The 121,728-nt window shown below is 35.8% G+C and overlaps 3 protein-coding genes across 9 annotated transcripts; 1 reads left to right on the plus strand and 2 right to left on the minus strand.

Annotated features, from left to right (window-relative positions):
* The first annotated feature begins 5,715 nt into the window (after positions 1–5,715).
* Positions 5,716–62,517, plus strand: LOC128020125 (dual specificity calcium/calmodulin-dependent 3',5'-cyclic nucleotide phosphodiesterase 1A). Of its 4 annotated transcripts, XM_052606749.1 has the most exons (15): positions 5,716–6,250; positions 7,942–7,968; positions 40,041–40,154; positions 43,185–43,367; positions 46,206–46,272; positions 46,372–46,488; positions 51,488–51,628; positions 51,834–51,934; positions 54,430–54,555; positions 54,668–54,769; positions 56,278–56,398; positions 57,410–57,491; positions 59,608–59,722; positions 59,808–59,995; positions 60,651–62,517. In XM_052606749.1, the coding sequence occupies exons 1-15, from the start codon at positions 6,153–6,155 to the stop codon at positions 60,917–60,919; spliced, it is 1,851 nt and encodes a 616-aa protein (XP_052462709.1). In that variant the 5' UTR covers positions 5,716–6,152; the 3' UTR covers positions 60,920–62,517. The 4 variants fall into 4 exon arrangements, with proteins under 4 accessions (XP_052462709.1, XP_052462710.1, XP_052462712.1 ...); XM_052606750.1 differs by lacking the exons at positions 5,716–6,250; positions 7,942–7,968 and adding an exon at positions 20,182–20,408; XM_052606752.1 differs by lacking the exons at positions 5,716–6,250; positions 7,942–7,968; positions 40,041–40,154 and adding an exon at positions 40,728–40,914.
* Positions 62,231–81,729, minus strand: LOC128020126 (protein phosphatase 1 regulatory subunit 1C-like). Of its 2 annotated transcripts, none has more exons than XM_052606754.1 (7): positions 81,580–81,729; positions 81,274–81,451; positions 79,696–79,756; positions 72,560–72,594; positions 72,149–72,215; positions 65,309–65,464; positions 62,231–63,616 (listed from the first exon to the last, which is right to left on the minus strand). In XM_052606754.1, the coding sequence occupies exons 2-7, from the start codon at positions 81,352–81,354 to the stop codon at positions 63,522–63,524; spliced, it is 495 nt and encodes a 164-aa protein (XP_052462714.1). In that variant the 5' UTR covers positions 81,355–81,451; positions 81,580–81,729; the 3' UTR covers positions 62,231–63,521. The 2 variants fall into 2 exon arrangements, with proteins under 2 accessions (XP_052462714.1, XP_052462713.1); XM_052606753.1 differs by lacking the exons at positions 62,231–63,616; positions 65,309–65,464 and adding exons at positions 65,978–67,452; positions 68,342–68,545 and having other exon boundaries at positions 81,580–81,726.
* A 4,738-nt stretch (positions 81,730–86,467) lies between these two features.
* LOC128020127 (protein ITPRID2) lies at positions 86,468–120,597 on the minus strand. 3 transcript variants are annotated; one of them, XM_052606755.1, is made up of 19 exons: positions 120,459–120,597; positions 106,443–106,635; positions 105,496–105,538; positions 103,455–103,504; positions 102,818–102,871; positions 100,371–100,413; positions 100,193–100,291; positions 98,468–98,676; positions 94,779–95,428; positions 93,390–93,450; positions 92,543–92,631; positions 90,338–91,885; positions 89,654–89,728; positions 89,384–89,499; positions 89,038–89,185; positions 88,298–88,363; positions 87,792–88,187; positions 87,570–87,698; positions 86,468–87,051 (listed from the first exon to the last, which is right to left on the minus strand). In XM_052606755.1, exons 2-18 carry the CDS (start codon positions 106,591–106,593, stop codon positions 87,591–87,593), a joined length of 3,906 nt encoding a protein of 1,301 aa, XP_052462715.1. In that variant the 5' UTR covers positions 106,594–106,635; positions 120,459–120,597; the 3' UTR covers positions 86,468–87,051; positions 87,570–87,590. The 3 variants fall into 3 exon arrangements, with proteins under 3 accessions (XP_052462715.1, XP_052462716.1, XP_052462717.1); XM_052606756.1 differs by lacking the exons at positions 105,496–105,538; positions 106,443–106,635; positions 120,459–120,597 and adding an exon at positions 103,685–104,164; XM_052606757.1 differs by lacking the exons at positions 103,455–103,504; positions 105,496–105,538; positions 106,443–106,635; positions 120,459–120,597 and adding an exon at positions 103,074–103,374.
* Positions 120,598–121,728: the final 1,131 nt, after the last annotated feature.

Here is a 121,728-nt window from a genome sequence, read left to right on the forward strand (position 1 = left end):
ATTAAGCATTCATAATAGTGGATATGAACAGCCCAGGAAAGAGAAACCTGCTCAATTTGCCTACACACATAATTGAACTGTCTATTAGGGAAATGGCTCAGAGTAATGGCACATTATTACAGACATTAGTGTTACTGATCTTCCAGGCTTTACAAGAATTCAAGTTTTGTGAGAGACAGTAAACTACAGTAAGTTGTTCTTCCGTTTTGTTCGTGGTCTGGCTAAAGTCAGACTGCTGTGGTACTGGCACACATTACAACCATGCTAATCAAAGTCAGTACAGGCTAAATTAGCCAAGCTGCGCTTGAGTGACCTCAGAACTGACTGTTCCCTTGTGCACTAGATAACCTCACAACACACTACTGCTAATATTGAACAAATTGAGAGGCTTTGACAGACTATCCTAAATTACCCATGCTGCATTGGGTCCCTGCACAATGTAATTGTGTACATGACAGGAAATATGGATACAACAACTTCAAGTTTGAAGCTGCCATCATAACCTTTTCCCTGCCTTGGTTACTTTCAGTATGTGAACAAATGAAAGCATTGTTTGTCTGTGGTCTGATGCCTTTCATTTGTTTACCACTGACTTATTTCTAACTCTTTCTAAACCTTCAAACTGTGCCTGTAAGCCAAGGTACTGATCGTGTCATGTGCATGCTCCCGTGAGATTCTGCCGAATGCCCCCACATTCGTGACATTCAGGGTATTTGTTTTTCACTCTTGCTGTCTCCATGTGAGGTATCCATGGTGACAGGCTTGGCCTCTGCATTAGTCGGTCGGAATAAAGATGTATCATCACTATCATCCGTTTATTAGTCTCCTGGGAATAGACTGATAAAGTTCCTCCGTGCTTGTTGCTGGAACACTACAAAAGAGATTTACTGGATATTACTGGCCTTAATGTTTTTGCCTTATCTTTATAGTGGTCATATTGATCTTTTTTATGCTACTGTATATTTACGTTATTTAATTTATGTTTCATTTACATGAGTCATGTAACTGATATTTCGAACTGAATTGACTTAGAAGTGAGGAAATGAATTTATTATATTAGAGTAAACAATATTAGCAGTATTGCAATGTCAGGAGCAAAACAGAGCAGTTTTTTTGCTAAAGAATGTACCATGTCATCTAAGGTAAGTTTATTTCTTTATCTGAACAGAATTGGAGGATGAAGCATTATTCACTTGCTCAGCAGAGGATCCTCTGCAGTGAATGGGTGCCATCGGAATTAGGGTCCAAACAGCTGATAAAAACATCACATTTATCCACAAGTGATCCACATCACTACAGCCCAGCAATTAATGACTTGTGAAGTGAAAAGCTGCGTGATTGTAAGAAACAAATCCATCATTAAGGCATTTTGACTTTAAATTGTCACTTTTGGCTAAAATAGCAGTCTATACTCCAAAATAACACTTCCTCCAGTGAAAAAGTCCATGCCCCGTTGTCCTGTGACATTGAAATCCACTGACATATACTGTTTCGGACTGTTTTTCACTTGTAAACAGTTAATTGAATGCTCTGTAATGTTCTACAGGCCAGGAAAGAGGACTCACACCACACATGATGGATCCATAAATATCCTCAGATCTTTACAGAGCTAGGGGACAAACCTTTTGTAATGTAAACCATGACAATTGATAAAATGCATGAACCTATATATTTATTAACTGTGCAGTTAGGAAGGCCCTGGGTTAATGTGACAGAACACTCCACCGGAATGAACTATAGATTTTCAGCCGTGGTAATAGTTCTAATTTTCGTTTAAGTTTTTAAGTATTTGTATTTAATTCCAGCTTCATTTATTATCAGAAATTTTAGTTTTAGTTAACAATGATTTTAAGTAAAATGTGCTGTATAAAATTGAATTGAAACTGCAGTGAAAAATCTGGAGTTGCGTTGCAAAGGGTAATTTGGCAGTTTTAAAAAAAAAAAAAACTATTTGTGGCCCAGTGGGTAATAAAACAGGGAATTGTTCTCACATGGATGTGGGTTTGAATCTGGCCATATGTCATTCTTACACCAAGCTTACTTTGCTTTCCTGTCATATTTAATAAAACCGATAATTAAAATGAATGATAAAATAAATAAAAACAGTATTTTCAGTCCAGGAAAGTGTCATTCAGTGTTCACATATTTCAAAGACTACATTCATGTGCTACGTTTTCTTTGTCACATGTATAAAACCTCCAATGTATTTTCATTTTTAAGCTGTCATAAGTAAGTAAAAGCCAAGCTTGTCAGGAGTTATTTGAATTAAACACTAGACGCCCATGTATTTAAAGTGTCAAATTATGCAGCATATGTCATGCTGTCTGGGTGTGGGGATAAATATTGTCTAAGCTTTTGGCTTTTAAAAGTCCATTTAATTAAGAGGACAGCCAAAAGGAAACTCACCCACCCCACTCACACATTATAACAATCACCTGCTTGATGATGATTGCTCTCTGACGTCAAAGCTGCATGTCCATCTATGGACTGAGAGCTGTCAAGATTCAAATCAAATGTTTGTAAACGACAAATCAGGCTCATTGGGTGAATATGGGTGAATTAAAACATCTCAAGGTCTCATTTCACCCAAAAAAAAAAAAAAAAAAAAAAAAACTAATTTATTTCAGCTATTTGCTAAGGCAACATTTCTCATTTTCATTTGGTTTAACTTGATGTACTATAATAACAAACACTAAAACTGAAATTTTATATATATACATATATATATATATATATAGACAATTTAAATGAAAAGGACACAAAATACACAAGAATGTTACTAGTACTTTAAAATTAAAATTAAAAAAATATATAAACATAACAAATAAAAAATGATAAAAAATATATTATTATTATTTTTTAATGTTCATATAATATTAAAAACTATAATATTAACTCAATACTAAAACAAAACTAGTAGATACATTAACATATTTCTTGATATTTTATTGACAAATTAAATAAATTCTTCCATAAAATTGTTATTAATGTAATTGATCTAGATATCTACTTTTGAGTTCAGTGTTTAGAATTTCCATTTTTATCAATGGTGAATATCATTTGATTCTTTTTACTGTAATACAATGATTTTTATTTGTTTAAATTGTCATTAATAAACTATTAAGGCAAAAAATGATAACAAATGCTACCATGGTGTATAACTTTAACGCTTTATGATTTAAATAATATAATACAGTATGTACCCCAAAATCTACACATAAACACTTCATTTTTTTGTTTATTTTGATCTTGAGGTAAAATATGAGTTGGACAGGTATTTTTTCAGATTCACCCCATTATTCTGGAGGCTGGAGGTTAGTGAAGGTTAACACTGCAACTATTAACACTCTTGAGTGATGGCTGTTTAGATGCATGAACACGTGACCTGCCGTATCCAAACCCGTCAGATGTGTGGTTCTGCTACAGAATAAAGCCCTGAATGAAAGAGTGATGATGAGTTCATCAAAACAGTGGCTATGTTCCTTCTTAGGCAGTAAGATCATGCTGGCTCTTAAGATGCCTTTTGTTGGCCAAATTATAAGGCAGCATCACATGTGTCTTTTGCTACTTGCTCAGCATAAATACATAAATAAAATGTAAAATATAAATGTAATAAAATATGTAATTCATCCAATAGTGCTATTAGTACTATTGCAGTATTTATTATTATTTTGGATTAGCTTTTGTTTTTATATTTTCATTTATATTGTTTAGTTTTGTTATTTTATCATGTTCTTTTTAACACTTTTATTTAGTTTTCATTAATTTCATTTATATTATTAATTGTATTACTTCAACATTTCTACTTGTTTTTTTTAAGTTCTAATAAAAGTTATATAATTATTTATATTTTTATATTTTATATTTTTAGTTTTAGTTAACAACAACAAAATGGATTCAATACTAAAAAGACCATTTTACAAAATACAAACTCGGTGATAAAAACATCAAAGACGGCGGCCAAAATGAGAAAAATCTAGCACTGACTCTTAAATTAAACCAGTAAAGTCTACCAGGTGCTCTCTCTGCATAAGAAGCAATGTTATTTTAACATAAATTTAGAGTGTTCCAAATCAAACACTTACAAGGTTTCATTTCAGTTAGCACGCTGCTTTAAAAGGCAGTAGACAGCAATGTACCTGACTAGGTGTTGTAGTAGAGCCATTGTGTTTGGTTAATGGAGTTCTGTGCACTGTCTAACCGTTGACACTTCTCTGACTTAACGAATTACAATGGTACAACACATCAGGATGTCCTGGAAGGGTGTATGTCACAACAAGAACCTCTTAGCGGATCGTACTGTGTGTGTCTAGACCGTATCTTAATCTTTACTCATCGTTCACTAGCTGTCGAGCACAAAAGCTTCCCTGATGTGTTGAATCAACCTGCATCTTCTTACTCTTGTCCTTCTTGTATTTTTGAGTTGATAATCACCATCATCACAGGGACAATCATACGGAATAAGTGGACCTGATAACACATTTGTTGTTGCTGCTCTTTTCTATCTTGGATTGTCCGTCTGTGCATCTGTCTCTCCATTAGACCTTCAAGTCATTCTTTTACAGCCGTAATCATTCCCTCCAAAGCCATGTGTATAGCCGTGTGTGTTGCCATGGCAACACCTTTCATCAATCACCATTTTAGTGCCAAAAGTGATTATGAATAATGTTTTATTTGCACAGAAAGTTTCCCATTTTATGCATTTCCATTTATTAGAGCTGTTTTAGATGAAACAAAGGTCTAAATCAACCTTCCAACACTAGTCAATCTTATCTCATTAAACGGAAAATAAGTCGAGAGGCTATTTTTCCACTCAATGCAATTTTTATGGATCATGGTCATCTTATTACTGAAAATGGCATGCCAACTGCCTGAACCACTCAACCACTGAACCACCAATGTGATATAAAAAAGGATTTACAGTCATCAGAGGCTCAGAATATTCTGATTTCATAGGGAATATGTGATTGATGGGAAAAAGTTTTTTGTTGTTGTTTCTATGCTAATGTAGTAATGATTTAGCTGTTTTGCATTGTAGAGTGTAATCCAATAGACCAGTGACCCCAAAGAAGTGATCATTAGGATTCAGTCTAGGCAGGACATGATGTGCCCTTCCCTCTAGTCTAATGAATGAAAATCAGCCATGCCTGGCTGCAGAAGCACTGAAAAAAAATCCCACAATTCCCTTCTTACAGAAACGATATGTAAGGGTGCTGCTATGCTCCTCTATGACTCCTGAAACCTTTCACGGCCTCTCTGAGTGTGTTTCTGCCCAATTAACCCTTTTGTGCTTCAGAAACAATCATGCGATTTTTATCAGCACGCTGCTTCATGCAGCTGCGCTGGAATGAGGGTGATTCGAGCATGTTTAAACTAGGCTGCCGTGCGCGAGATGAGCCCGGGATGATAGCGTGCAGGTTCATTTCATTAAAACGCTAACTCGGGACCAGGAGATGCCACCGGGGGATCGTATTGCTCAGCTCTGTCGCGGTAAAATACGAGGGCTTCCCGATAGCTTCTTCTGAGGAACGACGCGTTGGTGAATCTTGGCGGGATGATGATGCTGGAGAGGATGCGAGGAGAAGACTCTCTCTCATTTCCCCTCTGCGTTTGTGCAGAAGAGGGGAGGAAACCTGACTGCGCCGTTCCAACGGATTCCATCTGAGGGGCGACACAGGTGCCCGATTCGGTAGTTAAGGTGTGTGCGTGTTTGTATAAATGCATGAGATTAGAGATGTCAAGAGGAGGCAGCGCAGCCTCCATCATAAACTGACTGAGAGGCTGTAAACAACAGAGCAACATTTTCATATAGATACTTATCAGACACAGAGCTGCTTTTCTGGTCAGTGGGAGAGCACAAGAGAGAGAGAGAGAGAGAGATTTGTGTGACGCGTGCGTGCGTGTGTGTGTGTGTGTGTGTGACAGCGTTCCCTCAGTGCGCAGTACAGAGACAGGTGTGCTGACACTCATTCTAACCGGCTGATGCGCTCTGGAGCTGCGAGCAGGATCCTCTGGGAGACGCGTGTCACTCGAACGGCCGGAGATGCTTTGTAGACCCGGATCTCTGCGCTACACGTGCTGAATCGCATACCTGCGCACGTATCCCTTACGCATCTTAGAACACTCCACACGCTCGTGCATTCGTGTAAACCATGGATTCTCTGGCCAACGACACGGACGGACTGGATAACTCCTTGAAGTACTCTAAGTGTGAACAGACGGAGAAGATGTGGATTAGGCTGAAGGGAATGTAAGTGCTTCTTGTTTCATACTCTTTCGTCAGCACTCGGTTTGATTCCTGCACGGAGAGCAGAGCGGTGTGGTTGTGTTCACTGTTCGCTGTGATTCTTGGAGTGGGTGAATCTTGACTCTCGGGGCAGCAAGTGTGTGAATGTAATACTAATGAGACTGTCAGGGCTAATCAAGCAACATTGTTAACATACTTGCTTCTACTGACAGTTTTGCTTAATGAATTCAAATCAGTCTTGTAGTGTTTCGGGTTCAGCAGTGTTTGGATTGTGTCATTTTGTGGAGAAGCTTGAACAATCCAAAAATCGTTTGTGGATTTTATTTTTAATGCAGAAATAGATCATTGCACCACAAACTCTGTAGTTAGTACAATTATTGATAATACTGGTCTTGTGCACAATACAACACTACTTTTATGAGAATTTAACATAATTTTAAGATTAATAAAAAATAGTTTTTTTTATTATTATTTATAAAGACTTATTTTTCAGTCACAGCAATTAATAAACTGTAATTTATCACTCTCTATACTACAAACTGTAATGAAAGAATATACCCTTAGATGCATAAAACCACAGTCACTGTATTTATATTTATATATTTATAAGTATCGTTAGTTGATGTGCAATTTAATATTAACTTTTTAAATTAAGCATTTCTGCTATTTTTCTGCCATAATGACTGAATAATGAATCATTTGACAAACTTAATATCAATGTTATTCTAGTTATATACCATTATATTTCAAAATATTTTAAATTAGATTATATTTATATTCTCATTTTAAGTTTTTGTAATTGTTTAGTTTTTGTCATTTTTATTCATTTTCTAAAACGTTTTCATAGTTTTATTTTTTATTTAATTTTATATGTTGATTTGGCAACTAGCTGAAGTAAATTTAAGTATATATATATATATATATATATATATATATATATATATATATATATATTTCAGGGTTTTTATGCTTTAAATTAATAACCATGCTTCATATTTAAAACAGCAACAAAATAATATTCTCTTTGGGTATCGATGATGTACAATATTCATTTATAATTGTTACAGCAATAAATTACCTAATAAATAACATTCAGTCTGATGTTAAATGCATTGGTACTGAAGCAGAGGACAGTTTAATCAGATGTTAAAATTTGTGGAAGTTGGAGTCACTGAATGGCTGACCCCAACATATAAACCAATCTAGCTCCGTCACCTCCCTGCAAAGCTCATCCAATCTTCCTTGCTGAGTTCCATCTATCCCTATACTGATCACGCTTGTCCATTTTCATCTGTGGTGGACAAGATTGTCTGGGGATGTGTTATATGGCCCTGCTGTTCAATGTTCAGGCCAAAAATGTTCAACAGAAACTTCCAGTTGGAATAAACACAATCAGAAGCTAAATTAATTATGCATGTGGTTTGATACATAACAAAATATATTAGCTAATGATCTGCAATAATATAATTCCAATGCCTGTGTGCTCAGGGAGAGCCTTAGATTTGTTTGTCTAAATCACATTAGATAACAGCAGATAATAGATAATTAGTTAAGATCCTGGCTTTGATCACACTGGAAACAAAGCATGCTGTTCTTGTCAGTCTTGAACTTTACACAGGTAAAACTACGTTCTCCCATGGCATGTGCTTATTATGGCTGCAAGCTAATGTGCTTCCATTTTTTTTGTCTTACAGGCAGAAGTACAAAAGCACATCTCAAAGGTAAGTCCAAAGTTGGTCTCTGTTTGTGTCACAGCAATTCATTGAACGAAATGAACATTTAATACAAGACAATTAATGCAGGCTAGATGAATTTAACTGCAATCCTATCACTCCAGCTGGGTCACTAATGGTTTCTTTGCCACCTCCATAGTGTGGGGGTTGCGTAATGGGTAAAGATGGCATGCTAACATGAAGATTAAAACTAAAATAATGATTAAATAGGCTGATCAAGGAGCTAGAGAGATATTGACATTACAGTCCAACTATTTCACCTGTGTCAATGAACATAGTGCTGCAAGGAGACAGTCCTGTAATCAGGCTTTGGTAAATGGCTACGCACCATTTAACATACTGACTTTATTTGCACTGTTTGGCGGATAATTTTAGCTTTGGGTGTACTTTTGTAAACTATAGACTTTCATAGAACATTGATAAAAGTAAAGGTTCTTTATTGGCATCTGTGATTCCATGAAGAACCTGTTACATCCATAAAACCTTGGAATTACATATTTACATATTTTTTATTGTAGAAAAAGGTTCTTTAGATTATTAAAATGTTCTATATGTAACTTATAACATCCAAGTGAAAGATATAACACAAAAAAATAAATAAAAAAAATACGGAAAACAGTTCACAAATGAAAGAAATGTTGGAATCAACCTCAAGTCACATTTATTAAATGCCAAAGCATTCAAGGTACTTACATACAGATGTAGTGCATAAATTAAACACATGTCAATGCATTTTCTCTCTCGCACATATAAACACACAAAGCATTACTGACTCTGAAGAGCCCTGATGCCTTCACTGGCCCTCCTCTGTCTGGAAACCTCTGTCAAGCTCTTGTGTGAAGGCCAGTGCAGTCTAGTTCAGGTGAAGTGGCCCTCACACACCCCCACATTACTGCTTCTCATGCTAAACACTCGCCTGCCCTCAGTAACAGCCCCGCATTTATGTACAGCACGCTGAGAAGTGCTATTCAAAGCCTTCTTTAGGAACGTTGAAAATGTTGTGATATTGTTTCCCCCTTATAAATTAACATAAAAAAGAAACAAATGTGTCATGGGAAAAAAAGCTAACTGTATATTATTGTTGATGTCATGGTGGAAATTGCATTACCGTATTTTTTGAGACAACATAATGAAGGAGATAATCAATCCATCTAATTATATCTGCAGTGCTTTAACCACTGGGTGTTCAGCAAGCTGTCAGTTATTAATAATGTATGGTTGTCTTGTTGATCAAACGTCTCTAAATGATATTGAGTTAAATTCGAGATGGTGTTAAAATGAAGGATCCTTACTCAAATCTTTGGGAATTCAGAAGATGTGAGTAATGTATCCACTAGAGGCCCCCATTAAACTGTCCCAACAAAGTTCACTGAAAACATTTACATGCATAATGTGGCTTATTACTTAAAAACAAATTAAGAATCAACTTTATCCATCTTACCACCACATTCTCTATTGGCCTCTATAGTTCCATGAGAAAGCCTAAATTGCAATGGAATCTTTACAATGCGCAATAAGTTCTATATATTGTCAAAAGGTATATTATGTCACACTTCACACTTCTCTAGTAAGTTTCATCTGTGTGTAAACATGCTGCAGTCCATGGCGTAGCGCAAATTCATGAATGAATGTTTCGAAGTAAATTTAGGATTTCCCTTGCTCAGGGACTAGGTATCAGTGAACCCTGTGCTGGGACGCTGTCAATCGGTACACAGTTCATGCATGGAGCTCTATTCAAATGAGCTGGTTATCATGTGTTAAATAAGAGACTTGCAAAATATGGAGAGTACATGAGGACTGGAATTGAGAACCACTGCATTAGAACAACGCTGTCTGTAAGGATGTTGAGTATACATAGAGTGAAAAGCTGGATGTTCATGTGTGAGGCAGCATTGTATTGGCCTCTTTCTCTGAAAACACAATAGAAAAGAATAGAGCGTAGCACAACGAGTGTCGGGTAGCCATGCAACGATTTTGTGTCATTAGCTGTTGAAGTGTAAAAGACCATGTATTAAACAGGCTTGTGAGATGAAAACCCTTTCCATCATTCTCTGAGATAAAGCATCAAATCCACAGAAAATGTGTATCATTTGCATTTGTGTTTCTTTTATAAATGGTAAATTAGCTTTCTGTGTATGTCAGTAAGTAAAGAGAGAAAAACATAGATAAAGTATCAATTCCACACCTATTTTTTATAATTTTTTCACAAATACTAAAAAAGCTTTCTGTAAATGTAAGGAAAATAAGGAACAAACAAACAAACTAAAAAGACTTAAATGTTCATACCCACCTAACAGGAGACACTCTCCGAACTTTTTGCTTGTAATGTTATCTTAACTTAATGGAGCTTCAGCAAAATATTCATAGAACATATTGTTACCGGGTTAAGTACCGACTTTAGCCAGTGTCCATCAGTTCTGAGGTCATATGTTAATTTACTAATAAGCATTGACAAAATTATTGTTTAGCACGTATGCACATTTAAAATGTATTCCTTCTCTTTTGGAAAAAAATGACATATTGATGGCTTATCTTGTACTACATCTCTTCGTTCAGTCAAATTCTGAAAAATTCACCTGCTTGTGATTACCAATAGCAAGTAGCAAATTATTGTTTATGGCTATTTAAAGTCTTTAAAAAAAAGCCAATCACAGAATGAACCCATAAGCACATATTTTTGTGTGTGTGTGTGTGTGTTTCAATCACCATGCTGTGTGTATTTTAAAGCTAGCTGCTAATATGAGAAAGATAATGTAACATCTACACAATGGACATTCCAGATATTTCTGTATTGTGTTGTGTGGGCTTCCCGTCAACAGGTTCCTGTCTCAGGCCTCGTACCCCCTCTCCAGCATTTGCTAAAACATTCTGGTGACGTCTCCTGGCAACTGAGTGTTTCCTGTTCTCTGGATCTGTGTTCATTTCCAGCTGTCCAGAAATTGGCACATGTTAACACACAGACTGGCATCCTGTGAGCAAAAAGGCTTTAAGGTCTTGTGTTACTTGAGCTTGTTTGGGAACGTGTATCTTATTAATCTACTATTGTTTCGGAGTTGTCAGAGAAGCAACCATGAACATGCCAGAAGTGAGCGTCTGTTTCTGCTTCTTGTCAGAAATAAGCCACACACACTCTTGCATGTGGTGAGAATGAATGCTGTAGTTTACTTTATCCACTTCCTCTGCATGTCTATGATTTACTTGAGAGAGCCATTTACGTTTGTTCCTCGTGTGTTTAATAAAGCAAGCTAAAAAGCATGTTTAGGTTAGTGCACTTTTATTTAAAAGGACAGTTCATTAAAAATGTTCTGTCATCATTAACTCACCATCATGTCATTCGAAAGTGAACAGTAAACACTGCTGCCCTTGATCTCCATCCACTATTATATGTTGAGGATTTTGTGTTCCATGCAAAAAGTAATTTATAACACAAGGGTGAGTTAATGACAAAACCTGTATTTTCATGTGAACTGTCACTTTAATTCCTTATTTGCTAATAATATAATATAATATAATATAATATAATATAATATAATATAATATAATATAATATAATATAATATAATATAATATAATATAAAAAGGCATGTTTCTTGTGCACCAAATCAGCATATTAGAATGATTTCTGAAGGATCATGTAACACCGAAAACTAGAGAAAATTCAGCTTTGCATCACATTAATAAATTGCATTCTAAAATGCATTCAAATAGAAAACAGATATTTTAAATTGTAATAATAAGTCACAATATTACTATTTTTATTACTGTTTTTTTAATCAAATAAATGCAGCCTCGTTGACCATAAGAGACTTGTTCTTTTAGAAATATTAATAAATCTTACTGACCCCAAACTTCTGAAAGGATGTGTAAAAACTTTATTTTCTGCATAATGTTAATTTTAGCTGCAAGAAAAAATAGAATGACATCGTATTTTTATCTAATTTGTGATCAGATATTTCAAAAGCCCTCAAATAAATTCAAGACATCCCGCAGCAGGAGCGCCTTCACAACCAACAGTGCACAAACCTCAAATTGCTGTCAGTGTGAACAGGCTTCAGCTGGCAGTGTAACACTTTGTTTAGTGAGCTGGAATACCAGAGTGTGACACCATATGTGTGCCCGGAACAATAAGCTTGTAGGACAGCTAACTGCATCTGTATTTAGAAGCTGTCCAGTGATCTGAGCAATTTCCTGAGAGCAGTTTAGACCATAATTTTTCCTTGCTTGTTTAATCTCTCTCTTCTAATGTTTTAGCCCCTCTTACTTTGTGTTTTATATCCACCTGATGTTGACTGTCTAAATAAGGCCGGCTGACTTTGACTTGATTAGATCATGACCTGGAAAGAGAACGGCTCCCTGACAAACAATTGTGCCTGAAATTGAAAGTGTAACAATGCATTACCATGCAATCATTGCCTCTAATGATTTCGGAAAACAACCAAATCCTTGCTTTCTTAATGAGGCTTTTTTCTGTTTGATTGTATTTCACAACAAAATGTCATCAATACGTTGAGAAAACCTATCAAAAAGTGAAATAACCAACTGTCCATTCTCAATTATTTTCTAACTTGCTATCAGTGTAAAGCTGCAAAGCACAAAAGCTGGCTGTGAGCTTAAAAAGAAACAGAAGTGAACAGAAAACAAAGCAAAAACCAATTTATTCTTGATATCAGCACTATCTGCTCTGCGCTCACGTATGATGGTTGATGTAGCAACATGAATCACAGTGTGAGGCTATAAGGTTAAATTATGATTGCTTTATCAGTTGTAGATCGGAAGAGACCTGCTGTGGTTGGCTATGAAAAAAAAGAAAAAACCTAACCCTAACCCTAAACATTTTTTATTCTGTTTCCATGAAATCATGTCAAATTTTCAGAGCTAAATCAAGAATAAAAGAACTCAAAGATTAGAAATGGTACTGCTGGAAACCTGAACAGCCCTCGAAATTGACAGTTACCATTGATTTTTTTTTCATCGCTATGATGCATATAGATGAATTGACATCATTGCCGTCATGTTAGATTTGAAAGCTACGGCAGATGAGAAAATTGAATTGAAGTGAATAATGACACCCAAAAATGAAAATTCTGTCATCATTTACTCACCCTCAACTTGTTCCAAACCTGTATGAGGTTCTTTCTTCTGCAGAACACAAAAGAAGATATTTTAAAGAATGTTTGTAACCCAAGAGTTGATGGTACAGCCATCGACTCACATGTAATGGTTACCACCATCTGTTTGGTTTCCAACATTCTTCAAAATATCTTTTTTATTTTTTTTGCTCAACAGCTGAAGTAAATTCATGCAAGTTTGGAACAACTAGAGGGTGAGTAATTGAAGACATAATTTTCATTTTTGGGTGAACTATTCCTTAAACTGTTGTCTGTTTTTCAAGTCACATCATATGAATCTAAGTCAAATGGACTTAATATTCATTATTTACCATGGGTGCAGCAGGCGCAGTCATATAATGCAGTGCCTGAAAATAGTGGCGCCTGTTTTCAGGTGCTGTGTAATATCATTGCGCATGCTGCAACCATGGTATGGCAGCAAAGTTCCTTGATTATTACGCTGGAATGAGAGTATAGTTCCTAGCTATATCGGCTTAGAAAATCACAACTTCAACGGTCTTAGTACACGATGTAACTACAGAAGAGTCTAGTTTTAAAAAGGAAAAATATACAAACTCTGACATTTTTGAGCGAGATGCTAAAGGTCTAATAAGATTTAATGATCTATGCTAAGCTAAGCTAAAAGTGCTTCCGCCAGACCCGGAGATCGGCTGAATCGATTCGAAAACTGTAAAACTCAACTCTCAGGGGAGTTAAAATGAGCCTATTTTCAAAAAATGTGGAGTGTTCTTTTAAGTTCAAAGTCTATTAAGGTCAAACGGCTGTTTGAATGATGTTTGTGTGTTTTCATAATTAAGAATCAACAGCTACTATTACCTCATTTTGATATAAAATAATCAAATATTCAGTCAAAAGCCATCAAGGCCATTAGCACAGAAAAACACAATCTGAACAGTCTTCACATTATCCTTAAGTTGGATTTAGTGCCACCTTGAATCACAGAAATGATTTTATTTTATGTGCGTGTAGATTTTATTTTAATAAGAAGTTCCATGCTTACTTGAAATGTCAAATCAATTCTCATAATATCATCATCTAAGGAATTTCATCGAAAAGGCTGTTACCACTAGCAACACACTCTTTAGCCTCATAATGGCACGAGTGATGTAAAAGGAGCCTGAGTGATGTTTTCCTCAGCCTCCTGCGGGGAATGACTCATGCTTCCCGAGGGCTTTCAGTCGGGGCTCAGTCTTAACAGAATGCGCTACAGACAAGCTAATTAACAGCATGTTCGCCTGCGCGTGTTAATTAATCCTACGTCTTGCTGTCACAAACTCACAGCTTTGTGTTCCACTGCCCCACTAGAACAGATCTGTCATTTATTTGCACATGAAGCGCAGCACTGGTTCCATTCAGGACACTTACTGAAATCACTTGACCGGGCCACATGGCTCTGGAGAGTGCAGGAAGACCACTGAGATTTGCTACAATGATGGATCTCACATACCTAAACTGTGACAGTCAAACAATCCAAACCAATGGATGATAAGTTTCTGTTGATTATAAAGTGCAGTTTTGGCGACTGCTACATTACCCTTCGTGTAATTTTGGTCTTGACATTTTTCCCAAAAAATGTTAGTTAATATTATCACACTGGACTTAATTGTGTTGACTTTGCTTACACAAGGTATAACAATTTGAATATTTTTTTTTCGTTTTATGGATTTTTTCCAATTCTTGCTACTGTTAAAAATGACCAGCTTATAAATCTTGTTAAGCTATATTATTACCACGTATTGGATTCAATCTTTTTATAAACTTGTTGTCTTTGAATTAGCGCAGGTTTTGTATTTCGGTTTGGAACTGATTGATCGTAGGCTTCACTGATCTTAGCTCATGCATCTCAGTTTTTGAGAAAATAAAAAATGTCTTTAAAAGACAGCATATCGATCAAATGCAGAGTTTTCTGTTTTTTTTTTTCTCCTGAGAAAAGACCCTAGAAATATTTCATAGAGAAATCTTGTGTAGAGTTTCAGAAGAGATCTCAGTTATATCTCAAACTGTACTCCGATCTGCAAGATGTCTTGTGTAATCAGAAATAGAAATCTCAATGTGAACATCAGATTTCTCATCAAATTATCTGAGAAATGATATCTGTATTATTTTTCTGTTTTCAAAATGTGCTCAGTTTCCAAATATACCTTGTCCACAAGTCAGAGATCTCAATATTACCCTAATTTAACATTTCTCATCAAATTCTTTCAGAAGAAATGGACATGGAGATGTATTATCCATGAATGTACTATTTTGCAAAAAATGAATTGTACAATCAAATGACAAAGATCTCAGTTTAACCGCAAACATTTCTCATATTCTTTCAAAACCAAAATATCTGAGATATTTGATCCATAGTCATTTCCTAGCTGAACTCTGGCTGTATATCAACAATTGACTAATTTTTGTATGTGTGTGTGTTTTTGAATGTGCAAAAAAATAAAATAAATAAAAATAGCTTGTTACTGGGAGAGTAAAAGCTCTGTACATGTGTATATTTTGTACCTTAGAGTATTATTATGTTATATAAGTGGCACATAAGGTACAAAGTTGTCACTTTAAGGGAACTGCTACAGTGACAAGCTGTTGTACCCCTAAAAATACAAATTTTGCATGTTTTGTGCAAGAAATGTTAGAAGAAAAAGAGCTAACTCATCATTGCAATATAACTTAGAGCTCTCATACGACGTCTGTCCCTGAAAGTGAAATTCCTGACACATGTTCAAGCTGTTTTAAGATGCAGTGGTAACACATTTGATAAAGATTGCATTTGTATTGTGGAACAAATGTTGTTAATTATGAGGTGATGGGAATGTGGAGAAAGCGGCAGCAGTTTGTTGCCATAGAGACCAAAAAGGCAACATGTGATGCGAGACATTTGTTCAGCGTCCTACCTGCAGTAAATTTAGATTCAAAGGGATTTAAAAAAAAACAAACACCTTTCAAGACAGATATATAGATAAAAGAGATAAAGGAATGAAATTTACAGTACTTCTATGTTCTGGTGAACAGTGCACATAAAACTAGAGAAAAAAACGTGGAATAAATGATGAACGGGGTAATAGAAATCAACCTTCGATGAATAGCTGCTGCCTCATGGTCAATACACTGCAAACATCTTATACTTGATGAGTATTTTGGTCAATTTTTCCAGATAAAATACGTACAAATCTTTAAACTATATCACTTTTATTTCAAGCAACACTAAAAAAGATGAATGTTTTGCTGTATTTTTGATTAAATAAATGCAGCTTTGGTGATCATAGAAACTTCTTTCAAAAAAATAAAAAAAAAAAAAAAAATCTTTTGACCAGTTAATGCACTTTTAAGTATAGTTCAAAGTGAAAATTTAGTGGAAAATATTTCAGTGCAGTACAACAAAATACCCTCATATTTAAGATAATCTATGATAATCTGATTATTTAATTTTACTGGATGAAATGTCAAAAAGACATTCTTTTCAAGTTTATAACTTTTACATCCCACATTTACCACTTTTTATAGATAGTAACAGTGTGACATTAATTGAGTTTTGTTTTGTTTTTTGAGTAAAATACAATTTATAATGAACCTAATTTAAATAAAGGGTCTGTGTTTGCACTGAAAAAAAGAACAGTGACTGATTTTAAATGTAATTTTTTTTTTAATTTACGTTGATTATTGATATGCTTGTATGGACTTGATTGCAGATGGTTAGTAAATAATACGCAGGTTTTGCACTGAAATACTACACGCAAAAGTGGCATTTGTGACTCTGCTCAATAGTTTCTACTGTATATAATGAGCCGAAGCATCTGCAGGATGTTAAATAATTTGCTCTGCTTTTGCAGCCAGTTGAGGTCAGTGTTGTGGCTTTTTGACCTGACATCAGCTGACTTCTCAACATAAACTTGAGAATCATATCATAGTCTTGGCAAAAGACTATCTATTTATTGACCCTCTGATACATAGTGTGCACAAACACATACACACACACACATACACACACACACACACACATAAAACAACGCAAACTTTGATTGGTCTCTTTGTTTCTTGGCCAGTAATGGGACTAGTTTCATCATTACTATAATGAAGGATGGTTGTGACCTTTAATGAAGAAAACATATTAAACCCAATGCTAGTGTTGTTTGGCTTCTCTGATGTGGAACTCAAGAAGAACAGAAACAGCAACCTGTCTATTTGTGCTTTTAACATCGCCTCTGAAGAAGTCCAGTAATAATCCTTTAAGTCTGTATTGTCCTTTTGAATATCTGCTGTATCCTGGAATATAAAGTCTGTTGCTATAGATACTGTGGCTGGAGGTTTTCATTGGTTGCTAGACTTATCTTCCATCTTTGATCGCTTCATTGGCTACTTTCGCTTGTATTATACCATATGGATATGTTCAGTCATGTCTGTATGACATTTTATATTTGGCTGAGGTAGTGTTTTCCACATTGTGGTGATTCCATCTTCACGTTTCCATTCTGTTTTTTAAAAAACATCAAGGTTTGTGGCAGGCTAAGTTTTCTATACCACAGTTTTAAATATTTTTAGCTGCATATGGGATCCTGTACTGTGTCAAAAGCTAACATGCAGTAAGTGTACAAGAGTTGGTTGAAGGATGAAGTATTTTCAGACGTGATTTGGAAAACAGCAGATGTTTGTGCAGATGTTGTTTTTTGTCCATATCTAATAAGTTACTCAAAAATTAATTCAAAATTATATTCATACAGACAATTATTTGAATACACTTCTTCTGTGATAAACAGACTGCACTGATATAACAGTTCTGATTGATACCAAAATGTCAGTCATTTTTTTATGTAATTGTCTTAAAGTAAATGGCTGATTTTAAAATCCAACAGCATTTTGTCTAAATAAATTATAAATAAAACACCAAAAACTAAAATCAATTGTTGTAAAAGCTACAAGACAAAATGAATTTAGGCATCACAATATTATAATGTACAGTATGAAAAATTGACATTTATTTCTAAAGTAAACATTTAACTGTTATAATTATTAGTGTTTTTAAAGATTCATTTTGTGCATGATGTAAAAATTAGCTAAATGAGTGTTATGCAATTATATATAACATGCCAATGTATATATATTTCAAAAAAACTTGAAATAACAAATATTGATTGTAACTTTAAAAATAAAAGATTATGATTACCACTTGACATACCAATTGATTAAATAATTATATCGAAAATGTTTTGTCAAATTTTGTAGAAAAATAGTATAAACATTTTTTCAAATGTGCATGAAGCCAACAGAAATGCAGAGATAGCATTTTCTATGAACCTGGCACATACATTTAAAACTAGATTTTACATTCACATTTAATGCATTCTTCTTTTCATCATCTTAGACATCCTTATTTATCATTGAGCGTTATGTAGTTATTAAAATTGCACCAGATATGCCACCAATGACTGCCTAAGTTGAATGCTGCATTTCTGAGCCTCACAATAGATGAGTAAACAGTTTGGATTGTTTGTATTTTATTTTATTTGGCCAGTTAGAGTAACTCAAACATTACTCTGGTGTCTGGTGTGTAGTGTTGCCAAGTCCGTGGTTTCCCCACAAAACTGGGCTACTTTAACACTGTTGCCGTTGCGTTGTTTATCTTGTCCGGCGGGTTGAAGCGACCCCAATAACGTGATATTTAGCCCCTGGAATGTGAATTGTACTGGATGATCCCTGCCAAAAAACATGTATTTTACCCCCCGGAATACGATTTTTTTGTTACTAGGGAATCCCCCTTGAAACGGTAAAAATTGTGCGGGTTTTGTTGTGAAAACCTGGCAGCCCTGCTGTTGTCTGTAACAAAACATGAAACATTTACATGTGCCATCTGTAATTGATCACAGTCCTGTATAGTTTCTAAATTACCTGAAAACACGGGATGTGCTTGCTTGTGAGTAATGTTGACTTCATGAGGAATTTCTTACATTAATAATCTCTACAACATTATACCACTCTTAGTTGAGTACTACATATTTGATTAGCGTAAGCTGACAATATAGTACGTCTTCATGTTAATTATGGTGATTTGAAAGGATGTAATTTTATTTCTTCACAAAATTTCAAATATTGATTTTTTCTATGTAACCATCAATGCCAATAATGAACCTTCATTTTTTAAGAGTCTAATATAGATCAGTACTTGTTAGTAGCTAAATCTTACAATAAAAGGCATTTTTCATAACGTTGTGCCTTGCATATTTTGAACTATTGACAGACTGTGAACCTGGAAACATTTATGTGTTCTTTTTAAAGATGGTTTTAATGCTCCAGCAAACTTTGTTGCCAGATTTGTGTCTTTTTTTCCCCCTCTCTCTTTTTGATGTGTCTCCATCTGTGTCCATGCCGTTAGTCTCTGAGATTGGCATCTCCTCTCTCTTGAAGATCATTTTAGTGTTTGTTCCTGAGTCATCACTGGGTGCTCTTTTCCCCTTTTCGGCTGAAGAGCCAAGTTCCTTTTGATTAAAGCACGAGAGACTCCCCTGAAGAAGTCTTATCTTTCTTCTTTTCTCCTCTTATCATTTTATGTTCCCTCTGAAGTCCACTTTTAATGTTAGCAACATTTCTGTAGTGCCAAAAACAGTCAGTATTTAGTTTTCCATGACAATTTTCCACTCTCTCCCTGACCCTTCGACTGTGTCCTAACCAGGTATGATGAAACAAGCTTCAAACCAATTTGTCTTTCCACATGCAGATAACGTTTCTCAATACAAAAACTGGCATTTTTTTGTGTGTGTTTAAATTTGACAACAGAAAGTTGTAGAAGCTGTTTTAGCATATTGTTATTCCAAGTTTAAAAGTTACAGAATGTTTGCAAAGTACACCAAAAAATGAAGGAAAATCTGTTTCCTTATGACACAACCATTTTAAACGCACACCTCCAAAAGAAGGACCCACTCTTCATCGCATAACTTTGTCCACACATCACACTAAATGCAATACAGATTGTGATATTATTACTGGAATGTAGGAAGTGTTTTTTGCATGAGGGACAGAGAGATAAGAGTTGTCGTAAAGAGTTGGCGCAGGAGCTCTGTTGGGCGCCTGGCTCTCTCTGAGTTTAATGTTTGGTGCTTGCCTGTGATGTGGCCTCCATGGCCTTTTGCACTGGCCCGTCAGTGAGAGAGAAAGAGGAGAGGGAGGCTGGATTGAGCAGAGCACACGGCAATGTGAGGAGCAGCTGGGGACAGTCTGAATGAAACCTCAGCTCACACACTCTCTGGACTCGTGCTCTTAAATGGATGAGTATGTGACTTTCAAAAGGAAGCTTCTCCATGGACCTATCTTCAGGTAAGAGGCATTCATCTGCAGCTTCCTGGTCGCTCCAGTTAAATCTTTTGTGATTGAGTTTGTCAGGGAACTCTGTTTTGAAGTTGCAAGTTTGTTTTCTGTAGTCGTAACTTCTGTGGTGCTTTAGCTTGTATTGTAATAAAGTAATCTGCTTCTTCTTAGATGTTTCTCCTGAGAAAAATACCTCACGTGTGTCACTTCTTGAGTTTCAAAACAGATCAGTCTCAACAACAACTGTGTTCAGATTTGTTAATACACCAATGAAAAGTCAAATACCACAACGCGGACTCATCAAATTGCATCAACGTCCAAATTATTTGAGCTATTCATGTGAATTTTAAAGCGATTCTATTCTCTTATGTTACATAAACAGTTGTCCCATTTTGCTTTGTTTGTCTTAAAAAATTTCTACGAAAGCAATACATAAATCTGAGGTCATTTTGAGGAAACTTGAGAGCAAATAGTGCATCTAAAGTGTAACTTTGATTCCCAGAGGCACTTCCAACCTTATCTGCTTTTGCTCTGTTATCAGCCACAGTGCATTTCAAAGGAATGGGAGCAAAATACCCTTCGCTAAATGCCCCCGTTTAATGTGGTTACGGCAGAACATTAAGCTGTGGTTCATTACATTCTCTGTTATTTCAATCAGGTTGCTAATCACTTTTTTGCATATAAAACGGTGTGTTGCAGGTTCTTCTGCTTTTGTCAGACATGTCAGTTTAGCAGCCTCAAACTGGACTTACAGTGCTTTGTTCTTACGGATAAAGTCACTAGCTCTGTTTTAAAACCTAGTGAGCTGTCTGTGTACATAATACTCAAGGTACTAACTGATATGGGACCTTGTAAGTGACTGATTTGGAAAGCTCTGCATAGAAAAAACAACATGCATCATAAAAATAGCAGTTCTCACTCAAAGTAGAGACTCCACCGATTTCAGTAGAGTTTGGCGCTAACATGTTAGGTAAAGGATTTTATTGTCATTCCAAAGCATGTACATGAGCTGGAACGAAATTAGACACTGAGGCCCGGTTAAAACCATTCACAATAAATAACTAACTACTCACTCATCAATAAATACAATAGATAAAATAACAAATAATACAAGCCCATATTAATATATGGGTACAGTCTCTCCACACACTAAAAACCCTTAAAAATTAGCAGCATAGTAATAAAGTTAGTGCAATCTAATTTAGGACAGCAAGTTCAGTTCATCAATTCTGTAGTTTGTCAATATTAAAAAGTCTCACGGCTTCTGGATAGAAACTGTTTTTTAACCGTGATGTCCTAGCTCTGATGCTGCGCAGCCTCCTGCCTGAAGGAAGAGGGTCAAATAGTCTATTGGCAGGGTGAAAGAAGTCTTTCATGATACTTGCAGCCCTAGTCTTGCATCTGTTGATGTATATATCTCCAATTGCAGGGAGACTACAACCGATGACTTTCTCTGCCATCTTAACCACACGCTGTAGGGCCTTCCTCTCTGTTACAGAGCAGTTTCCATACCACACTGTTATACAAGATGTTAGGACGCTCTCCACCACACACCTATAAAAAGATGTGAGAACTGTAGTTCCCAAGCCAGCCTTTTTAAGCCTCCTCAGAAAATACAGCCTTTGATGAGCCTTTTTTACCAGACTATTACAGTTGGATTTCCACTTTAAATCATCGTTGATATGTACTCCTAGATATTTGTAGCTGGAGACAACTTTCACCTCAGATCCCTCAATACAAATGGGAGGGGTGTGCCTCCTATTTGTTTTTCTAAAATCCACAATAATTTCTTTAGTCTTTTCCACGTTAATCCATAGGTTGTTGTCCTTGCACCAGGCCACCATTTGTTCCACCTCTGATCTATAGGCTGACTCATCATTCTGAGAAATGAGTCCCATCACCACAGTATCATCTGCAAACTTGACAACATGATTACTCGGGTGTCTGGCTGAACAATCATATGTCAGCAGTGTGTACAACATTGGGCTCAGGACACATCCCTGTGGTGAGCCGGTGTTAAGAACAATGGTGGAAGAAAATTTATTATGGATTTTTACAGACTGTTTTCTGTTTGTTAAAAAGTCCAGTACCCAGTTGCACAATGAGTAACTCAGTCCTAAAATCTCCAGTTTGTGTATCAATGTCTGTGGAATGATTGTATTAAAAGCCGAACTAAAATCCATAAAAAGCAATCTCACATAGGTGTCTTTGCTGTCCAGATGGGTAAGAGCCAGATGTAAGACTGATGAGACGGCATCTGCAGTGGACCTGTTCTTTCGATAAGCGTACTGATTCTGGTCAGTGCTGCCATCAATTTTCTCACTGATTTGAGTCATGACCAGCCGCTCAAAACACTTCATCACTATTGGGGTGAGTGCTACCGGGCGATAGTCATTCAAACATGACACGGTGTTAGTCTTAGGAACAGGAATAATAGTAGCAGATTTAAAGCATGAGGGTACAACTGCTTTTGACAGTGAGATATTAAAAATGTCAGTCAGTACCTCTGAGAGCTGAAATGCACAGTCTTTCAGAACCCTGCCTGGGATGTTATCTGGGCCTGCAGCTTTCCGTGGTTTGACTCTCTGAAGGACCCTCCTGACATCTTCTGTGGTAACACTGGGTGGCTGCTCACCAGGTGGAACAGTGAGTCTAGTGCTAGGAGTGTTATTAGAGACCTCAAAACGAGCATAGAAAGTGTTTTAGAGCATCAGGAAGAGATGGATCTCTGGAGCATTCAATATCTCCTCTTTTATAATCAGTGATGCTCTTTATGCCAGCCCACAATCTCTGGGGGTCGTTGGTAGAAAAATGACCCTGTATCTTGAGAGCATAATCAGCCTTGGCTCTTTTTATGCCGGCATTCAGATTCCTCCTTGCCACTCGAAGCGCCTCCGTGTCACCCTTCCTGAATGCTGAATCTCGTGCTCTCAGAAGTGATCTGACCTCAGCAGTTAGCCAGGGCTTCTGGTTAGGGTGGATAGTTATTGTCTTAGTGGTAGTAACATCATCCACACACTTGCTTATGTAACAGGTGACAGAGGATGCATACTCGTCCAGATCCACCTCTCCAGCATCTGTTGCTGCCTCCTTAAAAACCTGCCAGTCAGTACTTTCAAAGCAGTGTTGCAACACAGAGGCAGCATTACTGGGCCACACTGTAATTGACTTTTGTGTTGGTTTCATTGTCTTCACAGCAGGGCTGTAGGAGGGAACAAGCATAACAGAGATATGATCAGACAATCCAAGGTTAGGAAGAGGGAGTGATCTGTAGGCTCCGCGTCTGTTTGTATACACACGATCGAGGGTGTTATTTCCCCGGGTTGCAATAGTAACATGTTGATAAAACCTTGGTGTAATGTCCGTCAAATTTACATGGTTAAAATCTCCAGCAATCACATAAAATGCATCCGGGTACTTGTTTTGGAGAGAGACTATGTTTTCATGTAGTTCTGCTAGCGCCTCATTAGCTTTTGCGCTCGGGGGGATATAAACAACAATAATGAACACCGCTGTGAGCTCTCGCGGTAGATAATACGGCCGGCATTTTATGGTCATGTATTCAACATTTCCAGAGCAGTGAATGCTAATAATGGAACAGTTAGTGCACCAACCTTCGTTGATATACACGCAAAGTCCACCTCCTCGAGTCTTCCCCGACAACTGACTCCGGTCGGCCCGGTGGAGTAGCATGCCACTGATCTGGAGTACAGAATCTGGTACGTTGTCATTAAGCCATGTTTCCGTCAATAAAAGCACACAGCAGTTCCTCATCTCCTTGTACATATTAATTCGCAGCCTTAATAAATCCATTTTGTTGTCCAACACCCGAACATTAGCTAAAAAAAGAGACGGAATCACCAGTCTGTTATTGTTAGCCTTTAGCTTAGCCAGGAGGCCGGCTCGCTTGCCTCTCTTCTGCTTCCGAGCACACCGCTTCCTCTTGCCTCTGAGCCGGCGTATGTTGCACTGCCATGCCGTTGTCCTCAGTAGTCCCATCCTACCCAGTTGCTAAACTAATGGTACTTATATAAGCTTGAAAATACATCGCATGCACACACATTCGTTACATTACTTTTATAGATAATTTTTGTTATTGAATTAATTCTAAAAATGTTTATAATGCTTTGTTCAGCATCTTGTGTGGAATTTTCCCTGAGCTTGTTGCAGTGCATTATGGGATTGCCTTCTACATAGGGTGATGTCTTTCGAATTTGGCCAAAAGTTGTTTTTATGTTAGAAGCCTGCATGCAATCCCTCAACTACCAATGTTATTTTAGTATTATTTGTATATTATTGTAGAATTGATTCATGTTTTGAATTAGCTTTTATTTTTGTTTTCAGATTTCATTTAAATTTTAGTATAAAGATTTGATTAAAGTTTTCGCAATTGTGTTCAAATTCAATTTATTGAAATATTTTATTTTAGCTTTATTAAAAATACAGAGATCAATTTTAAATAGTTTTAGATTGTGTTAACAGTAACATCACTGCCTTCATATGCAGCTCAGTAGGTTTTTTAAACAGAACTGTTGTTGTTGAGTTTGCAATAAGGTTGTTTGAGGGACTTCTAGAGTTCTTGGCTTTTTAGTTATCCTGGGATGTATTTCTGTGTGACTCTTGTCCTGTCTTGGGGGTTTCATGTTATGTTTTGTATGCCTGATGTTCCCCTTGAGGGACTCCAATATCAGCCTGCTGGGAGGCCTGCATGAGAATGTGCGATTTTTCAAACTTGCAGGCTCTGGAAATCATGCTTTTCCTACCATTTGCATTGAATAACATCCCATTGGGCATTTCTACACCGAATCTCACTCACTCTCATGTTATTCTATATGACTTTCTTCTTTGGAACTGTAAAGAAGAAATTGTTGCTCTTTTCCAAGCAGTTTTAATAAATTGGGATTTCATGCATCTAAAATGATGCAAAAGTACATAAAAATATCATAAAAATAGTCCATGTGTGATGTATTATCCAAAGCACACTGGCTGAAACCATTTAGTGGTCAATTAATTGTTGCATCTCAGATGATACTTTTATGATTTGTTTACGGTACTTTTTCAGTCTTATTTTTGTGGATATGCAGGAGGAGTGTTTTGAGAAGAGTCTAGGGAGCTGTGTTAGTGACTGAAGACTAAATTAGTCAGGTAGATTAAACAGAACCTATCAGTTTGCATTTTTTGTAGATCATAATGTCAAGGGAGTATTGCACATTTTTCAGACCTGACATCTTGCTTTTGCAAGCCATTAGGAATCTTTACAAAGCACAGATGACATCAATTGAATTAACTCCTTACATCTGACATTAGTTGGCTCAGTTAGGTAGTGGAAAAAATATATTTATGTAGATCATTTCTCATCTCTTAGAGCAAATATTTCACTCTCTATAGTAGGGGTGTTGGACTGTATAGTCTACATGGTGGCTTTGTGAAGAATTTGAGGGATTTTGGTTATGAAACCTGCATACGTGAAACACATTTGTTTGTAACAAAGAACAGCTGTCTGTCTGCTTGTGGGCACAAGCTATACTGCAAAAACTTAGTATTAAAATGTGAAATGTGTGCAATATTTTCTGAAATTTGTTACAGGTAAAGCATAAATTACAAAATAAACAGAGTAAGATTTATTTATTTATTTATAAATGTAATTAATTTATTACAAAGAAATTTAATTTAGTTTAATTTAAGGATCCATTAAATTGGTCATATGTGACAGTAAAGACATAATGTTTTAAAAGATTTCTATTTCAAATAAACACTGTTCTTTTGAACTTTCTATTTATCAAGGAATCTTGGGGAAAAGGTTTAACGCTTTCCGCAAAAATATTAAGCATCTGTTTCACAATATTACTTTTTTAACATATTTTTGATCAAATAAGTGCATCCTTAGTGTGACACTTCTTTCAAAAACACTAAAAACATAAAAAAAAAAAAAAAACATGACCACCCCAAACTTTTGCACAGTAGTGCATTCATGTAAATATTAAAAATAGCAATTATGGAATGCAGCTGACTGAAAAATTAAGTTTACCTTGAAGCCAAACTGAGCTGAAGAATTGATTTTTACTTTCATAAATTATGCATGCTTGTTGCAGACAGAAACCTCTGTAAATCAGCTTAATGGGCCTCTGAAGCTTTCTCTACATTTTGCTTTTTAAATCAACACTATCTTTGCCATGATTATATATATTGAGATGTTTGAGCTTTTTATAGCTTTTATTGATGTGATAATTTGTCCTATGAGACTTAGATGCAATCTGTATCACATAACTTGTTACTGGCACCCATGATGCAATAGCATCTCGCTGATATTTGAAATATATAAGGGTTTGCATACCAGAATCAATCCTCAATAATCTGTTTTGAGTACATACAGTACGATATCTGATGTTTGTCACTGTGGAATAAATCAGTTTGGAAAATCTTGGCCCAAAGTTCCTCATCAAAGCCAGTAACATTTAGAAAGTTAATGAAAAATATGAATGCATTCCTAACCTAGCCTTATTTCCCCCGAAGAGCATATTGTGTGTTCCTCTTTAGGGAGATTCAGCTTTCAAACCATTGACCTCACAAAGACATCCCCTGTCATCTCTGGCTTGTTTCTAAAAGAAAATGAGTCAAGGCTTTTTTAAGAGTAGAGAATGGCTTGTACTAAAGTGATGTTATAAATGACATAATTGTGATTAAAGAGTTACTATCGAGTTGTGTTAGATCAATCAATGCTCTTGTGTTTAAAGGGGCATGACACAGAAATACATTTAGGATGATTATGTTACAGCTATTTCACCCTGCTTATCATATTAATACGCTGTCTGATTAATTTACCTTTCATATGTAAATACTCAGGAGTTTGTGCATTAATTGGTCAAATAAATCTCAGGTTTATAATTTGATGACATGTAATTTTATAAGAATAAAGTGATGGAAATAAGCCTTTTTTTTTTTGGAAAGTTTTATCTTGAAAGGTTGTGTAAAATGTGTACTTTCAAGGACAGAAGGAAAATAAGAAAGTATAGAATAGAAGTAATAAATGGGAAAAATTGCTGTAAAAAAAAAAAAAAAAAAATTGTCCTAGTCTGAATCATGTGAGAAATCTGCACATATCAAGCATTGTTTATAAGCACAAACAGTTCTAAACAAAGATTTTACAGATATTATACAGATTATTATGTGAGAGGACCATAGGGGATGAATTATTATTTTATTTTTTTTTACTGGAGAAAGCAATATTATGGACCATGGACTCTTATTTTGGCCTGAACCAACGGCTGAAAGTTAAAAATGTTTTTATGGTGGATTTGTTTCTTACAAACATGCAGCTTTTCACGTCACAAGATGTTAAATTATAGACTGGAGTGGTGTGGATTACTTGTGGATTATTGTGTTGTTTTTATCAGCTGTTTGGACTCTGACGGTACCCATTCACTACACAGGATCCATTGGTGAGCAAATGATGTAATGCTACATTTTTCCAAATCTGTTCCATGAAGACTGTTCTCATAAATGGCTCCGTTAAAAGAGCAAATAACCCTTTAGAACCAAACCATATAGAACTAATAGAGAAATAAAGTTTTTTTTTTTTTTTTTTTTTTTTGCATGGTCCACACCTGATCCAACTAATCAAGTCCTTTAAGCTTATTTGAACACTACATGGTATGTGTGTTGGAGCAGGGTTGGAACAAAACTCTGCAGGACTCCGGTCCTCCAGGAACTGAGTTTGACACCACTGTTTTATACAGTTCTTTTTAGATGTTATTGCTGATTTGAAGTATGTTATTGAAACATAATCTGTTTTGGAGATTTTTTTTTGTCCCCATTGAAATAGACTCAAGCTGTGCTAGTTTGAGTGGAAAGTAGCTGCCAAGAACATAACCAAGATGGCCTAGAAGTCCAATAAGTCTTTAAAAGAGTTAGTATGGTTGTACTTGTGGTAAATGACCAGTTCAGGGACCAATGTGTCACCACCAGTATCCTCCTGCTCTGAATAGTAACTTTTTTCCTAGGTTTTCCTTTATCCCAAGATTAGTTTTGTTTTTGAAAGCAGTATAGATGTGTCCTTCACTATGTTAGCCCTCAATGGTTCGGTGGTTGGATGAAAGAAGAAAAATGCTTTCAGAAGGAACTATTGAAAGAAGTAACTATGCTTTATATTTACTTGGTTATCTCTAAAGCTCACTTGCTTTTGTTCTGGATCATTTGACATGGTGTTATCGTGTCTTTGGAAGCCAGTCGGAAGACCTCTGCAGGCGACGCATGTAATGGAAGCTTGTTTACTTGTTTATTAAACCAGACACCTTTTTTTCTCTAGACTTTAGTATCAGTGTTAGCAACTGAAAAGGATAGCTCCAGCATTCTACTGAAGGGCAGACCGATCTGACTGATAATCAGAAAATGAACATGATTGTTGAAATCCTAATATGGCAGTCAAGGACTCCAGTGTGATTCTCTGCTTGTTTTTCTTGTGATTGACTTTTTAGATTCCCTTTTCAGGAAAAGATGTTTTGATGCAAGTGACTATAATTAATTCAGGGCCAATATGAGGCAGACTTTGGTCTCTTTTGTGATTACATTTTTAATACAGTTTCTTATTTGATGGATGTTTGTTTTCTTCAGTGGTGTAATGTAAAGTAATAATAGAAAAGAAAGCAGGTTTAATGAATCAATGGTCTGGTGCTTGCAAGTTAGACTCCTAGAAAACAACTTTGCTCACGTGCAAACTAGTACTTGCACAACCGCGGATGATTTCGAAGCAGGGGTTTTGAAATATATTGTCTGCAATAATATGGTATAATTTATCACAAAAACACACACATTCATGTTCATGTATACAGTACGTGATTTAGTCACATTTCGTTTTTATTTTTATTTTTTTACATTTTTTTAAATTAGTTTCAAAAAAACAGTATTCAACGTTATATGTTTAAAACAAGACATTATTTATTTGTTTGTTACTGCAGGTTAAATGCATCCATGTCCTCTCTGAGCTTATGCAAAGATACAAAATGAAAGAAATAATTAAAACTGAACACAGTCTTGCTGCTCAAACTGTGTATAAATTATATATTTATATATATATATATATATATATATATATATATATATATATATATATATATATGCTCTTTTTCCATTTTGCATTTACTTTTACTTTCAATTAATTTAATTTAATATTAAAAATATACTTTTCATACTTCAGTACAATGAGTATCACATACTTTAAAACTTTTTCTCAAGTAATATTCTAAACTGTGACTTTAATATATATATATTTTTTTGGTAAGAGATCTGTATTTTTACTTAAGTGTGGGTTTCAGGTTCTTGTAAAGTGATCTTAAGCTTTGGAAACGCACTCTATTATTCAATTATTATTATTATTATTATTATTATTATTATTATTATTATATAACATATTTGTGTTATATTAACTAGTAGTAATAAAAATATTATTATTATATTATTAATTAATTGATTAATTTATTTGCTGTTATACCATCTAGAGTGACTGATGTACGGATTTTGTAATTGGTTGCCATTATATATATATATTTTTAAAGAAAGCTAAAGATTTATATAAGAATACATCATATATTATATAATGAAATATTTAGTATTATTATTATTAATAAAAATTTATAGTAGTAGTGATAGCATTATTATAATTAGTGGTAGTAATATTAATAATACTATTTATATGTTGTTGTAGCACATTAAGATGTGAGTGACCAATGTATGGATTTTGTAATTAGATGTCATAATATTTTTGTAAAGAAAACTAAAGATTTACATTATTTTAAATAATAATAACAACAACAATAACATAAAAAATTATTAATACTGTGGATTATTTTTATTGTTATTATATGATATGCATATTTTATTTGCACATATTATTGACTCATGATTGAATTCATGATATAGGGCTCCTAATTTGAAACAAATGAATTCTAATTAATTGTACATATAATATATATCAGTGTTTGGTGAGAATGAAGGTAATTCAGAGATTGTGGCAAAATGTGTCATGTCCTGAACGTGTCAAACGTAAACAGCTTTACAGGTTTATGGACATGATAAATTCGTTTTTATTCCAGTTTCTTGAGCATCAGGTAAAGTCATTCACATGCCCAAGGGTTGGGATTTACATCGCTTGCAGAGGAAAAGCACAGGAAGATGTTTAACAGAGTTAGTCTTAGCCAGTAAATCAGTGCCCTCTGTGCTGCCAAAACAAGACTAAACCGACGTTGCATGCAGTTTTACTGCTCTAAATGGGAACCCAAGAGGTTAGTTTATAAACCAGTGTAAACCAACCTGTCCTGCGGGCATTAAGATGTGGCTTTAGGACTCGGAGGCCTGTAGACAGACTTGTGAAGAATGGGATGTTTGTTTAAACAGAGCTCTGTTGGCTCGAGGAATTGTTCTCTGGCACTTCAGATCACTGCAGACTGCTTATGTCAACCTGGGTTTAGCATGTCACCAGAGGGGCTCTGGTCAAATCTAAGCACACACAGTCTGGCAAGGATTACGGTTCTGCAAAGCCGCTGGGCACCAGTTTCTTTGCAGGCCCCCTCTTGTTGCAATTACAAAATTTATTGTCCGAATGAGAATGTGCAAATTGATTCAGAATTTCTGATTGTCTAAAAAAGTGTGGGTTGCTTCCCTGATCCAAACAAAACATTTGTTTCAATTATATTTGTCAGGTTGTAGGGACATTTTATGTCTGCTATTTTCTCCCCCACCATGTGTGTAATTGGATGTTCATTTTAGTGACTCAGTGTTTGAATTCATAATTTTGTTGGGTTGGTTGTTTTGTGTTCTGTTCATCTCTTTCAGAAATCCTTTATTTGTATGCTATTAGTTAGCTAATGTTCAAGTTAATGACTGCATCAGTATTTAGCTCTCCAGTATCTCTAGGTTAATTGAGAAAAGCGGACAGGCGTATGATGAAAGTCTATTTTATTTCAGTTCTTCGCCTGTGTTCACAATCTGTCTATAAATACATTGAGTAAGCAGTATTGGTGTCCAGGGAGGACTATTTGTGACAATATTTTCCCTGTTGCCGAGGGAGTTTTTGGAACCAAAAAGTTAGCCATGGGATATTTGTGACATCAGAGAACACGTCCATTTATTTGTCAGAATAAATAAGGTGGGAAACTGCTCATGCCAGGATTGCGCACATTACGCATGCAATTTTTCATACTTGAAAGGAGCTGTTTTACACTCACGCTCTTCCCCACCTCTCTAATCATTCTCAGGTCAGTGAATGGTCCTATGGGTGCCAGCTATGTGGGGTGAGGAATGTAGAGCCGTCTGAGAGACTGGCAGCATGTTCTTTCTTTCTTCCTTTCCATTGCCTAGCCCTCTCCGGATCCCCTGAGGGACCGTCAATGACGGCAGCGACTCTGGGTTTAGGACTTTTGCACATAGAATGGCACAGCAAGCTCATGGGAAAATGTTTGAGGTTGATCTTCCTCTGTGCTTGTGTGACTGGGGCATGATGGCCTGCCGACTGCCTGTGCCAGCGTCTCACTGGGCTACTGCTAGTGATGATGAGAAACATCCCCCATGCTCTCTCTCCAGGGTTTTCTCATGCACCCTCAGAGAACAAGCTGGCTCTTAGGAACACTTCTTAAAAAACTTTAAGCAAACTTCCAGGATTTGTTTTGATTTGCAATCCCTAATCTGACCTGTGTGGATACACTGTGAGCTATAAAAGCCTCGGTGGGTCTAGATTTGGAAAACAGGGACTCAGAAAAGAGTTGGAGATGGATTCAAACTGGTCCCTGAGGAACTTTTTGGACTGGACAGATGGAGCAGCATGTTACTCCACGGACTGAAGAATCCAGATGCATGTGCCTCTGAGGATGATACAGCTTTCTTTACTGTGTTTTTGCTTCTGGGAGGCCTGCTATAGAAGTAAAAAAGTCTGTTTCCAGGCAGGCCTCTTTTAGATGATTATTTTCATTTCCATTTGGGTCTGAAGACCCTCCCCGGTACACTGTGTCAGGGGTCAAGGCAAAGTCTCCAAAAATACAGTCAGTCAAAGTGGCTGTGCTCTGAAACCACTTGACAGGATGGGTCTGTCAACCCCTCATACTTCAACTCTTGTGTTTTTGAGCTAGGTTTGCAGTCATATTCACACAGCTCTCTGGGATACTTGATTCTAATTGGTCAGTATCTTTATTTTGTCAGATATTTCTGTTTAATGGCCACTAAAATAGAGAAGAGGGCACATGCGCCTCGTTAGCCGGTCATATAATGGTTCTGGCGCCGTTGAATGACTTTCAGAGTTTTACAACGGTCAGTATCCGTTTACCATAAAAATCATTTAAGATTGCAGCTAAATTGTCAGTATCTTCGTTTAAATAACTAGTTTATTGGTAGCAAACTCCATACTGGTGTTATTTTTAGAATTTTTACTTCAGTTTAAGTTTCAGTCATTTTTTAATATGCTTTTTGTAATTTAAGTCTATATTGCTTCAATTTCTTTTTACTTCACACTTTGTCATTTTAGTACCTATTTTATTTCAGTTAGTTGCTTAGTCAATATTTCTAATTTAATTGAATTTAAAACATATACACTTGTAGCACAGGCTAATTTGCATCTTAGGTCTTCAGAAAAAAAAACACACATGGACACATAATTACACTAAAAGTCATATTATACTTTCTTCTTTTCTTTCTTTTTTTTTTAAAGTGAGAAATATGTTAATTAATGAGTGACTATATTGTCTTATAAATGTTGAAAACAAGCATACAAGCAGTGTATTACTGCAAAATAAACCCTTCAGAGTGATGCCAGAGCCCTCTGCTCACTGTATGTTTATTTTCCAATAATGACCAGATGACTTTAAGTCACAGTGTTTTTATCACATTTAAGGAGGTTTAATGCACTGTGCATTGTGAACTAGTATATCCCTTTTATATATATATATATATATATATATATATATATATATATATATATATATATATATATATATATATATATATATATATGCCTAATATGCTAAAAATCTGCGTGCGATGCCCCGGTGACCTAAATTTGCTAAAATGTTCAAAATATAACAAAGCTGAGTGCTGCAACCCTTAATGTAATGACTTGTTTTTACCTTCCAGTGTAATGAATGATTTAACTCTTTCTTGGCTTACTTTATGACCAGATTTCCAAAGACATTTTTAAACAAAGTTGCATGAAGCATACTGTTTTACAAAATATTATTGCAAATAACAGACAATATAAAGTATATTTTGCACAGTATTCAGAAAATAGTGTGGTATTATTCTAACATGAATACTTTTGAATGCACTGCATGTGCCTTTGAATAAAAGTTTCTGTAAAATATAAAGTTAGCAAAATTCAGAAGAGAAATGAGAGTACACTGGCACAAGTATATTTAATATATCATCTAAGTGAGCAGCGCATGTCTGAGGTTCTGCTCTCTTGCTGTCCTCAATGTTAAACACACTCTCACAGGCTTCATATGAATGCTGATAAGCACAACAGCTGTTGTGAAGGGACCGGAGGGAGGGTGATGCACTCAAGGCTCTGCATCCTGTTGCATTTGTGCCATATTAAATGTCACACCGAGAGGTTCAAATGTTTGAGACCACAAAATAGGATTTGATGTTGTTGTGGTTGTTGTTGCTTTCTTTGTTTAAAGCACAAAATGTTATTTGGAGCTCAAATAATGCTAGAGCACATGATCGTCAGGCTTCGTTCATGTCAGCATCAGTGCTGCTGTCATCAAATCAAAAGAGAGACCAACTGAAAACCTTTTTTTGTAAATGTTATTTTATAAATATATTTTAATTTAATGAGAAAAATGCAAATTAAAATCATTTGCATTTTGTTCTCTTTCAGCTGTCAAAGGGACACACATATTTTTGGTTAACTATAAAATAACCTAGTTCAAATGTTTTTTTATCTTCATCTCAAGCTGTATTAAAGAGAGAATGAACAGGGAACAATGTTTAGACGGAATGATACTAGAGAAAATGTAGTGTGAACTGTAAATCCGTTCCTAACACAGTGGAAAGACCTGCCTTCTGCAGCCTGCAGAAATTATGTGATAATAATACATACTGTGACTTTTTGAGTGGGTGGGCTTGTAATGTATGTGTAATATATGGTTACACACCGTTCTCTACATTATACCTTATTACCATTATACCTTGTCACCGCAGACGCTGTTAACCATAAGCGAGGGAATGGGTGTTGCCCACAATGTTTCCAAAGTCCTTATCAGTCTCCTGCCCACTCTCCACAAGTCAGATGGAGTCCGTCTCCCTCACGTGCTTTCACACACTCCAGGTAAAAATAGGCCCTGATAGGTTGACATGTCACCTCAGTACTGATCGCCCCCGGCTACTTAAACTGAACCAGATCCTGTCCTTGCTAATATATTCCTGCTGATTGTTGTATGAAAACACCTCTATTCACATTACAAATGTTTAATGATATTTTAATGTGCTTGTTTATCTTTTTGAGTTTACATTTAAAGGCTTTTGAATTTAAAACACCCTCAGGACTTCCAAGATGTAGATGAATTTGGTTCTTCATCGAAACAAATTTTGGAGAAATACAGCAACAATTTGAATAAAAAACAAAACAAAACACAAACAACCAGTTTTTTATTCCACAAGATGTTAACTGATTGGCTGGTGTCATGTGAATTACTTTTGATGTTTTTATCAGCTGTTTGGACTCTCATTCTGACGGCACCCATTCACTGCAGAGGATCCTTTGGTGAGCAAATGATATGCATGCTAAATGCAATTTTTTATTTTTTTTAAAATCTGTTCCAATTAACAAACAACATATTTTCAGCTAATTTCCATTTTTGGGTGAATTAATTATTTTAGCTTTAAATGTTGTAAAAATTGGTATTAAATATCTTTGTTGTTTGCTGCTTTTTTATTTGAGTGACCAATGGCAGATGGGAGAAATGTTTGGAAAACTTAAGACCTTTTTTGCAATTCGGTTTAAATTGAAGTCAAAATAAAGAATCCAAAAGGTATAGGATTTACCTGAGTAAGAAATTACTAGTACATTTCTTAAATAATTAAAAAGAAACAGCAAAGTAACATTTAATATGGAACTAGAAAAAGTAGAAATAATTAAGAGCGATGAAGTCAAGTAATTTGACAAAAGCGTCACATTAAGGGCCCTATCATACACCCGGCGCAATGCGACGCAAGGCGCAACGCAAGTGTGTTTGCTAGTTTCAGTCCGCCGCCGTTCACTTTTTCCCGTCCAGCACCGCATCAAAACTCACATAGCAAATGCATTTGCACCCATGGGCGTGCTGGTCTAAAAAAGAGGTGTGTTCAGGCACATTGCTGGAGCATTGCTATTTTAAGGAGCTGAAAATAGACTGCACCATAGACCAACTCAAACCTGATCTAAAGTCTAAGTCTTAAATAACAAGCTTTTGTTATTTAAAGAGCACGTTGGTAGAAAATGTGCCTCTGGCCGGGTCCTCAGTGCGCGTTAACTTTGCTTATTACACACAGGGATGCGCATCACACAAACATGCCAAATATTAAAAACAAAAGGACATCACCCCCAGTCCGACGCCCCTGACTGTGTAGGCTACATAAATATAAAAAAGTAATGATGTATAGACATTGCGTGTATTAGAATTAGACTACCTATTTGCAGTTCAGCCTATTACTACTTATAACGATGAATGAAATTGGCTAATTAATTGAACAATCGTGCCAATACAGACACATGTATATTAACTGACTCATCGCGTGGAGCTTTGGTGGATTTCTGCTTGTCCCGTAGATGATCTGCTCGTGCGCTTTAATTTCACTCCCGAGCAGATTGGTTTCTTCGATTGAGAAGCGTTCAGCTTTTCCGCCAACTAATTCTGCCCAGGCGCGAGCACATCTCTCTCTTAAAGGGAATGGGAGATGACACTCTGATTGGTTTATTAAACGTTACGCTTATTACTCATTAAGAGAATAGGGACAACCCATTCCAAACCGTTTTTCCGTCGTTAAAATTGCAAAAGTGGATTTGGACACACCCTGAGTGCACCTGTGCCGTGCAGTTTACCCTTTGCGTTTAGATGGTTAAAATAGGGTCCTAAAATTTTTTAAGCTGCATTAGGATTTTCAGACCCACATTTCCACAGAAACAACATAGGATCTTCGAAAGGTAATTCATTCTTTTCCGTCACATACTTGAAAAATTGCACTGAATGCAAAAATGACTAGCTTGGCATTGAGAGCAGTTTACGGTGGACATTTGCGTCATTATCAGATGTTATTCTGATCCACCCCAGACTGCAATCAGAGTCAGACACAATTCTAGATCCTATCGTGACTGGAATTGGTAATGGCTTTAGAGAATGAAGTCAGGCCAAACTTCAGGAGAATCAGCTCCGACAAAAACAACATGGCCCGTGTTCACTGCTGTTTCTTTTACTCTGTTTCACTTGTGAAACCGATGGTTTCATCTGTTTGTATTTGTGCTGTTGTTTGTCTTTCATCCTGTCACAGCGTTTCTGTGGCAGAGAGCCTCATCCAGTTTGAGTTTAGGTATACATGTTATCTGTCAATAGCACACTGATGAAGAAGTGTTTATTCAAGTTGCTACGTTACAGACCACTGTCATAAACAAAAAAGCGGGTTGGTGACTGAAAGCAGACATTAATCAGAGGACATTTGGCCATTTTAAGATTACAGCTCCATAACTCTGACCCCTTGGCTGATTAACAGAAGTGTTACCTACCCTTTTAATGGAATAACCGTATAAACTGAATGACAGACAGTGCCATTGTCAGCCGTCAATAAGATGGTTGTTTCTTTTAAAGCTGCAGATACTTTAGTTCAGTGAGTGATTGACAGGTGAGTGGGCGGTACTTCGGTGTTGTCTAAAACTCATCTGAACGGATTAGCATATGTCTCACCAATGCAATGCACATGTGTTTTCAACAGCTTTGAAATGTGGTTGAAAAAGATGAATCTTGAGATATTTTGGATCACAATTAGCTGGATTTAGTGTAGTCTGGTTTTAATGTGTTGCTTGTAAATCTATCATTATGATATATTGTTAACAAATCTTGATTCACTCTTTTTTTTCTAACTTGTCTTCTTTCAGTTAGGGTTTGATCATTTGTATTTCTTTTTAGATCTCATTGCATAGGCCTAAATGATCTGACTTAATGCATCTCAATTTAAAAAAAAGGTGTAACAAGATGGGGCAAAAAAAATGTGTGTGTGTGTGTATATATATATATATATATATATATATATATATATATATATATATATATATATATATATATATATATATATATATATATAGGATATTTGTATACCTTGTGTGAAGAAGGTCAGCAAGTCATATTTATTTATATTTATGTATACAGTATATAAGTGTATAATTTATTTATTTATTTTATAGTGCTAATTACAATTCTGTCGTTATTTTGTTATTGTCATGTCACTGAAAACCTATATTACAATCTTTCTTCTGTGGAACACAAAGAAGTTTTTTTTTTTCTGTCTGTTCTGAATGTTCTCCAATAAATCTTAGATTGTATTCTGCAGAAGACAAAAAATCACAAAGGTGAGGCTGAGGCTGAGTAAATGAGGCCACAGTTTTTTTTTATTTTTGGTTGAAATATCCCTGTAATATCAAGTTATTATTTTAGGTATCAGAGGCAAATGTGTCCCATAGTGAATATGTAAAGAAGAACTCCACACCAAAGGCAACACCACGAGCAGAGTTGTCTTGGGATCATGTCTGTTGATCAGTTAGGGAGCTCAGCACTGCAGGTCTGTGCGTGACTTGGGACCTGATCTTCTGGTTATAAGTGTGTTTCTGACAGCTCCTCCTTAAGACTCAACATCAGATCTTAGCTTGGACAGATTATGGACAGAAAAACTCGGAAAAATCCTTGAAACAGATAATAGCACATTCTTCGTTTTATATCTGGTGCATGTGAGTGTGAAATTGCAGCCCTGGATCATTCTTTTAAAAAAAAAAAGTGTTTCTTCTTCTTTCATTTCTTTAAAAAAAAATTTTTTCTTAATGACTTGTTTTGAGAGAATCATTGTAAATAAAAAACTGACTCATGATGATTAAGATTTGGTGGAGTCGCGTTGTTTTTTTGTTTTTTTTTTGTATCATGGTATTCTATCTGAATACTCAATTCTAATTGGCTGCCAGGGATGCATTAAAACGTATTAATCCGCAGGTAGTTCCAAATTAGTTTAATCACTATTCTATATTAATGCACACACATCATACACACTTCACTTACACACAAACACAGAGAGAGAGAAAGAGAGAGGTGGGTGATTCTTGGCCTCCATGTTATGCATTACAGTTGTTTAATGCACAGCTATCTGTGCATTATCCCTTACATATTTTTGTGCTTTCATCTCATTGCACGATGTAAATCATTTGTACACTATAATTTTTTAGGAGCGATAAGAGGGATGTTGTTCCAAAAAACAAGGAATGGAAGGCAGTGTGTTATTGGATTACATGGCATTACCTTCGAATGTTAAAGGAGTCATATGATGTTGTTAAAAAAGAATATTATTGTGTGTATTTGATGGGAAATGTGCTTATGCAGTTTAAAGTAAAAAAAAAAAAAGCATTATTTGACACATAATGTACATTATTGTTTCTCCTCTATGCCCCTCCTTTCTGAAACGCATGTATTTTTACAAAACTCACCGTTCTGAAAAGCAAGGTGTGCTCTGATTGGCCCGCTATCCAGTGTGTTGTGATTGGATGAATACCTCAAGTGTGTGATGGAAATGTTACACCCCTTACCATACTGTGATGCCGTGTCCCCCGCGTGACGAGATAAAAACCAATAAACAAGGCGTTTTAGGAGAGTCTTAGCTTTTATAAAAAAATTATCTTTGGGTTTGAGACTTTAGGGATCTTATCTTTTCACCAACAGCTTGTAACACTCCAAAAAGAAAGGAAAACTTGAAATCGCATCATATGACCCCTTTAACTTTGTTTTTTGACCAACATATTTACAGGGTAACCTCACATTAACTCTCCCAAGATATTGATTTGGTCATTTTTAAAAAAAAAAAGTCTTATTGTGAGAGATTCACTGAGTGTAGAGTTTTGATTAAGATGTGATGATTAAGATGCTGCTGAAATGTTATCTTGTATTTTACATGTTTTACGCTCTTTGTTATTCTGTAGGTGTGGAATTGGCAGTGTCTGTCTTATTTATCCATTTTGTTTCTTTAATAAAACAGATTGCATTCTGTGTCATGCAAAGATATCTCTTTGTGTATGATTATTGTAGGCTTTCAAGGAATAATTTACACAACAATGAAAATTTTATCGTCATTACACACCCTTGTGTCATTCCAAACCCGCACGACTTCCTTTCAGAGCCACTCTTTTCAGTGAAAATAATTGATGGTTTAGGGTTCGGAGCCAAACTCTGAATATCTCTGTTTGTGTTTCACAGAAGAAAGAAAATAATACATGTTTGGGGAGATATGAGGTTGAATAAATGATGTAAAAATGTGAACCATTTCTGTAACCGACAGTGGAATGTCAAAGAATAACATCAGTGCTTTTGGATCAGATGTGAAATTTTCCTGAATTCCCTCACACCGAAACTGTTGCTGTTGGTTTCCTTCCTTCAGATTGAGATGTCTGGTGAAGCAACTGGATAAGGGGGAGGTGAATGTCGTTGATCTGAGGAAAAACATTGAATATGCTGCATCGGTTTTGGAAGCCGTGTACATCGACGAAACTAGGTAAGTGAACGCTTGGCTTTCTACAGTCTCACATGGTTGCCAACTTCAAGTGAAAAAGAAGTTACACTCTTCTGTTCTTCAGACAATATATGCCATTTGAGTTTTGTTTTAACCACTGATGGTGTCTTGGAGCAAATGCTGGCCTTCTCAATTTAGTAAATGAAGTTCAAGAAGCAGAGTTCCAGATGTCAAAATAAAAAACAAAGCTGAGATGACAGTGACAGCATTTGAGTCTTTGTCGCATTTGATTGTTGTCTTTTGTCCAACATCCATTCTTATACCTAATTCTTGTCAGTCTTTTTAGACCAAAAATCAGTAGCTCGGTCTTACTCTACTAGTTTTGCTACACTCATTGTACCCCTCCTGGTATAGTTTCTAATTGTGGACTGCTGATAGTTTGAGCCATTCTCCTAATACAGTGTCCATTCTTCCCCTTGGACTCAGGTATCCTCGTAGGCCATTTATCAAACTTGTTTGTGCCATTCCCGACATATTCTTGGAAGTCACCCAAAGTTTACTCAATCACTCAAGTTCATTGGTGCTGTCCAATGGGGAGCACCTACACGTGCCCAAGATCAACAAGTTTGTTTACGGCCCCTTTAAATACGAGATAAGCATTCAATCTACGTCAGAGCATCCAGGAATCTTTCTACAGCATTGTTGGCAGGGCAGCCAGAATGATTTTGGACACTCTCACTCTGAACGCACAGTGTCAACAGATTTTGGAAGAATAATAATAAAACGTTTTTGCTGCATTTCAGTAAGTTGGATTTCTCAAGCCAATATGAAATCTGCTTTTAACATCTATATTTCTTGGATGTTTTACATTTTAATCTGTTATATTATTCATAAATGCATTCTCAGTTGTTTGAGAGTGAAATGCTAAAAATATGATACAAATGGCATCCTGTATTAATTTAAGGGGTCAGTTCTGCCTTACGAAGCTGATCTATTCTAGTTTCGTTGTTTTTAACATTTATTTCCTCCCATTTAAGGATGCGCTTCGTTTTCTTCTAGATGAACAAAGCTGCTTGATTCTCTCTCTTTCTGTGTTTTTTTACTTTCATTGAGACCATGGGAAAGGTGCAACATGTGTAAATGCTATGAGTGCTCTCTCCCTGAGGCATTATTAATCTGGTCCACCCTTCTGTTGTTCAAGCATTCTCATCTCTATCTCCAGCAGTTAACAGGAGATGTTTCGCATTCGTTTGAAGAGTGTTGATGTTTAGCTCGCGCTGCACAGTTCCCATGTGCGTCCCATGGGTCCTCGATCCTAATTAACTGAGACCTAGAGCTCTGACGCTCTGTTGTGCTTCAGACTGACGTGTACAAAGCGCTAGCGTTGTCCCACTAGAGCCCTGACAGCCTCTTGTTTGATGGGCTTGTGTTTAGACAGACTCGGCTAAGGCTAATTACGTTTTCCTAATGACAGGCACAGGATGTATTTCCATGGTTGCAGCTTTGAGCAATTTTAGCTTGTTACTGGAACTCAGTGAATATTTGTTATGATAACATGTCGCATTTCCTGCGCCGGTCGGGCTTCCTATGTAAGACTGAGCAATAACTGTCGCTATTCTTTCTGTCGCGTTCATTTCTCAGAAAAAGCTTATTTATTTAATCTTATGATGGTTGCTTTAAGTACTTTAGTGTTGAATACGGGCTTTCTCTCCAATTGAGAGAAGGCAGGATGAGTCACGGCTCTATGAGAAAATGAGTAAGTGGCTGTGGAGACGTTTTCTTGCTTTCTGTCGGCACATACTCATAAACAGCACCTTCAGTTCAGAACATCACACAGGTGTGGTACTACATTTGGGTTTATTGGTCAAATGTCATGAAAATAAGTAGTTTTGACCAAAATTGGAAAGATATTTTATACTAAATAATGTAAAATAATGCATATTTTAGGACCGTCATATATTTTATTTTTACAAATTCTCATAAACTTACAACCATGATTTGCAATTTTTTTAGAAATGAAAATGTTATATATATGTAAAATGTATATATATCATTTTTTGTATTATTAATTATTCATGAGAATATTTCCCATCTCTCTTTCTCTCACTCACTTACTCTCTCTAATATTTAGCATTAATAAAGCATATTTTAGGGCTATTAAGATTTTTATTTTATTTAATTTTGTAAAAAAACCTAATTACTGTAATCTTATATATATATATATATATATATATATTAATTATATTAATGAAAATATTTTTCACATATTTCAAAACATATTTTTAGATTTTAGATTTGTTTTTTGTTTTTTTGATGGTTTCTCACATTCAGGGTTCACCTAAAAATTGGGTTTATTTTCTACAAGGAATATACATACATACATATTTTATTCATATATTTTTTTGGACTTATAGGTGTGAAATATGACTGGGACGTATTTCTGGTTTTGGGAGACTCATCCTATTACAACCCACATGGAGCCAAAAATGTAACCCCTAAATACTGTATTCTTAATCTTTACACGTCAGTTATTGCACATAGTGATTTTAACACCAACCGATGACATTTGAATGTAGGCTGCAGCCTCCTATGGGTTTTCCAGCTCTGTAGTTCTGATTTCCACTGATGTTTTCTGATACTGTCACAAGAGCACAGATGCCCCGTGGACTGATATTGTCACAGAGCACTGAAATATGTCGAACACATGCAGATATAAGTCAAACAGACTGTAGATTTTCAATTACCAAAGCTGATATCAATAGAACATTGTTGACAAATGACATGATTCAATGATGATAGACCTAGATATAATGAAATTAGGTGTGAACAGAATTAATGTGCACAGAATTATTATTTATTTACTTCTTTGTTTTTACTATTTGCAATGTATATTCAGAATTCTACATTTAAAACAGGAAAAAAACAACCAAATAACTGGATTGCGCACTCTTCAACTGCACATACTAACATGTAATGTTTGTGTTGGTACAGGTCATGCTGTAGTCTCTTCACAGCAGCTGCTGTAGGCTCTTTGTAGCAATGCCCTCTGTGAAAATACTTGTTGTTCTCCAGGCGGCTTCTGGACACAGAGGATGAGCTCAGTGATATCCAGGCAGACTCTGTGCCCATGGAGGTGCGAGATTGGCTGGCCTCCACCTTCACCAGGAAGATGGGAGTGGTGCGCAGACGGCCGGAAGAGAAGCCCCGGTTTCGCAGCATCGTACACGCCGTTCAGGCTGGGATCTTTGTTGAACGGTATCTATTCTGTTGTTCTTTAAGAACTGGTATGTTCACCATAATCAGAAATGATTTATAATTATGTTCAACATGACCAAAGTGATTCTGAATTATTAATTTAATAATAAATGGATTGTTATTTTATTGCTAAGTTAATCATTCTCAGTAACAATTTACCCTTAAATCTCATGATGATATTTATTGAAGGGTTCTGATATAGTTCACCCAAAAATAAAATTTCTGTCACCATGTAGACACCCTCATGTCGCTCTTATATTGTTTGAAGAATGCTGGTAATCAAACAGTTTCTGAAATAGTGGAAGTCAATGGGAAACGGAACTTATTTGTTACCAACATTCTTTTAAATATCATCTTGTGTTCAGCAGAAGAAAGAGATTCATACAGGTTTGGAAAGACGTGTGTGAGTACATGATGACAACATTTTCATTTTTGGATGGATTGTTTTCTCTGCACTGTAAATGAAGATACCTTATTTTGAAAAAGCCAGCTTTGCATGTACTATTCACAGAATGCATTGCCCTAAACTTAGTGAACAATTTAATCTAATATGGCAGACGAACTGAGAAAAATGTCAATATACTTATATTTCATTAAGTGCTGAAAAGTATAAATAGTTAATTTTATTTAAGATGCATCCTTTTTTATATTGAATATGTATTTATAAATACCATTTATTTATTATAAATTTATTATAAATTTATTTTTAATGTCTTTAATCAGCATATCATTTTGTTGGATGAGAAACATGCTTCCATTAACTTTTAATAGAAAAAAATGTTCTACAGTAAATCAGTCACTTGGATTCCATCTCAAACTAAATATTTCCTTTGAAGGCAGCAGCCTATGTATGCTGTAGACATCAAGGTATAGCTCACTAGGTTTTGAGACAGAGTCTTTGTTTTAACATTTAATTTGCTGCTGCTCAGTGAGTTTAAATCATACAGACAGTCGCTTCACAGACCTGCCCGTTTTTTCCTGCTAACTGGGAAAATGTCTACCAAGATTACTGACACATAAGACATACTTAAGGGCTTGTTCTGCATAATCTTTTCCAGTAAATGAAAATGAATGTCTCCAGCCATTTCATTTGCATTGCAGCCGTCCTCAATGTGACATGTACCCTCACGTCTGAGTAATACGCACAAACCGCCTCCCTCTTACATGGGCAGAGCTCCTCATTTCCATGGAAACTCATTCAGAATGTCATAGACACCTGTTGAGCTTGCGGTGCTGATCATCAGGTGGATATCAGATGCATGTTAGGGGCTCGCTTAATGCTACAAGACATCCAAATGATCCAAAATATCTGTTAGTCTGAGGTATAAAAGTGTAAACAAGCTGTTCAGAGATATGTGCCTAAACTTTATTAATTATAATCTGGTAACTTACACAGTGGCAAGAAAATGGATATATTATCTATTATATTATCTTACTTTTATTTTGTCAAACAAGATGGACAGATTTATTTTCCCACTAGAATGATGCCACTTCCTGGTGGATGATGTCATTAATGAATATATTGTTATAAAAAGGATATTAAAAAAGGCTAATGCTAGACGACGTATCATAATGAATAGGATATTTATTTAAAATTCTCGTTCACTTAATTGTGTTGTGATCAAATAAAACTATTTAATATGATTTCAGTCTTTAGCATTTGTGAGTTTATTATTTTACTTTTTATATTAAGATGGAATGGAGACATGAAAATGTTCTGCATAGTGTGAACCTGTTTATTTTCCATTATTGGGATTTATTTTGCGAGAGCCAAGTTAATAAGTACACTGGAACTGAATTTGATCATTATGTACTATTATTTTGGAATCTGGACAGTGTGAAGTAAAATGACATTTTAAGGGCTTTTCCATCTTCATTAAAAAAGGAACGTTTTAGGGTTATGTCATCCTATTCTTTGCTCTGATTCCTACTTAAATGTACTTGTGACTACAGGGAAATACAGTTCTGTGAAGGAATAGTTGTATTCAATTTTAATTGATTGCTGCTGTCAAAATTCAAAAAGTCCAGTGTTATTTCTGCAGTTGTATCCTTGTGTGTAATACCCTTGTCCTCTTTGTCTCTTAAACAGTTTTGTAAAGCACTATTTTAACTCTACACCTTAGTCAAACGCTCCTGATCGTGATGAACAATTTAATGGTTTTATATAATGTCACTTACAGTGTAATCTTAAAGGGTTCATGAGTTCCACTTAACTAAAACGAAAATATCATAATGTAGACGTCATAAACATAATTTATATGGTTGCACTTTATTTTAAAGTACGTGTACTTACATGTACTTGTAGTGTACTTACAGTGTATTTATATAAGAAAGTTCTGGTAATACAAGGTAACTACATGGGGTAGGGTTAGGTTTAGGGGTAGTTTCGGGGTTAGTACCTAGTTATTACATAGTTATTGTAATTACTATAATAAGTACAAAGTATGTACATGGGGGAACAGGACTGTAAAATAAAGTGCTACCATTTATATTTTAGGTTAAATTAAAAAGTTTCTCACCATTTTAATCACTTTTAGTTTGTATTGGTTCATTTTACATAGTGTGACAGATAATTTGCATGCTTAAAAGAACAAGCAACATGCTTTTTAAAGTAGTTGTAAATCAGTATATAGAAGAACCAAAGGACATCAGCTTTCAAGAAAGTATTTAGTGTCATTTCAGTATTCATTTTGACATGTGATTTACAAATTTATGCAAATTCAGCATAAAATTGTTACTGGTTCACAAAAAATCTGTACTGAAATGTACCTTGTTAAAAATAAGCTGTCAGCCATGGTCATAGAAAAAAAAAAAACATATGATGGTTTGTGTTCACAGAATGTACAGAAGAACATCCAATATGGCAGGGTTGAACTATCCATCATCTGTAATTACAGCTCTAAAGGTACAGAATATCTTTACAGTAGATTATAAAATGGCTTTAGTTTGTTTCCTTAAAGTTTTATGTCCGCCACTAGCTCGTACGTGTCTTCTTCTTTTTCAGGATGTTGATAAATGGTCATTTGATGTCTTCAAGCTTCAAGAGGCGAGTAGTGAACACGCTCTGAAGTTCCTTGTGTATGAACTGCTCACCAGATACGACTTGATCAGCCGCTTCAGGGTATGAGAGACTGCAAAAACCAGGCCCACACCAAATCCGTGATATTACGCACTTTGCTTACCTAAGATACTGACTTATACACCCTTAGGGAAACTAGCATGATGCCACTGAATAAAATTAAATCTGTCATTTACCTAACCACATCTCATTTAAACCCTTACATTTATTGGTCCCCTTTTTTATTGAGTTACACTTAATAAGGACTGAGGCTTTCAAGTTTCAAAAAGAATCATAAAAAAATATATAAATGTAGCCTAATGTATATTACTTATGCACTTTATTCAAAGTCTTCTGAAAGCATAAAATAATTTTGTGTGAGAAAAGACTGAAATGTAAATCATTGTCAGTGTCATTCACTGGTAATCACTGAATCAGTTCAGGATCATTGAATCAGTTCAGTATTAAGGAGTTCTCTGTAACTGATTCAGTCTGATTCAATGATTCAGTCTTGTTCACCAGATCAAATGATTAATTAAAAAGATCCGACTCAAATAATGATTCATTCATAAATCATTTACGATGGTGCCCAGGGTCTCAAGATTTGCTGTGAATAATAACTTAAATTATAATCCGCTCCATTGACTAAAAGTTATTTTTTGTCATTAAAAGGCTTTAAGAATATTCATAATACGATTTTAGAATATGAAGCATGAGTTAAAATAACTCGTTTTATAATATGTTTATGGTTGTTTTGCTTCATTTTTAAAGGCTGAAAGCTTCAGTCTCATTCTTTGTGACTGCACAGAAAAGAGTAACACGCTCATCAAATAATCTTTCTTTTTGCTTTCAATCGAAGAAAGAAACTCATACAGGTTTGAAACAGCATGAAAAAGTGTTATATGAGTTGTTATTTGAACTATTTCTATAATATATTATGATTTCAACCTTTTGGAATCACACTTTTTTTCTTAACCAAAGTTTTAACCAGAGTTGACATTGTCTCCGAAGCATGCATGTTTTTTTTTCCTCCCTGTAACAGGACATTTGCATGTGATATACATCTGTTATGAGTAGTTTCAGGTCTCATGCCTTCTTCACCTGTTCACAAGCACGGTGATGACAGACTCATAGTGCCCCATGATTACAAAATACATGCAAGCAAGGCCATAGCCAGGCTTTGAAAATAAGTGAGGTCCAGGGAGTTTCTATAATAACCCTCTTATTATAGACTTGTGCTATAATAACCCCTATAAATACAACTAATTACACTAACACTTGAAAGAGACAGAAATGTAGATGTTTTTGGAGGGATGCTCATTTTTAAATCATACACTATTTATTGTATCAAAGTTTGTTAATACTATATTTATGGGGTGGATAATTTTATCAGTTGTTTATCATTCATGCAAACATACATATTGCCTACCAAATGTGTTATTTTCGGATAGTCAAGATTACAAAAGACAATACCTGACAGTCAGCTGCAGTGGCGTAGAAGGTCAAACGTGTGTCATACATATTTTGATGTGATTGACCCGGGTTCGAATTTGCTTTTTGGCAAAAAAAAAACCTCCCTTTTCAAATTTCAAATCACATCAGAAAAGCATTTATTTTCAATGAAAATTAAGTAAATAATCAAAAAGTTAAGTGTAGGCGTAGGGAGGGCTTTATTGTCCCAATAAGTTGGCATCCATTACATTGACACTCAATAAGTTATTATTGCATACTGTTTTATAATGTACTACAATACTGAGGTGCAGATAATTGCCACTGTTTGCAGTAAGTAATATAAATAGCAGAAAATCCTGTTATTTTAACATAGTATAAATCCTGTTAGCCTGCACCAGAACGCCCTCGTCCTCAAAGCCTCTCCACTCGCACGTGTCAGTGATTATGAATAGATTAAATGAAACAGGACAAATAGGACAAATTTAATCTTGACAAACTATGTATCATTATAAAGATCTAAGCCTCAAGCATCAAAGACAGATTGCTGTTTTTCAATGGAAAGCTTATAAAGACTGTATTTGCTACATTTGTGTAAGCAGTAACGTTACACATAAAAAAATAAGCAAAGAAAACTCTGTACATACCAGATCCGTCGTAATAACGAGTCATAAACATCCACAGCTGTAAATCCCGGTTTAGTTAGGAAGGTAAGGGTCCAGTGAATGACATCTCGTGAAGCACGTTTAGTCCAACAAAGCAATAATGTTGTAATATGGATCATAATTCCTTTGTTTACATTTCATTTCTTCAGCGACAGAACTGTTTGCGTCCTTTATGGAATAACTCACGGTCGGAAACTGCGTCTTGGTAATAAAAACACGGGATGGTTTTGCAGCGTACAGTGTCACAAACAGAATGAGACGATCCACCGGAAAAAAGAAATAATGAAAAATAGGCGGAAGATAGTTTATTTGAATTTGGCGCTCTCTCCTGGGAGCATGTGACGCGCTCTGACGCACCTGTCAGCTGATGGAGGCGGAACTTACAGCGATCGCATTTTCCTTTATTTCTTTTAATTTTTGACAGTTTTTATATATGTGAGAGTGTGTTTTATGTTGAATGTGAATGTATCTGCATGATTACCATCTGTTTGAGTGCAAATCAGCCCAAATCAGCTCGCCATTACTGAATGATCACGGCTATCAAAGTGAACGTGTCTATATGAGTAGAGAGAGTGGATTATTTACTTTGGCACATTTGTGTTATTGCCATCTGTATAAGTGGCCATCAGAACATATTTGCATCGTAATTCATTGTAAAATATACATCTCTAGCAATCTCAGGATGTTCTATATTGGAAAACAAAGTTAAATCTTTTTTTTTCCCTTATTTTTCTTAATTTTTCTTTCTCAAATTATTCTTATTGTATTTTTCTAGTGCTCAAATAAATAATTTATATGATGTCTAAGTTTCTGTCTAGTGTTTTATAATTGAAAACAATAGTTGTAGAAGCCTTCAATAGCCTACTATTGGGAAATATATTTCCTTATATTTGGGGGGTGGGGGTGTAGACCTAGTCTCATAAAAATATTTGCAGGAGTCTCATTTTTCATTATATTTTATTCAGATTTGAAATAGAAACTTATGAGACATGTGGCTTTCAACCCATTACTTTTCTAGATTGCTCCAGGACTCATTTCATGTATTTTTATATCAAATAAAAAAATTTTTAGTGGTAAAAAAAAAAATTCAAGGCACTTCAGTGTCTATAACTTTTAATCTTTTTGAGCATTATCAAATCTGGTTGATAAAAAGTGAAGCCCAAAGGGTCTTCTTTCTAAAGACTCCACAATTATGTTTGTAACACACTGAAGTAGGAAACTATTACAATTATAAGTAAGTTAGAGCACTTTCAGCTGTGAGTCCCATAATGAGGGGTGCTGGCTAACACAAAAAAAATATCACAAAAAAAAAATGCTGCTATTTGCACTATGTACAGTGTAAATAGTCACTGCCTTTTTTGATTACTGCCAGACTAATGCCGGAGATGCAATGTTCCCAGATGTTGCTATTAAAATAAACAAAAACCTATAAATAAAATAAAATAAAAACGGAATAAACCTAAATTATTTCACATATTTTGGAAATTAGAAAAGATAAAGTAATCGCTGAACCTACACCGCAACTACCTACTTTATTAACTTTCTAAAGTTTTAAATTTAGTGGAAAAACAAGTAAAAAAAAAAAAAAGGAGGCTGCGTCCCACACTCTAACTCACGACTCTCTGAAGACTCGTTCACTTCGGAAGGGTCTCGCAGCGATTATTTTCATACCATGGACGCTAAACATTCAGAATTATACATGCAGACATTCATATGAGTTGTCTAGCAGCAAATTAGGCAATCAGAGAACAAAAGAAGAAGAAAAAAATAATTAACACAGTGGTTTGTTTTTTGATTATGTTGATGTATCTTAAACCAACTTTTGCAAAAAAACAAACTTTTTTTAATATTTAGATTTATTTTTTAGTATTTCTTCTGTCTTTTTTTGTAATTTTAAGTAACTTAAGCTTTTTTTAGTTAGGTGACATGACGTGTAACTAAGTATGGTGTCCCATGATTAGAAATGTGTGCCCTTCTGCCTTTCATCTAATATTTTGCTTTACATCTGTTTTTAAATTATATTTAGTTTTAATTAGAGAAAAAAAATGTTTAAGATTTATATTCTTAGTTTTAGTTAAAAATATCAGTATATTTTATAGTGTTCCTTCCACCTTGTTTGAAGAATACGGATGGTAGGGTGCAAAAAGACTCGCTGAAATATGACAAAGAAAAAAATACATGAAAACATGAAAAATAACATTAAAGCTTGTTTTTGCCTTAAGGTAATACAAAAAGTAAATTGTGAGAGGAAGTCTTAAATACATGTAAATAACTAAATAAATAATGAAAGCAATTTTACAATAAAGATTGTGAAATATTAGGTTGCAGTTGCAGTCACAATTACAATAAATAAAGATAAATAAAAAATTAATTCTAATTAAATTAGCAGTTTTCGTGTTCAAGACTCAGATCATCTGATTCAACTGAGTTGTAACTAATGCATTAGATGAAACTGATTGAGTGAAACAAGTTATTTTGTACAGTCATGTCTGACTCGAAATATGAATAAAGCTGTAAATTATTTGCGTACTCCTGATACGTTGGCTGATACTTAAATCAGTGTAATTACTATCTAGTTAATCTGACAACATCTACACTACACATCAATTTGGGGTCTGTAATATTTTTTTTTGTTTGTTTTAGAAAAAGCCAAAGACTGGATTTATTTGATAAAAAAAAAGTATTTAGTATCACACAATCCTTCAGAGACCATTTCAATATGCTGATTTGCTCCTCAAGAAACTAATTGAATAATGTTTAATAATGTGTAATATTACTTTTAGAAAACTTTTGAGTTTTTTGATGAATCCTTGCTGAATAAAGGTATTGGTTTCTAAAAAAAAAAAAAAATTAATAATACAATTCTTACTGACACCTAAATTTTGAATGGTAGTGTAGTTAAAGATTGTATTCTAGTTTTGTAACTGTGATTGTTGTTCTTTGTGCAGATACCAGTGTCCTCCCTTGTGTCATTTGTGGAAGCTCTGGAAATAGGTTACAGCAAGCACAGAAACCCCTACCACAATTTGATCCATGCTGCTGATGTCACGCAGACGGCACACTATCTGATGCTACACACTGGCATTATGGTGAGTTAAATTCACAGGTGAATTGTGCATGCATGTCTTGCACAGACAAACAAATATGACATCTGTTTGTAATCAATACAAGCAGAACGCTTGATGTCTTAACTTGCAGGTTAATATGCACAGCTGTTGAAATTGGTTTTGATGATGTTGAATCATGGTAATGATGATTATTTGGGTAACAGCTGTCTGGTTTGCTCTCCCACAGCACTGGCTCTCTGAACTGGAAATATTGGCCATGGTGTTTGCTGCTGCAATCCACGACTTTGAACACACTGGAACGACCAATAACTTCCACATTCAGACCAGGTGTGTGGTGACCATAAGAAGCAGCCAGTGGTTTCAATGAAGTGTTCAAATTTTAATTAAACTGCCTTAAAGGAATACCCAAAATCAGCCAAAAATGAAAGTTTGCTGAAAATGTTATCACCCTCGGGTCATCCAGCATGTAAATGAGTTTATATCTTCACAGGAACAGGCTTGGAGAAATTTAGCATTACATCACTCGCTCACCAATGGATCCTCTGCTGTGAATGGGTGCCGTCAGAATGAGAGTCCAAACAGGACACCTTAAAGATGGATTTGTTTCTTAAAAACACACACACAGCTTTTCATTTAGCAAGATGATAACTGATGGACTGGAGTGATGTGGATGTTTTTATCAGCTGTTTGCACTTTGACGGCACCCATTCACTGCAGAGAATTCATTGGTGAGCAATGCTAAATGCTACATTTTTCACAATCTGTGTTCATGAAGAAACAAATTCAGCTACGGTTTGGATGGCCTGAGGGTGAGACAAATTTCAGCAAATTTTAATTTTTCGGTGAACTTTTCTTTTAATGATGGACAGACAAAGCATCTTTGTATGAAGGTACCTGCGATGGAAACTAGCTTAGCATCACACCTGCATCTACAGCACATTCTATGAAAATCTAGACATAAGCAAGCTAATATTTAGTAACTAAAATGCTTGTTTCTTTGTGTAAATGAAATCGTAAGTTGATTATTATCATAAATTATGATGAACTATTTGAGTCCCAGCAGTGTTTGGTCACGGATCCCCCCTTTTTATCCACAGCCATCTTGAAGCTGTTTCTGCAGCCTCTGTTGCGAGTCTAATGGCTGCTCTCCTCTGGGGCTCACTCAGCCCCAGTGCAGTGAATGTTCTGTAGAGGGAGCAGCCAGCAAAGCCAACCCCTCTCTCGACACTGATCAGTCAGATCTTTGTACCTGGCACTTTTCCTTTCAAATGCCTCTTCCATTCAATCTTCCCAAGGCACAGTCAATTCTATCAAAACTAGCTCTTTCGAGACCTCAGATAGAATGATGATGTCAGGTTCCAAAGATGTGTTCTGGGAATTTCAGCTGCTTCTCCAGGTCAACCAAAAGCTCCCAGTCCCGTGCTATATGAAGAAGGCCTGCTGGAGCTTTGCGCTGTGATGTTGGCTGCTCTTCTTCTTTCACAAACTGTACTGTATTTCCTTCGCTTAATGACGGAGCTTACTGTTTGCAGTGGCCAAGGAGACGCTCTCCAATACTGCCTTTAGCGGCCATCACCATCCCTTCTGGGCAGCAGCTCAGGATGTGTTCTACTAATATATATTTGTAGTATTTATACAACAATTTATACAACTTTATGGCATGTATCAAAATTTGTAAAGTATTTAATATTAATATTTGTATTCTTTAATCTTTAGTGGATTTTTTTTAAGCAAGCTTGTTGCAATCCATTTGCATTATTACCTTCTCTTTGAAGGAAATGTGATGCTTGCTTAGAATTTGTTCATTTGAAGTTATCTTAAAAACATGATGCTACCTACCATATTCAACAGTGTTTGCATCAGGAGCATGTCTGTGATGCATTAACATGCTGCTTACATAGGCAGCTTACTAGGTGTTGGAGAGCCTAGTGTGAAAGCCAAAGACAGTGTGTGTGTGTGTGTGTGGTAGAGAGAGGTAATACACAGTCATTATTCTGAGAAGTGCATCACATTTTTAGCTTTTGATGCAGACAGAAACTGATGGCAAGGACAGTACTCCAAAAATACAGTGATTTTAGAGGAGCGCTCAATCATCAATGTTATGGGAGACTTGTGTGATGGGAAAAATGGATATCTCTGATTGCCGCTGATGTCCCACCTCAGCTTGTAGTTCTCAAATTGACTCCTTGCGAGAATAAAAAGTAAAATTCTTGGTGAGCGTAAGAGGCTTTTTTTTAAACAATAACACATTTTTGAAACTTGTGGTGGACAAGTTCTTTTTTTCTTCTTTTCTTTTTTTTTACAATATACAGCAAGTTCTTCACATTAGCAGAAGGTTTCTTTTTTCTTGAAAACTCCAGCACAAAGATTTTCTATTGAAGTAGTGAATAAAATTAAATTATTTTAACTCTTCAATTCAGCAGGCCTTAGACACAAAATAATTGTCCAATCTGCTTATTTTCATAAAAATAAAAAAAAAACGAAAAAAAAAAAAAAGTTACAAAACACTGCATTCATATATTTAAGCTGGTGTGACACAATGTGCCATTGACATCAATTGACACCTAGCCTAGCCCCAATTATTTTCATAACCAACGTTATGAATATGTACATTTTTTTATCTGTACAAGTGTAGTTTGAAAGCCCCTGGCGACAATAAGCTTTCATTAAAAAAAAAAATTGCTGTGTTCCATGAAAGAAAGAAAATCCTACTGACTTGGAATTGATGTAAATGTGACTAAATGATGATGAAATGTAAATTTTTAGGGTGAACTGACCTTCAAGGTAAATTTATTAACTCCTCTTTCTTTGGTCCTGCACAGATCAGAAGTGGCCATCCTGTACAATGACCGCTCGGTTCTAGAAAACCACCACGTGAGTGCAGCCTACAGACTCATGCAAGAAGATGAGATGAACATCCTGGTCAACCTCTCGAAGGATGACTGGAGGTACGCTGGCTTTATGTCCTCAGACATGCCGTTCCTGAGGAATGGAGGATCTGTTGTGGGAAAGTGCATGTGCTGTGAGTTGTGATGAGCCGCAGTGTTGTGTTTTCCACAGGGAGCTGCGTACGCTGGTGATTGAGATGGTCATGAGCACAGATATGTCCTGCCATTTCCAGCAGATCAAGACGATGAGGAATGTACTGCAGCAGCCGGAGGGGTAAGTGACGCTCCTGCTGTTCTCTCTGAGCGTGTGTAAACATGAGGGTGTTAGTGAATGAGTGTGATGGCGTGTCAACTTATGAAAATGTGTCATACTTCTTGCATAGTACCCATTAGGACTGGGTGGTATGACATATACTGAGTGATGAAATAAATGCATCAAGACTAGAGACTAGATTCATTCATTTGTTATGAATGATTTTTATTTTATTTTTTGTGTCCATTAAGCTCCATACAGAATCAGTCGATAAAAGTCATTAACCAGGCTCATAAGTTTATTAATGAAAATAACTAGAACTCCAGTGTCTGTTTTCCTAGTTTATAGGAATAAGGCATTTCAGATCTATGAAAACATTTATTCTCTCCATTTTGCATTTCAAATGCATCTTTTTGATCCAAGAAATCCTTTGTTCTGTTGGAAGGAATCTTTTTTTAATAGGACTTTTTTTAGAGTAATTTTTATTTTTTTAATTACCCAGACTGACTTAAGTAATGTAAACCTTTTTAGAAAAGCTGCTGATTAAACTAAAGTATTAAAAAATAAAATAAAATACGTAGTTTTCCTGCACAATATACAAATCTACAGTTACTATAGTAAAACCATTTCAAATTGTAAATAGACCGAGTGACAGACAGAGGCTGATGGTGCCATTTAGACTCAATCCTCTCATGTCCTTTGTTTGCGAATGTGTGTGAGTGTGTGTGTGTAACAGTGGTGTGCACAGACTTCTGGAGGGGTAGGGACGAAATGGCGTTACGATGGCACAATCGCGGTCCGAGGTCGGGGGAGGGGGTGGTGTTGGGGGTGATGGGTAGTGTGTATTTGTTTGTTCGGGTGGGCGATATGGCAAAAATGTCACCATTTTCTTTTTTTAGAAATATCATGATTTAATCACGATTCTTTGTCATGTTGGTTTCTCTATTTTGCAAGATGTCAACATGGACAACATGTGAGTGAATAAACAATGACAGAATTTACATTTTAGGGTGAACTATGCCTTTAATTACAGTCGGCAGCATGTTCAGTACTGTCCCTTTAAGACCTGCGAGCATCTAATCTCTTTCAGTTGTTTTCTTTCATTTTAGAAATAACATTTTAGACATAACTGAGTCTATACATGAACCTTGTGTGTTTTGACAGTATTAACACAAAAGAGAGTAACTCTACCACTGAGTTAACACTGATTTTAATGTATGTCGCAGTATACTGATTCGGTGTCGCCAGAACTGCAGCTGATAGAATGTGCGCTGCAGCACAATACAATGATATTTCTTCAAAAGCAGATCGTGGAGACATTTTTATCGTCCATAATCAAAAATCTTCATATCGCACCCCCCTACCCTCAGCAGAAGGGCAGATCAGACCTCAAAGTTGCAGGGGCTCGAGCCCCCCCGCTCCTCCCTTGTGCACACCACTGCATAATTTATGGATTCATAATTCTCCAGTGGAAATTACAGCTAGTGTTTGTATGTGACTGATGAAGCTCTGATGAATGTGTTTATTAGAATAGACAAGGCTAAAGCGCTGTCCCTGATGCTGCACGCGGCTGATATCAGCCATCCCGCTAAGGGCTGGAAACTGCACTACCGCTGGACACAAGCCCTCATGGAGGAGTTCTTCAGACAAGTACGCACTTCATAATATTTATCTCTCAACACAAACAGAACTCCCAGAAACACAGACTTACTAGATACAAACATTATCTGGGGGGGAAAAAATTGTACCATTAAGATAATATTATAGTTTGTGAAAAATATTTCACATTAGTTTTTGTTTTTCTGTTTTCATTTTCATTTTAGTTAAGGTTCTAGTAATTTTATTGTGTGTTTTGTCATTTTTATTAGTTATTGTTTCAAATGTATACAGTTTTTATACATTTTTATTTATATTTTAGTTTGAGTTAATTTGGTACATTAAACTAAACAAAAATATAATAAATTCTTAAACTTTCTTTTATTTTATAATTATTTTGTCTCAAATAACAAAAATGTTTTTATTATTTTAGTTTTAGTTAACTATGATAACCCTATCTAAGAGTTTCTGCACATAATAACCAAAGGAAAAAAAATTAAATATATATATATATATATATATATATATATATATATATATATATATATATATATACTGTATATACTGTATATATATATATATATATATATATATATATATATATATATATATATAGAGAGAGAGAGAGAGAGAGAGAGCCTATATGCATGTATGTATAATTGTAGTTATTTGGTTTTTAATGGAACTGTACATGTGTTTAATAAAAAAATATTTATCAGATACAATATTTCAATATTTAACAAAATACAATAGAATGAAGATTTTAATTTATAGAGTAAGGGAAACTGGGATCAAAAAAAAAAGAAAAAAAAGAATGAATGCATTTTTAATAACCATGCAAATTTGCAACCGAATGTATCCAGGATCTATTTGTATTCTGAGTTTGTTTTGGAAGTTGCACTCAGAATCCTGTTGGCTCAGAAATCACACGTACTGTACATAATGTCTCCGTCTGCTTTTCATCTCAAGCACAAAAGAGGGAAGAGTAAAGTTTTATTAGACTATTCACAGGGCTTTGAATCAGTGTGAGTAATTCTTTTTCTGATTCTTTTATTGTCTCTGCAGGGTGACAAGGAAGCAGAACTAGGGCTGCCGTTCTCTCCATTATGTGACCGGAAAGCTACTATGATTGCCCAGTCTCAGATAGGTACAGTAGAGCTGACACACACACACACAAGCAATGATAGCCACTGAGGCAACGTTTGCAACAGCATAGTTTATGCATTGAATAGACAGACATTCTGCTAGAATTGCTAAAAGAAGCACAATTCATGCAGTACTGTAGCTTGACTTTCCATTTTCAAGGCTGATGAATAAACATCTTATTTTGAGTCATTATTTAATTGGACTACCAAATGTTAGGTGTTAGTGTTACCACTAAAACACATGCTTAACACCTTCATGAAACAAGAATGAACAATACTTCTACAGCATTTATTAATCTTAGTTAACAATAGTTTTAACCTTTACTAATGCATTATTAAAATCTAAAGCTGTGCCTGTTAACATTAAGTAATGCACTGTGAATTACCATGAACTAACAATAAACAATATTTTCATTAACTAAGATTAGCAAAGATTAATATATACTGTAATAAATAAATTTCTCAGCCAAAATTGATGTGCGATTAATTTGTGATTAATCTGAATAATTAATCAGAATATTGTGTAATTAATTAAATTAAACATTTTGGCAACACTTTTACAGTAAGGTTCCATTAGTTAATGTGAGTTAATGTATATTAACTTATATTAGCTTATATTACTTATAGTATATTATTGTTCATTGTTTGTTCATGTTAGTTAATACATTAACTCACATTAACTAATGGAACCTTACTGTAAAGTGTTGCCAAAATGTTTAATTTAATTAATTACACAGTATTCTGATTAATTATTCAGATTAATCACAAATTAATCGCACATCAATTTTGGCTGAGAAATTACCCTATACAAAAAATAATTTAAAGGTAATTTATGTTTTTGATGAGAAAATCATTGTATAGACATTGCAAAAAGTTTTTTTTTTTTTTTTTAGTTTATTTAGTTCTCTAATAGAACATAAACTTAATTAGCAAACATGGTATGGTACAGATTAATATACCAAAATGGATGTCTGATACATGCAATGTTAAAAGGGATAAAGAAACATTTTGATACAAAATTGCATAAATTGTAATAAATGGGTATTATTTAAATTAATTTTGAAATGTGAAATTATATTTTGAATTTGAACAGTAATAGTCAAAACGGACCCACTGATATAGACTTTTAAAATTGTTTTCATCTTTTTTTGTGTGTGTGTTTTCTTGTGCATGCTTTTATATATTTTGTTTAGATTTATTTATTGGGAACTATATTTAATTTAGTTTTTTCCATGATGACAGAAAACTACGGAGCCCTGCACGACATGCAAGAAAAAAATTAATAAATTGTGCACACGATTTACTAATTCGTTCCCTCACTGTACTAAAACGTGCACACGATTACCATTGCATTCCCTCAATTTACTATTGTGTTCCCTCAATTTGCTGAATTATTTTTTCCTGCATGTCATGTGCGGGGCTCTGTAGAAAACTACAACAACAACAAACAATTTTTATTAATCCATTTTATTTTATTACAAGATGATAACTGGTTGGCACTCAGGAACATCCATGTAGCATATGTTAAATTTGCATATTTATGTACAGTATATATTTTATAATACTATACAAATATTACATTATGAGAATAGCATCTGTGTATACTTTTAATATATTTTGCTTAGATTTATTTATTTCATTTATTTTATTTTGTTTTGTTTGGAAAATATATAACATTTTGACATTTTAGAAAAACAATAATATAAAAAAAGTAAGTTAAAAATGCTAAATAACTTTTTTGCAACATGATAACTTGATGCCACTTATGAACATCCATGTATTCTATGAAAATTAACATCTTTTGCACAGTATATGTAATAGATAATATATATAATACTATATAAATATTACAGGATGAGAGAATAGTATCAGAGTTACTGCTGTTGTGAACACATCCATACAACCATGCAGAGCTCTTTACTGCCATCAAGATGCTGCTGGGGCAATTACATGCTCTCTTATAATATTTAATGGAAAAAATGTGCTTTGACTTAATGACACAATTACAACAAGGAATCTTGATTGGATCAAAATCTATTATTGCTAATGAGTTTCTAGTTAGGTAAATAAATGACAAAGGTTTCTAAACAAATATATATATTTTTTTTTCCTCCAAAGGGTTCATTGATTTTATCGTCGAGCCCACGTTCTCTGTTCTGGTCGACACCACAGAGAAGATCATTAGTCCTCTCATAGAGGAAGCTGTAAAATCTGGGGGTGTCCGCAGGTCAAGGTGAGGTCATGGTCATGTGTTCATCATGGTAAAGGTGTTTGAGTGACAGATGATAATGTGTGTGTTATCTGCTGTTGCGGTGCAGTTTGACGGGACGGGGCTCAGCCGCAGTGGTGGAGTCGGTACAGAGACACAGCGGTCGAGGTTCGAATGACGAGCAGGGAGGCGCTACAGATTACTCACTGTGCGGCATCGACCTGAAACGAGTCCAACACCTGCTCTCTGAGATCATCCAGAACAACAAGGAGCGCTGGAAAGAGCTGTCTGTTAAAGGTCTGCACACATCTTTTGTGTTTCTGTGTACACAAGTGAAAATTTTGAACATAACACACATTCATTATTATTATTATTGTTATTTGGAATATTAGTAAAGTTATCAAAAAACTGTAGAAAACACAGATGGAAGATTGGGAATTGTTGTGACTTGGCTAAACAACTGGTGTTTAAGAAGCAAAAGTATTACAAACATGTAGTACAAATTATCAAAATAATATATTATTTATTTCACAGTGGGTTTTAAAACACAAAATAAATTTGACTATACCCCACTTTGTAATTTTTTTATAATAATAATATATAAAATAATTATATATGTTGTGTAATAATAATAATAATAAATAATAATAATAATAATAATGTATATCTAAATGTATATATATATATATATATATATATATATATATATATGTAATTTAAAAAAAAATATGAGTAGTTTTAGTTTTATTTATGTATTTTATTGAGTCACTGTAACCAGACAAAGTAGTCAATAATCCATAATAAAATTAGTTAGTTCTTGAATTTAACTTCTACTAAATACTTTTCCAGACACATGATCCTTTAGCCTGTTGAAATATCACTGTGTTTAGTGAGATGTAGTGCCTGGTAGAATATAATCCTATAGCTGATCTCACTTCCTGTCTCCTCCCAGAGTTGGCCAATAAACAGCATGAGAAAATGGCAGTCCTAGAAGAGGAGCCCATGACAAACACACAAGTCACACTGTCCCACAGCAGTCCAGCCAGAGGGAGTCAGGAATCAGAGTCAAAGTCCCTGAACGAACTGAACAATACAGACTCCACTCACTCTTCCCAGGACTCTCTCGACCAGAGTTCCCAGTCCCCTACAGAGGGACCGGGCGACGGGTCACCAGAGGGACACAGCTCAGAAACTTTACCTTGGAACGGCAAAAGCGCCTGATGTCACAAGGAGCGTGCCAAGCCTGAATGGTTTTAATCAGAAACAGGTATTGTATTATAATGCCATTATACTCTCGGGCTCAGAGGGGTAATCGTGCAGACAGACGCACAGAATGTCCACGGAGCGCCTCATAGAGACGGTAGTGTGCAGTGTTGTAATGGCGACTGTGTTATTGCTGGAGATGGACCTCTATCATCTCCTTGAGGAGGATTTAGTGAGTCCCTGAAACACAACGCTACCTATTTGCGTCCTGGGCGTCATTCCTGTTGGCTCAATTATTTCTTTGTAAATTGTTTTTCTTTTCTTTTTTTTTTTTATTGTGTTTTTTTTTGTAGACTTCCATTATTTATTAAAGATTACACAGCTACACTTTGCACCAAAATTAGCTTCAGTATTTTATTTTCGCTATACAGTCATGCTTACCAACTCCTTGTGGCACATTGGGTCACATTAGGACTGGACTATTTGACCTCATTCTTCTGACTTACTAATTAATGTTATTCCCTCCAATTTCCAGAACAATCCATAAAGAGTTTTTTTTTGTTTTTTGTAGCGTGATACATATACTATGCAGCTGTAAAACAGCTGCCTATTATATCATAAGCCAATTTTTTTTTTTTTTTTTACAGTAGATGTCCTCAAGGGGGCATTATTTCAAATCAAATCACATTCTCCAAATAAACAAAACTCTGTACCTTTAAATCCATACAGTATTATAGCTCATAGCAGTGTGTAAATAAATGTTATATACACTGGCTGTGTTTAGAATGGAATACTAGCGTAATACTCGCCAAATACTGTGCAGTATGTACTGTTTAAAATAGTGAAACAAAATATGAAACAATAAACATTTAAATTTAAAGGAACATACTATGTTTTGTGTTAAAAAGTTTTAGTCCAGTGTTAGAAATTGTTAATATTGCATTCATTCGTCATGATACACTGGAAATGAAGGGGCCAAATCAAGCAATTTGGCAAATGGAGTAGATATATACTGTGTCCTGTATACATACTGTGCTCTGTACTACAGAAACAGTAATAGTGTGCTTTTCTGAACACAGCCTTTGTGCATTACACTGTTTCAGAATCTCAGATCAATCATGAGGTACTAAACATATGCTACCAAATCACTGTATCATGTTTTATAATGTTTATGTAAAAATACTGATCAATTATTATTATTATTTTTTTGCATTATATATGACATTAACTGCCAAAATCAAAATTGTTGTAATTTGTATCTCTTTTAAGGTCTATAGTGGCTGTCTTCATCTTCACACATTTTTAAAGAACATTCAAGCTCAGGGTCTGTTTCATTGTAGGAAGTAAGTTTATTAAATAATAATAATTATTATTATTAAATTCATTTATCAGTCAATGATGATAGAACACCTGTAGTATATTTGTTTAAATCATCCCTCAATGACTTTCAGATAAAATTTGTCTAGTAAATATGAATCTATTGAAGGAAAAAGTTCTTGCTTCAACTTTTTTTTTTGCATTGATATTAATTTCTTTACAGCTAAGCATATTCGTCCACAAAGTCTTATGATGATGCCAAAAAAATAAAAATAAAAAAATAAAAAAATAAATAATCACATTTTCTGGATGCAATTATATAAAAGGTATATAGAGTTAATTAAAATGTAAACTTAGAATGATACTTTACAAATTTTTCGTACAGTTTCATGTTATCCCCAGAATTTTTTTTTTTTTTTTTTGCCATCATTGAGAATTGTAGAGGAGAGATTCAGTTGTAATGAAAATGTTATCATGTAAAGGAGGAGGAGGATTACTAAATTAGCTTTGTCATCTTGAAAAACCTCTTTTTGACACTATTATAACACATCGATGTAGGTTGATTTCTTTTGGTGGTGGTGGTGGTGGTGGGGTGTTGCAGAAGATCTAAAAAACTCGAACAATATTAGCATGTACAGTATCTAGCCTGAACTCCATTTATAAGGCCCACATTTCAGACGCTCGTGTCACAAAGCCATCGGGCTGTACAACAGCCGTGTGGGACTTCAGAGTCACATCTTCATACAAAACAGTCATATACTATACCTACAAAAATATTGCTTCTGTCAGAGAAAGTTTCATCAAAGCCTCAAACACTCCATATGAGGTGATCCAAAATAAAGTGGCAGGATGTGATTGGCTTGGCAAGCCTTCACTTTCATATTACAACTTATAATGAATTACAACTGAAGGAAATGTAATATATTATGAAATAAATCACAATACCAGAGAATGTATGGCAGGGATAAAAAAATAATAAAAAAAAGAAAAGGAAAAAAAAAAAAAAAAAAAAAAGCTTAAATTTTGCGAACACACACACACACACACACACACACACAGGCATACATATATATATATATATATATATGTGTGTGTGTGTGTGTGTGTGTATGCTTTATAAATAATAGTTTACAGTCTCAATATTTGGACCTTTTAGTATTTTAGACTAAATTCCATAAATGTATAAAAAAAAAATGGCTCTGAAAGTTACTTTCAAATTATGGGGGTAAAAAAGGTTAAACTAAAAAACAGTTCCCAAACAATTTTATAAATGACATCACATCCTGATACAGTTCAACCAGTGTTATTCCACCTGACTGTCTTGCCATTCCTCGCTGTTCTCTTCTTCCTCCTGGAAAGGTGAAGTATGGTTTGTCTGTTTTTTCAGCATCTTTATCCCTGTGAAAAGATGAGATTTGGGCAACATTCAGCTTTGACCTTTCCTTAACAGGTTTAACTCCTAAACCGGATTCACACAACAGCTTACTGTATGAACACTGAACTGAATTAAACCGTACTGTTTGAACAAACCAATGTCAATCCCCTTTGTTCTCACGCTAGACTTGACTATTACCTGGCTGTAATCATGGTGACATTGACTAAATAAGATAATGATGTCTATACGATAACAGTAGAATTTTAATTAGTAAATTGATGCGACATGAATGCAGCTGTCAAATCTTAGTTAACTGATAGCGGAACAACCTGAGTAGCAATCGGATCATTTGAGAATATAAAAGTGATGGGAGCAGATCAGACAGCTCACATCTCCAGTCTGTGAGTTACTGAAACAACTGAAATAAAATAAAACGAGCGACATTGCGTGGCTATGTGATAGAAAACTATAGCTGTCTATAGAGAGTGACCCAATGCTGAAAGTAGCCTAATGTTAAACAACACACATCACAAACCCGTCATTTTAGGTGGGTGTCATGTCATAAAGTATTTTTAATACAACTGAATTTGCATTTAACCTGAACGCAATTTAATAAAAACATTTTAAGTTATGATAACTCTTTAATTTCTACAGTAACTGAAATTATATAAAGAAAGCAAGCAGAGATTTACATTATAAAAGAACTGTGTAGCCTCCTTTGCTTATGTTCGTTCAGCTCAAAATTGGACGAAAGTCACACATTTCAAATCGCAATTACAATTATGGATGCCACAATTACGGAATTGTTCAGAGCAGCAATTAATCTTTCAAAGTCCACTTATGTTTACATTTATGCATTTAGCAGACGCTTTTCTCCAAAGCGACTTGCAGAGCATTGAGGCTATAGATTTTTTTTTTTTACCAGTATGTCTGTTCCCCAGGAATCGAACCCACAACCTTTTGCGCTACTAACGCAATGCTCTCCCACTGAGTCCAGACCTGACAGACAGCCCCTCATCCTGACAGATTTGTTGAGCAATCATGAAGATCTTTCTTCACGTCCATTGCTCCAACTGATGAAATCGTGTGTGATTGGTTATAATGCACAACATTGTAAAAACGCGTAAAAATAAAAATTCTACAACATTAGCAGATCTAAATTTAATGCATCAGTCAACACTTTTCATTTTGTTTTATTTGTGACAGCAGTAATGGATTAAGTTGAATTGTGCAGGGACATTTTTGTCCCAAAAATTAATTTCCAAACTTTGGCCAGGGGAAGGCTTTGCCCAGCCTTATATGCGCTCCGCTTGTGTGTCCAACAGTACACATAAAATGTATTAAAAACTCAAAACAGTTATTTTAAGCCGTAATAATATTTCACATTATTACTGTTTTTTCTGTATTTTTTATTGTGGATTAAAGGAAACGTCCTACATAAAAACATTCAAAAAATCCCATTCTATTGAACAGTAGTGTACTGTGCAGCTTTGTGAATGTGATATTGTATTCTCTTTTGGTCAACCTTCTTTTTGCTAAATTCCCAGGTCAAAGTTCACAAACATTCATATGCATGTGAGTGACCGTTAATAGAAAAAAATACTGACATGAACCAATTGACAAACAAACAACAAATTAATATAATACGCAAATCGTAGTGAAGCTTGTCCTACAGTACATGTATTATGTACTACATGCTTATGATCTGTTCCTACCAGGGATGAAGGGTGGCTGGTGCTGGTATAATGTGTCTTTGCGTCGTGGTGACAGGTCTCCAGGTTGCTCAGACAGTGTGTCCAGGTGTTTTTGAGAGAGTCTTGAAGGATGATGAATTTCTCGTTCATCTTGCTGGTTATCACTTTGCTCTCTACCTGCAGGACGAACACAGCGTGAGTCCCAGCATGCACCTGTCCCAATGTGATCTGACTTACTCATCTAGATCCAGTTGACTAGGCTAAGTTAGTTCAAAGGTTGATAGCGATCATCTCGACGCAGAAGAATATAGACAATAGGTATGATAAGCTCTTTTCTTAAAGGTGATGCATGCTATTTATGAGCAAACACAACTGCATTACATTTATGCATTTAGCAGACACTTTTATACAAAGCGACTTACAGTGCATTCAGGCTATACATTTTTTTAGGAGTATATGTGTTCCCTGGGAATTAAACCCACGACCCAGGAACACTATGCATATTTTTATATATTATTCTGGATGTAAAAGCTTGTTGACCATCTTTGTAATGGACTTGCGCATTAAAAACTAAACCAAGTTATTTCTCATTTCTACTTCATTAGGGAAAGACCAACATTTCCTGATGCCCACAATTATTCTGTTGTTACAACATATCTTCAAATCCGCAATAAAATCTGAAAACAGGTATCACATTTAGAAGCATTGCCTTTATCAGAAAAAATTAAACGGAAAACAGAACTTTAATTCTTACAGTCGCCATGCTAAATGAGGTGATTTTTCTCAATTATTTTTCTTCTCTTTTCACAGAGAAAAGAATCTGGTGTGGTGCTGCTAGATTGCACAGAAGTGACATACTTCACCTTTAATCCTCATTATATGTCTTATAGCAGAAATAACACAGTGTGCTGCAGAGATGACATATTTTTGTAGGCAACTTGCATTTTAGCACTCTTTAGCCTTTTCTATTATCCTGATGTCTTTTTTGGTTAATTGGTTAAAATATATATATTTTTTTATTTTTTATTCTACAACATAAAATAGAACAGTAATAACTTCTCATGACTTTTATAAAGGTTATACTTGACTTAAAAAGCGGATTGCAAACAATGGGATAAACCGAAGTTGTAGTATTAAACGTCATCCAAGCGAACAGGTAAATTTATCAGATCACAAGTCACTTTTACAATCAAGCTGTTTTTATTTGCACTTTTGCTAAATATTCTAAGACTTACAGTACTCATTTACACAATATACTCAGTGGACACAATGACATAATTACCTATGTGTTAAAAAAAGAGTAATGTGAAAATTCGTCAAATTAAATCATGCAGACATGGTGTAGTTTATAGTCTATGTTTAGCTTTTTACTTCTGGTGATTGTATTTAAGCTTCAAAAAGGTTGATAATTTGTGAAGATTACCATGATGGACAAATCATGTAAGAATTATAAACTTTTGTTGGACACAGAGATGCAAAAATCCAAAAGCCAGTGGAAAAATCCTAAAGTGTAATGCAAAAAAATAATAATAATAATTTGCCTACAAATATACGTCATCACTGCAGCGCTCTATTAGGTCTTCGTTTACTTATCTAAGATGATTTTGACATTTTGAAAGTGGGAAATTAAAATCATAATGACAGAAACATTAGATAAACAGCACTTACCATACTCAAAATTATTTACATCATTCCTTTTTTTTCAAGCTCCAAAAAAGTTTATTTCATTGTCTCTACTTTACAAGTAAATCCATACCCAAAAGGAAATTATTACAACTGATCTGAAAGTGCCAAAAATATGCTGTCCACGTTTCTGTTGCCACAGATATACATATTGGAAATATTTCAAATATCATTTTATCAAATAGAAAAACAAACAGGACAGATCACTTCAGTACATATTTCAAAGTGAAGTACAAGCGTTACATTTCACACAAATAAAACTGATTAAAGGAAGGCATCACTGGAAGTGAACTTATAAATATGTGAGAAAGTACAATATGTGTATTAGAGAAAGCATGTCTTCTGAGTCCAAAGAGTGGAGGGGACAGGAAATGTTTAGGAAGGGTCTACGGTGTGCCAGGTACAGTATTACAGCTATCGAGAGACAGATGAAGGACTGCTCAAGTTTTTCTGCTCACTTCCTGAGGTGTCTGCTTTGTCTCCTGTATATGAATATACAAAACAATGGTAGTAATAATATTTAAAATAATAATATAAAAAAAAATAAGAATAAAAAAAAAAAAGTAGAGGAGAGGAGAGACGGGGACAAAAAAGTCTTATCAGTCAAATGCAGCAGATCTTCCATCCAAGCAATCAGATTTTCTTTACATAATTGTGTACCAAGATATTGTTTATGAAGGATAAAAGCACTCAAATTAAGATAATTAAATCAATAAATTAAACATATATGTTGCATGTACCAAACTATTTTGTATTATAAAAAACAATTAATTGCAGTGCAAAATAATAGATAGAATAATAAATAGATATATAGACATTTTTTTTTTATTATATCCACTTACATAAAACCACTGCATAAAAACCAATGCATTTTATTTATTTAAATAGATAAATAAATTCAGCTTTGCCAAGACAATTTTCCATTTTAATTTACTGTACTAAAATAACTTACAACTGCTATAACTTTAACTAGAAAAATCTAAATCAATAAATATTAAGCAATAGCTTCTTAATGTACTAAAGTAACACATAATAACATACTTAATTTCCAAATGCTTATTGTTGAATCAAGAATTTATGGAGCCAGAGTGATTTTTCATAATTACATTTTTTCAAAAGTATTATTTAAATGGAGTTGTTTTGTTAAGTATTTCATTGAATAATAAATGTAAATAAATTAACGATTTATTTAAATGATTGCATTATTTAATTTAGAGTACATTGGTCCTCCATAATTCTCTGCACAGATTTATTTTATTTGTATTATCTGTTTATTGTATCAAGTAATGGATTGTTACATGTACTTTCCTAGCTACCTGTATACAAAGCAACAGTATTAGTTCCGCTTCCCAGTTTTTGTTCTGGACTTACCCCCGGCCCCACTGCTGCCTGGCTGCCCCTCAGTACTGACATAAGACTCATTCCCATTGGGCTCTGAGCTGTTGTGATTGGCCCATTGAGCTTCGTTGGTAAAATGCTGTGCTGTGATTGGACTGGGCGTGTCTGGGCTGTCAGAGAGCCCTGGCTCCTGCTGCTCCTGCCTCTGAAAGTGCTGCTCCACCACCAGCTGCAGCTCTGCACTCAACACAGGACACACAGCACAGCGCCACATAGTGGACACAGGCTATCAGCACAGGCGTGCAGTGTGCAGAACAGTGTGAGACCTCTGACCCCCTCCCAAATGTATGACATCAATCGAAGTAAACTCAACGGTCGACTATGAAATGGAAAATGAATGACTTGCGAGATGTATGCATGCTATGTATCTCAAAACAAAACAAAAACAAAAAGAACCAGTATTTAGGCATTGAAAATATGTAAACATTTAAAATCTTGGGCTTAGGTCTGGGCAATATAGGAATAATAAAACAACAACATTTACCTACATAGAACTTTACTAAAATATATAATATTTTATGATAATATAAAACAAGGAAAGGACAGATTGTTTAAATGAGTCTATTGATAAGCTCTTTAGGTAACTTAAATGGCCAAAAAAAAAAAAAACAACCAATAATAATTCATTTTATATCCCCAGCAAATCAACACAATTATGAAACATAAAACTATGAATACTCAACATATCGCACAGCCCTAGTTGGGCTGACATCAGTTTTGATCAACAGCACAATATTTCTTGGTGATGTATCAAAGTAGAGAGCTAATGCACTGTAAGCTGATAGCTCTCTCATGAAGCAGGTCTGAAAGCATCTTAAGAGCTTTCAAAAAAGTTTCATCTGCAGACCTCCGAATGTAACTTTCTGATGAGGATGCCTAATACTTACAGTACTCATTTACGCAATATACTCATCCAGAATGACGTGATTACCTATATGTTAAAAATGATCATTTAAAAGAGAGAATTCATCATAATTTAAATTACTTGTGTAAATAAAAATAAATCAAATCAAGATACAAAACAATCAAAAGTTGATCAGGGAATCCTAAATAATAAACTACTACAGTAGTATCAAACCAGAACTGTGATTTACACAAAGACATTAGAGTGCAACAGAGGTAGATGAGTTTGTTTCTTCATCATAACAGATTTGGAGATATTTAGCATTCCATCACTTGCTCTCCAGTGGATTGTCTAGTGAATGGGTGCCATCAGAATGAGAGTCAAAACAGCTGATTAAAAAATCTAAATAATCCACACGTAATCCACACGTCTCCAGTCCATCATTTAATGTCTGGTGAAGTGAAAAGCTGTGTGTTAGTATGAAACAAATCACTAATTAGGATGGTTTAACTTGAAACCGCTCCGTTAAAGAAACGACCACAACTACTTGGATCTTGGATGGCCTGAGGGTACATTTTCAGCAGTTTTAAATTTTTTGGTAAATTATTCCTTTAAATGTGCTTCTGTAGAAACCACAAATCTTAAAACAAATGCATATATGTATATATATATATATATATATGTATATATATATATATATATATATATATATATATATATATATATATATATATATATATATATATATATATATATATATAATACACAGCTTTGAACTCTTAACTGAAGAGTATTCTGAAATCCTAGTAGAGAAAATGAATGGGGAAAACACTCCCACAATCAAGACCACTAAAATGTTGGCACTTACTAACCCGCTACATACACTCAGCAGTTGTACCCTGGAATGAGTTCAGCTCACCACTTTGTCGCTATCCAAAGCAATCTTCTCAAAACATTTAAAAAAATCTTTGCACAGACAAGAGACCCCTAATTACACAAATGAGGTTCTGACACCACTGAACCAGGACTAGCCCACACCAGTACAGTACTTGGCATCACTGCAAATCAGATTGCTTTAGCTGTTTCTGCTAAAAGAATGCTGAGTGTTCATTCAAAACTGCTCTGCCAGGCTGTCCATTTAAGGCCATCTATCTAGAATGATGCATCTCTCTCTCCTCCCCCCACTCCAATCAATAGCTCAAGCTAATGTGAATTTAACACATCCATGCCAGGAAATGGCCTTGTCTATGAGTCAGCGAGGCGGACTCGACCACTCTCCCTCCCTCATCTCATTGTCTTAATACCTTGACTTTCTCGCAAATGTGGCCTGCTGGGCAGAGCATGTTCTGGCATGTTGCATGCATAGTGGCGCTTATGCTCAGGCGACCAGAGTTTGCATCCAATTTGGATAATTTCCTGCTCTCTGCTGCCCTTGTAATTGGCAAAAATGACCAGTTATTACAATCAACAAACTCTGCTCCTCATGTAATGGAAGATATTTTTCACGTGAACACTTGAGTGGTAGGGTCTCTGCAGGTTTTATTAAGGTAAATTTAAGACTCTTTAAAGACCTTTTTAATACCAAGAAAAGTAAATGTAAGGAATAACCTGAAGAGAACACAATACATCAGTAGGTTTTCTAAATGTAAATGTCTAGAGCACACAGTGAGTTGCATTAGCACCACTACAAAGTTTGAAAATACAACTTTCAACTGATCTCCATTTAAAAAAAAAAAAATCACATTCATGTTAATAACAATAACAAACAGTGTATAAACCGAAATAAACACAAATAAATCATACATAAAACAACTGCAGCTGTAAATCAGGTGTGAACACTAAATAAAGTTCTAACTATTTGACAGGAAAATTAAAGAATCAGAAATTCTATATAATCTGAAAAGCTGTTCACTAGATGCATTGCACTGATCTGTGTGAAAAAGACTTAAGCCTTTACTTTGAATTAAGTCACTTCTTATAATGAGCAAATAATAAAGAACAATGCTTTTTAATGAAGCTCTATGAATGGACACAGGCAGTATATTATATGTACAGTGGGTTTAAAGTCTGAGACCACATTGAACATCTGGTATTCAGAATTTAAGTTAAACCCATAAATATACAAGTGTTTGGGATTCTTAAATATTTAAAACAATGAAATATTCTAAATAAGAAATATTAAAAATTCTGCATTATTTCTAGTCTACTAATCAAATCTCTGACAATGATCATGTTATTATCGAATGTTTCTTTCAGTGGAGCTCAAGATGCTCTTTGGATGATTCTCGAATCATGCTGGGAAAAACAGACGTGTGTTCACAAGTGGACTCAGACTTTGGACCTCGCTGTAGGTGGTTACAAGCGGAGGAACAGTGTTATTATTAGCGACTGATCCATAAGCACGTGCAGTGTGAGTAGTCTGTCGTGTGGGCTGCTTGTGTGGATCATTGGATGCAAAACGCCGCCTCCATCAGTGAAATATGTGCTGTGTGAATGTTGATGGAGAAGATGATATGGCTAAGTAAGTGTACTGTGGATCATACTGTACACACAGATGGCATAGACAGATCATTTCTACAATGCAGTACAAATAAAATAGTAATATATTTACTTATAAAAACTGTATAAATATTACTATTAATTGGTTTGTTTGACTATAAAATAATCCCTTTTGACTGATACTGTTCAGTTACAGAAAATATTGTCAAAGGTATAGAAAAATATATAATGTATGTTAACTCTTAAGTAATTAATGAGAAATTTGAAACTTTAGATCTTAATTTCCATCATCTTGTTAAATGATTTTCATTGTATAAATAATCAAGTTGTAAAAAGGTACTGCATAACAGGAATGACTCAGATGGTATGGTTACGTAATAGCCTGAAACATCACATAATATGCACAGGGTGTTTATGGTTGGATGTGGGCTTCATACCTCTCATGGTAGGTGGTGTGTAGACGCTCTGTTTCCTCTGGGCTGGAGACAGCTGGGCACTCTGGGCCTGGCGTGGACAGTGGAAAAGCACAGCGTGAGAGAGGGGATCTGATTTCACGCAGACTCTATTTCAGGAGCTCTGCTCCAGCAGGTAATCAATGAAAACTGCATCAGAGCTCCATCCATCTCATAGCAAAGCCCTCTGTTGAGCATCTTAGCATAGAGACCTCTGCAGAGAAGCAGCCAGAGGCTTAGCTTACATACCGCCATGTCCCCTAAGATGACTGAAAAGAACACTGTGTGATGTCTGATACCATGATGTTGGAGACAGAAGTGAGGGAGAGCAAATCTAATGCTCATTTTAAGCGCTAGGGTTTATCTCTCATCTCTGTTATTGCTTTAGATACTCACTTCTGTTTGATTGCTTGTAGTCTGCTTGTCATCTCCTGAAGGGGAAAAAAAGAACAGAGGGACTTACTGCTAGTAACATTTCAGTGCTGTATAAGTTTAGAAAATGTATCTACAAATATATACTTAAATTTTTATTATTATTCTTAATTTTTTAAAAGGAAATTATATTATTACAGACAAAGATACACTGAAATTATTGAAAGTGAGAATAATACATTTACATTGTTAAAAAGAATTGATATTTCAAATAATGCTATTTGAACTCAAAATCCAGGGTGGGGGGATATATATATATATATATATATATATATATATATATATATATATATATATATATATATATATATATATATATATATATATATATATATATATATATATATATATATATATATATGCAGCATTAAATTGATCAGAAGTACAAAAGATTTCTATTTCAAATAATTTAAATCTATTCAACAAATAACACCTGGAAATCACTGTTTTCAGCATTGATAATTAAATTTTCTTGTGCACCAAATCAACATACTAGAATGACACAAATCTAAAGTATGGACAAAAAGGTTTTTTTTTTTTTTTTTTTTTTTTTTTTCTCGAAAAGAATTTTGGTTTAACATTTGTATAACATTTTTAAGTTTTACCAGTTTTATATGTTTAAGAACATTTAAAAGTAGCATAAACATAATTTTTGCAAAATGATTCAATTGACCGTTCCATTAATATTCACATAACCTAGAAATTGTATTTATTTATTTTTTAACTGGATGATTTGCAAGTTCAGAGAACATTCAGAAATGACATTTTCATAATTTAACAGGAATGTTAGCAAACTTTTTTTTTCATAGCTTCAGTATAACTAATTTATTGAGTCATTTGGAAAGCACAGAAAGTTTTTTAACAATTGAAAAGTCACATTTAACTAATCTGTAAGATTAAGGTTATGTGATCATAGAAACAACTGTGTGCTTCATTTCTTCAGAGTTTCTATCTCCACAAATTCGGTTAAAGAATGCTAAGAGCAAAGCCAAATTTAGATCAATTATATCTTATTTTATCCAAAAATGGAATGTGTTAGGCGACTAACAGAATTTGATTTTACATTCCACTCCCAAGTTTCTTTTTCATAATGCAAGACTGCATTTAGGCACCTTTTTTTCTTTCTGCAACTGCACTAAGAGGGGCTTATACATTATTTCAGATGTTATGAAATGTAGCTGTTTGTTCATTTTAGGACTTCATTTAGACCAACTTATCTTCCAGGGTCATCATGTTTCTTTCAGAGCATCTTTTAGTCAGCATCAGTTTCATGCATGCTCTCAAAGCATAGGGAGCACCTTGAGTTTTAATCCGTAATCCCTTCATGAAGTCTTTGGAGCTACAGTATGGGCTCCAAATCGTTTTATAAAATATAATGAAAATGTAAAAAAAAAATGTGGGGGAAAATGTAATTTTCCCCACAGGATGTTAGGTATCAGTGAAGAAAAATTTATAAGAAACAATCTTATAAACTTTTTTTTTTTTTTTTTGCAGTGAGGACCTGGAATATTTGCAATATAGTATAAATGGGAAGGTTGTTATTGCTGTAGCTTCAACAAAACAGTATCATCAAATTATTCATTATAATTTTGGTCGCAGACAAACATTTCACACAAAATGTTTTTTGAAAAAAAGCTGATGTTTTGTCTAATTATTCACGAATACAGTAAAACAGTAATATTGTGAAATATCACAATAAAAATTTCTGTATTTCTCCCACAGGACTGCTGCATACTGGACGTTTTTCCCTTTTCACACCATTCTTTGTAAACCTTAGAAATGGTGGTTGATTAGATAATTGCATTAATGAGAAACTGAACAGGTGTTCCTAATAATCCTTTAGGTGAGTGTACAATGGAAACTATTATGCACTACGAGGACTGTATGCACCACTACTGGACTGATGTTACACATGTTTAAAAAGAAAAGAAGACCTTAAAAGCCCTGATTTCTCTTAAAGCCACTGAGCATCTTTATTGCCTCACCTAATAGCCACTTAAGCATTTAAATGGAGTCAATGCAAGTGCTGGACTATGATTTTAGACCTTTGACTTTAAGTAAAATCAGAGGCACACAGTGAACCACAATAGCCAGAAAGGCATTTATGGCCCCACTGGCTCCAAACAAGAGATTCTTATTACAAAAAAATGTATTGCACAAAATGTCCCTGTCAAAGCCACAGGTTCTGCTCCATAAAAATTGGACCAAATTACAACACTAACAGCAATAAAAACCAAGCCACTCTTCAACATCCTCTTCTGCTCACGGTTACATGGTGCCCAGTTTATGACAAGAAGCAATCGTGTGACACAGGTTCATAAAGCTTCAAAAACTTTCTTTATAAAGGACCGATCCCAAGTGTTTTGGATCAGAGGAGGAAATGCCAGCCAAACAAAGAGGTGCTTGTTTTGTGAATGCAGCTCTGTACGTCACACCTCATCAACGCCCCTGTGATCTACTTACAAAATCAGCAGGGCAAAATAAGCAGCCGTTCTAGCGCAACCGCAACATTACAACAACCACCCAGCCATCGTCTGCATCAATCAGGAAAAACAAACAGCTCTGAAATGAACAGCACTTCCCAGTCATTTGTCAGGTTTGAATGGCTTTGCTGGAGAGCATGTCATCTCTGTTGAGTAAGACCTGGCAACCGTTGGGAGACAATAAATGCTCTTAGTCAAGGGAAGCTCGTGAGCACATAACAAGGCCATCTTCTCAAGCAGAACGGGCAGATGGCATTGCTGGCTCCATCGTGAAAACCAGTCATCTCTGCCAAGTCAAACACAAGAGTATGGGCACATATGATCTCAGCTAGCTTCCAGCCAAGACTAGTCCTGAACACTCAGATGAGGTGGATCATTGCTATGTTTATTCACCGATATTGAACAATTTGTGAAGACACTCTGACACTGGATGTTTGAGATAATATACAGTCGGTATATAGAAAAGAATCAACCCCCTTTGAAACAATCACTTTTTGTTGCTTTGCATCCTAAAAACAGTTTTGGACTTATTCAGCTGTATTTACTCTAGCAACTTCTAACATCCTTCTAAGTGAAAGATATAACACCTACATGTCGGTACAATGTCTGTTAATACACCTGGATAAATCAAAAAGTCTTCATTGCTGGCTACAGAGCAATTGGGGGGGGGGGGCATTCTGTTATACAATAATACATAAAAACATTACTATGTAATGGCAAAAGGATAAGGTGGAAAAATATATACCTGTTTCACAGTCCTTTAAGTGGCACAAAAGAGGTGCCGGTACTCTATTATAGCCAAAAAAATCTTTTTTTTTTTTTTTTTTTGGATGATTCCCCTCATCCCCTGAGGTAACAACAACTATATTAAAGGGCTTTTATATACGGCAACCTTAATAATAAATCATTTTATTAGTTTGTGGATTTGCTTGAGCTAGAAAGAACTACTGAACATAAATAAAATGTGCAAAAGGATTTTGAAAAAATACCCTTAGAAAGAGCTACTGCATTACTGCATTCAAACTTCCAAACTGACTCAAATGATTCGCGAACCAGCTCCGAACTCCCGATCTGACTCAAATGAGTCACGCTCCGAACTCCCGAACTGATTCAAATAATTTGCGATCCCCAAACTGACTCAAATGATTCGCGAATCCGCTTTGAACTCTCGAACTGACTCAAATGATTCGCGATCCCATTCCGAACTCCCGAACTGATTCAAATGATTCGCGATCCCCAAACTGACTCAAATGATTCGCGAACCCGCTTTGAACTCCCGATCTGACTCAAATGATTCGAAAACCGCTACGAACTCCCAAAATGATTCAAATAATTTGCTATCCCCAAACTGACTCAAATGATTCGCGAATCGGCTTTGAACTCCCGAACTGACTCAAATGATTCGCGATCCCACTCCGAACTCCCGAACCGATTCAAATGATTCGCGATCCCCAAACTGACTCAAATGATTCGCGAACCCGCTTTGAACTCCCGAACTGACTCAAATGATTCGCAAACCGCTACGAACTCCCGAAATGGTTCAAATAATTTGCAATCCCCAAACTGACTCAAATGATTCGCCAACCCGCTTTGAACTCCCGAACTGACTCAAATGATTCGCAAACCGCTACGAACTCCCGAAATGATTCAAATAATTTGCAATCCCCAAACTGACTCAAATGATTCACCAACCCGCACCGAACTGCCAAACTGACTCAAATGATTCGCAAACCGCTACGAACTCCCGAAATGATTCAAATAATTTGCAATCCCCAAACTGACACAAATGATTCACCAACCCGCGCCGAACTCCCAAACTGACTCAAATGATTCGCGAACCCGCTCCGATTTCTCAAACTGATTCAAATGATCTGCGAAGCTGCTCCGAATTCCCAAACTGGTTCAAATGATTCACGCTCCATACACCAAATTAGGAAGAATTAGGAAGCGCTAAAAGCAAGTTCTGGGCGCACTGAGAGGTGGTGGTACGCTCAAGAGCTATATTTGGAAGTGGCGGTACTGAGTACCGGTGTGTAGCCTACCGGCCCACTTAAAGCACTGCTGTTTGATAATGTTTCACAGATTTGTCTCTCTTTATGCAAATATGTAAAAACAGATTGAAAAGATTAATTCAAAATAGTTCCTTGATACATAGAGTAAACTTGATTTTACAGTTCTTTTGCCTTTTGTGTCCCAGTTCTCAAGTATCAATGATGTCTGAACTCAAAGTAGCCAGCACATTTAAAAAAATCACTGTCATGAGCATATGACATTATATGAGCATATGACATGAAATGCTTTTGTAAAATTCTACTGCCTTCAAGTGTTTCTGGGAAGTTCCAACTTACCAGCTTGGAAGTCATAATTATGATGTGATGTGTTATAGATTTTTGGTCTGAATAAATTGGATGCATTGAGCGATTTCATATTTCTTTTTCTCTTTTCACAGGAAGCGTTTTCAGTGCTAATGCAACACTGAAGATCAAAGGATGCGCATTAGGTGTAGAAATTATGCTTTATCTGTGTATTTTATCATTTTCATGCTGCCACAGAGAATTATGGGAAGTTTTGTCCCACAAGCCTGGCGCCTCATAAATGTGGCTAAATGAGTAGTGCTGCCTGGCACTTCTCATCAAAATGTGAACAAAGTCAACTATACAGACCACATTTACAGTTAAAACATAATTATAAATAATACCAATTAGCTTCCATCAAAACATTGTGATGGCATTCATGTATGCTTGAATCGTGATCATTCTGACATGACTTGAAGGCAGCGTTAGTTAAGACTCTGGAATGATTTCTCTACAGTGCCAAAAACAGTTTATTGTGTGGGCTGTTGAGTGGGAATAGGGTCGAGGTTACCATGTTTACTGATGATGCTACTGTGCTGGCATTTCCCTCAAGTGGAAAACTTGATTCTGCTTGGATATGGATCCACTGATTCTACTGACATATGGAAAACATATGCACTTACTCAGCATAACGTAGGTTTGAAAATAAAAGTCTTCAGGTGAAGACCACATGAATGTGCCATGCAAGTCTTGAGGAACAACTACAGCATGTAAAGACAGTTTCTTACTTTTAAAATGTTTAAAAAGGTAATTGTGAGTTTAAAATAAGAAATTAAGTGAGATAAAAATGTAACTTTGAGATTTGCAATTGTCATATAAAAAGTCGCAATTGTGGTTTTCAAATGAGATATAAAGTCACAATTTGAGATGAATATATATTCATAATATAAGCTATACAGTATAGTCACATTGTGAGATACAGTCACAAATGTGAGATATGAAGTCAAATTGTGAGATATAAAGTCACTATTCAGAGATTTAATGTTATGGTGAGATATAATGTCACACTGGGACATATAAGATCACACGTGGAGATTTAAATTCATATTGTGAGATAATATATAGTTCACTCTGTATGATATCTATTGTCTCTATTGTGAGATATATGGTCATATTTTGAGATTTAAAGGGGACATCAGATGCAAAATTCACTTTTACATGGTGTTTGTGTAGTGTGGACACAACCAACATACAACTTTTTTTTTATCCATCAAAACCCTAAGCAGTCTCAATAATCAAGCTGTTTTGTTTTTCTAAGCAATATGACATCATATTGCACAAGCCCTGCCCACAACAACTGACAGACTGTCTGGTATTAGCATATCTCCGACCTCAGCCAGTAATAAGCTGTACGCCCTTTTCTCCTCGCTCAAGCAGCTGAAGCAAAAGGCTTCTATATTAACCTTCCAAAGTGTCATTTGCAGATAGCACAAATAATTGAATCTCAGCAAAATACGTCCCATCCATTTCCAAAATAACTCTCAATTCCACTCATAGATAAGCCGCATCATTCTACATTGAGGTTAAACTGAGAGTTCACCCAGAAGAGACAACGCTTTAAATAGATGACAGAGCTGTAGTGCCATGATGGTCCACACAGCCTGTCTGCTCGCATATGCTTGACACCATAGGTGGGATGTTTGTGCTGATAGCAGCCTGTTGACCATTGCCACATTCACAGCGTGTTGTGCTGTTCCAAACCAAGGCTAAATTACAGACGCTCCGATGTGAAATGACCTCGTCAGAACTATCAAGTTGTCCTTTAAACCAGAAGAGCACATTTCCTCCCGCAATATCATATAATGATTCTACATGAGAACTGGAAAGGGCCTATTTTCATAAGAGAACAAAAACCCACAGCTTTACGTAAACAATAGCGGAAATTCAAAAGAAATACGCCAAAGCTAGAAATATTACAACAATCAAACCTTTAAAAACACCTCCAAATGATGCACAATTAGACCAGTGTTTTTGGAAAGAACAGTCACAAGGTCTATTACTAATGCATTAGGGATGCTGATGCCAGTTAACCAAAGAAAAAGAATAGAGTTAGAGAAATTTTCAATGAGAGAATACTGAGAACTTTACTGCTTAATGAGGGACCGACTGTTCACTGCAGATTCTTATCTTAATTTAGATACACAGCAGAGCTCTAGTTCAAAAGAGTCTTGTCGGCTATGATCCAGTGGTCCATATAGGCTGAACTAGCCCTTTTAGTGACTACAATGAAGCATCAACTTGTTTAATGGTTTAAGGCTCTTACCTGATGGACTGGGCTCATTGTAGATGACCAAAGTGGCTGGAGTTGGTCTGCGTTTGCGAATCTGAAGAGAAAATAAATTCTATAAAAATTATACTGTCATTAACAAAAGTATTGTGGAGGTAGTAAGACCCCTTTAACTATGTTAAAATCACTATGCTACACATCCTTGAGTGGTTTATTGATTTGATTTAATACAGTGTCCTACTTGAAAAACACAGAGCCTAAGCTGGTTTTAGCTGGATTAAGCTGGTCCCCAAGCCTGACTAGTAGGAAAATGCCCCAAAACCACTCTAAAGTTATACAATGATATACATTTATATTGTAGTTGTAATATTGCAATGGTACTTTTTAATAACAGATGGTACATGGGCGTAAAATGTCCATGTTGACTGATTTAACCCATGTGTCCAGACTCCAGCATTTGTTGGGTGATTCACTGGGGTCAATACAATCAATTCCCTGAAGTAGGCTGATGGGTTTAGATCACTTTTAGCCTGACAACATGCTGTCTCATTACATGTGAAACAGCATGAGCTTACACTCAGTGATGTTGTCCACCTCCATGCGGTTTGAAATATACCTGAACTTCAAAGTCAATTTAATAAGAAATTAGCAATGAACCTGATAGAATTACCCAGTGTTAGAGAGATTTAGCTGTTATCAAGCCCCATCCAACTCACTACTCTATTCTATATCCGCTTGAAAATGAAAACATGAAGCGAACACATTCAGTCAGTCCCATAATCCAGTATATGTGTTGTTGACTTTTGTTATGAGCTTCAATTATTTACTCTTAATAATTGTCTGTCTCTAAAAACTAGAAGTATTTCTCCTCAGTTGTATATTACAATCACTTCTTCAGCTTCAGGGTCAGTAAAAGTCTGAACTACTATCCTGATTGTGCCAGCACATAAAATCACAGACCCCTGAACATGCAGGTTCAAGGCTCCGAGAAACAAGAGCGAACACTGCTTTTACTGATGGAGAACTTGCTCGGCACAAGAGAGACTGCCACTGATTGGACAAGCTGGCATCATCAAGTCAGCCTAACACTTTCCTGTTATGACATTGTCAGCAAGAGCACCAACATCAAACATTTTTACTACCGGGCATGCAGCATGATCCGGATCTATCACTGAACAGCTCTTATATAGCTGGAACACAGTAAGAATACATTCTGCTGCTCAAACGACAGTTTTTACAGTGAACAAAAATATTATTTTGCAAATGCACAGTCATTCTTTATCACCAATTTGCAGTTATTGAATAACTCCTGTCAAAAACTAATTTGGCATGTAATACAGAATTTTGAAAGCAAAGAGCTAATGTTTAATTCCCTCCTCGCACTAAAGTGCATGCAAAACACTGTTTGTTCGAGCCATTACTGTGGCGTGCATTAAAAAATTGCATATTTTCCAAGCACTACAATCCCACTATGTAAGACATCATATCATATAACTGATTCCGGCAGCAATCTGCACAGATCTGATGCTTCAAGACAGCCTCAAGGGAGACGAAGAGCAATGCAGGCCAGTCTCCATTAGGCACAATGAAATAAAAGAGCTTCTCTCTACTTACATGCTCAGCCGCCTGGGGATCCAGCTGGCTCTGGAAGAGGGGAACGGCAAACTGAATTTTCTTAGGGCTGTTGGGCTCCATGTTTAAAGAGAGAGCTGATGGAGAGAGAGATGGAGACAAAGTGGACACTACTTATCAGCCCCTGTGTTTTCCTCTCCCTCCTGTATGGACCGCCTTCCTTTACTCACGGAGAGACAGAAAGAGAGAGAGAGAGAGAGAGAGAGAGAGAGAGAGAATGAGCCTCACAGACATACAGCAGAACAAATAGTCAGTCTGTCCTTCCCACATCCATGTTGTCCCACTCACTTTGCTGTGGTCCTGTGTCCCAAAAACCTCACAGAAAAGGAGATGGCTGAAGGGTCTTCTCAGTGCAAGTTTTTCCGACTGCTCCAGGACACACTCAAATCTCTCTGTGCTTTGCTGTCTGTCTCTTTCTCACTCTCTCTATCATTAGCCAGACTCAGAGCAATGCAATACAAGCCCCCACCGGGACCTGCTGATGCTTCTACATTATTTATGATCCTGATTCAGGATGCTGTCTGCAGTTTTCACATCACATGGCTGGATTTCTCTTCGTGGACACGAGTAAACCGTGAGACAAGAGAATGTTCTTTATAATGTATAACAAACTCGATCACACTGGCACTTCATTTATGGATTTTTAATTATTCAGGGATTCTTGGGAGGTGGGAATGATTTTCTGTCCTGCTAAAGCAGTCATTTTATTTTTAGCCAGAGCGGATGTAGTACGAATCATGGGTTAAAGACGAAAGTGAGTGATGCTTTTGTGTAGCAATAGTCTATGTAAAATATTAAATGAAGATTCCTTCTCTTTGGATGAAACGGATTCCATGACATTTCCAGGCATCTGTGACTGGCACGAGGTCTTTTAAAATGTATTAAATAAAGAATGCACTCACAAAGAGCAAATTCTAGCTGATATAATTTATATTTAGCTGTACTTTCTAAGGCTAGAATCACTTGGGTTTAGTATATGAACAAAGCTAATATATATATATATATATATATATATATATATAAATATATATATATATATATACACACACACACACACACAAACACACGGTATATTAGACTTCAATAGACATCTTCTGTCATTTAATGACACTTCAAATTATATGGTATACTGAGATAGATGTGTGCTGTTACGTTTGTAGACTTATAATTTTTTGCATTACAGAAATAAATGAATTAATAAAAAATTAATTAATAAGTAACGACTTAGCAACTGCATAGCCACATTCTAGCAATCTAATGCAACAATGCCTTTGCAACCACATAGCAATGCCTTAGCAACCAACCACAACACACTTTGTGCCACTTACAGAATGTTAAAATATAGTTTTATATATTCATATTTTAAAGTTAAGCATAATTAGAATTCATACTAGCATATTGCATTCACTTTCTAGGCATGAAAATCATATTTTTAAAAGACCCAATTACATTGTTTTTAAGGATATTGAAAGTGAACCCTGCCATAATATTAGGTGTAATAGTTCAAAGTGTGACCATGTATTGATCCTAACCGTAACCCAGGATAGACGCTACCTACTGTATGCTGTTTGTTCAGGTCACTGGGCATCTGCCAATGAGATAACTGCTATTGATCCACCTGCCTGCTTTCAAATAGGTCCTTAGTCTGCGGCCTGTCTAAAACACAACTTGAAGGGGGAGATGGAGATAGCTCTGCAAAACTGTAACTAATATTCAAAATAAATTATAAAGGGAGTTGGTTAATTATAATTATTTTTTTAAATATTGCAATGGTAGTCCACAGTATGCAGCTTAAACTGAATTGCAAATTCCTTCTTTTTTATAGTAAAAGTTTATTTTAAAGAGAAATATCAATTTAAATTCAATAAAATAAAATAAATAAAATACTTTAATGCATTAAATTGTTCAAAAGTGATGGGAATGTTATTGATATTTATTCATGGGAATTTATTTATATTTAACATCTTTTAAACTTGAATGAATAATCAAACACAATGAATAATCAATTTGATAATTAGTTTGTTTTTCATAGATTACTTTTTTTTTTTTTTTTGCTAATTTATTCCTTGGTTTTTATCTGGCACCTTACTCAGAAACAAGATGTTTTCTATTTTTCTCACCTGTTAAACTATATTTAACAAACAATATATTATAGTCAGGAGTCAGCTGGTCTAATTGAGGTTAGTCTGGAAATAAAAGAAGGTGTTTAAGAATCTTGAAGAAACAAACGAACCACCTGACCTGACGCATGTTAGCACCCTGTCTTCACTGCCGCCCATTTACAGGTTAAAGCTTGACCTAATGACCCTCATTATCAGAAGGAGATTATACAAGGGAGGAAACTACTGGAGCTTAATGAACGAAAACCAGCACTGTTTATTACCCATGTCCCAGTGCTTCTGACAGAACGTTGCACAAGATTGAACAGATATGGTTTTATTTCACTGCAAGGGCAATTAATCTAAACAGCAGAGGTTTGTGTCACACACGCTGTCAAAATTATTATGCATTGAGGTTTGATGAAAAATGATGTCATCAGACTGACCCGGTTGTCCTGTCCAAGAGTCCATTTGTGTGTTCTTGAAGAAACAAGGACAAAAGTACAACCTTGTCCATGTGTTCGTGGGTGTTTGCCTGAAGCAAGAGGCTGAGAGATTGAGTGGTCGTGAAACATATCCAATTGAAATCCAATAGTGCCTCTAATAAAGTTAATTTTCCCTGACTGCTCAATCTGTGTCCTCTGTAGATGAACACAAAGCACCTTTATGCTGCTGTACTGGACACAGCTGAGCTGCTCTAACAGTTCAAAATGAAAATCCCACTTGATCGTCAAAGTTATTCGAGCCATTTCTGTTATACATCAGTATCCCCCAGGCCTAATGTAGCCTTTTTATGTTAGTGGCCCTCTGAATCCATTCAAGCATGCCCACAATAACAAACTCACTCTCCCGCCAACCTTCTACCTCAGAGACGTGTTGCCATGGTAACAGTGGGCCAGATTGAGTTATCAAAATAATTTTTCTGACCCATAGGTATTTTCATCGTCATACTTGGCTAAACACAGCAGCAGGAGTCTGCCATTAACATTGTTGCCCGCATTAAAAATGGTAAGTGCAAAGGACAAGCACGATCAGGCCTGAAAGAGCAGAGTTGCTGAAAAAAACACACAAAATAAAAAAAACACATGCAGCCTGAATCAGATCAAGCACGATTGAAATACTGCAAGGTTCTAGTCTGTGCTTATTATTTGGAACCCTTAAAAATGTTTTCGTATAGAAGCCTTTTAAAGGTTCCATCGAAAAGGTTCTACACATAGTAATGCAACATAAACTTTTAGGGGTTCCAAACATGAAACACAGACTACTACTAAAAGTTTGTGCATGATATATATATATATATATATATATATATATATATATATTAAGAAATGTGTATTTTTAATCAGCAAAGAACCATTGATCAAGGGTGACAGTAAAAACATTTGTTACAAAATTCTATTTCAAACAAATGCTGTTCTTTTGAACTTTGTATTCATAATAGAACCCTAAAAAAAAAAAAAGATACACAAATAGATATAACAAAACAAATACTTATTTTCAATTGTAGTATTTCACAATATTTAAGTTTTTACTGCATTTTTGGAGCTTTGGTGAGCATTAGAGACTTCTTTCAAAAACATTTCTTACAAATTTCCGAACTTTTGAATAGTTGTGTGCTTTATGGAATGTTTTATTTCCAAATTATTTTTTTGGATCAGCATTATTGTACCCAAAATCAGAATAAGAGCATATATAAAAACTATATCTCTATAATAGTAATAATAATAATAATAATAATAATAATAATAATAATAATAATAAAAATCAATGGATGAAGTGCATGTTTACTTTCTGGAAGCCAAGTTACCTGAACCAACACTGTAAATGGATTCCTAGACTGGGTAAAATCTTCAGTCACCTCTGAGATCCCAGATGCACACACTGCTTGTAAAAATAATAAAATATTAAAACATGCTGTGAATAAATGTTCTTGATTAGGAAGACTGATTAACTATTAATGGCGCAATAATAAAAATATTTAGTAAATTTCATTTCAAACTCATTAACAACAATAATAAAAAGCAGGCATTGTAAATCCACCTTTCAGAAGTTTATGAGGTGAGGGATACAGTACCAGATGGTTTCAGAACACAAACGCAGCTCACATTTTTATTGAAGCACTTATACACAAACTTGAGTGTTATTAGAGCTGTTAAAGGGTCTAAATCATACAGACAATGTTCCCTCTTGTTCTATCAGTTTAAATGCTGCAGTTTGTTTTTAGATTAGTTTATAAACCTAATAAATAATTGACCTCAAATAGGGAATTCATGAGCAATATCTGCTTTTATTCATATTATATCATGGATGGATTTATTTCTTACAAACATGAAACTTTTCACTTCTCAAGATGTGAATTGATGGACTGGAGTGATGTGTATATCTGGTGTTATTGTGTCAGTGGATTAGATTCTCATTCTGACGGCACCCATTCACTGCAGAGGATCCAATGGTGAGTAAGTGATGCAATGCTAAATGAAGAAACAAAGTCATTTACATCCTGGTTGGCCTGAGGGTACATTTTTAGGAAATAAATTTTTTTGGGTGAACCATTCCTTTAATTCTGCAGTAACCTGGAAAACTCATTATTTTTGTACAGTATAAAGATTGTAAACCATAATACAAACACAATCCACAAAATTATGACTGGGCAACTGTATGTACAAAATAAATAAATCTTTATTAATGATTTCCATTAATGATTATCCCTCATGCATCCCAAGCGGAAAGGGAACTTGTCCACTCGTGCACATAAATCAATTAGTATTACAACTCATTACAGCTTAGACAAACAAACAAACAAACAAAAAAATATTCACACTGAGGAAAATTAAGTCGAACACTTTAAATTCTCATCTGAAGATTTGACAGACTATCCACTGCTGTTTAAAAAAAAAATAAAAAAAAAAATAAAAAAAAAATAATATATATATATATATATATATATATATATATATATATATATATATATATATATATATATATATATATATATATATATATATATATATATATTTATGGGCCTGCTAATGTGTGTGTATGTGTAAAGATAATTTAGAGCTTTTTCTTCTCACAGGACAATACGTTTATGAAGGTTTAGGCATCTACACATACGGTATGTGATAGACCATCAACATGTAATGAAGACAGCTGTGTGCATTAGGTAGAACAGTAGCTGTGATTGATCAGTTCAAGTTTGAGAGAAAAAAGTGAAATGTATTGCACAGTTAGTTCCTCACAGAGGCTGAATTAGAAAACAAGTCTGATTTCAGTAGACATTTTTGTCCTAGACAGACAAAGACACACTCACACAGAAAACTTTAGCTACCCACAGTCCTGTCAACCTCTGCAAACATCCAACAAGCCTGCATCACATAATTAAATACATCCCAAAAGATTACATTTCTGTAATATATGTACCAGACGGACACCACACTAAGCCTAGTGCCCCTTGCGGATTCAGATAAGTGGAAGATCTCAACCACTGCAAAAGTGGAATCTGGACTCAAATGCGTGAGCATATTCCCTGCAGGTCTAGTCCAGAAGCAGTCGAGTCTGGAAGGGCTTCACAGACCGAACCAGAGAGAGGTGCTGGGCTGTTCTCAGTGCAAAGCTTTAACCAGTGTTCGTTGTGACTATTTCACAGGATTTACTTCTTCACCTGATGCAAGGAAGCAAAACAGAGATTTTGATTGAGAAGAGTTTTAAAACCTAGTGAGCTGCCTGCCTACTGCCTTCTAAAGCAGATAATTACACAGCCCACACAAAGAGTGGGTAAAATGCTGAATTTTTATTAATAAATCTATCATGGTTTTCACAAAAGTCTGAGTTTTCAACATGATAATAATAAGCACCAAATCAGCATATTAGAATGATTTCTGAAGGATCACGCGCCACTGAAGACTTGAGTAATAACCCTGAAAATTCAGCTTTGCCATCACAGGAGTAAATTATATTTTAAAATAGTTTAAAACATATATATATATATATATATATATTTAAAACTATTAAAAAAAGTTTTTTTTAAACTGCAATAATGTGTCACACTGTTTTCACCATTTTTTATCAAATAAATGCATAATTTGTAAGGATAAGAAACTTTTTTCAAAAAGTTAACGTATAACATTCAAAAGATCAACGAGGTCTGTACTGAGCATAATGTGATCCATCAAAACCAACCTCCATCCTCTGTTATGAAGCTTATACAGGAGGCTTCCTGGCTGGGAGAGGAGATCTACGTGGCGTCACAGCAGCCAGAAGCTCGTTCACAATCTCCTGCCGGATTTCATGAGCGATACTTTCTTTAATCTGCAGGAGGACGAATAACAAATGATGTTAGACTGCATAACTGGCCACAAAGAGCTCACTCAAATGGTGCAGTAACCACACATGTTCTCTCACCTCCTGTATAAGATGTTGCAAGTCACCATTCCCGCCACTTCTACTCCTCCATTCGGTGGGACTGCAGTCCTCCGTCGTCCTGCTCCCGTGACCATCCAGTGACATCTCATCCTCATCTCTGCTCAACTCCAAGGAAGCAGGCGTCATGTTCTGCTCCATCCTCTCTGGGGAAACGGGCCGAGGAACCTCCATTCCAGGCCTCGCAGGGACCGTGGGTGTGAGGTTGAGGGTTGCCCGGTAAAAGCTGCCTCGCTGCGGGGAAGGAGAGCAAGACTCAAGCGTTCGGTTGAATCTTCCAGGACTGGACGCCCTCGACGAGCGGCCTGACCTGGGTGAGGCAGCCTCATATCCCAGTTCAGACTGAAGGTACAACTGCTCCTTCAGGAGGTCCGTCACCTGTATATTCACATACAAGAATTTATAAATAATGAGAGGAAAAAGAGTACAACAAGGCATGCAGATGATATCAGATACAGGACCCTGTAACATGAGAATAACCCACTCACCGGCTCCATGGCCCGCAGTGCTGAAGAATTAGACAGGCTTTCCATGCTGTGACCTCTGTGCATTCCCTGTGAGACAAGCATCTCTTACTAAACATTAAGAAACATCAACATACACAACCGTTCAAAAGTTTGAGGTCTGTAAAATGTTTTAAAAAGAAGTCTCTTATGCTTCACAAGGCTGCGTTATTGGATCAAATTGTATTTTTAATAGTAATATTGTGAAATATTATTACAATTTAAAATATTTTTTTTCTATTCTAATATATGCTTAAATGTAATCCAGTCTTCAGTGTCAAACAATCCTCTAGAAATCTTTCTATTATGCTGATTTGCTGCTCAAGAAATAGTTCTGGTCAAGAAACTACAAACATTTTATTGTCAATGTTGAAAACAGATGTGCATCTTAATATATTTTTGTGAAAACCACGGTTCATTTGGTTTTCAGGATTCTTTGAATAACAGAAAAATTCTTTGTGACTTAATAATTGTCTTTATTTTTGATCAAATTTAATGCATTCTTGCTCAGCAAAAGTATTAATTTAATACACACACAAAAAAAAAATTGGCATTTACATTAAGACTAGTTTGTATTTGCAAACTTAAGAGGGTATAATAAAAATGAGAATGTTTTGTTCTAGTACTTTCTAACAGAAATATATTTTAGGTAACATATTAAGTAAATGCTATTAACAGCATAATTGATCATGTATTATATGGCAGATGCTATTTCATTCACTGACCGTGTGGTGGCGGTAGAGGCTGCTGTGCTGCGAGCTGCTGCGCATCTGTTCATTCAGGGAGAGCAGACAATCTTCCAACTGCAGCTCCAACTCCTGCAGCTCCTGCCTGACTGCCATCCGCAGTGCTTCAAGCTGTTCTGCCTCCCGCCTGCAACATCACAAACCCCAAATATAAGACGTAAAGGTTTAAGTTTCTAATAGCTTTTTTTCCAAAGTCTGGCAAACAGTCAGTAAACTTCACAAGTCAGCATTTGAGGTGGCAGCGATCACATAAATTTAAGGTTGATGGAGAAAACCAATATTTTAACATTGTGATCTGTCATTTGAGGAACTATGGTTTCCTCACCTCTCATCTAGACTGAGATGCTGGTAGACCATAGACTGCTGTCTCATGAGAGCCAGCTCCAGATCCATCATCTGAGTCCTGAAGACATTCAGACTCCTGCGTCGCATCTGGAGCTCCTGCAGCACAACGGCAAGTCAGCAGGGACAAGAATAATAGGGATACTCTTGCACAAGCTACACTGTATGAGCATCTCAGTTTCATAAGAGGTTTCTAATGATGCAACTCAGGGTTATGAAACCATGACGGCTTCATCTTTGGGAAATGATGTACCTCAAAAAGTGGTTGGACAGAGCACGGTGTGCTGATCCTGTCAATGGGTGTGTCCCCTCCATGCACGGATGAGCTCTGCCAACAAAAGCACAGATCAGTTATGGCATGAGTCATAGAGGAAAAGCATGTCTAAACTGAGTCCAGGATTATGCAGCATGATGACTCGGCTGATTATTTGCATTTTAGGTGGGATTCACAAGAAACCGGAACACACTTCCTTGTTCTACTTTATGCAGATATATTACTGTCTCTGTGCAAAACAAAACAGTTATTACAGGTCAGAGGCCACACACACACACACACATGTATGTGTGTGTGTGTGTGTGTGTACATGAGCCTAGCAACATTTCTTAAGTTCTTTCTCATCTCGATCTCTGTTATTTCACACTAGGCACTACTCTATGTTTCCTAATCACGGTTATGTGTAAATAACATAAAACAGTTCAGCCCATCCAAATAAATCTTCTGTGTAAGCAAATAACTTCACTAGCTAACCTATTTGTACTGTCAAATACTGCATGTCATTCCACCCGGCTTTAAACACAAACAATTACTACTAAGAGCATTTCAGTCACAGCCTCATTAATAATCATGTTTACCAAAGGTTAAAATTGTTTGGGGAGTCATAAAATCTCATTAGGTCATGTACTAAACAAGTTTAAAAATAATTTTGACAGTTTTTACCTGACCAAGGTTCTGCATTGTCCCACGAATGTCATGCAGGACCCTTCTGAGCTGCATCTCTGTGCTGCCCATCGCAGGGACAGGTGCAGGAGGCGTCTCAAAAGAGCAAGGGTACGAGGGAGATGGATAGTATGGATGACTGTAGGGGACACCAGGGTGATGAGGAGAACCGTTGTTGCCCAGTCTATAGAGGGCACTGTGGGATTGCGCGAGAGGGACGTGAGGTTGGTACGGGCTGCTGTGCATGTTCAATGAGGGGCTGCAGGGAGCTCCCTGAGGAATATTATAAGGTGAATGGAATGGGCTGAAAGGCACACTGTGAGGATAATGAGAATAATGCATATTGTGCGGGGGTGTAAATGGTGCCCCCTGTGGTGGAGTAAATGTATTGCTCTTAAGTGGTTGATGATAAGGTGAACTCCGCGATTGTGGGAAAGAAGTGTGGTGGGGAACTCCAGTAGGGTACAAGGAGGCCACTCCATGTTGGGCAGAGGAGAAGGAACCATGAGGAGGAGGAGGAGGGTGGGCCAGGCCCGTAAATTGACTAAGGTTTGGGACGCTATTTGTGCTCCAATTTGGCCCTTCACCCAAGGGCCTTTGGAGCCAGTCTGCAGGGACGCTATAAAGCGAGCTGGAAGAGCGAGTCAGATGCTGGGGTACATTGAGAAGATTTGGTGGCGTTCCCCAGTCCATCTTTGATTCACCTGCTGGAGCAGAGTTCAAAAGCTCAGAGCGGCCACCAGCATGATCTTCTTCGTCTTTTTCCATAATGGAATCCACTTCTTGGACACTGTGATTCTCCTCATCGTAGCGGTACGAGTATGAGGGTGGGGTACAGTGCTTGACCGAACCCTTTCCAAGTTGGATCCGCATGGAGGTGACCACTCGTGCTGGGCTGAGCGGTGAGGTTGGGAGGGAGCTGGATCTCCTTAAAGGATTCCTCTCCAAGCTTTCACTCAGCAAGTTCTTGTCCCTCACCCATACTCGTCCAGGATGTTCCTCATCCATAGAAGATGACCTCTGAGGGGCTGTTTGAGGGTCCATTTGTCTTCTTTGAGTTGAAGCGTGGCATTGCTCAAAATCCAAAGACGCTGGGAGATCTGAAGACTCTGGCCCAGAGGATGGATGTAAATCCAGAGAGGATTCTAGATCGATGCCTAAACCAGGCTGGCATATGTTGCCTTCATGTTGGACATCCAAGTTGGAATCTGTTGCAGGATCTAGCAATCTACTCGAATCCACTTCTGTAGAGTCTGTGGTGGGTTCTTGGACTGTAGTGAAATTGGACTCAACTATGGAAGCCCTATCATAGTCAGGAGAAAGTAGCGGACCATTGGGGCTAATGTTGTCAGAGTTTGGATTGGGAATCTGGAGGCTGGTGATCTCACGGTTTGTTCCACTAAACGTGCCTCTCTTGGACTGAGGATGGGCTTCCTCACCCTGCAATCTCTCAAAGTTGGGGAACTCCAATGCTATGGGTGTGCGGACTTCTCCTGCATGCGATGTCACTGTGGTTTCGCTGTCACAGCTGTCTGAGCTTTCTTGCACCTAATAAAAGTTCAAGAGAGAAGTTTCACTTCCATTATCTACTGAAGGACTGGTTCTTAGAAACACTCATACTTTGGTAGAAACATTGATAGACACTTTGTATTTTACCACTTTGAACCCAGCTATTTATTTTTGTCCTCATTTATGTTTTGTAAATTCCCCTAAGAACACATGCCACCATTTTAAGTTCTAGTGCACCTTAGTTCATCATTAAAAAAATGTTTCAATTTAGAGGGCTTTTCAGATGTACCAAATGCTGAATTTGTCCACTACTTACTGTATATTCATATTCCTATAGAACTTAAAGTCAATATTCTCACTTTCATTTTTTTGTTTTACCATTAGCGTCGAATACCAATATTCAGAAAACCAGACTTTATTAGATTTCAATTAATAATATGGTTATTTTTCATGTAACAACATTTTACAAAATAGTTATATAAATATTATTATTAATAATAATTAAATAAAAAACACTAAATTCAAAATAATAATGACAATCTTCATAATATTGTGTGTGTGTGTGTGTATATTATATATATATATATATTTTAAGCTAAATAAAAAAATAAAACATTTGTTGGGTTCATAGAGGATGACAATCTTTGCATTCATAGGCTGTAGAGAGTCCAGATGGTTATGCCCACACTCACGTACCTTCAGGTGATTACCCAAAGCGTCTGTGGATGGGTCTTCTGCAAACCCGCTGCTGTCAGACTGCTGGCTGGTAGTCCTCAAAAACCTCTCTGTAGGGAGACACAAAACGAGCGATTTCTCAAAATTCAGACCAGCTTTTATAATTCATGCTCATAAATTTTAAGGCTTAGATCTCATCATTTAGGTTGAGTGTGGCGAATACAGTAAATTACTGCCACCTTTTTTTTCTGTTTTCCATGACGTATTCTGTAACATACCTAAATAAATATTTCAATTCAAGTAAAGCTTTGGCAACACACTTTTGCTTATCAAGGAACATAATTATGACCCAAATATTTTATGTTGTAATCTACATGATGACACAAATGCTGTTTGATAAAGAGCTGGAACATTCTTCTACATATCTGAATAGTGAACATCTACTGATTTGTACCACATGAGGGCAGACTTTATCTAAAACAGATCCTAAAGTCCCCTTCAGCTCTTTAGGGCTGGGCGATAAGGCAACATGCTAAAACACATCACAGTTACGTCAATTGTTTAAATTAAACACGTCTTCCTCTGTGTTCTTAGAAAAAGTGGGTGTTTCTCTTTTGGGAAAGACAACAGAGTCTGATCACACGGTCATTGCATTCTCAAGAGGAATAAGTATGATATTCCCAGCAATCCAAATCTCACAGATGTTGTAAACAACCCTATAGCAAATCTAAGTGGAAAACCTGTTACTAAGAAGTCTCTTTTACATGATATTTGTTTGAATGCTTCAAAATTGCATATAGCCTTTGGCATGAATACAAATTCAGTTTCCTGGTAGCTCGACTGATAACCGCAGTCAGTCCACTCTCACCGTTGCCAGGTTGAGACATGCCACCAGGACCAGGAAGAGCTTCATCCTCATTGCTCTGCAACTGCAAAGAAACAAACCATTAACATTTTGACTGATCACAACACAGCAGCATAAAATCACACTTGAACATTACAAACTCAAATTATGCAGCTCATGATCCATTGTTAGAAAATATGGTATGACAAGAGGCCAGCATATAAAATGACCTGGTAAAAGTACTGGGTGGTCGGACAAACACACCCCAAACTCACACTATGGGTCAAGCCAGAGTTACTTTATCATGCCGTGTTAGGATGCTCAAACAAACAGAGCTATAAGAGACAATGGTACAGAGACAACACGTAACAAGTGGTTTATTTGTAATGGTCTTAGCTGTCTTTTTATAGGGATAACTCACCCAAAAACGTAAAGTTGTCATCATTTACTCACCCTTATGTTGGTCCAAACCTATATGACTGCAGAGCACTAAAAATACATACATTTCCAAGAACACTGGAGGCCACCGACATTAATTATATGCACAAAAAAAACAAAAACAAAACCGACATTTATCAAAATATCATCTTTAATGCTCCAAAGAAGAAAGCAGTCATACAGGTTTGGAACAACATGAGGGTGAGTAAAACTTTATACACCTGAAAGCATGCAATGTTTCCTGATGAAAAAAAGAAATCCTATATATATAAAAAAATACTACTATTAAATCAGTAGTAAATAAGTAACACCAATATTAATTGCACGTTGATATAAAAAATTCCGTTTATTATTACTATTACTGTTTTCTAATATTACATTTCAATTAATATTTTGACTATTTAGTACTTAATATAATATCATATTTTTACTGAAACAGTCGAACCTCATCCCAAATCAGACTGAATTGAGTGCAGGAGTCATTGAATCATGCACAGAATAAGGTCTAATGATTCACTTGCTCAACTAAACGATAGAATATAATATCATACTAAAAATGAGTAAAGAACTTTTTAAAAGCGGTGTTAAAATAGCAGGAAAATTTTTAAAATGTCAAAAATGGCAGCTTTAAATGCAAGTTTTGCAGGAAATGGTGTTGGCCACTGATAAACTTTCGTCAAGCTGGACTTGAGTATCACTGATGAACACTGTCTGCTATCAGGATCCAGTAGCATGCTTTAACATATTTAAAGGCAAAACCATAATCTCCAGTACATGCTCCAAGCTTTCTATGTTCCATACTAATGTTTAGCTCTTGAGTGTCATGACCCTCTGCTGTTTTTACAACAAAACACACACACACACACACACAAAAAAAGTTTAGGAGAAGCTTGGAGATGATTGTCAGTGTGAGAACCGGATGAGGGAAAGCAAGGAAGATTGTTTTAGGAAAGTGAAAGCGAGAGGGGACCGTACCTCCTCCATCTCAAATGAGTCTCTGGGCTGGCTGAGTAGGTGGGCTATGAGCGGGTTGGGTAGCAGGTTGGTCACTTCTTTATCTGGGGTGGAAGTCATGATCTCCTGGTGTTCAAGTTCCTTGAAGTCACTCGTGTCAGACACCCGACTGATGCTCACCATGACCGGAGAAAGTGACATGTCTTTATCTAGAGCTGGTGTCTCAGTAGAGTGGGCACCATTCATTAACGTAGGTTTTGGGACGTTTCCATTGAGTGAAGCGTCTGCTGAGATACTTTGTTGGGCCTCCTCAGTCACTGTGGCCAGAGAGGAATCTTTTTTTCTAAAGACTTTCTGCTGGAGTTTGTGCTCCGTATCCATCAGTCCGGCCCCTACGTCAGAGTTTGCACCCTCTGCGTTGTCATCGTCAGACGCTGAAGGCTGTTTGGCTGCTCCTTCCATGACAGAGGCCAGCAGGTTCGGTTTCGTAATGTTCCGTTTTAGAATCTTGACTGCATTTAAAGCAGAATTATTCCTGTTTAACGGAGACTGGGTTTTAGTCTCTATGTCGCTGCTACCGATTCTCTCCATGGGTCTTCCAGACACCTGGGAGTAGATCTCAGAGAAGACGTTTGCCACCGTGGCCAGAACTTCTGTTTGACGGAACCGACCTACAGAAAAAAAAACAACAAAAAAAACAAAGAAGAGCTTTAGAACAGACAATTTCCTATGCACAACTAACCTGAAACCTTTCATTGATTTACTCAAGAAACAAAGAGAAAAAATAAAGAAATGATAATAGAAACAATAGAAAACACTAGAACTTTAAATATACACCAATTTTAATAACAATAACCACAATTATTATAATATAATTATTTGTATTATAAATGATTCTTAATATAATTGTTTTGTTAATACTGTAATATAATAAACATAATATATTCTAAATATTATGAAGTGTAGGGCTTTAAACAAAGAATAATGCATTATTAATAATAAAATATATATTTGTTGTTGTTTTTAATATTGTACCTTTTCATATAAATAATTAAAATAAATAAATTGATTGAATAATACAATATAATATACTATAATATTATAATATAATAAAATATACTATAATATTATAATATAATAAAGTAATTTTTGAAACAGTCAAACTCCAAAGTAAGACTGAATTGACCACAGGAGTCATCATTCTGAATCAGACAGAATTGACTCAGATGACTCATTTGCTCACTTAAACTGTGTGTTATCCTTTCAGATTCAAAAAGAGTCAAGAACAGCTTCTGTTTAAGGTCAGGTCATACATATAACGTTACTCTGCGAAATGGGAAGTCACTACAAAATCGAGTCACTCTGAAAGAATCAGTGCGATCTGGAAAATTCAAAAATTTCAGGGCTTCCCGCTGCAAAAACAAGATCCGGTACAAAACACAGCAACTTTTGTGTGACTTGATGGTCTTTATCAACATCAAGCTCGTCATTTGTTCTGGCAGACATAAAGGAAAAGGATTTGACAATACTGCAGGCATGTAAAGGAATGATAACAAGTGATAACAAGCCAGTGATGTGTGTTGCTCAGAAATCAATAGTCTTCATTTATCTCAGTGCAGCCAGGCTGTCTGAGTCAGTGTTCAGGAACGGCTTGCAGGACATGAGCCAGAAAAAGAAAAGAGGATCAGAGAGTGTGGTTTTCTGTGAGAGAGGGACAAGCACGTCCGTTTGGAGAACACAGCCCCCACAGACGAGCATTCGAGGAGGAAGAAACAGAAGTTTTGTAAGAAAAGTCAATGAGACATGGGAAAACAAATCCACAGAACACCTCACATACACATTTATGGTCAAAATGCCCACATATTGGGTATAAGCACAAACAGTCAGTTAGTCTTAAGTGAGGGTGAACAAGGGTTTCCTTTTTTTAGTCTCAAAACATCAGCACTAGTAACCTATAGACTGGTTGATGTTAGATATATTGTTCTCTTTTCCTTGTCATTTTTTAATTTGTTATTTATTTTAGTTATTGTTTACTTATTTGCATTACATTAAAGTGCATGTTTAACAATTACTTGAATTTATAATTTCTAAGTTAATTTAAGCATGTTAATATTTCTTTTAATATTTTAAGGTAAATAAAAATTTTTTAACATGAATTTTATATCTACACACACACACACACACACACACACACATTATATATATATTTTACTTTTATGTATCAGGTTTTATTTTCAGATTTTATTGATGATTTTAAATTATTTTAATTTAAGGTTATTATATATCAAATTTCCAAAGTTAAATGATGGCTTAGTGTGAGATATTGAAATTTAAGCCATTATTCATGAATGCAAATGTGGGATAGACAAAATCTCTTATGGTTCATTTTTTTTGGTTTGGATGAGTAAATTATAATTACCATATTACTGGTATTAAAATTGACATTCTGCCCCAACAGTTCATAGCCAGCCTATTCAAAGTCACATAAATACTTCATGAAACTAAGCTTCAAAACAAACCTGAAGGCGAAAGCAGTGCACTCAAGTTTAACAAAAACAGGCCTTCACAGACTCCACACATCCCTACCCTCACCCAGGACCTTCCTGTTCTGCTGCTTTGTCTTGGCACAGTGAGAATTATGCAAATGTAGGCCAATACACAAGCTGGCACAAAGCTGGCACACAGGCCGAATCCTGATGTGAGCGGAGGGCAGAATCAGCTCTGCTGTGCCACAGCCTGCTTGGCACTTTCTCTCTCTTTTGCCGTCTGTCTCACCCTCTCATTTCTGTGCCCAAGGAGGACAATGGCTTCGTTGTGCTCTAATTCTATTGAAAGGAGTCTGAACGCAAAGCGTTGTTGATCAGCGAGTGTTTGCGGGTTCGGAGCTCATCGTTTGCTTGAAGATACAGTTATTGAAGAATGAGCACTAACACATCGATTTAGTGTTCAGCAATGTGTTCTTAAAATCAAACACACTTCTCCTTCAGGCACCTTCTCTTAACTCATGTCTGGTTGTCTTTGTCTGTCTTCTCAATGATCAGAAACTTGCATTCAGTAGTGTAAGACTGTCTAGTGAGAATTTCTTTTGAAAGTGTTGTTCTTTCTTGCTCAAAGATCGCTCTGACTCCATGTTAATGACCAATAACGAATTTAAAGATGCAATGTTTCTGGCGGATATGCTGATTAAAAATGTTCATGTTTATGTTTGATAATAAAAATCCAACACTATTTTATCAAAATGACTTACCATACTTTCCGGACTACAAGTCACACTTTTTTTCATAGTTTGGCTGGTCCTGCGACTTACAGTCAGGTGCGACTTATTTATCAAAATTAATTTGACATGAACTGAGAGAAATGAACCAAGGGAAATGAACCAAGAGAAAACATTACCGTCTACAGCCGTGAGAGGGCGCTCTATACTGCTCAGTGCTCCTGTAGTCTACACTGAAGATATAGAGCGCCCTCTCACGGCTGTAGACGGTAATGTTTACTCTTGGTTCTTGGTTCTAAATAAATGCGACTTACAGTCCAGTGCGACTTATATATGTTTTTTTCCTCATCATGACGTATTGTTGGACTGGTGCGACTTATAATCAGTTGCCACTTGTAGTTTCGATAATTTTAGATGATAATTTAGGAGGTGTGAACCATGGGGGCTGAAGTACTCTCAGATGCCATGGATTGTGTTGACAGCGCGGTCTACATACTTGTCAGTGCGTAGTTCGGGTTCTCCAGCTCCATGCGCTGAATCTGGGCTCCCAGGTAAACTTTGATGTCGATGCCCTTGGCGCTAGAAGACGAGTTGAAGAAACGAGAAGGGATTTTTGAGGCGATGTCGGGCTCCTCACGCCCAAAGCCGAGGTTGTACAAGATCTCCTCTGGATCCTCCTCATACAGGTCCAGAAGTTCTGACACGCTGCAAGTACAACAACATCCATGAAAGACACACACCTCCATCTACATGCAAACAGACGATCAATGTTTGCCAAAGTCACTGCATACAAAGACCTTCAAATAACTCCACTGTGTGACCTTAGAAATTATATTTGTTTTTCTTTTACACGGATTGCAATTTTCTGCATCATTAGTAGTATCAAAAATAAATGTTCACAAACATATAAGACAAAACGAAGGTTGCAAAGAGTATAATTGAGCCATACTTAAAAATGTGTTATTTACTTAGACAGCAAACAATTAATAAAAAAAAGGCATTTATTTAAAAGAAACACACACAAAAAAAAAAAAGTAGAAAAATTGTTAGAGCATATTTTGAAAATGGCTCAAAGTCATAAGCCCCTTTCACACTGCCATTCCGGCAAATACACAGGTAAAGTGTTCCTGCAATTGTTCCCAGGTCGCTAGATTTTGCACTTTCACACTGCCAGTGATGACCCGGTATATGTGCGTGTTTTAACACACAACTCTTGAAGATCCCGTAACGACACGTGACATCAGCGCGTGACGTGTAATGTACGAGTCGAAAACGCTAGGCACGTTATACTTTCACTGAAGCAAGAAAACAATCTCTGCGTCAGCGCGGAAGGTGAGGAACTAACTGATCTCTGCTTCATTACAGTTTGCACATATGTTTTCGTAGCGAACGTTGATCTTCCTTCAAAACAGCCGGTAAATGAGTCGCGTGATAACGCGCGTCATCACTTCGACACGGAATTAGATCTGGCTTTTGTTCACACAGCGCTCGTCCCGGGTCGGACCCCGCAATGTTACTAGGTCCCCGACCCGGGTTCATTGCGGTAATCAATCCCGGGACGTGGTTGAAATTGGTTTTCATTAGTTTTGGGCAACAATTAAATTGCAGTTAATCACATACAAAATAAACGTCTTTGTTTACACACATATACTATGTAACCAAAAACTTAAATTTTGGATGCAAGTAATCATTGCCCAAAACTTGTTTTCATATGCCAATGCAAATATCTAGCGTGTAGTATAATGAGCAGCATGATAATAATGTTTTATATAATGATATACATTTTATTCATAATATTGTACTGCTGCTTACAATGAAAGCCACTGGCACTGGCTTATTTATTATGATGATGATATATGAAAATAGCACAGTTGTGTAGGAAATTGGTTGCCATGCAACATATATTGGAAAATATAATATAATATAATATAATATATAATATATAATATATAATATATATATATATATATATATATATATATATATATATATATATAGGAAAATATAATATAATATATAATATATAATATATATAAATAAATAAATCTTGTATATTAAATCCTAAAATATATATATATAAAAACCTGCATACGTTAAATGATTATAGAAAATGTATAATATTCATACTCCTTGTCCAATCATTGGCTGAGTTGTTGCCGTTTCACAAGCCCTGACATTTTGCATGTGTTAATGACCGGAGTACATCATTCTTGTAAAGTACCTGGATACGGTGGTGCTGCTTTTTCCAGAGCCCGTGGAGTTCATGCTTCTGCCCTTCTGCTTGAACTGGCTCCTTTTGGCCTTGGCTGCCACTTCATAGCTGTGAAAAGAAGACAGTGACCTGTCTGTGACCAGAGCAAAACAGAAAGAGATGGGAACATTTTGGAGGTCCTGCTTACCCATTGGCCTCTGTTTTTGTGCTGGTGTTCTGGAGGTGATTGGCTGTAGAGATGGTAGAGAGAAAAAGGAATACAAAATTAACTGTGCTGAATTCCTACCTAATTTGATACCAAAATCCCTTGAACTCACATGTCCGCCTTTGACACAACAAGAGCATTTACCAAAAGCCCTGGCTGCCATTTTTGCACAGTTGAAGTTGCTAGAAATTCTTCACTTAAGAGCCTTATTCATTGTTTGGTGATGTTAATGACCAAAGGTGATTTATTCAGTGCAGAACCATCTACTCCAGAAGATGATCCACAACATTTTCCTCGGCACTTAGTGCACAATGACAGAATTATACGCACACACACATCCTAAGCTCCCAAACGATTTGTGTTACAAATCACATTAGACACCAGGTTTTAGTTCACTTAGGAGGACATGATTGAACACAGAGACGTGGAGGACATTAGCCAGAGATTTCTGGCCTGAAGCGTCCTGGCTTACATGCACTCATCCATCAGCCTCAGGTGAAAATGCTCAACAAATTTCCAATGAAATTCCTACGACTGGTCCTGCCTGATTTCTGTGCTCTTGTCAATAAGAGTGGAACTAGTCTGGACTCGTTTTTCATCGCATACAGACACACTGAAGGGTGAAGTCTGATTCACTGCAATGGCACAATAGCTTGCAGAGACACTGTAAAGAGCTTTTCCCTTGGTTTGTTGTGCTGTTTTAACTAGTCGTTCTAGAAGTGTAAAAAAACACCCACACATATATATCATCATTTACCAAGAAAATGCAGTATTGTAAAGGTCCAATTATACAAGAAAATAACACAAGCACTTTTAACAATATTAATAATCTTCTTTAAAATGTTATTAACTGCACATTCTAAATAGTTTTAATTGATGTTTTTTTTATATATATTTAATATTTCTGAAAAATTATTTTAGATATAAATACAATTCTATTTAAATAAATATTTATTTAAATTAAACTTAATTTATTCTCTCTCTGTATCTCTCTCACACACACACACAAACATAAAATTTACACCGCTATATTTTAATTAGGGCTGGGCAATTTAACGCATTGTTATCGAGTTAACACATTAACTGATAAATGCCGACCATTATTTTATCGCATGTTAACACAGTTTTTAATTATTATGAAAGTCCGTTGCTCACTTGCTCTGAATACACATACAGACAAATCATGAGTCACAGGAGTGAATGCTCCCGATCAAATTATTTAGGCTGAGCATCAACATTCACTAACAACTGTTCACTGTTATTTTTAACAAAAAAGAATGCAACAAGCTCATAATCATGACTTTATAAGTTGGAAATAGGAAGTTTCTGATAGCACGTGAAGACAGCAGAGAAGCTCTTGCTCAACACAGTGGAGTGAATCATTTTGTGGCTTTTTATTTTGAGTCATATGTGAGGCGGTAACATGTCCCTATCACGATATATTCATTTACAGATCTATCGCTTTTGCAGCTCAGAAATATTCAGGCAATCATGCAGCACGTATCAGAAGATCTGCGCTCTGGCGTGGTTAGTGCTCACACTCACTGATCTATGTTTAACTGAACCACGCTCTGGCCCGTCTCTACCAACCGAGCCAGGGACTGCTGAACAGAGCGAGCACACTAGTCAAACAAACCAGGCTTTGGGGGTCAAACGTGTTCCGACATGGTTAAGAATTTCTTAAGGCACAATCATTAATTTTGATTAATTGCAGACAATAATGCAATTTTAACTGTTGCACAGCACTAATTGTAATATAAATATATAACATAGGAAGCTCATTTAGTTTTTAAACAAACATTTTGTACATAAAATACATAAAATATTAACGACTGGAAAATGTTCAATTTTGGCTCCTGAATTATGCAAGAATCCACTCTCTATATTATAATTCCTGACTGCAAATAATTGCCAGCTAATATCAGACTCCTGCAAAACTTTTGACATTGAGACCCTTATGACATTATGAATAAAAAGTAAGATGCAAAGTCACTATTATTATTGAAACGTTCCCCTGCCGCTAACACATGGGCCATAGGAAGCACACCATGAAACCAGAGATAAGTTATCTGATGTGCCAAAACCAGTCTTTTAACCCGAGTATCACATGCAAGAGTTTGCATGTCACCATCTGTCCTTGTGCAAACTCAAAGCAGCACATAAACCAATGAGAAAGTAAACACTTAACAGCACGAAATTTGACAAAAGGCATACTACTATAATACTACTACTATAATATATATAAAAACAAAAAAACAAAAGAAAACAGACATAACAAAATAATGCCAGCAGTCATTCTTGTTTGTCAGTCGGTCCATTAATCTCAAAGAAGCTACGTGGAATTCTTGAAATTCTTTGTCACATTCTCACAAAGCAGCACACTTGAGAACAATTACAAACGATTAAGGGAGAAAGTGGAGAGTACTTACCCTCGGCTCCCAGGGATAGGTCATCTTCAAAGCTACAGCCATTCTTTAATGGCCCTGAAAGGCAAAGAGATCAGCTTTCAGAGAGCAAACACTTTGTGCTGACCCATCGCAATGAAGAAGTGATCATTTCCCCTTCTCTTGCACATAAAAACACTTAAACACATCCAAGTAGCACTTCAGAGCCAGAACGTGTCTTTAGCTTGCACGCACCGAAAGCGTAACGGTAAATATTTACTCTTAAGTGCAATTACCTTACCTAAGTAGTCATCTGAAATAATGCCGATGCAGTTTTAAATGACCTGATCCATAACACATTGTCCTACTCTCGGATTCTGTCCTGTTTACAATATAACTTTGAAGAAACATTCATCTAATCAGGCACTTCTTTGCCTGGAGTGTGTGGGGGTCTGCTATTGGTCCCAAAGCAGCGTGCATGTGTGTATGTGTGTGTGCCAGTGAATGTGCATGCGCTGTAGTGAACTGTGAGAGATCTTGCTCCAAAGTTCACAAGGAGTGGTAGAGAAGAGTCAGCATGCAGCGGAGTAACGTTCTGCGGTAAAACCTACTCCTAACATGGAAATGTAGCTTCTGTAACGGCAAATAAACCCACAAATTGGACTGAAGAAAATGAACTCACCTCTGGACGGGCTGCCGCTTTGTTCGTCCAAAGAAGCCCCAAGAGGAGTCCTGTTGAAAGATCAATAACACGTCATATCCTCTTTTTACTTGCCAAATCTCTCCCTAAAAAATGTCACATGAACAGAAATGCGCACACAAACATCCTTCCCTTTCTTGAAGTGTTATTTTCTTCATTCACAACGGCTAAGAGAGATTCCCTTGGCATCAACATGTCATCTCAACACTTACAAAACGCTGCCTTCGAAAGCCCCTTCCACTTTCATCCAGACACCTGGAGATCCGAACAGCGTGAGAAAAAAAACACACCACGTAAAACGAGACTAAGAATAGCTCGCGCTCTGTGGGATGCTGGCCATGTTTCACAACTCCGCCACCACTAAAAAAAGTCTTTCTAGCTCCGGATATCCAGCAAACTCTCGCCGGTGGAGACAATTACATTTCCTGTCAGGCTGTAGGAGGATGTCTGTCTGGTGTGTGTTTAATGATAATGAGCAGGAATTGGGAATAGGACAGGCACGAGGTATTTTTATTGACCTAGTGTGTGGCGTTGATGCTCAAGCACGCTACATCTTGGTTCCATGGGGGGAATTTACACTGGAAGCATTTGATTAAGTCAACTGTCAAGGAAAAGATCAGCCAAGAATAAAATTCTGTCATTATTTACTCATCATGCCATCTCGAAATGTTTATTTAAATTTATTAACAGCTATTTTTTCACTTTAATTCAGCAAGGATGCATTAAATTTACCTGAAGTGACAATAATGTTATATAATGTTCCTAACACTTTTATAAATAATAAAAAATTACATATTGTTCTTTTTTGCTTTCTATTCATCTGAATTGATGATGATAATAAGACATGTTTCTGGAGCACCAAATCAGCATATTTAAATGATTTCTTATGGATCATGTGACACTAAAGACCAGAGAAATGCATATAAAATGCATAAAAATTCAGCTTTTTTCATACAGGAATAAATTATTAAAACATATAATCAAAATAAAATAAAAAAATATTGTAAGTAAATTTAATAATAATATTTGTAATAATATTTCACAATATTATAGTTTTCACTGTATTTTTTAATTTTTATCAAATAAATCCATAAATGGAGAGCATGAGACACTTTTTTTCAAAAACATTAACAAGATCTTACCAACTCCAAACATTTGAATAGGAGTGTACAAGAAAATTTGGCCCATTTCAAATGTGATTTGGCTCCATTTTTATATTTTTACATAACAATAATTCCAAACAAGTTGTTTAGACATTTACCGTAGCATAAATACAAGAGAACTGCCGTTGGCAGTGTTCAAAAATGATTTTTGGATTCTTTCCAGCTTTTCAACTCAAATATTCAGACAGCAATTAAATATGACATCATCAACAACAAATGGTTTTCACATGTTCCCTGAATAAAAAAGTAAATGACGTTAAGCCAAATTTCAAGCAACATTCAAACAAGCATGTAAGGTTTCCTTTTAGATCACAAGATGAAATGGCCATCAGGGACACGGACCAGCAATTCTGGATTCTCTGTATTGTTTTTCAGGAGGAAGGTTTGTGTTGGTCATGAGGGACGTATATCTACAAAGTAAATCAATGGCTTTTTCCTCCTACACTTCAGAGCTAAACAGTCATACATCTATTAAAAAAAAAGAAAAAACACGCCTGGCAGTACAAGGAGAGAAAGGCTAAAAACTCTCAGAGGAAAACTTCTGCATTAATAGGCCCCACAGACCCAAACAAGCCACCAAAAAAACACCGGCAACTCAAAGGACAACAGTCAGTCCTCACAAGCAATGACTGTCCTTACTCAGGAAAGATCACGATCTGAACTCACTGAACTATTCACACAGTTCTCTCAAATTTACTGCTTGTCAGAGACACCAAAGCCAAAGACAGCATGCTTTTCTATGGTGCATCAGAGCATATGGTTTACTTTCCAATTCCCGTCATACTGTGGCATGTACGCAGATCTTTCTCACACCATTTGCATTCGTATTTAATGTGCAGCGAGTTTGTTAGGTAACTTACCTGCAGGTCCTGAGCCAGTTCTCTACTTGATTTGGTTTACGACCTGAGGAGAGAAAAAAATAAAATACAACTGTTCCGGGTAATAAACAAATTAATTCCCCTAAAAGCAATAACAAGCAAAGAGTAAACAACAAATCTAACACAACGACAACAAACGTAGATCGGTCCTCTGAACTACCCCTGTGGTCTGCCATTCTTTCTTTTTCCAGAAACCTTTATTTGCTCTTAATTGTTTTATCATGACTTGAATGGAGAATCAAATGCCAAGCCGAGCAGCCAAACCTCTATAATCTCTCCCTGCTGTGTCCATTGGCACACTACTGCTTAGTACACCTTCCCGTAGAGCCTCAAACCTCGAAAATCCCAGCATGGAGTTGAGATTCTCAGATATAAGTGACAAAAACGATAACTATGGTTTTGCATCTGAAAATGGGGGTCAATTTATTAGAGCATTTACGGTAATTTTCTTTATGACTGAACCTTTACAGTCAGATACATGTTGACAAAATGCAGACTGTTCTCTGACTGTTAGGCCTAATTCATGTAAAAGTTTGTTAAACGCATTTCAGTGGCACTTAAAGAGACAATACAATCCATGAACTCATGAAAAACTTCAAAGTGTCCATTTCATTCAACTATTTGTTTACATCGTCACTATATATCTATATAAGGTATAAGTTTCTGTTTATTTCAAAAACCTTTAAGTAATAATATATGATGGTAAATATTACTGTTTTTTATTATTACTATTCTTAGTGAAAAACAAGTATTTTAACTGGATTTTCTACTATATTTTAGTTCTTGCATTAAATATTTTAAATTGACATGGCTGTGAAAGCTGATTGGTTGAAATGTCTTCAAATTCAACTCTAGTACTATGCCTGTAATATCCATGAGCACTGAAACAACAAATCTGAACTGTTACGACATTAACAGAAGCACCGTACCTGTTTCTGAAGCTGTCGAAGTCTTATCTTCCACAGGCTGGGCAGACAGCGGCTCCTCTGCGCCCTGAGACTCAGAAGCCTGCCAAGAGTCTCGGCTCTGAGCCCAAGCCTTCCTCTTGACACTGGCAGGGGGGGTCTCGCACTCCTCCATGTCCTTGGCTCGGACGGGATACTACAGTGAGGGATGGTTCACCTGCAGAAAAGCGGAAAGGAATGGGCTCAGACCTGAATGACATGACAATAGCCAGGCCCTCCTCTCTCTGAAGAGATCGGCAGCAGGCCAAAAGAGTGCCGTCTTGTGTCATATAAAGCAGATTAGCAAGAATCTTCCTTTTTTAAATGAAAGTCACATTAACCAAAACTGTGCACACATCTTATGCTCGTTTGAGCACTTCAAGAACAAAACTATAAGAGCAAACATTACTTTGATGCACTAGCTGCACATGAGGTTTAAGGGTGTTAACTGAAAACACAAATGTAACAGCACTGTCTCCAATCGCACCAATACTCAAAATCAAGACCCCCCAAAAATGACCTTAAACAGACAATGTTCCATAAGAAACGTGCATAGCATACAGTACACAGCCTCCATCCAAAACAGACTCTGAAAATATGTTCCAATGAAGAACTCTTCTACATCTTGGTTAACCTGAGGGAGAGTACATTTTCTTTTTTTGATGAATTATTCCATTAAAATAGCTATTATCTGTGGCAAGTGTTTGTTCACAAATAGATGATAGATGCGGAAATGACACATGCAGCTTTTTAAATTGCATAATCATCCTGACACATTCAGAATAAATAGTCTAAAGAGAACCTTTTTTTCTAATAAATATATATTTTTTATTTCTGTATATATATATATATATATATATAAACATAACCATCTGGTATATGAGAAGTTTCTGTTCAGTTGGTTAAAGGATCTGACCAACAGAAATCAATTTTGCTTAGCAAGAACAGAAAATAGAGGGTTCATTGCTTCCAGAAACTACTGGAAAATCAAATAAGAGATGAAGGCCATGTGAAGGCAGGGACAGCATAAGCAGCATGAGAAACTAATAAAATCTACAGAGATTCCAAAATCCCTGACCATAAGCAGCAAACCGAAGAAAGAGGGAGAGAGAGATGGGGGCGGGGTGGGACGGGGGTCTTAACTGGAATAAATGGTAAAAAAGAAAAAGTCAAAAAACAAGTCGAGCAGGAAATGTCTGTTTGGTTGAAAGATTACAAGCTGGTGTGGAGTCATTTCCTGTTTTGGATCTAGCACTTTGTGAAGGAACAGATGAGCCTGACATTAAAAAAAAAGAAAGGATGGATTTATAACTGCGTTCTGGTCTCCCACAATTCACACACTGCTATTAATAGCATGTGTCTATTTTCAGACTGATCATCGAAGTGTGACAAACGAAAACCACCAGGAACACCACCACATTTTATTACCAAAGGTGATTATGAGGAAACACGTCAACATTGGGGAATATGCCTGCATGAATACACCTTACAGAACAATTTACAACAGTGGTTCTTAAAATAAGATGAAACAAGCATTAAAATTAACTAAAAAAAATATATATATATGACACAGATATATATATATATGCTTTATATATCCGGAAAAAATAATGGAAATTAATAAAATCTTAGAATGTTATGGCCATTTTTAGAATGAATATACATTTTACTATTTATGTCAAACTCAAAAAAAAACCACACATTTTAACTGGGTTGAAATGGTGAGTAAAAAATTAATTATTTTTTAGATTAATTCAAAAGATTTTTTTTTTTTCATACATTTGCCTTCTAATTAAAACATGCATACATAAAACAGAGAAAAAAATGCACATGAAATTGTGCTTATGAGTGGAATTTTCATTGTTCAATAAATGAAATTTGTAATACAAAAGAAACAAAACTAGCATTGCTACATTTGGAAATCACTTGAATGTTATATTAACATTCAATAAAATGATTTAACAGTCATTCTACAACTATATTTGTCTGAAAAATGCTGGAAACAACCAATCACAATCAAGTATTTCATAGAGGCATGTCCTAATATAGTTAAATCATCTAGTATGTTTTGATAAGTCTAATAATGCAAACAAAGTCTCAGTTTCAGCTGTTTATCTGTTCACATGCTAAAATCCCATCAGAGGGGTGTTATTTTTGGACTCCTAAAACAGAATTGATGTTCAAGTCTACTTGGAGAAAGTTAAAAGGAAGCAAACACTGTACAGTACACCAGATTGTAGGTTCCCATTTCAAAGAACAAGCGAACAAATTGTTCACTTGCAACACACATAATGATTATTTAAACTAGCACACAAATAGGCTCACTCATGTAACATCATGTGAAGCGTAATTTACAAATCTCATCAGCAAATGTTGATTAGCCATAGCAATCCTGACTAAATCACTGTGTCCACTCACACCGTTTATGTAGTTCAAGGGAAATATTCATTTCAGACTTACAAAACAATTTGCAAATACGAGACATAATAACAGTTTGATAAAAGGCCACTCTAAAAAAATTATAACATAATTAGCATGTTGACAGATTCAATAAAGAGACAACACAGAAGTCTGTCAATAAGCCATGTAACAGCAGTCAAATATGAGAGCAATACGCTCCATTCCCTTTCACAAACAGAGTAGTTGTTTAATTCTATAAACACAGGAGAACTCGTGCTCTCCACTCCATTTTTGACCTGCGATTTGTAAACAGTGCAGACTGAGTTACATACTCTGCTTTAAATGAATAGAGACTCAGGGAAGAAGGATGAGAAAAGCAGTGACTTTACATAAATAAGCGCTACTAAGCAAATTCAAGCATGCCGCGCATCCAACAATCACAAATGCAAAATGCTAACTAGGGGGAACCTTTGCAGTAAATCCCACACACAGCAAACTGTAAGCAGAATGTTGCAATATTCCCAGTAATTCAGGTGTGGTTTTTCTTATGAACCTTATGTTACATAAGATATTTGCATGCATTTGAATGTTTATTATAACTTCCAAAAAATTATTTCCAAAAATGAAAATTTACCCTAACTTTTTTGTAAAAGCATATTATCGATCTTATTGTGAACAATTCATCCATGCATAAATTTCATTTGTTTAATTCAAATCACAATGTCATAAATGGACCATCTCTTCGGTGACATATGCCGCACTTCTCCAATCATTTACTCCACTTATCAAACTCCACATTTTCAGTAAAAGACCCAAACACAGACCCCTTAAAATGTAGTATTAATTTTAATTAGTTCCTCATGTATTTATAGTAAAAGTGGACATTTTAGTCACTTTTGGTTGAAATGCTCTCTCAGTCCACTTTTTATTCAGACTTAAAGTTCCATTAAAGCAGATTAACCACTTCAAACCTTGTAAACCAATAAAACCTGTGACAAACCGCTGGATGTCAGAGCTGTGAGGAAGCAGTGACCCCCTCGATTCAATTGAATAAACACACTGAAGCTATCATCATTCTCAAACCGGTCAACAAAAGCTTGTTCAGCTGAAAATCCCTTGAAAAACTTTGACTATTTTTAAAACACTGCTTGCACCCCACACAATCTCTTGCTTTGACCTTGTTCTGTTGAACTGAGGACGGACGTCCCACATCTCATTCCAGATTTGACCGGTTGCTCGATGTGTCCGTCCCCACGTCCCAAGGCTCCAAACAAAAACAGGACCAGGGCTCCAAGTCAAACACCGTACAAACAACAGCACATCAAAGCACATGGTATGAAACAACCCACAATTAATGCAATATGCTTACACAGAGACCTCTTGATTAAGACCGTATCCGGTTCAAAAAGGCTGATTCTCAAAGGGACTGGACAATTTATTGAATATAAATGATGACTTCACTGGCAATATAAAATTAAACATACATATTTTTTTATACTCAGGATATCGCAATGTCATAACATTTTATTATGTTTTAAAACGACAGTGTAGGGGTGGGCGATATGAACAAAATCTTATTTCAAGGTATGATAAATTTTATTTCATGATAACAATATGTACCTTGATATAGCTATTTTTACTTTTTTATTATTAAAAAATAAAAAAGCAAATAACATGCACAACAAAAAACAAAAAACAAATATAAAATAAACTTAATTTATTCAGCTACAGCAGGCTAGGTTTATTTAACATGTAGTAAGAAATATTACCTAAATTTAATAAAAGTGTACAAATAAAACAATGCATAGTCTTCACAGTATGAATCAAATATGATTAACATTAATAATTACTTAAAAAAAGTATTTTATTAATAATTAATAAAAAAGGCTGCTGGTCCTTTAAGACCGACTGCACGGCTCGGATATCCTGAAACACATGCGGTTTTCACTCAACTGTGTTTACTTGAATACTCCACACGATGGGCATTATGACTTTACTGTGTGCGTATGTGACCATTCAAGCACAATACAACACGGAAGAGATCCGTTTTCATGATCAAATGCTGTCGAGAGAGGGCCTTTCACTTTAAAATAACTACTAAGTGCATCCCACTCTATTTCTCATTCATGCATGTTTCCTTATCACTCAAAAGATGTATAACGTTTAAGCAGTACTGTGTTACACATATATATCTGCACAATGCAGAATACATGTTATAGCAAAATCTCTAATGATAGACTCTTTATTACAAGCTAACGATATATACTGTCACACCACCCAGCCCAAAGATCAGGGAATGATCAGTTTCCTGATCATTCCCTGTCTCATGAGTCTGAAAGCATAAAGACAAATTATTAGTGCTTCGGAGTTAAACAAAGCGGAAATATGTAATGTATGTGCCACTAGCATCATCAAACATAATAGCAAAAATAATAAATAATAATTTATCAACATCAAATATGTCAACTGGATGATCAAACAGAAAAAAAAAATTGGTGAAAACATGCCTTGGTTATTTTTAACAGCGTGTATTTACTCAATTGGGAATAATGGATGTTTGAAATGGTTGGCTTGTTGGTTGAAATTAAGCTTCCAGACAGATAAAATGCCTAAAATGATTCAATATACGTGGTCAAAAGGCTTAAAAATAATGAAATATAAATGCTTTTACAATTTTGTAAAGTTATAAATTTAGGTACAAGCTCTATTGACATTTAAGAGGAGCTTTCCCTGGGCGCTGGATCTATAGCTGCCCACTGCTCCGGGTGTGTGTTCACAGTGTTATCACTTCTCACTGCTGTGTTTGTGTACTTGGATGGGTTAAATGCAGAATACCAATTCCGGGTATGGCTTACCATACTTGGCAAATGTCACGACTTTCACTTTCTTTAATCATTTTTAGACATCTACAGCTAAAACAATGTCCTAGTGAGGGAAAAACAACTGATTTTAAGAAATTCTGGCCAGTGACCTGAAAGTAATGTTATCTTGCAACCATGTTGTGATGTCATGAGCTTTAAAACAGAAAAAGATACGCTTTACCCAACAAGCTGCTCTTTTGGAACCACACCTGCAATGTTTTCTTCCCAAGTTAGAAACACAATATCCAGTTTTGCACCAGTGCCTTGGTGAACTGCCAACTTCAGTGACCTTTGGTATTGGCTCTAAACACAAGCCCAAGGTCTAGCCTCTGTGAAATAACATTCTGATAAAGTCCTTCATTGTGATATTGTTTTAGAGACCAAAGCATCCATGAAAGAAAAGGTTATTCTGTAACCCTCCCATAAGTCCCACAGGGGTGAAAATTGCTGCTGCTGACAAATTTTATGGCCAAATATAGAGCCCTGTGGTATACCAAAAACAAAACAATCCTATATTGCTTCAGCTCAGCATTTCTTAAGCAATAATGTTCTGTATCTCCACAAAGAACAACAGAAGATCAATGTCTGCATGCAGTGAACCATCAGATATCTCACAGAGGAACACAAACATGAACAAAGGGGAGCTAAGAGACACAAGTGTAAGGCATATTTTGCTCAAACTGCAAAAATTTGAATTTACTGCACTGTTCATCAATATGCAGACAAATATTTTTACAATAATGCATCAACACTTCAGGATCTTTTATGATTATTTATTTATTTATTTTTGCATTCAGGCATAGCATTTTCTATAGATCCATTAATGGCACGAAAATGGCCCATCACAGGCTTCTACAAGATGCATCACCACTGGCCAAAATTGAAGCAAGTGAGAGAGATTGAAAGCGATACCACAGATTCACTCTCTCTCCCATGCATTTGGCCCAGTGTCAATTGCAATCCAATTATGTTACTGTGATGCATCGCAATATACTAAATTGTGACACATGATGTGTATGATGAGGTAGTTGCTGATCACCAAACTTAATTTCTAGGATAAGAGCATAACATTGCATTGAGGACGTTTCAGTAATTGCATTGACAATATTTCTGGTCTTTTGCATGCCATGTGACAAGTTGATATGAGCATCAAAACTTATGTGTCACCTATGCACCACAGACAGGAAAAATGTAAAAACCTGAATGCTTCCAGAGATCTCTTTGTTACACAACCAGAAAAGTGTTCATCAGAGGACTAAATAAAAATAAAAATCAATCTCCACTGAGGATGTGACAGTGCTTATAGTAATGACACGTTGGGTAATTTGAATCTTTTCCCACTTGTCTTCTGACTGTGAGTGAGAAGAAGGATTGTGACAATACATTTAGACACTATTAAACTCAGTGTGCCATCAAGAGCCAAAGCAGCTGAAAGTAAAAAAAAAAAAAAAGTTTTTTAAATCACACGCACGCACGCACGCACCCACAGCGTTAACAGAAAAAAGAAAATGTATATCATTAACAATTATCGCATGTGTTATTGCAGAAATCCATAACTGTTTTTCTTAAAGTTCCATTATACTTTTGGCAACCAAACAAATTAGTACCATATAAAGGTTTATGATACACAGGTAAACAAATCTAACAGTTTATAAACATTTATTTTACCTTGCGTAGTTTTGTACATTTTCGTCAACAAGATTCTAATATATTACACATCTGCCTAATTTGCCTAGTTTCTAAGCAACAGACGTCAGATCAAAAGACCACTGATTTTTAAGATTGCTATCATAACTATTTCCCTTAAATCAGTTCATAAAATTTAAGTACACAGATTCCATCTGGCCCTTCTCATTTTCCATGTTAGTTTAATGCTGAATATGTTTCTAATAACACGAGGCAGATAGTAACACTGATCGGTGTCCCCTGCCTTGCTGAACACTGATTAATGTTTTCTTTTAATCCAAGTGTTTTATGGCACACTTTGTATTCCAGACACTGTGTCCTGGAGCTTGGAAGTGAGCAAGGATAAGACAGAGAAGGAGGTGCCAGGGTAATGCACAATGTCAAACAAACCAAAAGCAACAGGACATTCTGTCACAGCTACTCTACCACTCAAGAAGTGAGACGGGGATGTGTGGGACTGGGACGTGACCTGCGTTTGGAGGGCTGATGATGTAAACTAATTAAAGAATCAACACATAGCTTGTCATTAGGGCTGTGCGATATGGACAAAAAAAAAAAAAAACTATCACGATTTTTTGATCAATTCTGCGATTGCGATTTCGATTCTAATCACGATTTTGACACACACAGACATGCTTTACAGTCATACATGCATTCAGTATAAATTTGAAACATATTTCCAAAAGAAAACCAATGAGAGCTTTATCAAAAAGTTGTAACATGTCTCTAGAACAGACTTAAGTCAAAATAATCACTAAGTAAAGATGTCAAACAAAATCTAGACATAAGGCAAAAAAGTATAATAAAAAAAGAAAATAAAACCCGTGTACACGGTTCAGAAGCAGCAACGAGAGTGCATTATTGTAACGCGAAAGCACGTTAAAATATTGCACGAGCGCGAATCTAACCGCTCACACGCAGATTTTCTTTGCTCTGTTAACAAAACCAGATGCGCATGCTCAGATCATAGACTGTATAAGCCTCAGATACACGCTGCCTTACAACATGTCTCCTCTCGCTCAACCCGTGTCCTGTGCACTCACAACTCTCTCTGTGCTCATGCGCAAGATATAAAATCTTTTAGCAACTTTCTATTTATAACCTTTTCTGTTCTCATCTTTTACCGCGTGCAGTGTGAACGCTCTGATCTGTTAACATAGGCTCGAAAAAAAAAGGCTCGCATCACAGGAGTGTGTCACTGTGTGTGAACCTGGAGTTAGGCATATGCCCAATCTGCTCTGTTCTCGTGCTACACTTAGGTGCACTGCATCCTGATTGGTTCAGATAACATACTGCCGGAGGTCAGGGCTGCAGAAAATCATGCTATAAAGCGCTTTAGAAATCATGCACTTGAATCGCAATTTTTTTTCGATTTCGATTAATCGCACAGCCCTACTTGTAATGCAGTGAAGTTAGATTATCTTAGACATAAACAACGTACCTCAAAGTGTGTGACAAAGTGGTTATATTGAGTTATTTACTTACTTTTTTAATTAGTCCCATTAATTCCATTGATTACATTGTTTATTTGCGAACGCGGATCTCGCATGAACACAAGAGGCAGGATTTATCGCATGAACCAATCACAGCCAAACATATCCAGTCATATCCAATCATATTGCGATGGAGGCATTGTCTTCTCTCACGTAAATTTTCGCCATTTTCAATTACCCCCCAGTAGTCACGGCACGCTATGGGGTCTCTGTTTATAGTCAATGAGGTAAGCCTCCACTGTAACTTTACCTGCTGTTGTCGCTGTTGGACAGTGTTACTTTAGAAAAACCTAGTTTTTTTATACACTTTTTTTTTTTTAAATGTAAAAAAAAAAAAAAAAGCGCTAAATCACCATCACCTACTTTTAAATGGAGCGGCACTTAATAGACAGAGTTGTAGATCACTGACAAGCTACGCAATATCGCGTTCATTATCGCAGATGTATTGCCTTCGATAATGAACATGATATTGTAGTGTAGTGATAGTGTAGCTTGTCAGTGATCTACGGCTCTGCCTATTAAGTAGCGCTCCATTTAAAAGCAGGTGATGACGATTTAGCGCTAATCACGGGACCAGATTTACTGACTAGATGTGCATGATCATATCAATAGATATAGCGCCCAGCCCTAATAAATTGTACAAATAAATGCAGCCTTGATGTCTCTTAGTAAGATACTTCTTACAAAAATACTTAATTGCTTTAAAAGACTAAACAAAACAAAACAAATAAAAATGGTAATGGTAATTTTCTGGTAATGTTTAAAGATTTTAATTAAGTATTTAATTAAGCTACACTTTGTGAACAAGCAGTCATTAACTACTATAACTTAAGGGTCATAATACTTTAGTATGCATAATACCTTAATAGTTCTTGGATTATTTTGGCTTGGACATGATGCAAGTAACTAATTGCAACAAGTCAGGAACCGCTTTGTGATTCAGTGATTCATTAGAATGATTCAAACCAATAACTGACTGGTTTTGATTAATTCATCAAAAAGGATTTTTTTTTTTGTTTAATAAATCTGTAGCACTATAATTTTCCAAAATAAAGACTTGAGGCAGAAATGAACAGCAAAATGCAAAATAACTCATTATACAGTCCTGGGCCTCCTCATCGTCTGCCTGTTTGTTAAAGGTCCAGCCACAGAGACACACTACTGTATGTACTATCATTATGATAAAACCATTTAATTATTAGCCTGAACAAGGTCAGCAGTTCCCAGGGTTTCAATTTGCCCGATGTGAAACAAACATATGGAGCGCCCAGGGTGTTACCGTTAGCAGGCTAGCACAATAGACACTGGGATTCAGTCAGGAACAGGTGAGGCTCCAATTTCATGATTTTTAGCTGAGATCTTCAACTCTCAGCATCACACAGAGTAAAGCTTAAGTGTGTAATAATATTTTTTTTATAACATTACAAACACACACACACACACACACCCTTTTGATGAATAGCACTGACATGGGACCCAGAGGAGGGCTGGCTGGAATCCCAGGAACTAGGCCTGGGCTAAGGATTCTGTTTATGGAAGAAATATGGAAAGCAATAGGAGGGAGTCGATGAGATAAACCAATGCGAGATTCATCAGGCCGCCACGCTTCTTCACAACAGCACTGTAAACATGTCAGCACATGGTCCAGATGGATTAGTAGCACACTTATTTTCATTCCAGCTACTCTTAGATGCCCTGTTTAATTCACAATGCAGAACTGCTTATACAGCACTGCCTGAAGTAGCTACAATTAGTTAATTATTAATGGCAGCTTTTTCACATGAATTTCAAAAATCAAATTACAAACTTAAAAAATCATTAAAAAACTTTAAATTCTGATTCGATGAGTCATTTTTAACGTAACTGGAAACTGCAGATAAACACAATTGTGAATATTAAGTTGTTTGGCGGTCTAAAGTTAGGCTAATAAACTATATAACTTGGCACTTTTAAAATAAAAGTAACTCTTTGGTGTTTCTTATTCACATTAATGGGAAAGTTTACATGAATTAAATTCTGTCTAAACAACACTGAGCTTTTCAGTTGGCCAAGATTTCTAAAAATCCTTTCTTTCTAATTTTCTGAGATACTGAAGTTGGGATTTTCCTTAGTTGTATGTATGTGTGTGTGTGTGTATATATATATATATATATATATATATATATATATATATATATATATATATATATATATATATATATATATATATATACACACACACACACACACACACACACACACACACATATATATATATATATATATATATATATATATATATATATATATATATATATATATATATATATATATATATAAATAAGTTCTGCATCATTACTCCAGTCTTCAGTGTCACAGAAATCCTTCAGAAATCATACTAATATGTTGATTTAGTGCTTAAGAAATATTTGTGATATCGTTAATATTAAATGTTGAAAACTTGAATGGCCTAATATTTTTGTAGAAACTATGATACATTTTTTTCAGGATCTTTTATGAATAGAGAGTTCAAAAAGGAATATAATGTAGCTGAAATAATAGTCTTCTGTAACATTACAAATGTATTTACTATCACTTTTGAGCAGTGCATCGAGTCTGCCCCGAAATTATTGAAGTGTCTATATACATTTAAATATGAATAGCAAAATTAACCAAAAATATCGGCAAACTCATGGTTGTATAAATTTTTTGCATTCTACAATGACAATATCACTCTTTTTACATTTGAATAGCATTAGCAACTAGGAAATCATTACTGATAACATACTGGCCATTAAAAAAAACCTTAGAATTTACTAAACCTTCATCCTGCTAAACATTATTGAGCGAGTAATGTAAACTGTACAACACAACAGTGCCATTTTCCTCATGTCTCTTTGAAGCCTTTCTCTTGAGGTCTGTTTCAGGTCCCTAGCTGAATTCATTTCCTGTGGACAAAGCCCTGATAGCATTCATATCAGCCCCACAGGACCTTTTCTGGTTTGTTTTTAATGCATAGGGCAGAAAAAAACAACGCATTCTTCTCCTGCATTAAGCTATTTGTAAAATGTTTCCATGAAGCAAAGCATAAGTCAAAAATGAACACATCAGAAAACTTTCGAACCTGCTTCAGTCGGTGTTGTCATTTAATGTTAATGACTTGACTTCATTATGTACCAATTACACAGCATCAGCTGTCAGCACATAACAGTTTTGCATGTCTAATAATGGAAATATTACAGCTGATGGCTTAGAAAATTGTTCCTTGGATTTGAAACAGCAGGCATTGAGCCAAACTAATATAGATGCCATCTTGACTTGGGACAGAAATGCAATATGTAGTCGCAGTGACTGTTTCAAAGGCAACAATGGAAATGGTTCACTTTAGTATAATCCAACTTCCCATTGTAAATAACAGTACTTTGCTAAAGAAACAGAGCCACACCTTTTGTTTAGTTAGCGTGACACATTTTCCACAAAAAGCAACTCGAGACCTGTTAACACAAGAACACGGCTTTCTTTTCCAACCACTAATGCTGATTTCTCTTGTTGAGGAGATCACGCAAATGGAAATTTTACTGATGGCAATGCAGCGAGAAAATCGCAAATTAGTTTTCAGAGCTCTTGCAGTCAATGACTGCTGTCATTTCCTATATTTGTAAATCTACAGTTCGGAGTAATTGTTTTGGATGCACTTTTACTTTATGAACGTGTTTACACGGTCTCTCCATGGGGCAGGAATGCAGTAAATCATGCGACAACATGGATTCACCCGTGTTATCTCTGTAAATACATACCAGTCTCTCTCATTTGCTCAAACACAGTCTCTTTTACACACACTCATATGTCAGCTGTGTTTACACCTGACTAATGTTATCTGAAGAAACCCAGAAGACAGCACTCCTGCCTTTATGTTTGCATAGAACAGAGCTGCCCTACTTTCAATATTCACATATAACTGTGGAGAAGTCAGGAGTAGTGAACCTTTAAGGAGACTTAAGAGTCACTAGATTTAATTAGAAAAACCTGACAATGGTTAAGAGTACTAAAGCTTGAGAAAAGTGGTTCTCATATTGCCGTCAGTGAAGCATCAGTGGTCCTTTAATGGTTAGTAGATATACAGATATATACAGTAAATATTGTTATATTGTGAACTATCAATACAATTTAAAATAACAGTTTTCTGTTTTAATATATTTTAAAATGTAATTTATTCCTGTGATGACAAATCTGAATTTGCATCACCACTCAAGTCTTCAGTGTCATGTGATCCTTCAGAAATAATCCTAATATGCTGAGATCCTGCTAGAGAAACATTTCTTATCATCAATGTTAAAAACAGTTGAGCCATGTTATATTTTCATGAAAATCTTTTTTTTTTTTTTTTTTTTAGGATTCTTTGATGAATAGCATTTACATGAAAATGAAAATAAATAAATACCGTACAATTATGTAACATTTTACTGTCACTTTTTGAGTAATGTATCACTGCTAAATAAAAGTACAGACCTTAAACTTTTGAACAGTAGATTACATAAATAAAATAACAAATGCTAGGAAGTGAACTGATAGGAGGGACCAACATTTAATTAATCAAGGGATTAACTAATAACGATTAATAACTGATTCAAAATAATTCATAACATAACTAACAGTAATTAATTAACATAACTGGTATTTGTATGTCAGTGTACATAATGGTTGGATCTAGCTTCCTGCAACACTGAATTGGTAAGGCTATTTCGAGATATTGTCCAAACTTATTTTTACATTAAATACAACTGCATGTAACTGTTCACTTGTCTTAGCAGCACAATGGATCAAATTAAATATTTTTTTTTCTAGAAAAGAAAGAAAATGGATGGTCACCATAACGTAATTACGTAAACACAAGCATAAAGCCCACCACTTCAGGTTAGCGCTCTGGGTGGCCCTAAATGAGCCTAATTTCTTCTAGTTATCTAGCCTGATTCGTAATGGATCAATAATGCAATAAGCGAGATACTATCAACTTATAAAAGCATGTCATTACCATTTTAATGAACATCATAAGAGTATCTAATGAGGATTCATTTGGTCGCTTTCCAGACCTAAGCAGGAGGGTGAACCAGGTGACACTGATATGACCCACTATCTAACCATGATCAGTGTCAACCAAAGAAAAAGAGAGAAAAAAAGAGAGAGAAAAAAGAGAAAAAAAACCTTCACTGTAACGTCATCCGATTAGTTGCACAACTGTTATCCCGAGCCTAAAAGCCCGGTTCTTAAAGTTAAAAGTTTTTTTTTTCACTTTGCTTTTCCAAAATATGAATACTATTAAACTACTTCAATCACACGCGCATGCAATAACAACTCCATTAGACTCTGTAAATAAACTTTAGAAATGAGAGTGCAGGTTGTGAAACGCCACAGTACGCACGCAGTAAACTAGCCCGAGCACTTAAATAACTGTATTTCAGTGAGCATCTGCGCGTAAAACAACATCAGTCCAGAGGCTAATGTATTATAACGCGCAAGATTAAAAACAAACACTAGACACAGCAACTGTACCATCCCTAAAATAGCAGAAGAACGCATCTTACCATCTCAACAGGACATGATGATGATCGCGCGCTGATAGTTAGAAAGTATCTAGTGCGTTGAATCGTCAGACAAAACTATTCCAAAACTTCAAGTACAATGCTTCCGCTTCCGGGAAAAAAGAGTGAAAAGTAACAACATGGGCGAGACGGAGCCCAAAAATATGCCTGGCCTGAAACCTGCTGGAAGAAGATATGCAGTGCACCATTACTGATACAATCTGATCAGCTGATCCAAAACTGATTTCTCTCAATAACAGCCACACCTGGCATTTAAAATATGAAATCTACGTAGAACACTGTAAATAAAATTTTTTTCACTCAGACATTTCTAGTAAGTTGGTCTCAAGAACTCTATGTGAGATAAATATTAGACTTTGCCAGTACCAAAATCCAAGAAAGAATACCAATCACGGATTGCTATGAAGTTACGAATGTTAGTAAAAAATGCATTTTCAGATTTTTTTTTTACAAGTTTTAGCTGTTTTGGATATTTTTCAACAAGATTCCTGTAAGCGTAAATAAAGTGAAGATGTTTTTATGAGAAAGTGATTTAAACCTTTAATGTCATACAACTAACAGCAGGTGTCTGTGAATTAGCTCAAAAGGAAGTTACATCACTGAGCAAGGTAAGGAAGTGGTTAACCGAGTAATCCATTTGTGATTAAACACCTGTGATAGACATCTAACCATGAGACTATAAAACCACAATTCATTTTATTCACTACCCTGTATGATGGTCAACGCATAAAACCTACAGCTGAAAAGGAAGCAGCTGGATTACAACACCCCTCAAGCTGTTATAAGAGCAATCCTTCAACAGAATAACTCACCATAATGTGTTTCCAGAGGGAAAATATTTTTTAAACAGACATATATTAAAACTTCTATAATGTAGTTGCTTCAGTCTATGTTAAGTGCTTCAGAATAGTTCACAAGGATTGCATAGTAAAAAAATAAGACTTCTGAAATTTGTCTGTGTGATACCTGTTTCAGCTAAATTGAAGTAATTGCTAATTCAATTCAATTGTATTGCCAACATTCCTCAGTGGAATCTTAATTAATGTTCTTTTGCAATAAAACAGATGGGTAGAGGTATTATGTTCATGTTATTACCCAGTGGATGGTTACAACTTGATTTATGAACCACTGTCAGTATTTCTGAAGCAATATATCTCAGAGGTGCCCAACCAAGGTTATTCCTTTGATATTATGAATCCTAAATGTTTCTAAATATACTATTTGAGTATTATCTATCTATCTATCTATCTAT

Source organism: Carassius gibelio, chromosome A9 (assembly GCF_023724105.1).
Source record: "Carassius gibelio isolate Cgi1373 ecotype wild population from Czech Republic chromosome A9, carGib1.2-hapl.c, whole genome shotgun sequence".
Lineage (NCBI taxonomy): Eukaryota > Metazoa > Chordata > Actinopteri > Cypriniformes > Cyprinidae > Carassius > Carassius gibelio.

Coding starts and splice junctions, on each gene's coding strand:
- LOC128020125 (XM_052606749.1), top strand. CDS start 6,153: ATGGATTCTCTGGCCAACGACACGGACGGACTGGATAACTCCTTGAAG. Junction 40,155..43,184: donor GTGTACATCGACGAAACTAG/GTAAGTGAACGC, acceptor GTTGTTCTCCAG/GCGGCTTCTGGACACAGAGG. Junction 56,399..57,409: donor TGGAGGAGTTCTTCAGACAA/GTACGCACTTCA, acceptor TTGTCTCTGCAG/GGTGACAAGGAAGCAGAACT.
- LOC128020126 (XM_052606753.1), bottom strand. CDS start 81,354: ATGGAGCCCAACAGCCCTAAGAAAATTCAGTTTGCCGTTCCCCTCTTC. Junction 72,216..72,559: donor CTACAAGCAATCAAACAGAA/GTGAGTATCTAA, acceptor TGTCCACGCCAG/GCCCAGAGTGCCCAGCTGTC. Junction 67,453..68,341: donor AGGCAGCAGTGGGGCCGGGG/GTAAGTCCAGAA, acceptor ATTCATATACAG/GAGACAAAGCAGACACCTCA.
- LOC128020127 (XM_052606755.1), bottom strand. CDS start 106,593: ATGGAGGAGTGCGAGACCCCCCCTGCCAGTGTCAAGAGGAAGGCTTGG. Junction 100,414..102,817: donor CCTATCCCTGGGAGCCGAGG/GTAAGTACTCTC, acceptor CCATCTCTACAG/CCAATCACCTCCAGAACACC. Junction 89,500..89,653: donor CTGTCCAACCACTTTTTGAG/GTACATCATTTC, acceptor GTTGTGCTGCAG/GAGCTCCAGATGCGACGCAG.